The sequence below is a fragment of the Rattus norvegicus genome, chromosome X (assembly GCF_021556685.1).
Source record: "Rattus norvegicus strain SHRSP/BbbUtx chromosome X, alternate assembly SHRSP_T2T, whole genome shotgun sequence".
Lineage (NCBI taxonomy): Eukaryota > Metazoa > Chordata > Mammalia > Rodentia > Muridae > Rattus > Rattus norvegicus.
In genome coordinates, this window is record NC_141554.1 from 124036707 (window position 1) to 124180000 (window position 143294).

The following is a 143294-nucleotide window of genomic DNA, read 5'->3' on the forward strand; positions in this document are numbered from 1 at the left end:
AATGGAAGGAGAAACGCGAGTGCCTGGGATCACTAGGGGCTCAAATACTTTATATGAGCCTCACACTGCTTTTTTCTGAACTGTTAGGGAAAGATTGCTTTTCTTGTTTATAAAACTATTCTTTTTCACTTTTTGAGACAGGGCCTCTCTATGTAGTCTTGCCTGTCCTAGAACTCTCTATGTAGACCAAGCTGGCCTCAGACTCAGAGACTCTGTTGTCTTTGCCTCCCAAGAGCTGGAATTAAAGATATTCCACGAACCAATTGTAGTGCCCAGTTCCTGAATGACACCTTAACATATGTGCTACAGCCAAAAGACTCACAGCGCTAGCACCTTCAAATATATGTTTAAGATTTTACAGTGGACTGGAAATCAATATTTGTCAAAGAGATTGCCCACAGTTCTCTACAAAGAACAGTAGCAAATAATTATATTGATCGTTTGCTATGTGCCGGACCCTGATCTGAACACTTCCCATGTTTGAACACATTCGATCCAATAACACCTGAAGGAAGGGCCATAGTCATCGTAATTCTCTAAAGGGGGAAGCAGAAGCACTGAGAATTCAAGGAACTTGCTTGCAACCACACTAACAGCAAGTGCTCGAGCTGGGATTCCACAGCAGACATTCTGGCTACACAGCCTTTGCCCTTAACTGTCAGGGCATCTTATTTTCTGTGTCATTACTTTTGCAGCAATGGTCCTTTGAGTTGTTGCTGTGCATCAAGTGGAACTGTTCTCATGAGTTACTAGACAAAAGCAGATAGACACTATTTTTATTAGATCATTAATATAACTTTGGTAGAGCTGTCTGCTTATAGTTTTTCAGTACTACTAGTCCCCCACACACAAGCATGAAAGGGTTACTTTCTGAGATCAATCAGGAAAGACAGTGCTCAAGAGAGTCTTGTCTATTAGTTTCGTTTCCGTTAACCTTTCTGTCAATAGCAGCTTTGCACAGTGGGACAGAGGCAGGGGAGAAAGCTAGATTTCATGAAGCCCAGGATGCCTTCCAAATTGACTGTGTAGCAGAGAGACTACTCTTGCTCTTCCTGCCTCCAGCACCTGAGTGCTGTCATGACAACCGCTCCATGATCATGTCCAGCAACAGCTGTTTTATTTTAGTATAATTTACTCATTCATTGTGAATTCAGACCTGGAGATATAGCTTAGTGGTAGAGCAGTTGCCCTGGATTTTAGCCTCAGAACCCTATTAAATATAGCTCTAGAAAATTCAAGGGGGTTCAGTATGCTCTTGTGCTCACTGGGAGTCACTTTCCATCATATTCGCATCTTTTTTTTTTTTTGGTTTTTTTTTTTTTTGGTTCTTTTTTTCGGAGCTGGGGACCGAACCCAGGGCCTTGCGCTTCCTAGGTAAGCGCTCTACCACTGAGCTAAATCCCCAGCCCCTCATCTTCGCATCTTTAAATCACTTCTAAATCACTCTCTGTTTATTTGCTTTTCTAAATATCTGTGTAATGAAATGGCATAGCAAGTAGTCTTTTGTGAATAACTTCTCTCCCTTAACATGATGTTTTCATGGCAAGGCAATAAAAACAAATGATTACTTAACCCTTTTTATGTGACTAGGGGATGGAAATTGAGTCCTTGGGCATGGTATGTAAGTGTTCAACTCCCGAGCTACAACCAAAGTTATCAGTAATCTAACTAATGTACAGAATTCAGATATTTTGGACTGTAGAGATAGTTCAACAGTTAATAAAAACACGGGTTGCCCTTCCAGAGGACCTAGGTTCAATTTCCAACATCCTATATGGTAGCTCATAACCATTTAAAACTCCACTTTTAGGAGATATGATACACTCTTCTGCCCTCCACAGTGTACAACATGCAGGTGGTATTCAGTTATACTTGTAGGCCAACACCCATATGCATAGAGGAATTTTTAGAAAGTAATTCTAACATGTTTATCCTTTTAAATCTTTTTAATTTCTTAAATTTTTTTTTGCCTGTTTGATGCAAGAGTTTCACTATGTAACTCTGGCTGCCTGGGACTCACTATATAGACCAGGCTAGCTTCAAAATTACACAGCTCGGTTGGGCTGGAGAGATGGCTCAGTGGTTAGGAGCACCGACTGCTCTTTCAGAGATCCTGAGTTCAATTCCCAGCAACCACATGGTGGCTCACAACCATCTGCAATGAGATTTGATGCCTTCTTCTGGTGTCATGAAGACAGCTACAGTGTACTCACATACATAAAATAAATTAATTAATAGATAATTCTTTTTTTAAAAAAAAGTACACAGCTCTACCTGCCTCTGCCTCCTCCATAGTACTGTGGTTATAAACCTGCACCACTAAAACCATCTTCTTTTTTTTACATGGATTAGGGACAGAACTCAAGCATTTCATTGACAGAACTATTGCTCCAGTCCCTAACATTTTGTTGAGAAGTAGTATCTTTAATTATAGTTTTATTTGCATTGCCCCAAGGTTTATTCCTTATAGTTTGTCCTTTTTTCTTATTTTAGATAATCTATAAACACCTTACAAAAATTAAAGACTCAAAAAAATGAATGAAACATCTGTTTATGAAAGAAATAATTCACACATGGATACAAATTACTAAATTTAGTTTGTTTAAAGTCAAGTTCACCTGTGCCTGAAGAAACCAATTCCTTCAAAAATTTAAACATCACCATGGCAGACAGTGCTGAACACTTGTCACAGGTTAGGTTAACCAGAAGTCAACTCCCTGTAAAGATGTTTAGGAATGATCAGAGGATGAAGTCCTAAGAGAGGTAAGAAAAGAAGGCAGTATTCAGGTGCTCAACAACGCGCTCACATTCATGAGAATATGTAGGTATACACCATTGCGTATTGCATATGCCGAGTCAAAATGAGGAAATTCAGTATCCTCCTCTATCATTTGTCTTCCTATTCCCTTGAGAAAAGATCTCTCACTGAACCAGAAGCTAGATTGGTCAGCCAGTGAGCTTCCCTGATCCTCCTGTTTTCTTTCACCTGCCAACACTGGATTGACAGGCACAAGCAGACATAGCTAGATTTATGTGTGGGTGCTAGGAATTCAAACCCGGATCCTTATGCTTACACAGCAAGCATTTTTATCCATTGAACCATCCCCTCAACCTCAACATTTTTTTAGGCATTTAAAGAGCCCTTCAATCAGAACACTTAAGAACCACTGGTAGAGCATACTAGAAGAGGTAAAATTCTGAGTCACTTCAAATCAAATATTTATTTAGATATTAAGACTAAAAGACCCACTCTCTCATGTCTCATCTCATGTTTTTGTTTCTGTCTCTCTCTTTTCTGTAGAGGAATTTAAATCAAGTAACATGGCTGTTCTCACAGGAGATCACATCCAAAGACCTAGGTCTATGTGGTCCGGCTAGAATGCAAACATGTCCTTGGTATTCACCACTAATCCTTAACAATGAAAGTAAGTTTAGTCTGTAGAAGGAAGGAAAGAGCCATGTTTGAAAGTGGTGTCTGATTGAGGGGCAGACAAAGTGATGAATCAGAGAAAGATCTGACAGAATGAGTCAGAGATAAGATAAGCCCACATGAGAACAGCAAAGGAAGGAAAGGCTACTTAAGAGCAGCACAGGGAGAGAGAGGTGTGGCAGTTTTAGCTGGACAGTTTTACAGAAAAAGGTTACAGAGAGAACAATCTAGACACAGGTGAAGGCAGAATGAGCCAGAAAATGAGGAGTCAGAAGATGAGAACAATATTGCCAAAGTTAGTATGAGGCCAAGTAGAGCAATTCTGTGAGAAGCAGAGATAAGTTGAATTGAATTAGTCAGATTGGAAGGATTGTACAGAGGTTAGATGCTTCCAGTTTTAGACCTAGAGATAAGTCAATCAGAGAAAGAAATGTTCTGAGTTTAGCCCAAAGTGAGTATTCGCACAGCTTGGGTGTAGCTAGCATTTCATCCCTTCATCAGAGGAAATAAAAGTGACATTTACAATTTTCTCCATTTACTTCCCCCAAATTCTTTCCCTTCCCATATTATTTTCTGTACCACTTCCAGGATATGTATATCTTATATTCCATCCTTGGATATTTTCTATAAATTGTTCCCATATTTGCTATAAATATACAGGCAATATTTTGAAGATAATTAGTAGAATTTAGATTCAGTTTGTTTTCTAGAACTTGTAAACCTAGAGACATTGTGTTGTCAACTGTGCTGACAATCAGCCACATAGTCCATTTGTGTACATCATTAGGTAAAATTTCAATTTTGAATTAAGAAAGTTCTAAATACCAATATTATCTATTCAAAATTTATTCTAAAGAATAAAATAATTGCCATCAGAATGTTAGATTGCCAAATCTGAGTAAGACATGGTGTAAATATGGAAGTTCAGTGCCTCTATTTATTTCAGTAGGATTGTGGAAAACACCAGAGAACAGAAAAGCACCCAAAACTCCACCACAGCACCAGTGTTCCTGCAGTGGTACAGTAGGTCTTAGAAGAATGTCCTGCCACAGGAACACAGGAAAAGCCAAGATCTGAAGCAATTGGAGTAAGCAGTCTCTACATCAATTAAAACGTCAAGAGAGATGAGACCATTTTTCAGTTTGGGAGCTTTTGGCTTTTTGGCAAAGAATGTACACCGCTTTCCTTAATTGACATGAACACACACATATGCATGTACACCTGCATACACACATTCATATTTCTGTCACTTGCTATGTTTAGTTGTAGCTTTGTTACAAAAGTGATGATGAAACTTTCCTCTGACCACAGTGTGTTTGAGTACAAATGCTTCCTCTTTCCAGGCCCAGGTCTGAACATAAATAAATTGGTATTGGGGTAACACCCATTCTCCCACAACAGGACTCCCTGGGAGTGGAGAGTAGGATGCAGTTGTTCTTCGTTAAGTAGGGAACATACTAGGTAGGGAATTGAACTGCATCCTTGTGGGGAAGCTTTACTGTCCTTATATCTCTCCACAGAAACTGATGTCTCCTGCTAATCTAGCTTTACCATGGCCAACCCAGAGCATCCTGCATGGTTGGATGTGTACTGGCCAGTATCTTTACTACCCTGTGGCATGAAAATCAGTGAATTAGAGCCTGCCTATTCCAATGCTTTTCCACAGGGACTCTTTTCCTTAGCTTGTGTACATAGCTGGTCTGGGGATAGAAGGGTAAGAAGAAACAGGAAACTTTGTGGCAGCAAAGGAGAAATGAAAGAAAAAGGACCGAGAACAAATAAGATAATGCCAGCAGAAAGGAGAACAACAGATGCGGAACCATAAGCAATGAGGGAACTATAAAGTGAAATTTGAAAAAGTGCTAGAAATTCTAATAATAGTTCCCATTTTAGTATGTTTTATGTGCTAGGTACTAGATAAACACTTATTTGAGTTTTTATCTTTCAAACCTTACTGAATACAATAAACTTTCTAGAAAGTACCATTGGTATGCCTAGTTTAATATGATGAAAGATACAGATACCTTGTGGTAAAAATTAATAAAACCCCCTCACAACATTGAAAAAAGTCAAGAGAAGAAAGGATGAAAATGAAAAAGAGTATAAAATGAGCCAACTAGCATAAAACCAGATGACAGAAATAAAAAATATTAGAATAATTGTAAGTAAACTAAATTCTATAGTTAAATGGCAATGGTTTTATACTGGAAAGAGAAAGAAAATTTGGACTTCATAATGTTTCTTAGAGCAAAGATAGAATTTAATAGTACAGAAAAGAAAGTAAAGATGTAGAAATGTACCAAGCACATACTACCAAACAAAAGCTTATGAAGGTATAGTCAGATTAGTCAGAACAAACTTTAAGGCAAAACACAATACTTAACTAAACGATGAATGTCCGGTTCACTAAAAACCAGTAACAATTCTAACAATTTGCATGTATCTGATGATATAGCCTTTAAATACACATTTAAAAGAGGCAAGTAATAACTATAATATCATAGTAGGATATTTTACTACTTGCCTCCTCGTAATTACTAAGTCCAGTAGGAAATAAAAAAAAGCAAGTAACCAGAAGCAGTGCAGACCTCTATTATAATACCAGCCCCAAGGGAGGCTGGAGCAGGAGAACTATGAGTTTAAGTAAGTCTGGGTTACATAATGAATTTGAGCCACACACATCAAAACTCTGTCATAAGAAAACAAAAACAGAGGCAGGAAGGGACACTATGAGTTTGAAGATAGCTTAGTCTACATAATGAGTTTCAGGACATCCAGGGTTATGTACATAGAGAGTCCCTATCTCAAAAAATTAAAAAAAAAACAAGTAAATTAACCAACCAAACAACCAACAAACAAACAAGAAAACCAAAATCAGCAAGTACATTTTTTTGGCCTGTAGAATCCAAGAACTTGATTTTAATGGACACATGCAGAACACTGGGCCCAGTGAGTAGAGAACAGACATTTTCCTCAAACACTCATAGACCATTTGTAGTAATAAACTAGACATTGTGCCATGAAGCAAATTTCATCAACTTTGTAAGGACAGCTACCATCACAGACCCTGAAGACACAAAAGAGTGGAATAACTGAGACCTGCTTCTGAGTGAAAACTGGTAAGTTCTCTTTTAGCTAAGTGGGTGCAGCCTCAGCACTGCATAAAAGGTTGCTGTTGAGGAAGTCAGTTTATTCTATTATCCAGGATCCAAATAGGCAATGCACTGAAGGGATGTGGGAGAGATGGGGGTAAGGTGGAGGCTTCACTGGGATAGAGTTTTTTCTCTCTCCAAGCCCGATATTTTCCAAGTGGATGGTGATGCTTCAACTCCATGTTTGCCTAGGGATCTATCCAAAGGGCAGATAGATGTGCAACACAGTCCCTGGGGATACAGTTAAGATGATATACAAATCAGAGCCCTGACTCTTGGGGAAGAGTTACTGGTATGCCAAGAGACTCCTACTCAGTGAACCTTTGTGGACTGAGGTCTGAAACTGGACTTTTATTTGGTTAAATGTAAATATGATTATCCTTCCTTTTCAGAGCAAACAATGGAAAGCTTTCAAGGTGCAAGAGCTGCCCTCAAATGTGCAAATGTTATACTTGAATATTTAAACACACAGAACCTGAGGTCATGATAATAATGCAATGCTAAAGAGACCACGGAGGATACACTAACTACACTAACTAGGCTATTAAAAGCTGCTCTTGAACCAGGTATGATAGTTCAGAACTGGAACTTCCCATCGCTTGGGAAGCTGAGGCAGGAGGATTGCCTAGAGTTCACTGCTCTAAATGCAAAGTTTCACTGACCAAAAAAAAAGGGGGGGGGGACTTTATTGATAATGGTAAGATTAGTGCCAGGAAAGGGGTGGGACCTAGAGAGGGTTTAGATGCAGAGTGGAGAGGGGACACTGAGAAGGTTACTGAGGGTCTTGACTGAGATGCTGGCCTTCTGCCAGTGATACTGGTACCAGAAGCTAAATGACGTCTTTTATATACTAACACTTGGCCGTCCTCCTTCTTTCAGTGACTGAGGGGTTAGAAAGCACAACAGAGCCAACTATGGGGAAGAAATGGATGTCAGAGAGCTGGGAATGTTCTGGGCTTTTTATTTGTTTTGTTTTGTTTTGTTTTGTTTTGTTTTGTTTTGTTTGTTTTGTTTTGTTTGTGGAATGAGGAATTCCTGGCCCTGGAGTATACTCTTATACAAAATAGCCCTGCTTGGTTCAATGGAGGTCACTGTGTTGACTTTGACATAAGTCTTGCATTCCCCGGGCTGTCACTGGAGGAAAGGACACAACTTGCCTGGAGGCAATCCCTGTGCCTGGTTGCCAATATTGCAAATAACCCCAAATAACTTCAGACCTTTGCACAAGAATTAACAGTCTTAGTAACTCACCTTAGAAAGCTATGTCTTCCAAATACCACTTTACTACATCACTACAGGCTTTCGGGAAGCCTTGCTTATCAGATCAAGTCACACAAGCTGACTTCTTCCTCTCCTCTCCTCTCCTCCTCTCCTCTCCTCCCCATCCCCATTTCTCCTCCATTCTTGAAGGTCTAGTTCAATTCCTGTTTGATCTACGACACCTTCAAAAGCAAACCTGACTACATTTGTCTGCCTCAACTTTTTTCTGAACTTGACCCATAGACAAATGACTTTCTCCACTTGCTTATTATTATTATATAACAATTATATTATTATAAAATAATTATAATTATATAATAAGTATATTATAACAACTATATATTATTATTATCATTATTATGAATTTTATCTAATTGTTTTGTGCAACTTTCCAAAGTTTAGGCTAGGAGCACAGAAACTGTGCCTTTCATTTGTTAGTATCCGTCCCAGCACCTAATGTGTGTGATTTATTCACAAACTAAAATATCATCTCAGTTTGGAGGCTTAGGAGTCTCTAGGCTTCAGGACACAGCAGCATCTGCTGTGCCTCCTATGCCTCCACTTTCACTAAAAGGGTCCCATTAGATGCCTCATTCTCAGACAGCAATTCCTTTAGTGGACTCTACCACACTGGTGGAAGAAAAACACTTGCTAAAGAGAGAGGCCTTTCAATTCAATTAGCCATGAGCAATGAGGGCATGGCATGTGCTACTAACCACATTACAGTCATTTGTGTATTTTCTGTGGTGCCAGGGGCTGTCTTCCATAAGTCACTTCAGATAAACTAAGAATCTAAGTAAGAAAGGGACACTTGCTCTGTATTCATGGCTCCAGGACAAGCCCCCTGACGGCTGTTCCTTCTAGCAGTACCAGCCTCAAGCTTCTGCTAGGCTATCCAGAGTCACTTGGAAGCAAAGTAGTTATTAAAAATGTGACATCTGACAGAGGGGGAAAAGATTCTGAGCCAAGAAAACATATTTGTGTAGAAAAAATGTTGGAGGCAACAAAGAAGAGTACGAGTGGCGGAAGCTCTCTTAGCCAGGGAGCACCGAGTGCACCTCTGCAGACAAACTGAAGCAAGACGCAACCTCTCTGGGCATCCTGAGTCTTGGGATACTTGGCTACAGGTCTAAGAAAATGGCAGAACTTTACGTTTCTTTAAATAAGCAGCAGAGTTGCTGGGGGCTGCAATTCAATTGGTAGAGTGCTTGACAGAGAGCAATCCTGGGTTCGCCAGGCATGATAGCTCATTCCTTCATGCCTAGCTTGGAAAAGCTCTTAACTTTAATCTTAGTTCCTGGGAACCCGAGTTAGGCAGATCTCTGTGACTTCAAGGCCAACTTGGTTTATATAGTGAATTCCGAGATAGCCAGGGCTACATAGAGAGATAAAAGAGGGAAAGGAGGAAGAAGAGGAGGAAGAGGAAAAGGAGAAGGAATAGGAGAAAGAGGAAAAGAGGAAGAAGAGAATTCCCACTCAGAATAAATGGGATAAGATGACCTGTAATCCCAGCACTCAGAAACTTTTAGAGGGGGATTAGGAGTTCAGGAATTCAAGATCATCCATGTCTACATACTTCTCTCTCTCTCTCTCTCTCTCTCTCTCTCTCTCTCTCTCTCTCTCTCTCTCTCTCTCTCTGCTTGTTTTTGTTTTGTAAGACAGGGTTTCTCTGTATTGCCCTGACTGTCCTGGAATGCACTCTGTAAAACAAGCTGACCTTGAACTCAGTGATCTGCTTGCTTCTGCCTCCGGACTGGGGGATTAAATTTCTGTGCCGATATGCCCAGTTAACATAGCTATTTTGGGGACAACCTGGGATACATAAGCTAGTTAATATTTTTAAGGGGGAGTAGGAAGTGTAGTTCTGGAGCCTTAAGCAAAATACCATTTGAAATTTTTCCTTTTTTCCATGGATCTGTGTGTTTTAGGAGGCATGTTTAGAGGCCAGCGGTCAACTTTGGTTGTTGTTCCACTGATGTTATCTTTTGTATTATTTTATTTAATTTTATGGGTATGAATGTTTTGTCTGCATATCTGTGTGTGTACCATGTACATGTCTGGTGTCTCTGGAGTTCACAAGAGGATATTAAACCTAGAACTGGAGTTATGGATGGTTGCGAGCCACCATATGGGTACTGCGAACCAAACCCACATCCTGTGCAAGAGCAGCCAGTTCTCTTGACCATTGGGCTCTCTCTCTAGAACCCACTCCGTTTTCTGAAATAAAGGTCTCTCACTTGGCCTAGAACTCAGTGATTAGGCTAGGCTGCTTTGCCAGTAAACCTGGCATCACCTTAAAAAAAAGGTGCAGCATCACCTTAAAAAAAAAAAAAACAAGATATTTTGAAACAGATTTATTTATTTTTCTTTTATATGGATTGATGTTTTGTCTGCACGTATATCTGTATGAGGGTGTTAGATCCCCTAGAACTAGAGTTATATACAGCTGTGAGCTGTTATGTGGGTATTGGGATTGAACCTGGGTCTCCTGGAAGAGCAGCCAGTGCTCATAAACCACTGAGCCATTTTTCCTAGGTGCCACCTCTTGAAGCTTCCCCCTTTTTCTCTTTTACAACGAGATTTTGAGATGCAGCTTTGACTGGCCTGGTACTCATGTGTCTATCAATTACACACCAGGAGTATCCTCTCTCCATCTACCTGTCTGCAGAATGGAAACATACCCAGATATTAACACCCTGCATATCTGTGTGTGTACCATGTACATGTCTGGTGTCTCTGGAGTTCACAAGAGGATATTAAACCTAGAACTGGAGTTATGGATGGTTGCGAGCCACCATATGGGTACTGCGAACCAAACCCACATCCTGTGCAAGAGCAGCCAGTTCTCTTGACCATTGGGCTCTCTCTCTAGAACCCACTCCGTTTTCTGAAATAAAGGTCTCTCACTTGGCCTAGAACTCAGTGATTAGGCTAGGCTGCTTTGCCAGTAAACCTGGCATCACCTTAAAAAAAAGGTGCAGCATCACCTTAAAAAAAAAAAAACAAGATATTTTGAAACAGATTTATTTATTTTTCTTTTATATGGATTGATGTTTTGTCTGCACGTATATCTGTATGAGGGTGTTAGATCCCCTAGAACTAGAGTTATATACAGCTGTGAGCTGTTATGTGGGTATTGGGATTGAACCTGGGTCTCCTGGAAGAGCAGCCAGTGCTCATAAACCACTGAGCCATTTTTCCTAGGTGCCACCTCTTGAAGCTTCCCCCTTTTTCTCTTTTACAACGAGATTTTGAGATGCAGCTTTGACTGGCCTGGTACTCATGTGTCTATCAATTACACACCAGGAGTATCCTCTCTCCATCTACCTGTCTGCAGAATGGAAACATACCCAGATATTAACACCCTGTCGGAACACTTGGCTAGCATGGGTGAGGCAATGGGTTCTAGTCCCAGAATAGGAAAAAAAAAAAGGCCAATTCAGGGACATTCAGCCTAAGGGGGGCAGTGCTGGCAATGAAGCTGGATATAAGTCTGGAGAATCGATCTGTCCCCATGAGACAAACCTGTAGGCAAAAAAAAAAAAAAAAAAAAAAAAAAAGAGAGAGAGAGAGAGAGAGAGAGAGAGAGAGCGAGCTTGTTGTGATACTTTGCAAGAAAGAGTGTCATTTAGTTTTTTCAAGGCCAGTTGCTAAGTACAGGAACGAGGACTATGATGTGTCTGGGCAGGATCAGATCTGAGACACGTTTTCCAATGTAGTGAGTTTATGGCTAGACAGTTTGATCGAGGAGTTGGATGTGATGTAAGAACGGAGGCTCTCAAGACCAGGTGATTTTAGCATTCATTTCTTTCTTTTTTTTTTTTTTGTTCTTTTTTTCGGAGCTGGGGACCTAACCCAGGGCCTTGCGCTTCCTAGGCAAGCGCTCTACCACTGAGCTAAATCCCCAGCCCCAGCATTCATTTCTGATGCAGGCAAACACAGGGTAATGGGGTGGTGAAAGCCAGGTATAAAGGATGAGGAAGATTATCTTAGTCTTGGATTTATCAATTTTGGCAATGTTGGCGATTTTGGAACTAATGTGTCATTCTGAACAGGCCAAATCTTGGTCGTGGGGGTTGTCCTATACATTGGAAGATGATCAGCTGCATCCTTGGCCATTATCTATTAAGAATGTTAAGAATGTTCTCTCCCCCAACTACTCCTGACAGGCACAGTAACCAGAAATACTCCAACATTGAAAAATGTCATCTGGGAGGCTGAATCTCCCTTGTTAGAAGCCATTGCTCTAGAGTCATTAAAGGGAAATTCCCTGTAACTTCCCCTATTTCTTGCACTCCACGCTGTCAGAGTACGTTTGGATCTTCCTTAATAGAAGGCAGAGGACACAATGTGGAATATTTTTCTAAGCTATCAGCATATTTAGTTAAGTCCATAATGTACCCTGTTGTCTGGGTCCTTTTTTTTAATTTATGAGGCTCTTTCTCACTGGCTAGAGGGAGATCTGATGAACTATCTTGTCTCTGCTGCTTTCTAGCTCCTGAAAGGAAGGAAACCGTGGTGAGAAAGTAAAGTGAAGACATCCAACTGAAGCTAGGCATGGAGGCTCTTGCCTGTTATCCCCGAACTCTGTAAGGCACTGCTGATGGTTTGAGGCCAACCCACATAGTAACTACTGACTTCCAGGGCAGTCTGGGCTACAGTGCAAGACTCAGTCTAGAAAATTTATCCTCTCCTTTATAGTAAAACAAGACCAAATAAGCTAACTGAGCTGGAGGTGGGGCACACAGGTATCCCCAATATTAAGGAAGCTGAAGTGGGAGAATCGGATCTTAGAGGCTGGTCTGAGCTCTGTAGTAAGACAATGTCCAAAAGGAGGAGGTGGGGTAGGAGGAAGAATAAAAAGAAACAAGCAGGCCTCACCCTGCCCCCCCCCACACCAGCATAGATAAGGTTCATAGGTCAGCTCCAGCCACCCCTGAGGCCAAAGTGCAAAAGAGAGATACAGTCTCTGGCCTAAGTCCTAGGGGCTGGAAGGGTCAAAACGAAACTTGGTGTTACCTCATCCTGAGTTTGATTAGTCAAGGACAAACTGAGAGTTTCTTGTTTACTGCAGTTCCTGGAGAGCTTTCCATTTGTTTTTATTCTTCTTGCACAGCAGGGGGTGGCCTAATTCAATCTAACATGCCCTTGGGCTAAAAGCACACAGAATCTATAAATAAGAGTTTGATTTTAAAGAACTAGCATCCCTCACTCTCTGGCTTCCTGACTCCAGTTGAAAAACAAACAAACAAACAAACAAGTTCTTGGATGTTTAGAGTCAGAAAGAAAGGGAAGTGGCTTTATAGATTCATCTCAGACAGTAAACCAGGATCAGCTGGGTGAGAGGAAACCCATTCCCTCCCCTCCCCTGTGACACCCTTTGTCTTTCTTCTCACAACATTCAAATTATCAGAGCCATTTCTGGAGGTTAATGATAAGTCTTCCGTGTAACCTCTTATAATCATTTCTTACCGTTACTATGAAAGTTATAAAGCACTCATTCAATCTAGGTCACTTGGTGCCCATGAAGGCACTCAGCCAGATCCCCAGGGCTCTTTTTTCCAACTGGAAACTCCTTAAAAGGCAGATGGCATAATCATTTTGGAAATGTTATCATAAACTTATTGTATAATGTTTATAGCACATGTCAACAAGTGTGTATGTTTGAGGTAGTGAGGAAAAGGGAGCCTTGGGCCAAAGCGTGCCAACCTCCTTACAGAGGGATTTGAAAAGGGCAATACTAGCTACCAGTTCCATCGGCTGTGGCAGTGCTGTATTCATAACTATTATCTCCTTCGCAAATGCACACATAGGCATGGCTTCATACTGAACCTTTTGCAGCAAGAACCAGTGTCTCAAGACTCTACAAACAAAGCCTCTTCCTAGAAATCTTTCTTGCCCCTTCCCTCTCACAAGGCACTCTACTTTTCATCCCACAGTTCCATGTACATGTTCTGGTGATGGCCCTGGAAACTGTTTGCAGCTCTTTGTAGTCAAGTTCTTTTTTTCTTAAATTGGATATTTTGTGTATTTACATTTCAAATGCTTTCCCCTTTCATGGTTTCCCCTCCAGAAATCCCATCACCCCTGCCCCTACTTCTATGAGGGTGCTGCCCCCCTACCCATCCACACCACCTCACCCTTGGTCTCACATTCCCTCATACTGGGCCTTCACAGGACCAAGGGCCTCCCCTCCCACTGATGCCACATAAGACCATCCTCTGCTACATATGCAGCTAGACCCATGGGTCCCTCCATGTGTACTCTTTGGTTGGTGGTTTAATCCCTGGGAGCTCTGGTTGGTTGATATTGTTGTTGTACTTATGGAGTTACAAACGCCTTCAGCTCCTTCAGTCCTATCTCTAACTCCTCCTTTGGGGTCCTTGTGCTCAGTCCAATGGTTGGCTGTGAGCATCCACCTCTGTATTTGTCAGGCTCTGGCAAAGCCTCTCAGTCAAGTTCTACTTAAGAAAAAAAAATCTTTGCTTGGTGCTGAGAACAGAACTCAGAACTCGGGAGTGCTGTGCTTACTGAGCACGCATTTAACCACAGAGCTAGACACCTCCAGCCAAAGTTTGCCTTTAATGATTGTCTTCCATAGTTCGTGGCCTTCACAAATATTTACTGAACTCAAGAGCCTTCATTCCAGAGTGGAGTCTTTGTTTAGCTAGACCAAACATTCTGATGGCCTCTGGGTGAGGTTGAGACTAGATATATCATCAGCCATTTTATGACTAACTTTTTTATAGCTACTATCAGGTATCTCTATTGACTTAATGTGACCAAAATGCATCTCAGGGGGTGTCACTATCCACCCAGACAAGGCTCTTTATCAGGAGAAGAGTGGCAAAAAATACTGTTTTTTTTTTTAACCCTATCCATGTTCTAATGCCTAACACTTGTGAGTATATTGCCTTACAGAGTAAAAAATGACTTTGAAAATGTGATTAAATAAGGCTTAAACAATAGATTTGTGTCTGCATGTGTGTGTGTGCGTGTGTGTGTGTGTGTGTGTGTGTGTGTGCATACGCGCATGCGCACGCACACACATGTAGAGGGCAGAGACCAATTATCAGGTGTTTTTCCCAATTGCTCTCCTCTTTCTTTCTTTTTCTTTCTTTCTTTCTTTCTTTCTTTCTTTCTCTCTCTCTCTCTCTCTCTCTCTCTTTTTTTTTTTTTTTTTGAGACAGAGTGCCACACTGAACCTGGAGCTCACGAAATTTAGCTAGACTGGTAGACTAGCAAATCCAAAAATCCAAGGGCTATTCCTGTCTCTCCTTCCCCAGGGCTGGAATTACAGGTTCACTCTCCTGTGCCTGGCTTTTTATGTTGCTGCTGGGGATGTAAACTCAGGCCCTTGTGTTTGTGCGGCAAGGCACATTATCCATGGAAAGAACTCCCTAGCCCCCAAATGAAGCATTTTAAAATTTGCTGATTATTTATTGTGATCTTTTTAAGAAGAAAATGGAAATAAGTTAGCCAGAGTCAGAGAAAGAGATGTATTTTGACCCTGGAAACAAACAGAGGGTTTAGTGGTACAGCAACAAACCAAGGAATGTGGGTAGTATCTCGCAGCTGGACAAGTCAAAGGAACAGCTAGTGTTCTAGAATCTCCAAGAGAAAAGTAGCTCTCCCTGCACTTGGGTTTCACCTAGTGAGACTTCTGATATCCAGAAATGTATTTGTAACAGAGCTTTTAAGTCACCCAAACTGTGGTGATTTTCACAGCAGCCGCGCAAAACTCAAACAGCCTCTCATTCCCTCTCTCCTAACCTCAGAAAAGCTCATTAGCAAGCACCCAGTATCATGGGTCCAATGTGTTGCCTTTTAACACATTCTGTATCTTCTCATTACATATTCTTCACATATTCATCATTGTGCTTGTGTAGGTGTGCGTGCATGTGCACACACATGCCATGGTGCCCACGTGGAGGTCAGAGGACAATTTGCAGGATTCGGTTTTCTTCTTTCTCCATCTTTACTCACTATACTTTACGATCTCTCAATCTCCCTCTGCCCCCCTTCCCCTCTCCCTTCCTCTCCCCCTCCCTCTCCTGGAATTGGTCACAATCCTACTTCAGTCCCAGAATTGTTAAGCACTTGTTTAATCTAGGCCACTGTGCCCAGGCATGAAACATCACACGTGTCTATAGTATGTACCTTGACACCTAAATCTATCGTATATTGATTATGTGTTTTAACAATTCAGCTACACAAGATAGTGACACTATCCCTTGTTTTGTGAATGTCACTTTAAAAATCCACTTCGAAGGGGCTGGGGATTTAGCTCAGTGGTAGAGCGCTTACCTAGCTAGGAAGCGCAAGGTCCTGGGTTCGGTCCCCAGCTCCGAAAAAAAGAACCAAAAAAAAAAAATCCACTTCGATTATTACCAGCTTTCAAATATACCGGTATCCCTTCCATAAAGTAGAGTGCCACTAAAATCCCCTATTTATGCTTCCAAGTCCACCCAGAGAAATAAAGAAGGTTGGTATTACTAATCTAGGAGTCAGAACTTTGGAAACAAGGGCTCAGAGACCTAAGGCTAGAAGCCAGGTTTCCAGATTCCCAGGCCAGACCAAGGTTCTTTTCTGACATGACTGCCCTAGTGTGTAGCAGGGTACAGCCTTTGGCACCTGGGACAACCAAGCATCCTGATCGAAGTGGGAGTGTGGAGAGGCCAGTCGTTGGAGCCCTGCCACAAAGCTCCAGGGGAAGTAGTCTTGGGTCTTCCAAAGGACTCCCAGGTAGCTGTGACAGGTGGTGGCGCGGAGGGAGGCCAGGTGTCGCTCGGTGGAAGCCCCGGAGTAGCCGGCCCCGCCCCATCCCTTCCGCCGCCTGCGCCCAGGCGCCCCCGTGCGCTCGGGTTACCTGCGGCCGTGGGCGGGGCGGCCCTTCCCGTCTGCGCCGGCTCTGGCCTCCAGAGCGCCGCGGCCGGGAAGTGGGAGCTAGAACAGAGGAGGCGGAGACTGCCGCGGCTCCAGCCGGGCCGGGCTCGGAGGCGAGGGGCTGCATGGCGCGGCCAGCGTGGCTGGGCGAGCTGTTGGTGCTGCTGCTTTTTGCCGCCTCCCTGGACCAAGTTGCCCTGGCCACAGGTGAGTGTGACCCCCGGCTGGTGACAGCCACCAGGGGGTGGGGGGGTGTGGGACGGACGAGGCTTGGCAGGGACGTGGGCCCGCGGGACGCCAGGAGTTCGATCTCTGTGGCCAGGGTGCGCGCTGAGGTGGTCGTCCGTTCGATGCCCTGTGCTAAGTCGCTAGTCTTAGCTTTTCGTGTTGAGTCTCCCGGATCCCGTTGGATTTGAGGGACCTGGGTGCCGGGGATTTCCCAGGCGCTGTGGCGGGGGGTGAGCCGGACGCGGAGACTGGCCATTTCACTTCCCTTGAGCACTAGGGAAGAGCCAAGGAGGCTGGCGTTTAGAGGAAGGGGACTGAAGGGAACAGATTTTTGCCAAAATGACCCTTACAAGTGGCTTTGCCTCTGAAGGGACGAGAAACCTTGTGATGGCACTGGGAACTTCCAGAGGGCTTCCTCGCAGATGCTCAGTTTGGAAGTGTGACTTTTAGCGGTGGAAGTTAAAGGGAGCCTCTAAAGATGGATCTTAGTCCTAGTAGCAAAAGGACACAGGGTCAAGGCTTCCTCTGGCATTAAGAAATCCGTTGAGAATTCCTGAACACATCCGGACAAAACTCTTCCAACTTTAGTAAACAGTATTTCGTGGAAGATAATCTTAGATTTACGAAAAAGTTGCACATTGTTTGGGAAGTTGCACCATTGCCCTCATGCTTGTGAACACCTCTTAACTAAATGAACTTGGCAGAGTTTCTGTGAAAATCGAAGGTGAATGATTTCCTCATGGACTAGGCCTGGCAAGTGTAGCAATCAGGGCCTTTTAAAATAGGTTTTATTATTACACACACACACACACACACACACACACACACACCAGACACACACACACACACACACACACACACACACACACACACCAGACTTGCTAACGAATGTTTACCAAGTGTGCTGTGTTTTGAAATAAAGCTGAAATGTTAATTAGGAAATCCCCATGCTCTGTCAACAAAATATATGTGGCTATCTGTAACAAGCAGTGTTTCTAGGGGCTCTAATGGTGAGAAAAAAGTGGATCAAGTCCTGGAGTCATGAAGCTAGTTACACTCTTGGCATAGGGTTTGTGTTCCTGCGTGTTAAGTAAGATATGGTATGTCACATACCACTGAAGTGCTATGAAGAGAAACAAGACAGAGTAGGGAGTTACAGTTGTAAATGGCACAGAATGGCTGAAAAATTAGTGTTGAGTGACATCTGAAAGAGGCTTAAGTTAGTCAATAATTGCCCCTGTTTCCTGGGTTCCTGGAGAGGGTACCTAGGGCTTCACGCAAGCTAAGTGCTCTAGTGCTGAGTCACACTGATAATTATTCAAGTGTTTGCCTTGTTTGTTTTACTCTGAGCCAGGCCATGACGGTTGACTTAGAACTTTAGAGTATATAGAATAATCTTTGCCTATGAAGTATGTCCAGGTCAGTTGAGGATACCAGGTTTCCAGTTTATAGGAAAACTGCAGTCCTCAGACTTACCTAAGGTCACTTATCTCATTAATGTCCTGATTTTTACTGTGTCATTCCAACACACTCCCTCCTGCAGGCTCCTTCCCACACACACCTGAAACAACAACGGGCTCTCCAAATAAGACTGTCAAACCCCAACTTGGTTTGTTTGTCACTAACTTAGACTGCAGAAACTCTTCACCCTACTAGACATTCTGCATTTGTGCTATGTTGTAAAAAGCGCCTGCTATCTCTACTTACTCAGAGGCTTAAGTTTTTATGGCTCTGACATTGACTGGATGTGAGACTCAGGGTTAGTCATTATCCCCTCCCTATGTGACAAGATTGTGTTCTATAGGTTTGAATCGAATGTTTTAATTCTAATTTCTGTGTTTGGGTGTTGACGGCTCCTTATGAACATTTTAAGTGTTTCTCTAGTTTTGATCCTGCTGAGGATTTAAAAATGATTAGGTTACTAGTTTGTTTGGCTCAATACCTAAACTGTGGCATTGCTTAATAACAGCTAGAAGGCCCATGTCTACTGTCTCTCGAGCAGTTTTCTAAGTGCTATACTTTTTTATTTCAAGTTGTATTTTCACAGGTCTGTCCCATGAATGAAGCCAATATAAACTATTGGCAGAAGGTGTCTGTTTTTCTGTGTTAAAATACAGTATTTCCAAATACACAGTCCTATAAAGTACTATGGAGAGAAACAAGGTACAATAGGGGGTTATAGTTTAGTTAGTAGTTTAGTTTAGTCTGTGGCTTAATAGCCCACGATGGGGCATGGTTTAACAACAGCTAGCCTTGAACTGTTGGCATGCAGAAGAGCTAGGTAGGTGCCTCCCAATGTACTAATATAGGGACTAGGTGGGATCTATGAAAGTATATGAAGACTAGTCATAAATTAGAGACTGGCTTCATAATGGCTGGACCATGTATTCCAAACAATTGGCATTCAGAAGACAGGAAACTGAAGGCTGGAAAGAACAAAACAAACTTTAGATGTACCATTAGGAATTATAGAATTTGAATGGAGAAAAATGATTCTCTCTCTCTCTCTCTCTCTCTCTCTCTCTCTCTCTCTCTCTCTCTCTGTGTGTGTCTGTGTGTGTGTGTGTGTGTGTGTGTGTTTGTGTGTGTGTGTGTGTGTGTGTGTTGGGGTTTAAGCAGGAGAAAAGATGAGGAAATGTTTAGTCAAAGAGCCTAGGTTTGCCAGAATGAGTAGTAAAGTCAGTCTGTGCAAAAGAGCTTTCTTTGCGCTTACACATCCTGATCAGGGCACAGTCTGAAGAAAAGCAAGCAAGAAGTCTTGCCTGGGCACAGGGATTCATTGCTGTGTGAGGCTTAGTGAAGTACAATATATATGGCTGGCAGATTCGTAAAGATGCACCGTATGTATATACCTCCTATGTAGGATCATGACTTACTGGTATCTTCCCATATTGTTGAGTTTAGGGGAGCACATTAGTGTGATTGTGGATGATTGTGAAAGATGTGGAGGGGGGCAGGAGTTGATGACTGCATGCGAAGGAAAAAAAGGCAGATGACTCACATATGACTCTTACGATTTCTTTCACTTTTCCCGAAATCTACATGCCTCTGCCAACTCCTGAGATTGAACAAGAGAAAGCAAAAGTAATCAGCTAAACCAAGCACCTTACAGTAAAATGATTACTGATGATGTTAATCCGGGATTCACATTGACTGTGGGGATGGGTGATACACAGACACAGAGGGTTGAACTAGATCTACTTGACTCTTGTCTTCTTCCACACTCCTCTGTCCGAAGTCAGTGATCATCTCTCAGTAAATGGTTGAAAGTTGATGCCAAAGCAAGACAGAAGCAGTATGCGTATGTCTCAGAACCTAGAAAACATACGCAACTGACCGTTTTGTCTCTGAAGAAAGCAGCTAGCTAGTTCTATAAAACTTGCTCTGTGTAGGAACTGTTTTAACCCTTAACCTTTTTGTGTGTGTGTTTTTGAGACAAGCTCTTATTACATAGCCCCCATTGGTTTGGTATTTGTTACTTAGCCCAGCTTGGCTCTAAACTCTTGGCAATCTTCCTCCCCCAGCCTCTGGAGTGCTGGGATAGCAGGTGTGAAACATTACCTACCTTAACTTGTTTAGTATTTATAATCAACATTTGCGACAGGTCACGGTGCTTATCCTTACGTTATGGATGAGAAAGTTGGGGAACAGGGAGGTTAAGTAACTTGCCACAGAGTAGCTGCAGAGCTGGGATATGAACTAGGCTCCACAGTTAATGTTCTTATGATGACAGTGTAATAAATGAGATGTCACCCAAAGCCCCTAGAGACTATTGAAGTATAGTCACCACTTATTTATGTATATATCTGACATTGTTTTTTTTATTCATGTATTACAAAATCACATTTATTAGTATGTGCTTACAATTTGGAGATTGCATTTTCTGTTTTAGAGAGCATATGCCCTTTGCTATGTTTGGGGTTGAACCCAGGGCCTCACAAACCCTAGGCATTCTTAAAACAGGCTGTGTTAGATTGTACCTAACTGCATGCAGGTTCTCTGAATATGCTTCAGCCTTGGTGTCCAGGGCATTAGGTTATTGATGCATTTTCCCCCTTTCCGTTTATAAGGATCATGCTCTCTCAGCAGTGTCTTCTTTCAAAGCTGGGGATTGTATGCAGGCCCTCACGTATTCAAGGCAAGCCTTCAGTCACGATATTCTCAGCCTATTTAATTTTTTTCTTTTTCCAAATTTCGACAGTGTCTTGCTAAGTTGCCTAGGCTGGCCTGGAATTTGCCTCATGACCCAGCCTCACCTCTAACAGTCAGTCTTCCTGCCTCAGTCTTCTGAGTAGACAAGACACAGGCATGTGCTACCATGCCCAAACTTGAATGTTTTATTATGAGAAGGCATTTCTTTGGGTGGAGGCACCTGCTGAGTATTGAACTCAGTGCCTCTTCCCTGCTCCACCCCTTGATCCAGTTGCTTAGCCCCCTCCCCCTAGCTGAGGACTGAACCCAGGGCCTTGGGCTTGCTAGGCAAGCGCTCTACCACTGAGCTAAATCCCCAACCCTGGCAGTTGCTTATTTTTGTCAGTTTTTTTTTCCTGCATCAGTTGGGATAATGCCATGTTGATGTCTCCTTTCATTGTGGTTGTGTGGTATATTATATTGATCAATTCTCATATGTTGAATCATCCTTCCAGGAATAAATCCCACTTGGACATAGTGTACAATCCTTTTGGTGGGTTACTGAAATCATCCTGCCCGCATTTTAGCGAAGATTGATAGCTGAGATTATAATGGTTTATAGTTTTCTTTCCTTCAACTAATCTGTTTGTAGTTAGGATCCGATAATGCAGGCCTCAAAGAACAAATAAGGAAGTATTTTTCATTCTCAGGGCCTTTGAAAAATGTTTGGAAATGTATAACATTCACTTTGTAGCTACTTGGTGCAGTTTGCCCACAAAGCCATCATGCTTAGATTTTGGAGGGAGAGGGGTGTCAGGAGATAACTTTCATCACTGATTTCAGGTTGTATATTTCTTTGTGATTTACTTTCAGTAGATTTTTCGTTTCTAGGGACTCGTGCATTTCATGTAAAACATCAAATTTGTTAGTATTGAGTCATTCATACTTCTTTCTTATAATTGTTTTTCATGTTTTAGAACCAGTGGTAACATACCCATGTAATATATCCATTTTCATTTTGGGGTTTTAGTCAGTGCAGGCTTTTCTTTACTTACGTAAAGATTTACAAATTACTTTGCCCTTAAAAGAACCCTCTGTTTTTATTACACAGCTTTACTTTCCCACTTTTTGCTTCATGTATCTCTATTCTCATCCTCTTTGTAAGTTCCCTTATTTTCCTAACTTTGGATTTGCTCTGTTCTTTTTCTAGCCCCTTAAGTTATAAAGTTAGGTTATGCTTGGCTGTTTGTAATCCCATTTTTCTTTTCTTTTCTTTTCTTTTTTTTTTCCGGAGCTGGGGACCGAACCCAGGGCCTTGTGCTTGCTAGGCAAGCGCTCTACCACTGAGCTAAATCCCCAACCCGTGTAATCCCATTTTTCATACCGTCTAGGGAGTTTTCAGTTACTATTTTTTTTGTCTGAGTTGGATTTTAAGACAGGGTCTCATGTAGCTCAGGCTGGCTTGAAACGTCTTAGGTAACATAGCTGAAGATAACCTTGAACTCCTGATCTAACTGCTTCTACTTCCCAGGTGCTGGGATGACAGGTATGCACCAGGCCTCACAGCCTCCTTCCCTCTCTTTTTCCCTCCCCTTTTTCTTCCCCTTCCCCATCCCCTTCTTTTTTCAGCCTTAGGGAGTCAGCCCTCAGGCACTGTGCATTTCTCCCTGTGGGTTTCTCACTTGTCTGTAGCTTGTGAAGTAGGCTAGGCTGACTGGACAGTAAGCCCCAGGGATCTGCCTGTTTCCATTTCCTCAGTGCCAGGATTATAATCACGCCTGCCTTGGCATCTGAACCATTTCCCTTGCCCTTCAGTATTTCTTAAAATTCTCTTTCTTTCCTTTTCTGTCCTTCTTTAACTCCTCCCCCAATACAAATATAGGAGCAGTGATGGTGTCCCACAGGTTTCTGGGGGTCCATTTATTCTTCTTCAATGTAAAAAAAAATCAAACACCTATGGTAAACAATAAGTCCTGTTAGTGCCTTCAGGAACATGGGCAAACTATCAACAGCCATAGTCTAAAGAAAAATGACGTTTCCTCCACTAGCACCCACCAATTGCCAAGGGGTGAAGCCCCATGAACCACTCCACTACCTATGTTAGAAATATTTACTGGCTTGATATTGTATAGGTAACCTCTGTGTGCAGTTCTAGAAGCATACCTGATTGGACTGTAAGGGAATGAAGAAAAAAGACAGACAGATAGACACATGGGAAGAAAGCTAAGAATCTGTGGTCTGGGCTTTCCAGTGGAGAAGCCACAGCATGTCAGCAAGCTCACTGTGTTTATTACATAGAATTGAATAGGAAGGTGGAGCTGTTGTACACAGCTGAAGAAGGAGGCAGTTATTACATACAGATTAAACAAGGAGAAAGGAGGTGGGGTGATTATATACAGATAAACGAGGAGGCAAGGTTTAAAGTATGCAAGTGGATCAAGGAGACAGGTTTAGCCAATCTCTCAGTAGCTGTCTCTGTAGGGGTACAGTCTTCAGGCTGCAAATATCTAGCAGGTGAAAGGTCTGATGGACATTTTCTGCACAAACTATTAACATCTACACATAGATCAGAAGGGAAGGCTTGTCCAGTTCTCTCTGGGTCTGAGGCTAGGGTCCGTGACATGGCTGTGCCTTTGCCAATAACATACATTCAACTCAGGATATCACACACTTCTGTCCTATACTGGTAGCCGTTGTAGTAGTGAGTCCCCATGTCTACAGTGAGTGTATGAGTTCAGTGCCTGTGCTATGTCTGGAAAGATTTCACAGCTCTCCTTCCCATCCTCCATCTCTCACATTCCTTCCATCCTCCCTGCCGCTTATTCATATTTAGGAGGCAGTTCTACCACTGTTCTAGCAAAACAACAGGAATAGGTTCTTCTGAGGGCATATGACTTCCCAGCCATAGGCTTTTGACTAGATTTACTGTGCTAAGTATAAATTCCTTTCCATGAAGCAGTCCTCAAATCCTGTCAGTGAAGAGTTGCTTACCTTATATGTATGTGTGAGTGTGTGTGTGTGTGTGTGTGTGTGTGTGTGTGTGTGTGTGTGTGGTGGTGTGGTGTGTATTCATATATATGTATATATGATATACATTCATATATACATAATGCATACATATATATATGAATTAGCTTACAAAATAGTGGGGTTTGTAGTGTTTTTCTCATACATCCTGAGTTTTTGTTATTTCTTTTCTCATCTCTCCCATCCCTGCTCAAGCCTTTAACTCCCATTATTCCACTGTCCAACTTATTTTCATAACACATATGTTCTACAATCCCCTCCTGCCTTAAGAGTTCTTCTCCTCTTCTGTATCATAGGTCCTTTCTGGATTTCCATCCTCTGTAGACCCTCCAAATGAAACACACACATTTACAAGTTCAAAGCTAAGGTCCATATTTCTTTTTTGTAACACTTTTTTAAGAAAGAACCTATGTCAGCACTGCTATGTAAACAATGACAAAGATCATGGGAAACACATCAGGGTTCATGTAGACAGTAATACACATTGTCTTTTATTATTAAGCAAACATTTTTGCATGCATTGCCTTCTTTTATCTTTCTGTGCCTTTATCATTTGTTTAGCTTTAAGCAATTCTGCTGGGATAGCTTTATCTCCTGGGCTATCTCATGCACCTTCTTAAGATCAGCCAATGCTTGATCATATTCTTTTAATCCTTGCCATCCTTGCGCTCTTTGGTATAGTCCTTTAGTATTTGAAGGGTCCATTTCAAGAGCCTCCAAGCAACTGTCAATCGCCCCTGCCAATTTGACATCTTCAATTCACAAGCACCAGTATTCAGCTGCACACAACTTAAGGCTATGGGTTGCAGTCTGGATAGATCTGCTTTCTCAGTAACAGCCTTTGAACTATCCACATACCTTAAAACATTTGCGTATTTTTTAATATCCATCTCCCAGTTCTTAGACTTGAAAAAAAGTATTTCCAATGTTTTTTAAGTCTTCAGATATTAATAAAATTTTATCTAAATCTTTAAGTCTATGTCTGCATCCTCAGGGAAATCTGGATGACTATCCCCAGAGCCATCTTTGGGGAACATTCCTCAGCCATCTCCTTTCAATTCTCCACATTCTGCAATAACAGATTTTGACAGGTTTTTCACCATTCACTTCTACATTTTCAAGCATCCTTGCCACACCTTGTCCTTTTATTACTTGACCAAATACCACATGTTTCCCATCCACATGAGGAGTTTTCACTGTGGTGATAAAGAAATGAGAACCATTTGTATTGGGGCATGCATTTGCCATGCTCAGCAAACCCTCCGGGTCATGCTTATGATGAAAGTTCTCATCTTCAAATTTTTCACCATAAATACTTTCTCCACCTGTCCCATTCTGATTGGAGAAGTCTCCACCCTGAATCATAAATTTCTTAATAACTCAGCGGAAAGGGCATCCTTTAAAATGCAGAGGTTTCCCAGCTGTCGATCCAGTGCCCTTTCCTCCTGTACACAATGCATGAAAATTTTCTGCAGTTTTGGGAACAATATCTGCAAACAATTCTTCTTTATTTCTTCCATATTCTTCCATATCTTTTTAGCCTTATTTTTCTGTTATTCACTCAATAGTTTTCATTGTGTTATATTCAAGTTGCTGATTATTTTATTTGTTTAATCCAATCTATTTTGAAATACCTAATATTGTTTATTATTGTTGTTATTAATTATTAATTAACAATTGTTATTGTTTTTTTTTGTTTTTTGTTTTTCTTTTTTTCGGAGCTGGGAACCGAACCCAGGGCCTTGCACTTGCTAGGCAAGCGCTCTACCGCTTGTTATTGTTTTTATTACTATTTTGGGGGGTTGTAGGAGGGATCTCTCTCACATAGCTCTGACTGCCCACTCTGTAACCCAGGCTGACCTCAGATCCCTGACGGTTCTCCTGCCTCTGCCTTCTGCATGCCTGCATTGCAGGAGAGAGCCACTGTGCCTGGCTCACTTATTTTATTTTTCAGCTCTAGAATTTGGTTTTAGTTTCTTTTTAGATTGTTACTGTTTCTGTTTTATTTACCTCTCTTTAGTTCTTTAAGTATCTTTAGGACATTAAAAAAAATCTTTGTCTGGCACACTTACCCTTGTCAGGGACAGTTTATCCTGATTGTTTTTCCTTTGACTGGGTCATAGTTGCTGAGATGCTGCTCAGTGATAGAACGCTTGCCTAATGTCAACAAAGCCATGGGTTCTGTCCTCAGCACTGCCAGGGGAGAGAGAGAAAAGAATACCTATACTTTATTATTCCCTTTTATGAATTGTGATTGGCTCTTATTGAAAATAGAGTATTTGAATGAAGGAAAATAGTAACTTTGGAAAGCAAGTTAATCGCTGGCTCCCACCTTTTTATTAATTCCTTGAGAATTTTGTGTAATTAGTTTTGATCGTATTCACCCCTACCCCAACTCCTTCAGTATCCATACACCTACCTAGTCATCTTCCCTAGCCATCTAATTTTATGTCTTTTTTTTAAATCCATCAAGTCCAATTTCTGCTGCCCTCATGGATGCATGTGTTCCACTAGAGTGTGAGCAGCACACCAGGGGCAGCACTCTTAAAGACTACTACTCTCTGCCAGAAACTATCAGTTGCCAATGGCTCCCCAGCTAGGGGCGGCATTTCACGTCCACTGCTAATCTCCAGGCTTGAGCTTGCATGGGGCATGTGCATGTTGTCCTAACCACTGTGACTTTTGTATGTGCAGCTGTTCTCTTATGTCCTGAGGACACTCTTTCCTTGTATTCACTTGGGAATTTTTCCTTGATCATCTGTGTCTGTTTATTTTCATTATTGACACTGTCTCTAATTTGAGGCTCTCTTAGGTCTTTTGGAAGCTTTGTCCTTGATCTTCCTCATGTTTGCAGTTCATTTCAAATGTCTTGCCTCTTTAATGGCTAGCTTCCAAAAAGAAAAATGGGGGGAATGAGGAGGAGAAAAGGAGTGCCAGTAATGTGAATTTCTTGAAAGTCACTTGTGCCAGAAGATGATGGACTTGAAATGATAGTCAATGGGACAACTTGACCATGGCCTCTGTCTTTGCCTCACTTATCAGAAGAGTAATCAGTGATCAGAACACAGATCACTGATATATTTGGAGGGCAGGGTTCCCTTTGCCTAGTCTGATAAGCTTCATGTCTGCCATTCCAGAAGCATATGCACATTTGCTAGCCCAGGGTCAACTTTCCATGACTGCTGTTGTGTGAAAAGTTAAAACTGATCAAATCTTGATTCAAAATAATTGCACTATTCCTGGTCCATTCCTTTATCTAGAAATTACAAAATTTGAGCCACCTTTAGGATCTCTAAATGCAAAGAGTTCTTCTTTCTTCCTTCCTTTTCTCATTCTCTCTCTTCTTCCTTTCCAAGAAAGATTCATTCTATAATCTAGACTTGCCTTGAATTTGTGAAATTTCCCGCATCTCAGCTTTTCAAGTACTGAGATTACATGCATGCGACACCATGCCTAGTTAAGACATGTCTTCGTATTGCCTGGAATCTGCCACCCCGTATGTGATCAGCATCATTGGTAGTGGTGGGAGTGGTGCTGCTGCTGCTGCTGGTGTGTGTGTGTGTGTGTGTTTGCGCGCGCGCGCGTGTGCGCGTGCCTGTGCACACGCACACATATATGTGCACTTTAGACAGGATCTAACTCTTAGCCCAGACTGGCCTGGAATTCACAATGTAGTCCAGAATGGCCTCAAAATGGGTGCAGTTCCCTTTGTGCTGAGAATATAGCTCAGCAGATTCAGTACAATTGCTATCAAGGTAGGAAGGCTGATGTTTCCTATACGGCAACAAGTACACCCTGCAGCCATGTACAGTTTTTAAAATGTAGGGAGTAGAAAAATCTCAACATTTATAAAGCATCCACTCAGGGTAAAGAAAAGAAGATGCTATTCAAAAAAACAAACACAAAAAACAGCAAAATGGGGTAGAGTTTAATTGTTTTAAATTACCTCAAAACTTAGAATCTAATAGAAATAACAATAATAATAGTTCAATTGCTTTTATTATTAGGTCTTTTAATATTTGTGGGGAAGGTAACTGGATAGAATATTAGCAACTGCTAAAACAGTTTTGGTTAGGGATTTTTGTTTCTTTTTTGGTTTTTTATTTATTTATTTATTTATTTTTTTAGTTTTGTTTTGTTTCAGATTTTGTTTTGTTTTGTTTTTACTGTGAAGAGACATTATAGCCAAGGCAACTCTTGTAAAGGCAAACATTTAACTGGGGCTGGCTTAAGGTTTCAGAGGTTTTAGGCCATAGTCATCATGGTAAGAACCATGGCCACTTCCAGATAGACATGGTGCTGGAGGAGCTGAGATTTCTACATCTTGATCTCAAGGCAGCCAGGAGGAGACTGTCTTAGCACTGGGCAGAGCCTGAGCATAGGAGGAGACCTCAAAGCCCACCCACACAATGAGACACTTCCTCCAATAAGGCTACACCTACTCAAACACCTCCTAATAGTGCCACTCCCCATGGACCAAGCAGTCAAACGCATGAATATATGGAGGCCAAATCCATTCAGACCACCACACCAGATAATCTGTGATTTTTGCTAAAATTGGTTTCTGGAAACTGCAGAATAAAATAATTTCTGGAAACTGTGAGGAAGTCCTCAAGTATACTGTATTCTCTATAATCCTAATTGATAGAGCTCACCACACAGCTTAGACTGACCTCAAACTCGACAGTGATCCTTCTACCTCAATATTCAGAATGATGGAATTATATCTATGGGCCACCATAATAAGTTACTAGCTCAGTTTAAGACATTGGGGTAGGAATTTCCTGCTTCTAAAGACCTTGACTTGCCCAGGATTGTACTCTCCCCAAATTGGCCTTTGGAAAAAGCTTATCAGTCATTGCATCAGGCAAATAAGGGAATATCAAGATCCAAAGGCTTTAAAGGCTACTACCAAAACAGTAGTGAGGTATTAAATTGACTGTTAGGAAAACCTTAACTACATGGTGTCCATGGGGCTGTTGTTTGGGGCTGGTGGAGTGTTTGTAATGGTATGATAAAACACTATAACTATAGTTCTTAATTCATCAAGTTAATAACATCAGCTATTATTATTCTCAGTGCTAGATTAGAACTCAGGGCTTGGCAAAGTATAGGCAAATATTCTACCACTGAGTTATACTCTTAGCTCCTAGAGGGTTGTTTTTGCTTAAGTTTGTTATCTTTGTTATTGTTGGCCTTGGTTTTGTTTTTGACATGGAGGGTCTCCATTTGTATTGTAGGCAGGCCTACCATGTCTGCGTAGATTTTTTTTTCTTTTCTTTTTTTCGGAGCTGGGAACCGAACCCAGGGCCTTGCGCTTGCTAGGCAAGTGCTCTACCACTGAGCTAAATCCCCAACCCCGTCTGCGTAGATTTTTAAATGACTTTAATACACTTTGTTTTGCGATGTTTGCAGAAACATTGGAAAGAAAGGCCGAGAGCTCCTACACTCCCATCTAGTTTCTGCCATGGGACTTTGATAACCCTGGTTTTAGAAGTTCTTAGGAAAGTTTGAGATACTGTTTTGGTTTCTCTACTTTCCCTCTCCAATTCCAGCTGCTTAGTGTCAGATCCCAGGGGGAATCAGGGGTGCGAAATCTCCTTCTCAGTACTTCTCTGGAAAAGCTATATTAGAAAGAAAACAAAAAACAAACAGAGACAAGGACTAGGACACGTTAGTCCGAGCACAACTGAGGAGAGCACATTTGAAGACAAGGTTTGCAAAGCCACAAAACGACTGGGTAAACAGTTGATATTGAGTGTGAGGAACCCCAATATCCTGGAGGAAGAATCTTAGGAATGCTAATTTTTAAGAGTCTGTAGTCCTAGCACTGGGGAGCAAAGGTGGGTGGGTCCCTGTAAGTTCAAAACCAGCCTGGTCCCCATAGTCATAGTAAGTTCTAGGCTACATAGAGAGATTCTGTCACCAAAACAATTAGTAAATAAATTAGAATCCATAGGTTCCTCATTCATGGGCTCTGTGTTTGCTGGTCAATTGCCTGTAGATTTCAAACAAAAGAAAGATCTAAAAATCATTCAATACATCTGTACTGAACATATTGTGATTTAGTATTTCTAGTCATTATTCCTCCAAACAATATAGTATAAACACTGATTTATGTGCTATTAAAGTATCTGGAAGGGTGTACATGAACTATATGTAAATGCTACACAGGAACATTTGCAAATTTCGCTTTCCAAATAAGATTCTGGAATAGCCCTCACGTGAATACTAAGGAAAGAATATGTCATTTTTTTATATTATATTTAACTAAACATATGACCTTAGAAATGGAGATGTGGCTTAGTGACAGACACACTTCCTATGCTCAAGGTTCTAAGTTCTATTCATAGAACCACAAAGGAAGGGAAAGAAAAGAAATATATCATGGTGGTGCATACTTGGACGTAGAAGGTCAGGAGTATAAGGCCAGCTTAGACTGTGAATTTGGAGCCAGTCTGAGCTCCATGAGAAACTATCTGAAAACATAAGCCACATTATTGTAATCCCAGCTCTGTCACTGATGATGCAGTATGACGTTATGTGACTGACTTCCTTGTGCCTCCATTACTTTGGCGGATATAATTTTAAAAATGTACTATATGTGTTTGCTTGCACGTGTGTGCCACTTCATGTATGTAGGAGTCAGAAAACACCTTTCAAGGGTCTGTTCCCTCCTTCTACCTTGTAGACCCTGGGGATTGAACCGAGGTTCCCAGACTTGTGGGCAGGTGACTTTACCCAGTGAGTTACCTTGACAACCTGTTTTTCCTCTTTTCTTCCTTTCCCTCCCTTTCCATTGCCCCTCTTTGTTTGTTCTTTTTCTTTTCTTTTCTTTTCTTTTTTATTATTATTTTGTTCGTTTCCATTTCAAATGATATCCCCCTTCCCGGTTTCCTCTCCACCATCCCACAACCCCCCCCCCCTTTGAGATATCTCAAGTTGGCCTTGAATTTACTATGCAGCTCCAGCTGGCCTTAAACTCTGGATGATCCTATTGCCTATGGCTCCCAAGTGCTGAGATTACAGGTGTGAACCACCACACACACATAGTCATGGCAGTTTTTAAAATGAAGCCAACAGTAATCCCTATTACAAAAGATGTCTATGGAGATTTTCATCATTAACATGTGGAAAGTGTAACACTGTGTCTCAGCAAATGTTGGATATCGCTAATTCAGCATGTTGGTTTTAGCCTCTAGGAGGTGGGAGAATGGATTAAATAAACCATTAAAAATTCTGGCTGGCACTGATATATGTTTGTCTTATGTTTGATTTGAACAGAAGTTCAGCCACCTGTAACGAATTTGAGTGTCTCTGTCGAAAATCTCTGCACAATAGTGTGGACATGGAGTCCTCCTGAGGGAGCCAGTCCAAATTGCAGTCTCAGATATTTTAGTCATTTTGATGACCAACAGGATAAGGTAAGTTTGCTATAATACATGTCATGACTCAGGTAAAGTGACCAAACGCTGTGGATGAAAGCCAAGAATGAGTCAAATTTTAATCTTCGGAGTGGGGATTTTATTTTAGGTTGTTTTCAAATTTCAACTGGGGAGAACTATAGAAACAGCTTTCAACAAAAATCAAACATTTGAAAATAGTTGCTGGGCTGGAGTGGGCTCAGTGGTTAAGAACACTGACTGCTCTTCCAGAGGTCCTGAGTTCAATTCCCAGCAACCACATGGTGGCTCACAACCATCTGTAGTGGGATCCAATGTCCTCTTCTGGTGTGTCTGAAGAGAGGGACAGTGTACTCACATATATTAAATAAATACATCTTTAAAAAAATAAAAAATAAAATAGTTGCTAATTATTTGATGATTGAATATAATTAATTGTTCTGATAGAAAATACTAGATAGCTGTATGTATTGGGCACCCGTAAATAACCAGTTCTCTTCTTGGTGAGTTTGTTCTTATATTCTTGTCTGTAGCTCTGTGTTCTGGGATTAATGTGACACTCAATTTTTAGAGCATTTTTTACATTAGCATCTCATGAAACATGTATACAGGTAGTAGATATGCAAGGACTTTGGGGTCTAAAAGTAAATGCCATGGGAGAGTGGAAAGATGAGGTGTTAGTGGTGGTTAGGTTTGCATTTCCTGCTACCAGAGAAAAATAACAGGGCAAATGGAATATTACTCAGCTATCAAAAACAACGACTTTATGAAATTCGTAGGCAAATGGTTGGAACTGGAAAATATCATCCTGAGTGAGCTAACCCAATCACAGAAAGACATACATGGTATGCACTCATTGATAAGTGGCTATTAGCCCAAATGCTTGAATTACCCTAGATGCCTAGAACAAATGAAACTCAAGACGGATGATCAAAATGTGAATGCTTCACTCCTTCTTTAAAAGGGGAACAAGAATACCCTTGGCAGGGAAGAGAGAGGCAAAGATCAGAACAGAGACTGAAGGAACACCCATTCAGAGCCTGCCCCACATGTGGCCCATAATATACAGCCACCCAATTAAACAAGATGGATGAAGCAAAGAAGTGCAGACCGACAGGAGCCGGATGTAGATCGCTCCTGAGAGACACAGCCAGAATACAGCAAATACAGAGGCGAATGCCAGCAGCAAACCACTGAACTGAGAATAGATCCCTCGTTGAAGGAATCAGAGAAAGAACTGGAAGAGCTTGAAGGGGCTCGAGACCCCATATGTACAACAATGCCAAGCAACCAGAGCTTCCAGGGACTAAGCCACTACCTAAAGACTATACATGGACTGACCCTGGACTCTGACCTCATAGGTAGCAATGAATATCCTAGTAAGAGCACCAGTGGAAGGGGAAGCCCTGGGTCCTGCTAAGACTGAACCCCCAGTGAACTAGACTGGTGGGGGGAGGGCGGCAATGAGGGGAGGGTTGGGAGGGGAACACCCCTAAGGAAGGGGAGGGGGGAGGGGGATGTTTGCCCGGATACCGGGAAAGGGAATAACACTCGAAATGTATATAAGAAATACTCAAGTTAATAAAAAAAAAATTAACAGTTGGAAAAAAAAAATAACAGGGCAAAAAGATAAACCTTGTCTGTTAGAAGTGGTCACCTGATTTAAATAAATGGTTGCTGGCAGTGTTGGATGACTGGCTTTCTTTTTGATACATTTATTCAATTATTTTGGTGAATGTACATCTTCTTTCATTTTATGTAATAAGAGAGGTGTTTTGGGGAGGGTCCAGCATTTTAAGAAGGTAGTATTGTCTAGACTTCCTGGACTTCACTTCCCTGAGTCTGCAAATGAGTGGCAAGAGCAGTGCTTCCTCTTCCTGTCCTTTGGATGTAACCTCAGTATCATCTTTAGGGTTGTAACTAACCCTTAGGCCTATTGAACGGGGGTGGCTTAGGCAGAAGCCCAGTTGCTAAATAAGATCAAGTCTTCAGTTTGCGATTTTCATAGAGAGGGTTATCAAGATATGAGAGATCTGCCAAGAAGTTTTGGAAAGCAAAAGATTGATATCACTAGTTACCCTCCATGATTGTTTTAATCCTGTCCATTAGCTCCCCAATCTGGCGAGCTGAGGCAGCTCTGACAATGCATTTTAGATTTCTTTCATCACCAAGAGATAGGGAAGTCCCACTGGGTAAATGAATCAAAGGCCCTTCAGTCTGAGCATGCACGGAGACATAAGCCAAGGCTGGCTCCCATTCCTTCTAGGAGAGAACAAGAGTCAGGAAAAGGTATGATGGAGCCAACTGGGCGTTCCTCTCAGGGAGCCTGAGAAATTCAGGATTACAGCCTTAGGCTTGGATAAATTTTACAAGAAGGCTAGATTCCCAGAGAGGTAAAGAATACTGTCATTATAGCAGCTACAAGTGGAATGATACAGCAAAGCTGAAAGTTAAACATAACCTCATCAGGATCTGTTGGGAGGAATTTTGTTTCTTGTCAAATGATCAAGCTTCCTATTTTATTCATACCAATTTAATATTACATACTTCAAAGTTGTAGATTGTGTTTTTGAGACAGGCTCTCTTGGATCTCAGGTGGGTGTCTATCTCATTATGTAGCCGAGGCTAGCCTTGAACTCCTGATTCCTCAGCTTCTACATCACACATAATGGGATTGCTGCCATGCACCATCATGGAAAGAGACTTTTTAAATTATTATCTTTAAATATTTGTTGTATTATGCATATACCTAGAAGATAAGATTCAAATTTATGTCAGAAGTAATTATTAACTTAAAAATGAGAGTATAAAAAACTAACTGGAGCAGCAATTGTAGTAAAAGTAGTGAGAAACACCCCCTCCATGACTCTAATTTATGATCTGTAAAAAACATCTTTTTAAAATAAAAAAAAGGTTATTTTAAATAAGAAACATCAAAAGCTGTGATACTGGGGATTGAAGAGAGTCATCACACTTTTGAGATAAGTACTGTACCCCTGAGTTATACATACTCCTCGCCCTGATTTATGAGGTTTGCCAGTACATTTTCCTATGCTGTCCTCAGAGAGTGAACATATGTCCTAGATGAGAACTACAAAGGATCTGTGAGCAAACAAGGCCTATTTAGCAACCTGTAATGGGTAAAGTAGGGACGTTGGTGAGACTTAACATTGGAAGCCTTCCTGCCACCATATCACTCTCTTGATAGGGTTGGTCTTGAGTTTCATGGGCTTGGTCAGAGACCTCTTTTCCTCTGCACACATTCATTTCTAAAGGAACAATCGTAAAATGAGGAGGCATCCCAGGAAGACTTCTATCAGCACTGTTCTGTTACATCCTGGTAGGCAGAGGCTTATATGGGAAGCTAAGTGATAACTAGGTTTCATGGCAAAGACTCAAGAATTCCTTGTGAAAATGCCCTTGGCTATGAATAGCAAGCTGGAGGCCCCCGTGAGGATAAGCATCATTTTGCTGCATCTATGTCTGTGTTAAGTCACCAACTCTTTTCTCCAAGCCAGGAATTTACTTGAAGAGATCTATTTTTCTGTCATCCCACTCCACTTTTCCAGAGCACTACCTTAATTATGCCAAAGAAGTGTTCTATTTCTGTATGCATATCGTGGCTCCAGCATATTCATGATGGGTTTGTTGGTAACTTCCTGAGAGCATCCTCGTTTCTTGGTTTCAGAGGCGACTCGGGTTTCCCTCATTCCCAGCCAGCTGCAGGCATGTAAAATATCATCTGCTGCTTGAGGTGGTAGGTTAAGCGACGTGACTGTTTTCCCTCTCTTTATGGCCACCAGGAAATTATGAAAGGAAATACTATGGGAAACTTGAGTCAGAAACTATTACAAAACAGGAAGTGCTGTCTTTGAAACTCTGATTAAAAGCCGCTTCATTCTTAATTACTCCTGTCACCTCTGGAAATGTTAATTTCCTAGAGAGGCCCACAATAACTTTGTTCTGAGTCATAACAAGCAGATTTGCGATTTAGTCTTAGATTTCTGGTGTCTGATCTGAGATTTCTGGGGCCTCTGTGGTTCCACAAAGCTTCTTTATCTGTGTTCCAGATGAAGTGTGGAAGTATATATTTAGCAACCCTTGAAACTTACTCAGACACCACAAAAAAAAGTGCTTAATAAAGAAAGTGTCCCTTTGGATCCTCTTCTCCAGAGATCTCCGTGATGACTGGAGTTTTGATGTGGCATATTTTAACCTTGATCTTGATTGAATTTTAATAGTTGCTTCCTTCAAGTTTGCTTATAGAAAGTTAATGTTAGCCTTAATGTTGTAAGAGTTTTACTTTCAGATGTAGGAATTCGTCTTTATCTACACTAGAGTTTTTCAGTGCTAGGCAGTACTATTAGTGCCTGATGCAGGCTAATAATTTATTAGTAGGCTAATAATTTTTTTCTGGGAGAAGGGTGGGCAAACCTGTTCATTATAGGATGCCGGTTATCATTCCTGGCCTCCATCCATTAAATGTCAGCAGTGGTTTGCTTCTCTGCTTCAAAGGTACAACAACCAAAACCAGGACTGAGACACTACTGAATGTCTACAGGCATGGCAGAAAAGTGGAACAACTCCTTCAACATCACTCACGTATACCATTTAAGAACTGATCGTTTTCTTAAACATTTGGGTCTGCTAAGACTGTTATTTAAGTACCTTTTTGTATGTGTGTGTGTTTTCTGTAGAAGTTACTTTTTTTCTTTTTCTTTCTCTCTCTCTCTCTCTCTCTCTTTTTTTAATTTCTACTTTCAGAAAATTGCTCCTGAAACTCGTCGTAAAAAGGAATTACCCCTAAATGAGAAAATCTGTCTGCAAGTGGGGTCCCAGTGTAGCACCAATGAAAGTGAGAAGCCTAGCCCTTTGGTGAAAAAGTGCATCTCACCCCCCGAAGGTAACAGATACAAATGTTCTCCCATGGTAGTTCAAGAGTATACCAAGTTGCTCAGTGTCCTCACTGGTGATGAGTTCATTTCATTCTCAAAGTTTTGTTGAGTCAAAGAAGTATCAGGACCTTTTTTGCTAGATGCTGATAAGTTTGAGGATGTTGCCACTTCAAGTTGCTCACAGAGAGTTTGAATAATAATGATATCCACATAGTTAGAATGCTTTCTTTTATAATTGGAAAAATGAACACACACACACAGCCCCCCTCCCTTCCTCCCTCATATGTTCCTTACCTACTTATCTGAACTGAGTAAGTCATTGTTACCCTGATCTGTTTCATGATAGAAAGAAGATGAATTGATTTGCTTTAGGTCTTCTAGCCCTGTGCTTTTAGGGAACCTATAGTACTATCTGATCCTTTACATATGGAAATGAGTTTGATATGGAGAATAATCATGCCGGCCTAAGCTGAGTACATGACTAGTCAAAGGAAAATCTCTTGGGTGGTGAGGATCATGGTCCCCTAGTACCACTTTGATAGTCCTTCTGCCTTTCATGCACAGGGAGGAGCCTACATTAATTAATTGAAAGCAAGGCCACCAGACACCAGCTGCTAAAGTCTAAATCCGAGCTCTGCTGAGCTACTAATTGTGTGACCTTGATTTGTTTATTGCCCCAACTATATTCCTCATCTCTAAGAGGGGAGTATCTACCTCTTATAACCATTAAGAGGATTACGATAAATACTTGGCACCTTTTGTTTTTTCATATTATCTTAGCTCTTAGGTAGGCAGGACCAGGCTTCACCTCCAACTTCCGAACCTTAGCAGTTCGTGGCTTGTTCTTCAAGCCTCTCTGCTTTGCCTTGACCGAAAGAACATAAGAAATACTTTTATGTCTTTAAATACTTAAATGCCTTTAAAGGTATAAAATTTAGGGCTGTGAGGCAACTGAGATGATGATTTAAACCAGCTTGCCCTGTTATATTTGTACTTTTTTAGGACTTTAATACTTGGAAAAGCAATTATATTGTGACACAAAATAGTTTGTGATGGGCCAGTGGAGTATTCTTTCAAGGAGCAGGAGAGTGAAAGGCTGACATCTTAAACATAGGCATTGAATTAGTGTGGAGACATGAGAAGTGAAATCTTTATCAAGAGAGATGTCACAGCAGGGGGATGTTGGGCCAGGTATGGTGGCATGTGCCTGTAGTTACATCTATTTGTGACACAGAGATGAGAAGAATTCTTTGAACCCAGGAGATTGAGCCAGTCTTTTAAAATCAGCCAGGCAAACGCAGAGTTACCAAAAGATAAAGACAGCTATCTTGGTGATACACATCTCTATTCTCAGTATTCAGAAGAATGAGCCAGTCTATGCTACACGAAAAGTTCCAGACCATCCTACTTAGAAAACCATGTCAGAAAAGAGGGGTCTGGGAAGAGGAACCCCCTACAACCACAGCAGACAACCAACAGCTATTAAATCTTAGGTCGTGCTTAGGTTTCCATAGAACGTCCCTGGATGGGAAGAGAAGAAAGTCAATTGTGTTTTGACAAAAGGCTTGCTTCTTCCAGTGGACTGTAGCTAGGTTCCAAGTATCCATGTTAGGATGCTCACAGCCATCTGTAACTCCAGCTCCAGGTATCGGATTCTTCTGACTTCTGCAGTGACATGTACTCATAGGCACATAACCCATATGCACACACAAGTACCAAGTATTCAGCCCTGAAATCATACGCACACAAGCAACAAAAACAGTCTAAGCTGGTTGCGTTCATATACTTACACATGTATATGTATATTTAACAATAATAACCAAAGAAAAAGAGGCCGTCAGTTTGAGAGGAAGTGAGGGAGACATACGGGGTATTGGAGGAAGGAAAGGGAAAGGGAGTGATATAATTATATTTGAATAAAATAAATATTAAAATGATAAAACACAGGGTTGTTAGTTATTTTGGAGGCATTGCCTAGGGTTGAAATATGATTTGACTTTTAACCATTCTCTCTAGTTAGAAGACTAAGGTTCCTTTAGAGATACAAAAGCTGCTTTCTCCTTATAAAAAGGGAGGAGAGCAAGCTGTGAATGATTATGTTTGTATTCTCCCCATCCTAGGGAACTCCTGGTGAGATGAGTGTGAGATTAGGGTTTAGGTTGTTGACGCTTTTCCATGACAAGGACTTTTACCTGGGTCTTCTAGGGGATCCTGAGTCTGCTGTGACCGAACTGCAGTGCATTTGGCACAACCTGAGCTATATGAAGTGTTCCTGGCTCCCTGGAAAGAATACAAGCCCGGACACCAACTATACTCTTTACTATTGGTGAGTATGTATTGCACACACAGCACGTTAACTGGAACACTGAATTTGGTTGTGTTGGGAGCCTTCGGTTTAACCTTGTTTTAAAAAGGGGGGGGGGGGGTTGGGGATTTGGCTCAGTGGTAGAGCGCTTACCTAGGAAGCGCAAGGTCCTGGGTTCGGTCCCCAGCCCCGGAAAAAAAAAAAAAAAGAACAGTCATTTGTTGTATTCAAGACAGGGTTTTTCTTGGTAACAGCCCTGGCTGTCCTTGGCTCATTGTTTAAGCCAGACTGACCTTGAACTCACAGAGATCCACCTGTCTCTGTCTCCTTAGTGCTGGGATTAAAGGCATGAGCCACCAAGCTTGGCTCTGAACAGCTTATTTTTATATGTGGTGGTGGGGATAAAAATCCAGGCCTTTGCTGGAGCATGGTAGTGCATACCTTTAAATCCAGTACTTGGGAGGCTAAGGCAGGCAGACGTCTGAATTTGATACCAGCTAGTCTACATAGCAAGCTCCAGAACAGCCGGAGCAGTGTAGAGAGACCCTATCTCATAAACAAACAACCACAAGCACCTTGCAAATGCTAGGAAAGTGTTCTCCCACTGAGCCACATACTCAACTCCAGCCTACCCTTTTCTATGAAGGCAGTAGATAGGCTATTCATAATTAACCCCATTGCTTGCTATGGCAACCTAAAATTTAATCTAAAAAATAAAAATAAAAGAGCCATTGAAATGGCCCAGCCTGTAGAGAGAGGCACTTGCTTCCAAACCTCGGGTTCTGGATTTGCTCTCCGGGGCCTACATAGTAAGTTCTGCAGGTTGTTCTATGGTCCTCACATGCACTGTGACATGTATATCTCTCACTAAATAAATAAATACCCATAAATAAATGTAATGAGAAATTTGTAAACAACAAAAATAAAGAAATTTCCACCCTTCAAACAAAACAAAACAAAAAAGGGAAAAGAACCAAAACAAACAAAATGCCAAAACACCACAAGAATAGACAGTTGAATAGAAGGTGCATCTACTTAAAAAGACTTCCTATTTTTAAAAGCCCATTCACACAATATTGCAACATGTATAGGGGAAGACCCCAGTATTCTTGTCACTCCTTTCTCTCAGTGGTAAACTCTAAAGGAATATCAAGACCAGAAAATCGGTATTGGTACAGTCTCCAATCTTAGTCACATAACAGTCATTTCAAATGTATCTGTGTGTAGCATTCTGTGGAGCTTTATCACATGGCTCCAGTGCTAAGTTCCCTCCAGTTGCCCTTTTCATAGTCATAGCCATCTCCTACAGCCCATCTTGTTTCTCATTTCCCTCTTCAAGGTCTCTAACCTCTGGCAACCATTCTAATCTGTCCTCCATCCACATAGTTTTGTTATTTCAAGAATGTCTCTGAAATGGAATATACAGCATATAGCACATAAAACTGACTTTTAAAAAAAGCATCACAATTCCCCCTGAGAGCCATTTCTGTACTTCTATACATATAAAGAATTAAGAATTCATTCCTTTCTCTGCTTTTGAAACAGGTTCTCACGCTATAGCTTATGCTGGCCTAGACCTTACTGTGTATCCTGGGCTGGCCTCAAACTGTGGCAGTACTCCTGTATCATCATGCCTGGTTGAAATTGGGATCTTTTTTAAAAAAAATCAGGTCTATTTACTCTTTACAAAGACCCTGGAGACTTCATGGGTATACTTAATCATTTTTAAAAATACTAAATTTCTATATACTTGTAGAATACTGTATTGTAATTTGGTTCATATATACTTTGTGCAGTGATCAAATTATGGTAATTACCATGTCTCTCTCCTAAAGTATTGTTATTTCTGTGTACTGACAGCCTTCGAACTCACTTCCAGTCTTTGAAATGTGCAATTAGTTGTCATGGGCTCTGATAGCCCCGCTGTACCCAGCCTCTTCTATCCCTTTTATCAGATGTGATGATTGTATTAGTCTGGGTCTCTATTTCCATATAAAAATGACAAAAAGCAGCTAAGGGATGAAAGGGTTTATTTCAACCTACAGTTTAGAATCCATGTTAGAGGAAAGTCAAGGCTGGAACTTAAGCAGCGACCTGAAGGCAGGGACTGAAGTAGAGGCCATGGAAGAGTGCTGCTTACTTGCTTGCTCCCCCTGACATATTCAGTTTGCTTTCTTACATAGCCCAGGACCACATGCCCAGGGGTGGTATCATCCACAATGGGCTGGGCTCTTTCCATACCAGTCATTAATGGAGAAAGTGCCTTACAGATTCCCACAAACCAATCTGATGGAAGCAATTCCTCATTGAGATTCTCTCTTTCCAGATGTGTCTAGGTTTACGGAAAATTGGCCAACAAACCAATCTAACTAGGGCAAGGATATTGAGGCACTGTGACAGCTGAATGGAGAAGGGAGAATACTCTTGGGAGTCTGCCCTCTAAACAACCGTTCTGAGAGAAAGACATGTCTGGGACCCTCTCTAGAACTTCTGAAGATAAATGCCCTAGAATGTCAAGTTGTGGCTGTGGCTCAGTGGTAGAGCACTTGCCGAACATTCATAAGACTTTACAAAAAGAAAAATAAGGCATCCTGCAGTAACCATTTTATGGGATGACATCATGGAAAATATTTGTACTGTAATAAATCATTCATAGGCAGATTGTAGACAGAGGGCAAAATACCCATTTTTCGTTTAAATTTATTTTTAGATGATACATAGAAATTATGCATATTTATAGGCTGCCTTGTGATAGTTCAACATATCCATATACAGTGCATTTATATAAACCAGGCTTGGCAGGTCAGTCTCCTCAAATTACATGATTTGTCGAATGAAAGCCCTCCTAAGTGTTCTGGGAGTTGCAGTCACTCTGTTCTCCCTTGGGTGAGAGGCTCAGCCTGATAAGTTTGAGACACAGAACAGGTAAAGCCAGGTGGTACCGTACTAAGGTTGTGTGGTCTACTCTGGAGGTTTGGGTTTATCCAAACCCCCATCCCCATGTAAAAGTTCTCATTGGAAGTTTTGGAATTTTACTTGCTCATTCTTGCTACCTATTGAATTACCTTTTCTTAAGGCTATTGTGGCTCTCTTGTACTTTTATGGCAAATTCATACTCTTTAACATAACAGACAACACTTACTATCATCTGGCTAGCCTGTCTCATCCTTCTGGACCTTTGCCCCTCTTGTATCCTATATTGAATTGATTTCTATTCTTTACACTGACTTCAATACACATAACATTGTGGTAGTTCCACAGGGATATTTATACAGAATAGTGGGAACATTTTTCCTTCTCTCATAGCTTACACCTTGTCCTTTCATCCAGTGCCTCTCATTTGTCCTCAGCTCAGTTCAGATGCAATTTCCTCTTCAGAGAATCTTCTTCGAGTTTCTCAAGTCCGGAGACATATCCCCAATAGTGCTTGTGCATGACACCGTACTCTGTGCAGTGTGTTGTCATTTCCTGTTTACTTACTAGTAGTTCCCTTCTCCAGGCGGCAGTCTCCTTTGAGAGCAGGGGCTTTGTTTTGTGTTTTCCCCAGTTCTTGACACATGAGGTAGGTATTCAATTAAATCAGTTGTGAAATTCTTAGTAGGATCCAAAACTAGAGAACAGTCAGGGAGAGGGTGAGGACCAAGCAGTATAAACAACCCAGCATCACTATAGTTCAGGAGCGACAAAGAAGGATTGAGTACATCTGGCTCCCAAGACTTGCTAGCACAGAACAAACAGAATAATTCTTTAGGAGTCTCCTGGCTCTGTGCTACAGTGAAGTCTGTGGGAAGCTGTTATTACAGGTTTAAAGATACCACAGGAATTGGTAGGGTCCCTGTGTTTATTATGCTACTAACCCCAGAATTATTATGATTAGAAAGACAGGGAATTCCTTTAGAAATGTGCCTATAGGAGGGGATTAAAAAGAGCGTTAGAAAAGACTACCTCAGTCCATGACAGACTATGAAGGAAAGCGATCCAGCTCTTATAGTTGGGGTGCAGTAGTCCTTAAAGATCTAGTAAAAGAAGAGAAAAATAGGGAAGGGCCTCATTCCCTGCAGATATACTAGCATAAACCAAATTTCAATTCAAACCATTCAAACAATGTCCCCTTGGGATTAACTTAGAAAAGCATTCTTCTCTGGGGTGATGCAGGCTCTTGTCAGGGTTGACAGCAGACAGTGTTTTAGTTGGCATTCCGACTCATGTAGATACCTTTTGGTAGGGCAAAATCTCCAATTGGACATGGCTCAAGAAGTGATCTGGAAATTGGTGGTTCATTGGCACCCAAGGGTCATGTATCAAAGATCCTACTTCTTTATTAAAATATTTCCAGAGCTGGCCGTTTGGCAGAAGTTCTTTCTATAATATAAACAGGAGATGTTGACTGTATGACCGTTTCTCAGTTACTTTTCTACTGCTGGGCTAAGACTCCATGACCAAGACTTTAGAAAATATTTTTAGAAAATAAAGTGTTTAATTGTGAGGTTAACAGCTCCAGAGGGTTGGAGTCCATGACTATCATGATGGGGGGCATGGCAGCAGGCAGACAGGCTTTGTGCTAGAAGAGTTGCTGAGAACTCACATATTGATCCATGACTATGAGACAGAAAAAATGGTTACTGGGAATGGTTGGAGTTTTTGAAGCCTCAAAGTCCACTCCCAGGGACACACCTCCTCCAACAAGGCCCTTCTCAAAGTATCTGAAAAACTGGGGACCAAGCATTCAAATATATTAGCTTGTGGGGACCATTCTCATTCAAACCACCACAGACAGTTTGCAGTTTAATTTAAATGAAATTAAAATCTCAGGGACTCAGTCTCACTAGCCAGTTCCAGAGGTCACAGGTGACTTTACCTGGATGGTACCTTTCTTTGGTAAGTGTTGTCCCATGGCTTCTCTTTTTACTATCCCACAAATTCTTCATTCTAGTGCCACACTGTGTGTGTTCAAATCTGTACTAGAAATGAGCCTTCATTATCTCTAAGCCTTGGATTTATCATCTGCAAAGTGGGGATAGTGATAATACTTACTTCTGAAGATTGTTGAGGGCTGTTATATGAAGTGTTTGGGAAGGTGACTCGTGGTCAGTATGGCAGTATGTGACATCTGTAGATGCTGGTATTTGTTAGTTTTTTGTATTCCCTTGCAGGTAATGTCAGCACCCAGTGCTGCTCTCATCTTCCACCACATGGAATGGGCATCCAGCTCATTCTTCCTTTTCCCTTTTTCAATGAGAACCCCAAAGTCAGGGGAATCCAGATGTGGCATTGACTAGCAAACACCAAGGATGGCTTATCACATTGTGCAAAATGCCAAAATGTTTACCCTAATCCCCAGCCAGAAAATAGGGAGTTGTTTTTTGAATTTGAAATCATTGCTTGCAAACCCAGACAGTGACTTGTGTCCCAGCAGGGTATTTGCTTTGGAAGGGGCCTGACCTGAAAAGCTCCAGTGAATTTAAGGGCTTCCCTAACCCCCACATCAGTCATCTTCAGGGTCCATGAGTATCTATGAACTGTCAAAGAGACAAGCGAAAGATGAACCTAAAAGACTGTGCATGGCAGACGTTCCTTTCATTGTCTTTTCAAAGGCACATTAATCACAAGCTTTTTGTTTTGTTATGTAAGAAAAATGTCATTAGTAGCTTTAGTTTCTGTTTTGGGTAGAAACATTCCAGGACTGTCTAATCCCCCAAATACTCATGACAGCAACTTAATTTTTAAAAATTTGCTTTTATGATCCATAGAGACTTACGATTAAGAGGAAAGGTTTTGTGCTGTTAAATGATCATTGACGGCACAGGCTTCTCATCCCAGCAATTTGGAGGTGGAGGGTGGAGGATGCCAGGAGTTCAATTTATCTTTGACTACATAGTGAGATTGAGGACAGTCTAGTCTTGAAGACCTTGTGTCTAAAAAAACAACAACACAAAGAAACGAACTGTCTCTTGAAAGACATTTTCTGTAGCAGAGCACTTCTTTGTAGTGTTTTCAGGAATAAATATATTACATTTTCATTTTTAAAAAACCTGATTTTCAGCAGGATGTGCATTTCTGTCAGAGTTCTGATTCCTGAGCTCAGGAAAAACTACAGATAATTTTGAGGTTACAGGTCAAGGGTTTGGGATTCTCTGTTCTTTGTTTAAAATGTCTTCCTTTTCTGCAGAATCTGCACAATTCCAATTGTGGGAGATGATGTAAGACTTGACACTGTCTTTTACTAGTTTCTAAAAAACAGAAGTCTCTGATAACTGATATGAGAGAAGAAAAAGGGAGATGGACAGGGAGATAGGGTCTTGGAGGGAGGGAGAGAGAGGGAGGGGGGAGAGAGAGAGAGAGAGAGAGAGAGAGAGAGAGAGAGAGAGAGAGAGAGAGAGAGAGAGAGGAATGTAATATAATAAATACTATTCATTGGCTAGGTGCTCATGTCCACTGGGGAAGGTGTGTATAAAAGTGAAATTAGATTTAGGGTGCCAGCAGTACCAATTATGAAAGCCAGATGGTAGAGGGAATACTTAGAAAGCCATTGTGTATCCCAACAGGGTATTTTGGTATTGGAAGGAGCATGACCTGAACAGCTCCCGTCTAGCAGTTCAATGAATTTTGATGAATGTTGATCTGGCAGTAATGGGAGGACATTAAAAATGAAGGCCATGGAGGTCAAATATGAAGTCTGCAACAGTGAGGTCATGAATTTGAGAGGTGGCCAGTGGGAATATCACAGAAGATAAGGCTCTAAGCAAATATAGCAAACAGAATTTGATCATAAAATAGAAAGGGGGAGGGGAGGTCATTTCAAAGTATCTAAGGACCGTAGAGAAAATGAGCTCTGAGTGGTAGATCTGTGTGTGTGGGGTGGGGGGGGCGCTACAGACAATGACTCTGAGGCAAGAGGGGAGAATGAAACACTCAAATGGGATAGTTAGAAATCCAGGATGTACAGCATGGTGGCAGATACCTTTAATCCCAGCACTCAGGAGGCAGAGGCAGGTCAATCTCTGTCATTTCCAGGCCACTCTGGTATACAGAGTGATTTCCAAGGCAGCCAGACCTACACAGTGAGACACTTATCTGCAGAGGAAATCTCTGGGAAGAATTCTGAGGTAAATGGTCAGGTTTAGGTGTTCCCCAGAATTCAAACCAAAGTCGGAGGATGGGGTGACAAACTGAGAATGAGTGGACAAGGGAATTGGAAATAGAGAAGGGGAGGCTTCATTAGCACACTCCTTACCTTGTAAGCATGAAGGTTTGCACTCAGATACTTAGCATCCAGATTTTTTTTAAAAAGCTGGGTGCAGTGGTATATGCCTTTAATCTTAATACTAGGGTGGAGGAGATGGAAGGATTCATGGGGCTGATCAGGCAATGTAACCAAAACTCCTAGTTCAGTGAGAGACCCTATCTCAGGAAGTGGAGAGCATTTGAGAAAAATACCTAATATTCCCTTCTTGCCTGCATCCATATCTGCTCCCACACACATGGATATATACATACACACACAAAACACAAGTAGAGAAGGATGTCAGTGACTCTTCCACCCCTGAGAGCAGGGAGGAAGGAAGAAAACAAACTGAGAAGGCAAAGAAAGAATAGGCATAGCAGAGCGCAGGGGAACCACAGGAATTGAGTATATATGCGTTTTCAGAAGGTGGAAAACTTCTCATCCTGGCTTCAGAACTTCCTCCCTCATGCAGAAGAGGCAGGTCAGGATTCCAGTGTTCATGGCTATGGTGAATACTAATACCCATCAACAAAGGATGGTCTTTTCCTCTAGAATATGAAATGAGGCACACTAGAAAATGGGCTTTTAAAAACAGCTAGCATGCCTTGCTTTAAGGTATTTCATTTCGTGGACATTTCTTTCAGCCGTTAAAAATGACTACCCTTGCCTCTTGACCTTTTTCAAAGTAATAGAGTGTTGTCTCATTTTATCTTGTAGGTACAGCAGCCTGGGGAAAAGTCTTCAATGTGAAAACATCCACAGAGAAGGTCAACACATTGGTTGTTCCTTTAAATTGACTAAAGTGGAATCTAATTATGAACATCATAACATTCAGATAATGGTCAAGGATAATGCTGGGAAAATTAGGCCATCCTACAAAATAGTGTCCTTCACTTCCAATGGTAAGTTTCCAAAGCCCACTTGGACAGTATGAATACAAGGTTGTCCCGACTTTTGAATCATTAAAACAAATAGTTGAAGATAATTATTTTTAGTCCTAAGATCTTCCCAAACCAAGAGACTGCATTTGCATAAGCTGTTTTGATAGAGGCTTTAAGAAGCAAGCTTGTAAGTGGTGCTTCTGGAACATGAGTACTGCATGCAGTCTTCTTGTTGACTTACAGGACAATCAGTTATACAGCCAAGATTGCAACCTGGGCTGTCTCCCTAGAAGATCTCTTTTCACTTTGATACTCTGGAGGAGATGCTCATCTGATCATATAGTCCCTGAATAACCTTTTGGCTAGAAAAACTTTGATGGGATCTAATCTCCCCAGGATTTTTGCTAGCATTCTTCTAGTAATAATACTGATGACTGAATTTAGGACTCTGTGAATGCTAAACTATGCTCTATTATGGAACTATATTCTCACCACCATATCCACAATATTGAACTCGATGTGGTACATATATTGTCAGCCATGACATCTAGGACAGCCATATTTGACTGGATTGTCTAAGTGTTGGTTTGTTAGGGGCCAGTATTAGTTTGCTTCTCTGTTCCTTTAATCAAACACAACGTGTCAAAAACAACTTGGGGAAGAAAGGATTTATTTTTCTTTACATTTCCATGCCACAGCCCATCACTAAAGGAAACTCAAGGCAGGAACCTAAAGGGAGGAACTGAAGCAGGGACTGTAAATGAAGGCTGATTACTGGCTTTCTCCCTATGGCCTGCTCAGCCTACTCAGAGGTGGCACTGCTCACAGTGAGCTGGGTCCTCCCACATCAATCATTAATCAACAAAGTGCTCTACGGACATGCTCGCAGGTCTGTCTGATAGACACACTTCCTCCATTGAGTTCCCTCTTCCCAGGTGACTCCAGTTTGTGTGAAGTTGACAAACATTTAACCAGCAAAAGGCTTCAACTTGAAGAACAAAGATCATGTTGAGGATCTAGTACGTCCTCTTGTCAGTGCATATAGACTCTTTTTTGAGTGTTTCCTTATTTATAAAATGAAGTGTATCTAAAGTCCCCCTTGACCTCATCTCATCAGAGCCAAAGTACATGAGGTATCTAAAACAATTTTGTAAAAATAATGTCAGTACATCAGTTTGCTTGTTGCAGTAACCTACCAGGCAGCTCAGATTCTGACTAAATGCCAAGTGACGTGGATGATTTATAGAAAAAAAAAGAGGTATCGGTTGACAAAGACATTTCTAAATCTGTAAGCAGAACACTGCTTATCATTCCCCCCAGATAGTCTTGGAAGTCAACTGTATCGGGGGACCAAAAGCAGCCTTGCTTGTAGGCCAAGAGAATGATATCAGGATAGTTTATCACATGGAATTGGCTGAAGCAAAGCCCTTCATTTTCCTGTTGCTTGGCTGGCAAACTATCATAGCGTAGGGTTTTAGGGTTTATTATTACTATTCTTTCTGGGATTAATGGTGATATATAAACAATACTTCTTCGTGACAAGAAGATGACCTCTACCTGTTTTCTGTTAATTGCCCATTATCTTCTGTTCCTTGTTCTTAAGTATTGTTTACCTCTGCTAAAGAAAACTGACCCGGCTACTACTTTCAAACATATTTTATCCTTAATTGGGGTTGGTGTTAAGTATTTTCATACTGTTGTACAGCAGACCTCTGCAAATCTTTCTCTTTTTTCTTTCTTTTTTTTGTTGTTTGTTTTTGTGAGAGAAGGTTCTCTGTATTTCTGGCTGGACTGCAACTCATTCTGTAGACCGTGCTGGCCTCCAAGTCAGAGATCTGTCTGCCTCTGCCCGCTGAGTGCTGGGATTAAAGGTGTGTGTCACCACCACCTGGCATCTATGAGTTTTTCATCATGCAAAAGTGAAGTTCTACCTAGTTCCATAGTAAACATTAACTTGGCTTCCCTAAAGTACTTGGCAGTACCTTTTTGGATTTTGTTTCTTTGACTATAGCTTCTGTAGCATTTCACATGAGTAGAAGCACAACATGGTTTTAGACTGGCTTGTTTCACTTAATATAATGTTCTTAAAGCGCAGCTATGGTATGGCTTGTAATAGAGGCCAGGGTACTTTTAAAATTGGGGTCTTGGATTAGCATTGGTGAGGGAGAGCTACAGAAACCTTTTATGCCTCGGATTTTGTTGCCCATGTGGAGGAAGCACATCTGGATCTAAGAAAGCCTCTTCTTTTTTCTCTGGGTGGCAGCTAGATGCCCCGATTCTACCTGAATCACTTTCTGACTATACTCAGATCAGAGTTCATGTCATTTACTAGATAACCCCAAAGACTCTCCTGAAATCCATTTTACTGGGCAGATTGAAATACACTTCCTCTGCTAATTATGGCTAATCAGAAATTCTCAAACTCTATATCAGATCATGTGAAGCCATTAAAAGCCATCAGCCCTATTTTGATTTAACTTTGTGAACCTTCATTATCGAGTTTACATATATAATCACATCTTATATACATGTAATTAAATAAACATGTAGAAACTAATTTGCTTTCTTCTATCTTTCAGTGAAACCCGGTCCTCCACATATTAAACATCTTTTCCTCAAAAATGGTGCCTTATTCGTGCAGTGGAAGAACCCACAGAATTTCAGTAGCAGATGTTTGTCTTATGAAGTAGAAGTCAATAGCACTCAAACTGACAGCTATAATTCTAACTCTTTAGAGGTAAGTTTTGTTAGACCATAGTTTTTCTTGGATTAGTTTCTTTCATTTGAATTTCTTGCAGTAAAATCATGAGGAGGAGGAGTAGCTCTTAACATTTGTGAGAGATAATGATACTTTTTTTAAAAAAAATATGGTATGTTGCAAGTTTTGATGGTTTATAGGCCAATAGGCTAGAGGGTTTGTTGTTTTCCATGTCGTAGACACTTTCACTCACTACGGCTACAGCTATTAGGCAGTGACAGCTGACAAACATGTTTCTCTTTCTTTTTTTTTTCTTCACAAAGATTGACAATTAGAAAACAGGTAAGTGTAAACTGAATTCTCAGTGCGTATTATGACAAACATCAAATGAGTAAGCAGAATGACTAGAAGGGAAGTCATATGAAATAATTACATTTGAGATGAGAAAAGAATGCCTTGTTGAGCACCAATGGGAGGAGAAACCCTTGTTCCTGCCAAGGTTACCCCCCCTCCCCAGTGTAGGGGAATGTCAGTGTGGGGTGGGGAGGTGGGAAGGTGTGGGTGGTTGCATGGGGAAACACCTTCATACAAGAAGGGTTCGTGGATGGGAAACCGGGAGAGGGGATAACATTTGAAATGTAAATAAAAAATATCCAATTAAAAAAATCTACTCTAAAACAAAAAGAGCAGGAACTATATGGGGAACTCACATCAGAAGGGACAGCAGCTTAAAACAACAAAAGAAAACATAGAGTTAAAAATGAGCTTGCAATGTGGACTGTGAAGACAGAGTGAGCAAGTATGGTCAAAATATTGCAGGAAAGATGTCTAAGCAATAGGCCGAGATAAAACCATGCAGGTGCGGAGAGACCTAGGAAAGGCTGTTAGGTTTCTGTGGAGTCTGTGGCAAGCAATGCAGTCAAATTGGAATAGTCAGAGGTTGTTGGATCACACACATGTCCACTGTCCAAAAACCAATGAGAAACATACAAATTGGAAGTCTCCGTGGGGCTTTCACCAGAATATGGTGTCACCGTAGGGCATCAGTCCCATTGTTCATCTTTTAAGCTTCATAGATTCTTGTCAGATTTTGTTTGCTTACTGCATTTTAATTGGGAGAAGTAATGTCATCTGGTGTGGTAGCTCAGCGGATAAAGAGGTTTGCTGCTAAGCCTGATGACCAGGGTTTGATCTCTGGGACCCACATGCGTAGAAGGAGAGAACTAACGCCTGTAAGTTTTCCTCTACAAATGTTCCAGTAGCAGTCATACGACTATATGTACAGGAGCACACATGTACACACACACACACACACACACACACACACACACACACACACACACTCAATGCAATAACTAAAATCTGTTTCAGGTACAGATTTAAAATTAGACCATTCTAGGTGTCTATTTCCATAAGATGGCGCCTTGAAACCACAGAGATTGTACCACTCACTTTTATTTACTACCTGCCTGGTTCCTTTAGAAGTTACATATCAAAGCACCTTACATTGTTCTTTTAAAGGAACCCAGTACCTTGCACATGGTTAAACTTTCTGGGTCTAGTTGTTTTAGCACATCATGGAACACTTAAAATGCTTTGTAAAATAAGTTAGTATTAACATTCTTGAACTCCACAGGGAGTGCCCTGCTCCACAGTAGAACAGAGCCCTTCGGGGTGTTTGCAGATGAACCTGTTCGTGTATAGCCATTGTTAGTATTAGAAAACATGGTGTCCCCATGCAAAGTGAAATGATGTCTGAGTGGGAGAGGGGGATGTTTAGATTGAAAACAAAGTAAGTATTTTGATCACTCCAACCTGTACACTCCCCTGGTGCTTCTGTGTGGACGGCAGAGACATGTACTGCTTCTCATTTAGCCCCTCAATTATGCGGCCATTTCAAACCTGATCACACGTATGCCTCCTCTCTCCACTGAAAGTACCCAGCAGGCATTGGTTAGTGTTGGCTTTGTCTGTTCTTGGTACTAGCAACAACTACTTAGTAGGTATATTAGTAAGTATTTTCTCTTAATTCTCACATTTAGAAATCACTAATCTCTCAATTAGAAACCCAAGCCTGAGAATCTATTATGTCATGTGATTTGATCCCTGTAATTGTACTTACCTAAGGCCATGTTTCTGGGAAAAGGAAGAGTCAGGATTTAAGCAAAGGGGGCTGGAGGGGTGGCTTAGTGATTAAGAGCACTGGCTGGTTTTCTGGAAGGCTTGGGTTTGGTTCTCAGAACCCACATGGGTATAATTCTAGTTGCAGTGATTAGATGCCATCTTCTGACCTTTGTGGGCCCCATGTTGCATACATGCAGGCAAAATGCTAGTGCATAATATAAAAACTAAATAGATTCAAGCAAAAGTCTCTTGGTTTTGTTTTGTTTTGTTTTGTTTTGTTTGAGACAGGGTTTCTCTGTGTAGCTCTGGTTGTTCTGGAACTCACTCTGTAGTGACTAGCCTTGAACTCAGGAATCTGCCTGCCTTTGTCTTTGCCTCCTGAGTGCTGGAATTAAAGTTGAATACAACCACCACACAGATTAAGCAATTTACTTATTTTTATTTTATATTTTATTTTGCCTGCATGTATGCCTGTGCGAGGGTATCAGATCCCTTGCAACTGGAATTACCAACAGTTGTGAGCTACCCTGAGGTTGCTGGGAATTGAACTCAGCTCCTTAGGAAAAGCAGACAGTGCTCTTAATGGCTGAGCTATCTCTTTTGCCCCGTCAAAAGAACTTTTAAATATAGATCAAAGACGACCACATACCACTACTTATTTTAGAACTCAGTGCCATTCACTAAATGTTCCACGCCAGCATTTTTAAAGAGCTAACAGGCCAGCAGGGTGAGGAAAGACTATTGTTTCCATAGTTCCTTCATACAAGAAAAGGCCATGCAGGTGACGTCCGTGTCCTATTTCTGGAACCACTGGCCTGCTGAGAAATCACAAGTGTCAAGTGCCAGTTGAGAGATCAAGCTGCAGCCTGATGTCTCTTCTTTCCTGAACCATTTTCCAAATATACAAATGCCAAAGTCAGCAAATCATTGTGATTTGATCTTGTTCCACTGTAAATCCTTATGTATGGATCAGCAGCTGCTAATACAGTTGAGAGAAGGAAAACAAAGACACAGAGCACAAGTAGGCAGTTGTCAGGGAAGGGGTGGGGTATAAGAAAACAATTCCTACCTTATTTGCAATTCTGTTCTAAGCTCCTTCTGACTATACCCCAGTGTGATAGGACAAGTTCATGATCCAGTTTACCCATCACCCAAACTGCAATTCCAACAAACAACTCCTCAAGTAGTCTTTCAGAAAGAAAAAGAAGGGTCTAGTCAGCAAAGCTCAGAATTAGCACACAAAGAACTGGTGACATTTAGCAAGGAAGCAGCTGGTGAACATCTGTTTAAAGAAAGAATTAGGGCTGGAGAGATGGCTCAGCGGTTAAGAGCACCGACTGCTCTTCCAGAGGTCCTGAGTTCAATTCCCAGCAACCACATGGTGGCTCACAACCATCTGTAAAGAGATCCGATGCCCTCTTCTGGTGTGTCTGAAGACAGTGACAGTGTACTTCAATAAAATATAATAAATAAATAAATACATATTAAAAAAAAGAAAGAATTAAACTCAAACACATAAACAGAGCAATTCCAAGTAGAATATAGTCTAATTTATGTATGTTACATCCCTGGTGTATGTGCTTTCTTTAGTTCAGAAGTTTTATATATATGTAAACATTATATAATAGATACTGTATGTTATATATGTATAATATGATATTATAATATGTTATCTATATAATACATGTACTACAATATTTGTATAACATAAATATATTATTATATACTACATATTTTATTATATATTGTATATTATAATATAGTATATATAATTATATTGTGTGTGACATTTATATAACTTAATTCAACAAGACTGTAGTGTCTTTTAACTACTAGGGCTTGAACCTAACGCCTCAAGCATGCTAGGCAAATGTTCTATCGCTGAGCTATAGACCTAGCCCTTACTTAATGACGATTTATTAAATAATTTTAGTCCAAGTTGAAGATACAGAGACTAACCTTTGAGGTCACACTGACTTAGAAGCTGTGTGAAAGTTACTTAATGTTTCTTTAGCCTTAGTTTCTCAAAAATGTGTGTTCCAATAATACTAATTTCATGGATTATTATGAGCTACTACATCAGAAGTCCTTAGAGAAATATCTTTGTAGTAAATTCTAGACAGTTGAAAAATGGTAGTTACTACTATTAAGAGGTGAATTAAAGTGGTCTCCAGTAGTTAAAGACACAAACTTGGGATTAAGATTTTTGCTTAAGGGCTGGAGAGCAAGCTCAGTGGTTAACAGCACTAGCTATTCTTCTAAAAGACGATTCCAAAGATTCAGTTCCCAACACCACAGCTCACAACTGTCTGTAACTCCAGTTGCATGGGGTACAACATCCTCTCGCAGACACACATGCAGGCAAAACATCAGTGCACACAAACTAAAACTAAAACAACAAAAAAAAACCTATTTCTTTGACAGAAGTTTGACTATTAAGACTAAGCACATTTTTTTGCTTGATTAATTTTTTTGTTTTTACTATTTTTGAAAAAACTCAAATTTCTATGTTAGTTCCTAGAATTGGAGTTACAGGTGGTTGTGACTGGCCTGACATGGCTGCTTGGAATCAAACTGTGGTCCTCTGGGAGAGCATCATGTGCTCTTAGCTGCTAAGCCATCTCTTCAGTCCATATGGTCTTTTAATAGGATGCAAGGAAAACTTGTTAGAAATGACTAGAGACATAAACCCTTTTTAAGAAAATTTCGAACTTTTTTTTCCAAGGTTGAAGAGGACAAATGCCAGAATTCTGAATTTGATAGAAACATGGAGGTCAGTCAATTCAGCTTTGACTATTTGGGCTTGAACACTGATAACTAGAGGTGGGACAGGTCAGGCACAGTGAAATTTGAAATGCTTGGTGTGGTGAAAGTCCAACCATTTTGTTCTGTAGGCTATTGCAAATGCTTTGGGGGAGTCAAAGTCAATGGAATTGTAATCCAAGTCTTAATCCCACACAGAATTTGGCCAATAATTATGTTATAAATCAACGGTAGAGTTAAAGGGAATAAGCTGGTAATATTTTTTTGTACATTTTATATCTAAGGGTGCAAGTTGTTTCATATCTCCCGGTGTTCTTGCCAACACTGTCTACACAGTCAGAGTAAGAGTCAAAACAAACAAGTTATGCTTTGATGACAACGACCTGTGGAGTAATTGGAGCGAAGCGCTGAGTATAGGTAAGAGAGTACAGTGTCATTTCGGCGTAAAACAGTGATGGCTGGAAATTAAGTTGAAACATAAAATAGATTGGGAAAGTGGCTACCATTCTTTTTCGGTGCCAGAGAGTATTTAAAATAAACATTTCTTTTCCATTTAATTGTTGTCAACTCGGGTAGGGTTAATAGACCACGTACAGTGCCACGGGGTGTTCTCCTCACCTCTGCTCCATCCCCATCTTTATCAGCAAGGCAAAGAAAAACACAGAAAGCAGGCATCATCAAATTTTCAAGTTGACTCGTGCCAAAGGCCTGTCCTGTATGCTGATTAATGGCCTCGGGAGACTAGCAGTGAGCTTAGTGGTATTTAATAGAGATAAGCCTGAATGTAGGTTTGAAAAGGAAGGTAGTGGCTACCCTGAGCAAGCCATGCTCAAAATAAAGGATGGGAGATACTTGTTTGAGTTGTGGAGTGGGGGCCAGAGAAAGTATATGTGCCGTATTGGATAGCAGTGCTGGTACAGCTCACAAGTTAAGATGGTGTTTCAGGGTTGGGTATAAAAGTTAAAAAAAAATAAAGCTGGGTGGTGGCACACATCTTTATTCCCAGCACTTAGGAGGCATAGGCAGACAGATCTCTCTGTTAGAGGCCAGCCTAGTCTACAGAGCGAGTTTCAGGACTGCCGGAGCTACACAGAAAAACCCTGTCTCAGAAAACCAAAAACAAACAACAGCAACAACAAAAATGGTAGAAAGGCATCTAACTTTAACTCTGGTTTGTACATACACGAACATTTTCACTTGCACGTGTAAACACACAAAATATGTGGCAGCCCCTTTCTCGATTTGTAAGTGGAGCATCATATCATAGGAGATGCAATGGCTGACTGGCGTCTGTCCTGAAAGGCAAAGGGCTAATGAGTATATGGAAGAACCTCAAAATTGATAAGGAACCATATATGAAGTTACGTTGAGAAGGCTTAACTGTTGAGTTCTTATATTTAAAGCATTGCTGGGTAGAAGAGGAAATTTGCTTTTCTTCTGGTGGCCACTGGGGGCAATATAGAATCAACATAAGACTGAACAGCTGTTAAAAATAGTCAGAAATGGTTTTTTTGAGTAATATAATTCCATATTCATCAAGAGACTGAATAAGCTGTGTTTCAGGCAAGTTTGCATTATTTATCTGTTTTTGCACAGCAAAGCACACCAGCACAGTATCTAGGAATGGTGGCTAATACCTGTAATTCTAATACTTAAAAGATTGAGCCAGGACAGTTGGCATAAGTTTTAAGGCCAGCCCTGGCTGCATGGTGGACCAGCCTTAAGACTCTCAAGGCTACAGAGAAATTACAGAGAAACAAGCAAGTTAACCAAAGTTTAACAGCTTAAAATAGCAGACACCTACCATCTCCTAGTTTCTCCAGGTAAGGAGAATAGCAGGGTTTATGTAGATGCTTCCCAAGATTGCATCAGGGGTGTAAGTGGTACTGTAATCTCATCTAAGGCAAAGGCTTGATTGAGGATAGAGAGTCCACTTCTGGGTGTACCAAAGGGGGGGAAAGAAAAGATTACATAGAGAAACACTAGAGGGGAAGGTTAGATGAAGATTCTAGAGTAAGGTAGTTACAAGCAAGAAATCCCAAAGATTGTAGGAGCTAACAGAAGCTGGGAAAAGGTGTGAGATTTCTAGAACCTTCAGAGGGAGCATGGCCTTCCTTGACAGGATCTTGATTTTCAACTTCTCACTCCTAGGACTATGAGAGAAAACTTTTTTCCCTAAGTATCTATGATGTTCTGCAGTAGGAAACTAATACAAATATATTTTTAGTTCCATGTCCCATTTGGCCACTTCACAGGGCTAATTTCTGACATTGAAATTTGCTTCCTCAGTTGGGCAATCCTAGCCAGAAAGGGTATGTAAGGGAACAGCCTTGTGAAAACCATAGCCCATCATCGCCTGTCTTGGAAACAAGAAACCATCACTGGTGCTATTTCTCTTACTTAGAAGTGAGTCAATTAGTGTATCCCATGTCAAGGAGGGGGATTATATAAGACTATGATCATTAGGGAACAGGAATCATTTGGGGTCATTTTAGGAGCTCCCTAAAACAAGGGCATTAGGCCCTGATGATGATTTCGAGACACCCATGCCCTTGTGGGAAATATGAACGTAGAAATAGATTAATTGCCTTCCACATATTAGCTGTAGAAAGCTGAAATTTGTAATTAGATAGGTCTATATTTTAAGCCTGCCTGAGCCTTATCTCCTGAATAGAGCTGAGATAATATTGAATAATAGCATAGCTCGGAGATAAGCATGTCAGAGTAGGGGAGGCACTCTTAAGAATCATAATGATGGTACGTGTTAGGATTTACCTAAGTAAACAATAGTGGCCACTGAGACAATACGATAATTCATCTTTAAGCGTAAGGAAAGGACAGCCATTGTAAGTAGATATAAAATTTTTTATTTAATACAGTCTAAAACAAATTAAGATGCCCTGGTTGCAAACAATCCTTAAGGTGTTCACTCATCTAGAAAGCTCAGTCACCAGAGCAGGATCATTTTTCAGACTATTACAGGATAACTAGAGAGTTTGGAGAGAAAATGGTTGGAGGCATAGGGAAGAAATATCTGTGACCTCACTCATAAGTAGAACTGTTTATTGCACACACAAAAGTGTTTTTAGTTCTCACGTCTCCATGATTGCTTCCTGTTCTGTAGGTAAGGAGCCGAATTCCACCTTCTACACCACCATGTTACTCATCATTCCAGTCTTTGTCGCAGTGGTAATCATAATTCTCCTTTTTTACCTGAAAAGGTAAGCCACCCACCCAGGCAGACGTCATCATTCCCGCTAGCCCCGGTGCTATGCCTGTTATTCCTCATTCTCACTGTGTTTGCCTCACGTTTTGTTTTTGCACAATTATCTTATGTGACTTTTGCTGAAATTGACGGGCAAAGCATTGGTGTGCTCCTTTTGTGGTAAAGGAATCATCAACTGAGTTTCCCACAGCACTGCACAGGCATGGCTCCTTGTGTAAATGTTTGTTTAACATTGCTAAAAATAGACCCTGGGTTGGGTTCATTGACTCTTTTCAGTACCTCACTTATCAGCAGTAACTCTTGGAATGAGCTTTTAGAAATAGGGTCTTTAGGCGCTTAGCAAGGCACTTACAGGTAAAGGCACTTACAGAATCATCTTGGTGATGTAAGTTTCATCCCTAGAACCCATGTAAATGTAGGAAATGACCATTTCCACAACATTTGTTGTCTGACCTCTCTTCTGTACACAATGGCATGTTCACCCACATGTGTGCTCTGTCCCTCAAACTTCAAGCACAACTTTAAAAAAAAAACTTGGGTCTGGGAGTGAAGCTCAGTGGTAGGATACATAGCATGTTTGAGTCTCTGGTTCAATTTCTAGCACCAACAAAGAAGAAGAAAATATGAAATGAAATCTATTGCTATTGAAATGACTTTAATGTTAATGCAAAGCAGGCTGCTACTTCATGCCACAAGAAAGAGAATGCTACCAGATTGTCACTAACATATACTACTTATCCTTAAGAGTGCTTTTATTGAAGAGCAGGGGGGTGCACACCTGTAATCCAAACACTTTGGAGGTGGGGGCAAGGAGAAGCAAGAGTTTCACTCTGCTCAGCTACACAATGAACTGAAGGCCTCCTTTAGCTCTGTGAGACTGTGTGCCAAAAGGAGAAAAGCTGTTTTATTTCTCCTTACCAGAAGGAGTTTATTGCTCTTGCAGTAAACACTAACAATTGGAAAGAAACAATTGATCCGGACCCAGAACCAATGTTTTAGCATTATTTCAACATTTTATGTTGTATATCTATTTGTATGCTAGCTACTGTCCAAAGTACCAGCCTTATGACAGTGAATGGAACTAAGTCCCCATCTATATGTTTAGAGGGAAGAGAGCACATACATAGCAGGAAGTCAGGTTAGCAGGAAGTAGAGGTAGGCAATGATAGAAGACGCATTTCACACACAGTGGCCAGGGAAGTCCTTTTCAAGAACATGATCATTTGAGGAGAGACTCACAAAGTAAAGGTACAAGCCATTCGGATATTTGTCCAGACCAAGGGAAAAGTAAGTACAGAGGCTCAGGTGCTGATATGGGCTTCTCATGTGTGGCTGGACAAGCCAGTTACATAAGGGAGGGTGGCCAGAGTTGAAGCCGGAGAAGCTGGCAGATAGGACTAGGTAGGACATGACAAGGAACTGAAATTTTTATCCTAGGCATAGTAAGAGACGTTGGAATAGTCACACAAAGCAGAGGATTTGTGTGGTCTGGTGTACTGTTCTGTATAGGATCATGTCACGATTAAAGACTTGGTTTGCACAAGACTAGAAACAAGTGTGTTAGTTAAAGGGCATCAGTGTTTGTCAGGAAGGATAAAAGCAGTCTGTTTGTTTTGGTTGTTTTCTTTTGTTTTGAGACTGGGTCTCAGTATGTTGCCTTGGGTAGCCTGGGATTCTTTCTGTAGATCGGGCTGGCCTTAAACTCACAGAGATCCATTTGCCTCTGCCTACGGAGTGTTGGAATTCAAGGCATTCAACATTAGAGCCATTGAAAGTAATGTGTACTAGGTTAGCCATGGAAAAAGGAAGAAATGGTTAGGTAAATGTGGGCTATATTTTGAAAGCCCAAACTAACAAGACTTGCTGATGTCAGTATGAGGGAAATGGACGATCCCAGTTTTTGGTCTTGAACAGCTGAGAGTCAGTGACATTTCCTGAGAGATGGAAGGAATTGCAAGCAGAGCTCCCTCTGAGAGAAAGAGGAGGATTTCAGTTGTTCACCCATTGTTAGAGATACCTAGTAAGGGTCCAAGTTGATAGGTTCAGTAGACAACTATATACTTGGACCTTGAGTTTAAGGAAGATCTCTAAGGGAGAGATAACGGCAGAGTCCTATCTTTAGGCATTAAAATGACTAACGCAAACACTTAGATGGAGATACTGGAGGACAAAGGACTGAATGGTGGGGTGCACCTGGAGACACACCCTGAGAGGTGAGGCAAGCCCACAGAAAAGATTGAGAGCTGGAGAGGAGGGGGCTGAAGACATGGCTAGGCAGCAGCTCACTTGTCTGGCATGTGCATCACTAAGGTACAAGAAAACATGGGAGGGAAGTAATAAAGGAAAAAATATTAACACATTCTGGGGAGTTTGGGGAGGGGAACACCCATAAAGAAGGGGAGGGGGAGGGATTAGGGGGATGTTGGCCCGGAAACTGGAAAGGGGAATAACAATCGAAATGTAAATAAGAAATACTCAACTTAATAAAGATTAAAAAAAAAACCCCACATTCTGGCTCTGTGGAATAGTGCATGCCTGTAAGCCTAGTACTTGGCAGGTAGAGGCAAAATAGTTCAAGGTCAGCCTTAGCTGCGTATCAAGTTTATGGAAAATTTGAGCCACTTGAGATACTGTTTAAACACAAAACAAATAAATCAACCCCCCAAAAAAACTCAACAGATTTTGTTTTTGGCAGTGCTGAGCATTGAATCTATGTGATTGTGCATGCTATAGGCAAGCACTATAACCACAAAGCCATGTCCCTGACCTATTTCCTACTTTTTAACATAGGATCTAAGCTACATAGACTTTGAACTTGCAACCCTCCTGCCTCAAGCTCCTAAGCAGCCAAGATTATAGTCTGTGCCTCTAGACTCAGCTATATATACATATTTTTTATTCTCTAAATTATAAAAAGCAAACTTCTTGTCTGTCTAAGATTCTCACCATTATTTTATTTTATTTTATTTTATTTTATTTTATTTTAGAGACAGGGTCTCACTATGTATCCATGGCTGGTGTGGAGTTCACTACATAGACCCAACCAGCCTTGACTTTACAGCAATTCATGTATCTCTGCCTCCTGAGTGCTGTGATGTTTATCACTGTGCCTGGCTTCCATTATTTTTAAGTGCTATAAGTAATTTGTTTAAGTTGGTGCCTCATTTCCTTCCAGACTTGGTACTCTTATGACACTGATTTCCCATAGCCATTTAAAGATTTTTTTTTTACAGTTCCTTCATTGCAAAGGTATTTTACTAAAAGTGACTTGTGTATTATGACATTTTCTTTTCTGAGACAGGGTTTCTTTGTGTAACAGTTCTGGCTGTCCTGGAACTTGCTCTGTACACCAGGCTAGCCACAAACTCACAGGGATCTGCCTGCCTCTCTGAGTTCTTGGATCAGTGTCCTGTACTATCCCCCCCCCACACACACAGTGTATACTGTGACTTTTGCATGCCTATTTTTAATATAACTGTATTTATGTGAGAGATTGCAATGCACCAGAAGGTTAGATCTAAAAAGTATCTCTGTTTTCTTTAAAGGCTTAAGATCATTATATTTCCTCCAATTCCTGATCCTGGCAAGATTTTTAAAGAAATGTTTGGAGACCAGAATGATGATACCCTGGTAAGTACTGCTCCCGTTGGGGATTGAAATACGGTATGAGATTTTGAAAGCTGATGGAAAAATACACATAACATGAAATTGACTATTCCAGTCATTTTAAGTAGATAGTTCAGAAGCCTTCAATACATTTTCCATGTTTTACAATCATTATCAGTATCTACTTCTAGAACTTGTTCATCATCCTTAATGGAAATCGTACCTCACCAAACTCAAACTTCCTGTTCTCTCAGCCCTTCGCACTGGCAGCCACTGTTCTGTAGTCTGCCCTGTGTGTTTGTCTATTCTCATTTATATCTTGTATTTGGAATCGCGCAATATTTGCCTTTTTGAGTTGGGCTTGCTTTATTTAGCATCCTGTCTTCAGGGTTTATCATATTGCAGCATGAATCGGAATCCTTCAACTTGGATATTGTGTGGATATTATATGTTGGGGGAGTGGTTACATACGTTGAAGCCAGAGGAGGATGTTGAGGGGATTCCCTCCACCTTATTCCTTTGCAAAAAGGATCCTCATTGAAGCTGCAGTGAGGCAGGTAGACAGCAAGTGATCCTATGTCCCTACCCTGCACAGCACTGGGGTTATATGCACCAGCAGCCATGCACAGTTTTTTAAATGGATGCTGACTTTTCAAACCCCGATCCTCATGTTTACACAGAAAAATGGTCTTATCTATTGAGTCCCCTCCTCAAGCCAAATTGGTCATTTTAGGCTACACTTGATTTAAAAGATGAAAGAGTAGATTTAAAAATGTTGAATATCTGGCCAAGCACACTAACTACAAAATTCTCAGAACACCCTATTTTTCTCAGGTCAGTGGACTCTATCCTCTTTCCGAGGAATGAGATATTTTATCTAAACACATAGGAGGAAGAGCCTCCTTTTGGAAACTAACCTAAGAGATAGGCCTTCAACTTTTAGATATTTTTCAAAATTAGAAGAGGTAAATACAGATAGGATTAACAGCTAAGATGTACTTTGTTCATGCAATTGCATTAGAAAGCTGGACTCTAAGCACATACAGAGAGAACAGACTCACCCCAGCTGTTAGTTTCCTCCAGACTCACATTCCAGATTCTATGCCTCACTACACACTTAAGGCATGGGTGCATAGGAACTTGAGGTTTCTGTGATAAATGCATTCACTCTAATGAGATAATGAAGAACATGTATGAAATAAATATTAATAGCGCTGTAGATAGCTTAAATTAGTAATAACAGGCATAGGGCACTTCATTTAGAGAAGTACTGTGGTGTACTAGATAATAGCCTGTGTTCTGGAGTCACAATGTCTGGATTCAGATATCCACTGTTTTATTTACTGCCTTTTTGACCTTAGCTCACTTGCTTAGCCTTTCTGTAACTTGGTTTTCCCATTTATAAAATAGTAGTAGGAGTAGCACCTGTCTCATGCTGTTGTCTTGTGGATTAAAATACAGAGCATAATAACGTTAAACACTAGTTAGCATGCCTCACACTTTAGACATTTTTAATGCCTGTTACCAATGAGCAGTGCTTTTGGCAATAATATGCATTTATTGTTGACTCTCATAATAATTAGTGACTCATAGTTGGCAATGATGCTATTCAGCTAGGGACAGGGAGTGGGGAGACTGACAAGCTGGCAGAAAAGGGTTTTGGTAGAGTACTCTAATTTTTAAAACCAGACCACTTTTGTAAAGAGTGGTGATGCCCAGGCCAGGGTACTACTAGGCAGGTAGGTGAAGCACTCTATAAGAAAGATTGTATAATGTAGGTAAACTTACTGTGGCAACTAGTTATCCTTCAACTCTAGTTGAGTCATAGTCACCTGGAATTCTTGCAAGAAGTACAGGTCCCTGGGCACTGTCTCCAAAAATGCTGTCAAGTCAGGGAATGAATCTTATAAATCTGCATATTTATCAAGAGGCCATAGGTGATTTGTGTCGTGGTAACACTACCTTTTTTTTTTTTTTTTATTAACTTGAGTATTTCTTATATACATTTCGAGTGTTATTCCCTTTCCCGGTTTCCGGGCAAACATCCCCCTCCCCCCTCCCCTTCCTTATGGGTGTTCCCCTCCCAACCCTCCCCCCATTGCCGCCCTCCCCCCATAGACTAGTTCACTGGGAGTTCAGTCTTAGCAGGACCCAGAGCTTCCCCTTCCACTGGTGCTCTTACTAGGATATTCATTGCTACCTATGGGGTCAGAGTCCAGGGTCAGTGCATGTATAGTCTTTAGGTAGTGGCTTAGTCCCTGGAAGCTCTGGTTGCTTGGCATTGTTGTACTTTTGGGGTCTCGAGTCCCTTCAAGCTCTTCCAGTTCTTTCTCTGATTCCTTCAATAGGGGACCTATTCTCAGTTCAGTGGTTTGCTGCTGGCATTCGCCTCTATATTTGCTGTATTCTGGCTGTGTCTCTCAGGAGCGATCTACATCCGGCTCCTGTCGGTCTGCACTTCTTTGCTTCATCCATCTTGTCTAATTGGGTGGCTGTATATGTATGGGCCACATGTTGTACCACAGCGTTCTTTATTACAACAGCTACTCTAAGAGATGCTGGAAGCACTTATCGAACACCTAGTGTATATCAGGAAGAGCAGTTAGTGCTTTGCTTATGTACCTTACCAAGTCCTCATAACAACCCTATAGTATAGGTGCTTGTGGTGGATGATGCTGTTGACTTGACGGAATCTAGAATTACCTGGGAGACAGGCCATTGGATATGCTTGCAGGGGATTATCTCGGTTATATTAATTGATGTGAGAAGGCCCATTTCAGTTGTAGTTGAGACCATTTCCTGGGCAGTGGATCCTGGACTGTATGAGGTACAGAAAGCAAGCTGAGCATTAGTAGGCATTCATCTGTTTTCTTTTCTTTGCGGATGTGAGGTGATCAGCTGCTTCAAGACCCTGTTGTCTTAATTTCTCTGCTGTGATGGACTGTACCATGAGCTGTGTGCTAAAATAAACCCTTTCTGCTTTAAGTTGCATTTGTCACAAGTATTTTGTAACAGCGTCAAGAAAACAAAAGAGTGCTATTAGTATCATTTTCAGACGAGGAAATAGAGACTCAATAAGGTCTAGAAACTTGACTGTAGTCACACAGTTAGTTGAGGGTTGAGATTCTAGAATGCTCTTGCCTCTGTCCCTGTGCTTCATTACTTTCTGTATGAATAGTATGCAGGGAGAAGGTATCAGGTATGAGGAATAACATTCTCCTGCTATGAGAATGGATTAGACAAAGGAGGTACATGCATGGCCTCAAACTGGAAGTACACCTGGTTTGCAACGGTAGATGTTTTTCTTTGGCTAGAGTGACTTACTTAAAATCTTTCCATTTGGAATAGTAGCAGGGCATGCATTCTCCTATTCACCCCCACTCTGTCATTTCCAGAGCCACTATGCTGAAACACATGGTCCTCAATGCCATGCCCCGGTATGATATTTGAATTTGCTTTTCTTCTCAGCAGGATGGAGACTAGCAAAAATACCACACTCCAAATGTCCAATGTCTATGGGCAAACATGAAATTCGCATCAGATGCCAACCAAAGCATTGATAAGTTATGTGGTGATCTGAATAAAAATGGTCCCCATAGGCTTCTATGTTTGCATACTCAGTCCTCAGATGGTGGGGCTGTTTGGGAAGGATTATGAGGTGTGGCCTTGTTGAAAAAAATTTGTAATTGAGGTTTCCTAAGCCTGCTCTAGGACACGCTACCTCTATGCCTCATGCTTATGGATGAGATATGAGTTCTCAGCTACTGCTGCAGTATCGTGCCTGTGTGATGCTGTGCTCTCCCACATGATGGTCAATGACTCTAGCCCTCTAGAATTGTAAGCCTCTTCTAAACTTGTCTTCTATAAGGTGCCTTGGTCATGGTGTCTCTTTGTAGCATTAGAAAAGTAAATAGGACAAGGTATAAACACCCAGCCTAATACGATTATAAAAAATAATAATATCTAGTTCTTAACAAGTAAATAAGAAAAGGATACTTGTCATGAAGTATTGGTGGCCCTACATACATATTGAGTGTTCCTTGTCTGAAATGCTTGAGAACAGATCTTTATTTTTTTAGAATTTGGAATAATACATAGACTGGTCAGACTGGATCTGAAAATCAGAAACCCAGACTTCAAGACTTCTTTATTTTAAAGACAGAGTCTCACTATGTAGCCCTGACAAGCCTGGAACTCACTAGGTAGATCAGGCTGACTTTGAAGTCACAGAGATCTAGATGCCCTAACTCCTAAGTGGCATTTAACACCACACCCAGCCAAAATCCAGAACTTTTGAAGTTTCAGATTTTGGCACATTTCAGAATTTGGGTTGTTTTGAATCAGGGGTTTTTAACCTGTATGTTCTTTCTATTTTCTGGGTAAAATACAAGAAGCAACTTTGCTTATGCAAATCATACTCTTGGAAATATATAATTGGGAATAACCAAACCATGGTGCAAGAATGATTCATGCACCCTTTTGTTCTAATATGAAAATCTAGTAACCAAAGAGCTACCATCAATTAAGAATTGATTTTATTTTCCAGAACAAAACTGTGCTATGAGGAAAATAGTGAGAAAATTGGTAGATAAATCAAGTGAAATTAACATATAAATAATGACTTATTAAAAATAACAGATGAGAACCAAAATTAATGAAATAACAGAATTTCCCACAAGTAGATGGAGTATTTGAATCTCATAAATGGCTAAGTATCAGAAAAGTTTGATAAGACACATAAAGTGAACAAAGGGGGTATGTATCATGTCTAAGGATAGTGAAAACCTAACAGCTTTCAGCTGAACAGACATTTTACTTATAAAATAAGACAGCTGCAGTCAGACTTTATCCATAGGTAATAACAGCTCAAATTGATTTTTTTTTGAAAAAATTACTTTTAAAGAATAGTATCTCGCCAAAAAAACCCCTTTTTAGAGTACAAACAAATTACAAATATGTAGTAAATCACAATCCCAAGTTTTAGAAAAATGATATTAACTACATATAGAACAATGAGTAGAAAGAACTAGGTTAGAGGGATTATGGGTAGCTGATCCTCTCTGTCTATCTCCCTGAAATTTCCAAATTGCCTATAATCAGCAGGTATTATCTTTACAATGAAAGAAACCACGTACAAATCATTAGCAAGGAGGAAGACTATTGTAGTCATCCAGGTCTGGGATAATAGAGACTTCGACGTACATGGCAACAGAGGAGGCTGCTAATAAGATCCATTATTAAAGGAATGCACCTTGACTTGGTGACTCTGCGTGGGTGATGAAAGGTGGGGAGAAAAGAAAATAACCCTAAGTTTCCAGTTCTGAGTGATAGAGTGAATGATGGCAACGCAGATGGCAAAATCAGATCAATTATATTTCTCAGAGATGGGAAAATTGAGGGAGATTTTTCAATTTGCTGTCTAGAGGATAATATCTTGTTTTTGCCCCTATGAGTCAGGTAATTCTGTAATTTTTTGAGCTGGGTATACTGAAAAGATGGACTATTGAAAGGATGAGATATTTTTGCCTATAGTGGCTGCAGACCATTAAACAAAATTGGTTCATTCGAACTAAAAGTATAATAAAATAATGGCACACGTGGGAAAGGTAAGGGAACAATTTTCTGTCTGCTTTTAAGCAAATGAGTAATCTGCTTTTCTAAAACAAAACACAACAAAAAACAAGACCAAAAAAAAAAAAAAACCCAAAACGTATTCTCTGTGTATTTGGAGATGCTGTCTTGTCAGACAACTTTGGGGAGTCAGTACTCTTAATTCAGCATTATGTGGGTTCTGAGGGTTGAAGTCGGGTTCCTGGGCTTGAGCAACAAGAGCCATCACCCCCTGAGCCCATCTTAGAGACTCCATAATCTGCTTCCTTGACATAGAAATAGTCCTCACAAGCGATGTACATGCTATAAAAGGCAGCTTTTTCCTTCTAGAATCATTTAGTCACAGAATATACATGACCTAAGATACTGTCTAATGAGACACATGCTTAATTACAAACTGTCAAAATCCTAGAACAAAAAGCCTGGAGTAGAACCAAGTAGCCCAAAGATGTCATCTTTTAATCCGAGGAAAGAAGCCATGATTTTGAAATACCCATGTATTTAGATGTGAGCACAATGGTCAGTGCAGTTTTCCCTAAGGTTTCTAGTGTTTTCATGCTGTTGTGTTCATCACTGTAGTAAAGTTTGGCCAACAGTGATCCTTCTGTTGCTTTGCCGTTTGCCTTTTCCATGTGACTGATTGGGCTGCTGGCCACATTCAGGGTGGGGGAGGAGATTGCAGAAGGAGTTGCTTCTCTTCTATAGCCGTGTTTCTTGCATCCATTAAAAAAAGGAAAGCACACTTTTCTTCCCACATTTCTTGGCAGGCAACTGTGCTGTGCTACTTTTACATGCTCAATCCAAAACTAGCTTTTAAACTTCCAAATATTTAAATTTTTTACTTCACTATATATCTTTGAAACTAAACACCAACCAATCAATCAACCAACCAAATGAACAAACAAAAAACAGAGAATGCTTTCCTCTGTAGCTGTGAGAGCATCACCATGCTTTAAAGATTAGGAGTTGCTAATATCAGCCAAGGTTCAGGCCCTGTTCAGATTTTTTTGCAGGTATCACAGTTGTCTAGAGGTAGATGCCATCCAATTATCCCAGTATTAGTGGGGCGAAGATGGACCACCGTTTTTAAGATGATAACAGCATATTCTCCCCTGTTACCTTCATCCTCCCCTGACCCACCGACATGGAGATACTCTGTTGGGTACTGTGCTGGCACCTGTCAAACCTTCAGCTAATGCTTTTGACACCACTGGATCCCATTGCTTTCCTCGGTTTTAGGTGCCCTTAAAGTGCAGTTTCCTGTGAAGCATTGCCTTTTGTTTGTCAGCTAGGCTTGTGGCTCTTCTGAAATTAAATTCCTGCTCAAAGGGCAGAATACATGCTTTTTCCCCCTTTTATTGGTCTCTAAAATGAGGTGTTGGGTTAATAGCCACAACAAATAGTTTCTAATTAGTTTCCTTCATTCCACATTCAACAGTTCTCTTAGATGTGGGGATCTCCACTTTTTCCTGTTCAGCCTTTTGTTTTTTTACTGTTGCTTAGAAGAGGACTGGGGTATGAAATAGGTTCTTCTGTGTCCAAAAGACCACTGTTTTTTACATGATGCTTACCTGAACAAAGCTTACTGTACTTCAGTAGACACTGAGAAATATTGTAATCAAAGTTGAAAATAATGTTAAATAGATACTGGATATTCTGTAACACTCTTGGATGTATTGCTTTACCATCTAAAAACCAGTGATGCTGTCCTCTCTGACCCCATTCTATTGTTGATGACCTGTTTCTTTTATCTTAAATGACAGATTATGGATTGAATTGTGGATTGGTAATTTTAATGGATTTTAAAATCAGGCTAACATAAAATTCATAAAATTGAATCCTAAGTGAGAGCCTGTGTTCCTCCTTTCTCCCTTATGTGTGCATATTTCATGCAGTGCCTAGAGAAAGGCTATGGTGCTAATAAGTGGGGAGGGAGGGAGGGAGGGAGGGAGGGAGGGAGAGAGAGAGAGAGAGACAGAGAGAGAGAGAGACAGAGAGAGAGACAGAGAGAGAGAGACAGAGAGAGAGACAGAGAGAGAGACAGAGAATGAGAATGAGCAATAATGTATAACAGTTAGACCATGTATTCTGTATTACACATCTCCCTGCCCCCACCTTTCCTTATCCCTTCTCATCTCAATCATCTCCACTCCCTCTTTTCCCTACCATTCCCTTTCCTGGATTGTCAAGTTTTAGGTTTGTGTTGTGAGCCATTTGACTTAACCAGGGCTATCGCTGTGACCACTCCATTGAGAATGTTCAATGGAGCATGATAGTGAAGCTTCTACAGTAGTAGGTCTCCATAGGACCTCCTCTAAATGTCTTTGGGGTTAATTTTTCCTCCATGGATTCCTTCCTATAGCCTCTTCTCCCATCCCCTATCCACTTTAACCCTTCCTCTTCCATTATTTATACCAATGCATTTTGTCTTTTTTTCCCCTTTCCCATCCTTTCCCGTGGGACTTTAGTAATTTCCTGACCTTTGTGGGTATTCCAAATGAACCAAACATTCAAAGCTAACATCACAGATGAGAGAAAACATGTGATGTTTATCTTTCTGGCTCTGGGTAACCAAGGCTCAGGGATCATTGCAGAGGAGGGGGCAGAGAGATTGTAAGGGCCAGACACAATGGGTGATCAAAAGGAACCTGTTTTCCAGATACAGCAGGGCTGTTGCACACACGAACTCCCAGTGGTTGTGACAGCATACATAAATTAAAAAAAACCAAAACTTCAAAACAGAACAAACAAAAACCTAATGCAACAACACCCACTAAACACACACATGTTCATACATTTTCTTCTGCTATAAAATGTTTTTTAAAACATCTGACAATATTTCTGTATTAAAGTATTTGGTTTTCCCCTTGTCTTTTCCAAATATTTTTTTCTCACAAAATCCAATAATCTTACCAGAACCATTCTTTATGCTGGTCATTCTGGGTTGATTTTTTTTTTCAGGTATAGGTTGAAGACCTCTAATCTCAAAATGTAAAATCTAGAATGCTGGAATATCTGATATATTTTCAGGGACAATATGATGCCACAACTAACTCCCAGAACTTGGTTTTGTGCATAAAATTTTAATAAGCTATATAACATTATCTTCATTTATGACTAATATATGTGAAACATCAAAGAAGTCTATGTTAATCTTGGGTCCCAACAACAATATTTTGATTTTTGTGTGTATATTCAATTTTGAAACAAATTCCCAAACCACAAATACTTTACTCTCAAGCATTTTGTATGTGCGATCTCTAGCCTATTCTATTCTTTTATTTTCTTTACCTTTCTTTCTTTTATATCTGTCATGCCCTCCCACATAATTGTAGAAACCCTCCACTTCACTTTCTACTTCTCTGAAAATATTATCTAATGATTTGTTGTGTTTGCTCACCCAAGTTTCCTCTAGCTTAGTCTTCATTTCTGAAATAAAATTATTCCACCTTACCTCTAATTCTTTCCTGAGTTTTCTCTCTCATTTCTGAATCCCTCTTCTTCTAGATTTTTATATATTCCTTCATGGGATTTATAACTTCTCATTCTATGTAAATTTTTCTTCATATAATTTTGACATGTTAAGGTTTAGTTTTCATGGGCATATTTCTGGCAACTTGTAATTCTCTGAGGTTATTATTCTGTTGTTCATTTTTATTTGAAATTAGTTTCCTGAGCTAAAAGTGACTTTTTATGTCCTTAGTTTTAGTAATTTCATGACTATATACCCCCTCTTTCTATTGCTTTTGAGAAATTTTTGAAATTGTGATATGAATTCTTGCCTCTTCCCACTTGCCTTGCCTTACTTCTCTTTGGTGGAGCATTGGGACAGGTTCTCACTGTGTCACCCTGGTTTCCCATGAGCTTACAGTGATCCTTCTACTTCCGCTTCACAGGTGCTGGGCTTCCAGGCATGTGCCCTTTTCTTCTTTATAACTTCTCCCCCATCCCTCCTTCCCTCCTCCTCATCTCTACATTTATTTAGATTTTCTGTCTTTTCATCCATTTCCTTCCCCTGCACTGTCAGTCAGAGTCTATTCCCACTAGTCTCTTCGCAGAGTGCAGCTTCATCCTGCAAAGGAGCTGAGGACATTCAGTTTGGACAGCTCATGTCTGGACCGTGTGTGTGTGTGTGTGTGTGTGTGTGTGTGTGTGTGTGTGTGTGTGTGTGTGTGTGTGTGTGTGTCTTAGCAGACCCTTTCCATTTTTGGAGTATGCAGCTTCATCCTGCAAAGGAGCTGAGGACATTCAGTTTGGACAGCTCATGTCTGGACCGTGTGTGTGTGTGTGTGTGTGTGTGTGTGTGTGTGTGTGTGTGTGTGTGTGTGTGTGTGTCTTAGCAGACCCTTTCCATTTTTGGAGTATGTTCAGAAATTAGCTCACTGCTATTTGAGTTCCCACCAACTTCTCAGATTTCTTGGATGCCATTCTGTCTGTATATTCTTCCACAGCTGTTTATCATTTTTGTCACGTAACTATCATTTGTTTGTTCCCATCAACCCTTATTTGGACGCATGGGGAATCAGTTTTTATCTAGTTTAGCTGTAAAATCCATTAGCAAATTTTATCTATCTATCTGTCTGTCTATCTATCCATCTATCCATCCATCCATCCATTTATTTTTGCTTTTCTACCTTTTATTTTTTTAAGTTACCATATTTGGAGAAAGACAAATACCATACCATGTTGCCACTACTACCTTCCTGCCATCATATCTCTGCAAACTACAAACTATAAAAGTCAAATCCTGCCAGCTGCCACTTGTTTTTGTATAGCCTTGGATGTAGACACAGAGTTTTGGATCTCATATTCTCTGTGTGTCTTTCTGTGTCTCTGCCTTTGCCTCTGCCTGCCTGCCCCCACCCCTCTGCTGAGGATGGAAGTTTGCTAGATAATGAATTATTCCCCAAGAAGCTTGTAGTTTGTAAATTTGTAGATTTGATAGATTTGATGTGACAAATTATTATCCAGAGAGGTCGTCAGGCTTGAATGACTTATGGTACATTCATACAATGAAATATTTTTTTAGAGGTAAAGAAAATGAGATACTTCTGTTTTGCCAATTCATGAGAATTTAAAACGTATGTTGTTAAATGAAACATCCAGAATTACTTATGTAAAACAGGAGAATTCAAATACTTATATATTAAAAAAGTATATATATATATATATACATACACATATATATTAATACTAGTATATACAAATGTCTAGATTTACCAGTAGAGTAGTAGGGTTCAGATACTAGTTTGGACACAGTTTTCCCAATGTGCTGATAAGTAATGTTTTAAAATAATTGATGGGTGTTTTATAGGTGAAGAAATCTTTTTTTTTTCTAACTTTTTTTTTTTTTTTTCGGAGCTGGGGACTGAACCCAGGGCCTTGCGGTTGCTAGGCAAGCACTCTACCACTGAGCTAAATCCCCAACCCAGGAAATCTTATATAACAGATTTTATATGTTTTATCAGTTCATTGGCTTAGGCTGTTTATTTTGTAAAGTTCTTGTTCCTTGTCCTTTTATCCTCTGCAATATTTATATTTTCCTTGGTGGTTTGTAAGGCTCTTTATATATCAGTGGATGAGACCCAGGATCTGATTCGTGCTAGGCAAGCAGTCTACCAACTAAAGAATATCTTTAGCCTCATATATTAAATATTAAACCTTTGGGGTTGGGGATTTAGCTCAGTGGTAGAGTGCTTACCTAGCAAGCGCAAGACCCTGGGTTTGGTCCCCAGCTCCGAAAAAAAGAACCAAAAAAAAAATATATATATATATATTAAACCTTTGTGTTATCAGCCATTGCATTTATGTTGCTTAATTATGTACAAATGTTTTTTTTCCTTTTTCTGCTTTAAAACCACCTTTTTTAAAAAAATCATCTTTTATGTACAAAAAGCCTATCCCCTGAGAGATATGGTTGTTCCCTAGGTATTTAGTTGACTTTGTGTCTTACATTTAGGGCTTTAATCCAGCAAGGCTTTATTGGTGTAGTCTACAAGGAAGGGTTGAACTTTGGTTTTCAAATGTTTAGCCAGCTGGCATAGTGCCATTTATTGAGTAAGCTGTTGTTTTAAGGTTATAGAATTATTCAGAATGTTTTTGTTAGAAGTCTGCACACTTCACGTTGTTTAAAAGACAGAACTTTTCGAAGTACAGCTGAGAAGTAACAAGCTGTATTCCTTTAAAATTCGAAGAATAAATTTTGTAATTCTGTAGTCACTACTCCAGTAGAGATATAGAATGTTTTTGTCAATCCCTTTGGGGGTTGAGGAGCCCTTTCACAGCCTCTCCTAAGACCATTGGAAGACACAGATACTATGATTCATAACAGTAGCAAAATTCCAATTATGAAGTGGCAATGACGGGGTTGGGGATTTAGCTCAGTGGTAGAGCGCTTGCCTAGCAAGCGGAAGGCCCTGGGTTCGGTCCCCAGCTCCGAAAAAAAAAAAAGAGAAAAGAAAAAAAAATGAAGTGGCAATGACAATCATTGTATGCTTGGGGTCACGACAACCTGAGTTAAAGGGTGGAACTATTAGGAAGGTTGAGAACTAATACTCAAGACCCTTGCAACTGCTGATCTATTCTTTGCAACCACTGATCTATTTTCTATTTTTCTTCTTCCATAGTGTCATAAAAATGGAATTGATTTGCATAGATTCCTGAGTCTGTCTTTTTTCACCTAGTGATAATGCATTAGTAAAATATTCCTATTGTTGCATATGTCACCAGTATACTTCTCTTTGTTGCTAAGAAGTACTACATAGTTTATTTGAACATTTGCTTTTGTAAGGACAGCAGGATTATATGTAGTTGTTATTACTAGAGATGCTATACATGTCCTTGCAGAAGTCTCCCTATGGTCATGTTTTCATTTCTTCTGGGTAAGTGCACAGAAGCAGGACTTTTGGGTCACGTGCTCCACGTGCTCGGTATATGTCCAGTTATATACAAAACTGCATGACTATTTCACACGGCGACTACTATTATACATTCCCCTCCACAATGTGGGAGAGAGCCAGTTACTATATACACCCATCAGCACGTGAACTTGTCCATAACTTTAGCAACTCTGGCAGATATGTTTTGGTTAAATATTTAATTATTTAGGATATTTTAAGCAGCCCCTCTAAGCTTCTGACTCCATTCACTAATACTAGATGTTCCTAATTTCCTCAGTGCCGTAGCCAGGCACAGTTCAACATGCTATTCATGTTTCTGTTTCTCTGAGTTCCATTTCTTCCCCTAAGCTTAATGGAGTATAGAATACCAAAGGAGAAAGGAAGGAACTCAGACATAATCTTGTGCAGGGAGTGGCGCAGTTTTTTTTCCTCCTGCAAAAGTTTGTTTTTCTTTATAACATCATTTACAATACGTCTCTGAAACAATTTAAATCTTATACCAGGAAGAAAGCCGTTGGCAATACAGACACTTTTTATATAAAAAAAATTATGGTTCAATAAAACTTGACTTCCTCAAAAAGACATTTAGCTAGATTTGCTCGCCTCTGGGTGTTGTTGTTGTTGTTGTTGTTGTTGTTGTTGTTGTTGTTGTTGTTGTTTGTCTAGCAGATTTAGTTTACAGAGGAGAGAACTGAATTTGGATTTCACTCTTTCCCCAGATTGACAGATAAAGAAGGCTATGTAGGACCAGAATGTTGGCTTTTTACCATGAAAGACTCCCATTCAGGGGGTGCTTGTCTGATGTATAATGAGCTCATTATACATAATGTCTAGCAAATAAGGTCTAACAAATTATGATAATAAAGCTGTTCATATAAAGCCTTTCACGGGTTTCAAGACTAAGGCTGGAAATAGCCAGTGCCTTGTTCACTAGATGTTAACTGGCTTTTGTGAGCCTGGGATATTTCTGGAGCAGTGGTCAGGTTTGAGTGGGAGGGAAAGAAAAGCCTGGCTGAAGGCTGAAACAGTTTGAAAAGCAGGTCACCCTTTTGTTCATCTCCAAAAGGCCATCTCCAGGATTGGAAAGATCTCAATGTGTCTATTTCTTGTGATAGCTATTATCCATCATGTAACAGTCCTATGCTTTTCCCATCTTTAAAGTTAGTTCTTCATTAATTGTCCAACTAGATTTATAATATTAGATCAAAAGGCCCAAAGCAGGAAAACATTACACTTATGGTTCCTGTGCACACAGACTTCAAAATAAGCCCTGACTCAGAGTACTCAAGAGAAGAATACTGTTGAGAAAAGTCACTGTGTTTGTTTTTTTGTCCTTCCTTCCAGCACTGGAAAAAGTATGACATCTATGAGAAACAATCGAAAGAAGAAACCGACTCTGTAGTGCTGATAGAAAACCTGAAGAAAGCGGCTCCATGATGGGGACTCGAGATTTCTTTTTTGCCTTTAATGTGACCCTGTGAAGATTTATTGCATTCTCCATTTGTTATCTGGGGACTCGTTAAATAGAAACTGAAACTACTCTTGAAAAACAGGCAGCTCCTAAGAGCCTCAGGTCTTGATGTGACTCTTGCACCAAAAATCCAAACTAAAGGAGCTCTTCAAGAAAAGCAGAGTTCTTCTCATTCTTGCTCAATCCTAAAAGCAGATGTCCTTTGCAAAATCTCCAAACTAGAGGACAAAGAAAAGGGAGCAATGACCATGAATTCATCTTATCAGGAATTGTGACGGCTTCCTAAGGAATCTCTGCTTGCTCTGTATTCTTTGTGTGGAATAAGATCAAGAAATGTTTCTTGAGAGGAATTTCATTTGGGGTGTGTACACTAATGTTGTACTTACCACAGAACATCTAGCAAACAAAACTGATAGAATCTGCTGCCTATTGTTCAGGAACCCACTGAGTAATATTTGTAGCTTTTAAACTACAATATCATTATCTACTTCAATAGCATTTTCCTCTGATTGGAAATTCCCAGAAATCATCTTGGACCATGGTAATGACACGTAGAGAAAAGGCATAGGCAACTTTTCCACCAAGGCTGATTTATGTCATTGCTTGTCTTTTAGGACAGTGGAGGCAGAATGAGGTAGTCTCTAATGATGGATGCTTACCTTTCATTTCTGCTACTCAAGTCAAGTATAGACTATGTATCTAGCTTGTGCCAAACCTTTAAGTATGAGGAGGGATGGGACCTCCCACCCATGGGTTTACATATATTTGGGGCTCCTTATTTTTCATCACCTTCTTTATCCCCCAGATAGGCATTTCCGGACTTTTGAACTTCCCATCTTCTGTTTATGCCCCCATTGTGCCTACTCCCCCATCCTCTTTCTTGTAACCTTTTCACTCAGTGGAATTGAGGAGACAATTTTGCTTAGACTACCTAGTGGAGCAGGAAATACTCTGCATCTCAGGTAAAAAAAAATGAGTAGACTGAACAACAGTATGTAATTCATGCATATTTTACAACTTCCCTGTGAGCCTGCAATTTGAGATTTTCAAGCAATTGGTGTTTCTGTGTGTTTTCTAAATAGAGATGACGTCTTTTTTTTCCACTTAGAATTTAGCCCTATTTGCTTGAGAGGGGGAAAAAATAAGATTCATATCTGTTTCTCTTTGTTTGCAAAATAAGCCGTACAATGGCTGTTTTCTATGCTGTAAGTGGTCCTGTCAATTCTGTATTTTACTGAGAGGGAGGCAAGTGGAGCTCCAACTATGTGCTTGCTTTTTGCATATATTAGGTTTCCAATTCTATTCCCACAATATATGTTCATGTACATCCCCCCATTCTGACCATTTCCTGAAAATTTAAAACAGTGAGAGTTACACCCCCTTCTCTTTCTCCTACAGATCACTAGCCAGGACTGAAGCATTTGATATCAAAATTTTCCAGGCATGTATCAGTTCCTGTTAATAAAACGATACCAGTTGCATCTCTTGTTCTTAAGCAGGGCAGATAAGAGACCCCTGCTCTCCACAGGTTGGGAACACGGGGAACCTTGCTTGCCTGGTAGTGGAGGAGCATTGTGCCTGGAATTTCAGGAAATAGGGGAACATGGCACAATTGATGCCATTTCCTCCTGGCACTTTTTGGTATCAGATTGTGGCTGGGATACAGGCATTCTGGGTGTTGCAGTCTCCTATTAGTCAGTAGAAACAAGACTTCGCTTTCTTGCATAAGTGTGAAATACTCCTTCCCCGGGGTATCATAGTTCTGAGAAGGAAAGCATCGTAAATGCCTTGTACAGAGCCATTGTTTACTACTGGCCTGTGTTGATGGAGCTGAAGAGCATGTTTTGAAATGCTCTGGAAACCGTCAATGCTGACAGTCTTACAGCATGGAAACAAAGACATCCTATTTTGCTTCAAATTCTCATTCAGAAGTACAGTAGCAGGGGGGAAGGGGACAGACAGCAAATAGGAGTACCTTTGTTTTAACAGACAAAAGTAATCTCCAGGCCTTAAGAACTCTTCATGATATCAGTACATTGCTTATTGGTAACTTGTAAGTTCATATATTGACGAAGGTATATAGATTTTTCCCCACTTACATACGTAAATCCAACATAAAGCGGACATTCCTACATTCCTTTCCTTTCATTCAGATGATGTTTCTGAATCTGGGCACTGAAGGGATGGCATACAATAATGTTAATGTTTTCAGTAATGTCTTCAACTAGGAGGCTTTCTGTTGAACTACTTATACAGAAGTAAAATAAATATTGTCTTTTTGTATGTCACAAATGCTTTTTTGGTCTTATTTTTGGGAAAGTGTTGTGGCAGTGTGGATGGTAGAGAAAATTACAGTTAAAACAATAAGCGTTATAATAATAATAATTCCAATGCAACTATTTTATCCTAACAATCATTTATTACAGTTTCCCTGTTACTTGGTTGTGTCAGTTTCCTGAAGAGGATGTACATATAATTACTCTCACAATAGGGCGACCTTTTCCCAGGCATCATCTAAAGAGAAGATTAATTGTAATTGCAAAACTTAATGGAGGTCCAGTAAGAAAGATGGCTCGCCAGGTAACGATGCTTGCTGCTAAGCCTGATAACCTAAGTTTGATCCCCAAGACCAAGTAGAAGGAGGAGAGAACCAACTCCCTCGGGTTCTCTTAACTCCGTACAGACCACATGTACAGCTACATGCATGCACTCATACGCGAATAAAGAGTTATCTGAAAACTAATGGAAACAGATCTGGTCTTTTGCAATGTGAAACAGGAAACAGAGCACTCACTGTCATCATCTAGACAATGTGCCCATATTGTACATAGCTACCATTGCCTTTGTCATAGCAGAACTCTACTCACAAGCTATTAATATTAGCAGCTTATAGCTGAGTCTAAGAATTAAACTAGTTGTCATTAGCTGTCCTCTTAAGATCTAACTAAATACTTAGACCTTCAGAATTTCTTTTTTTAATTTTTGTGTGTGTTGTATGTATGTGTGTCCATGCTCATATATACTTGCATTGCACATGTACATGGAGGCCAGCGGTCAGTGTTGGAAGTCTTCTTGTACTGGTCTCCCCTTAATTGTTGAGACAAGGTCTTTCACTGAATCTGGAACTTCCCAATTGGTCAAGACTGTCCAGTGAGCTCCAGAGATCCTCCTGTGTCTGCCTCCACAGTGCTGGAATTAGAGGTAGGTGACTCCTCCTAGCTTTTTAACATGGGGGCTGGTGATTTGAAGTTGATATTGTAAATATACATGAGATCTATAGAAAACTTAAATTCTCATGGCCACAAACATGTTCAGTCTGAGAGAGAAACCAGGATGATTCATCCATGTTTGCTTTGCAGAGTACTTTGCCATTCCACCATTACCACGAGCTGCTCTTTGAAAGATGAAACAACATGCTTACAATTGTACTACTGTGCTTTGGGTTTTATTTGCTTTCTTTGGGCTTTTCTTCCTTTGCTTTTTCGGTTGTTTTTAATAATGAGTCTTGCTATGTAACCCCAGGTGGCTTGAATTTGCAACATAGCCCAGCCTTGCCTATTGCTCACAGTTCTCCTGCCTCAGCTTGCGAAGTGCTAGGATTACAGACATGTACCACCATGTCAGACTCATTAATAAAGTCTTAGCATCTTTAGAAGAAAATAAGGAAACAAACACTTTGACTTTTATTTGGCCTGGAGAAACAGACAACTCAGCATGTAAAATAGGGGTACTTGTAGACCTCCAGGCCTGAGCTCTTTTCCCAGAGCCCATACAAATTTGGAAAGAGAAAACTGCCTCCATAAACTTGTCCTCTGTCACGCACGTGCCATAGTATGCATATCCACATCACATGCATGTATGCACACACCCCAACAATAATAAAATTAAGAGAGCTTTCAGAAATATTTTTTAGACTAGCATATATGTACGTGTTTGGATATTGTATTTGTGTGTGTGTGTGTGTGTGTGTGTGTGTGTGTGTGTGTGTGTGTGTGTTGCAACTAAATCTTGGAGTGCTTTGATTTCATTAAAAGTGAAGTTTTATTAATTTAGTATGCTACATTTCTTTTTTTAACATGAATTCCTTTTCTTTTTTATTAATCATTTTATTTATTTATATTTCAAATATTGTCCCTCCTCCACAAGCCCCCTACCCCATTACCCTCACCTTTGCCTCTATGAGGTTGCTCCCCCACCTACCCACACATCCACTCCTGTCTCACTGCCCTAGCATCACCCTTCTCTGTGGTATCAAGCGTCCACAGGATGAAGCGACTCTCCTCCCACAGATATCAGATAAGGCCATCCTCTGCTACATAGGCAACTGGAGGCATGAACCGGTCTATGTCTATTCTTTGGATGGTGGCTTTGTCCCTGGGAGCTCTGAGGGATCCAGTTAATTGATACTGTTGTTCTTCCAAAGGGGTTGCAATTCCCTTCTGCTTCTTCAATCCTTCCCCTAACACTTCCATAGGGGCCCCCAACCTCAGTCCAATGGTTGGCTGTAAGTATCTGCATCTGCCTCAGTCAGTCTCAAGCCTCTCAGAGGACAGCCATGCCAGGCTCCTGTCTGCAAGCACATTTTTGGTATCAGCAACAGTCTGTGCATGGGATAGATCACAAGTTGGGGCAGTCTCTAGACGGCCTTTCCTTTAGTCTCTGCTCCGTTTTTTGTTCCTGCATTTCCTTTAGACAGGAACAATTCTCGGTCAAGAATTTTGAAGATGGATGTGTGGCCCATCTACTGAGGGAGGTCTCTTCAGGTTGCACCTCCCAGTGTTGGGCATTTCAGCTAATGTCATCCCCATTGGGTCCTGGGAGCCACTCACATCCCTGGTATCTAGGACTTTCTAGTGGTTTCCCCTAGTCCTTCAACCCACACTGTTGCATATTTTGATTCATTTTCCTGGCTGTCTGGGCTTGTCTTTTGTCTCCCTCAGTACTTAATTCTGCCTCCCCTTTTCCCCCTTCCCCTCCCCTCTCCCATCCAGGTCCCTCCCTCCCTCTACTTCCCATGAATATTTTTTAACATCAATTTTTAAGATGATTTTTTTTCCTGAAGATTCTTCAGCCTTTAACCATCTGTCTTAATTATTTCATCTTTAGCAACAGGAAACTATTTTACTGTTAGTTTTCAACATTTGTTAGGTACATTATTAAATGAAAAAAGAAAATCAATAGTTTCTGCTTTGTTTCAAGTTACTAATACGTGTGCTGTAGCCCTCATTGCCCATTCCAGTCTCATGAGATAGGCTGTATTACATTCATTTTTTTAACAAATGCAGAAACCTGAGATACTGATTTATGTAAAATCATAAAGCTATGGAATAATGGAGGCAGAAGTAGAAAACAAGTCAGCCTAATGTGTGTGTGTGTGTGTGTGTGTTTTATTAGATATTTTTATTTACATTTTAAATGTTATCCCCTTTCTCAGCTTTTCCCTCCAGAAACCCACTACACCATCCCCCCTGCCCCTGCTTAACCCTAACCCTAAACCCTAACCCTAACCCACTCACCCACTTTCTCCCATCTCCCCACCCTGGCATTCCCCTACACTGGAGCATCTAGCTTTGACAGGACCACGGGCCTCTCCTCCCACTGATGCTCAACAAGGCCATCCTCTGCTACATATGCAAATGGAGCCATAGGTCCATCCCTGTGTGCTCTTGGGATAGTGGTTTAGTCCCTGGGAGCTCTGGGAGCTCTGGTTGGTTGGTATAGTTTTTCTTATGGGGTTGCAAACCCCTTTGGCTATTTCAGTCCTTTCTCTAGTTCCTCCATTGGGGACCCCTTTCTCAATTCAATGGCTGTGATCATCCCCTCTGTATTTTTCAGGCTCTGGTAAAACCTCTCGGAAGACAGCTATAGCAGGCTCTTTTCAGCATTCACGTCTTGGCATCAGCAATATTGTCTGTGTTTGTTGTCTGTATGTGGGATTGATCACCAGGTGGGGCAGTCTCTGGATGGCCTTTCCTTCAGTATCTGATCCACACTTTGTCTCCATATTTCCTCCTGTGAGTATTTTTGTTCCCCCTTCTAAGAAGGTCTGAAGCATCCACACTTTGGTCTTCTTTCTTTTTGAGCTTCATGTAGGTTTGTGGATTGTGCCTTGGGTATTCCGAGCTTTTGGGCTAATATCCACTTATCAGTGAGTGCATACCATGTGTGTTCTTTAGTGATTGGGTTACCTCACTCAGTAAGATATTTTTGATTTGCCTGTGAATTTCATGAAGTCATTGTTTTTGATAGCTGAGTAGTATTCCATTGTGTAGATGTACCACATTTTCTGTATCCATTCCTCTGTTGAAGGGCATCTGGGTTCTTTCCAGCTTCTGGCTATTATAAATAAGGCTGCTATGAACATAGTGGAGCATGTGTCCTTGTTATATGTTGGGGCATCTTTTGGGTATATGTCCAGGAGTGGTATAGCTGGGTCCACAGGTAGTACTGTCAAATTTTCTGAGGAACCAACAGACTGATTTCCAGAGTGATTGTACCAGTTTGCAATCCCACCAACAATGGAGGAGAGTTCCTCTTTCTCCACATCCTCACCAGCATCTGTTGTCACCTGAGTTTTTTATCTTAGCCATTCTGACTGGTGTGAGGTGGAATCTCAGGGTTGTTTTGATTCGCATTTTCCAGATGACTAAGGATGTTGAGCATTTCCTTAGGTGCTTCTCAGCCATTTGATATTGCTCAGTTGAGAATTCTTTGTTTAGGTCGTGGAAGGGATTGTGATTGACAAAAAATGTACTCCATTTTTAATAGGGTTATTTGATTCTCTGGAGTCTAACTTCTTGAGTTCTTTATATATATTGGATATTAGCCCTCTATCAGTGGTAGGATTGGTAAAGATCTTCTCCCAATCTGTTGGTTGCTGTTTTGTCCTAATGACAGTGTCTTTGCCTTACAGAGGTTTTGCAGCTTTATAAGATCCCACTTGTTGATTATGATCTAGAACATACACCATTGGTGTTCTGTTCAGGAAATTTCCTCCAGTGCCCATTTATTTCAGGCTCTTCCCCACTTTCTCTTCTATTAGTTTCAGTGTATCTGGTTTTATGTGGAAGTCTTTGATCCACTTGGATTTGAGCTTTGTACATGGAGATAAGAATACGTCAATTTTCATTCTTCTACATGCTGACCTCCAGTTGAACCAGCACCATTTGTTGAAAATGCTATCTTTTTACTATTGGGTGGTTTCAACTCCTTTGTCAAAGATCAAGTGACCATAGGTGTGTGGGTTCATTTCTGGGTCTTCAATTCTATTCCACTAGTCTATCTGCCTGTCTCTGTACCAATATCATATAGTTTTTATCACTATTGCTCTTGTATGATGCAGCCAGTGATGCATTCATTTGTCCCTAAAAAGCAGCTACCTAAAGAAGAGACACCTTATTTCACATTATTTCCAAATTGCTTATTAATTGTAAAACTTTGAGAGTTCAGATCATTCCATTGTAAAATGATCATTTGCAAAGTCTTAAGATGCATTGTGCAATCATTTATTATTGTGACAGTTAGGCTGTGCTAATTTGGAAATGAATAATGTTTGGCTCTATGTTCCACAGTTGATTAGTCAAGGGGGGGTATATTATATAAGAGGAAAAAGTTTAGTTAGTGTTTTAGAGGTCTGAAGAATCCTGGGTAGGTGTCTCTCCTGTCTACAGTTGCTTCCTTCCTCTGTCAAATGAGAATTTAGGACTTTGTCAATCACAATGCCATCCATGACCAGTAATAGTAGCCAGATATTATGGTACTTATTTGGAAAGGAGAATCTTTTCTCCATGAATACAGGCTGTATGGCTTTTGGCATGTCCCTTCTCTCTCTGAGAAGTTCGTGTTTTCATCTGTAAAATGAAGTTTGGACTACATTTACAATATTAATTCTGATGTACAAGAGAAGGATCACATAAGTAAAGAAAACGTGTTTTATCATCACCTGCCCTTGCTTGCTATATGAAGTAACTGCCAAACATAAGCAGAGGAACAGGCCCTTTAATGGAATGTGAAAAACAATGGAATTGCTACCTTGTAGGAGCTCTGTTGTTCATTCAAGTCAAGGTTTTTCAGTGGGACCCAGCCAAGGTTGTGACTAACAAATATTTCTTACTGTGTTCAGAAGATTTTAGGGTATATTTTTGAAGCAGAAGATGGACTATATATAATACCAACTGTTTGTATATTGCCTTGATTTAACATATTATCTAAAATAGAGTCCAGTTGAAGTCACTAATAAAAAATTTGGTTGTTGAATGTATGTTTTTGATTTCTTTGGACAGTGCCAGGAATTGAACCCATGGCTTCATAGATGTTACTATAGGGATTTATTATGAATTTCTGTTATATAAGATAAGGAATTTTCTTAGGTAATGGTGATTGAAAATAATGGCTAAATACTAGTGTTCTCTCTCTCTCTCTCTCTCTCTCTCTCTCTCTCTCTCTCTCTCCCCACCCCCTCACTTTTTCTTTCTGTCATGCTTTATGTCTCAAACATACACATTTTCACAAGTATAAAATTTTTAGTGAAAATATCCACTAGTTGCACCATGGAAGCAGCTCTCACAGTTGATGGATGTAAAGTGCAATCCATAAGACTGCTATTTCGTTCTTCCTAAATCATCTCTTAAAAAGTTTATTTTTTATGTACCACAAGTTTTCCGATAAACACATAAAATTCTACATAAGTATGGCCAACATATTAAGTAATTCATGAGTTCCACTTATTTTTCTTGGAGAACACCCTTGGAGTTTGCTCCCTTCTGATTCATTCTGGAATAGTTTTTTTCTGGACTTGCCACTGAGCCATCATCCTGGGAATTCCTCTCCTGCTTAGCTTCTGTTCCTTAGACTGCAGTTTTTCTAGCCTTGCTGGACCACACCCTTTGCTAGCTTTGAAAGATGTCATCGGGGGTAGCTTTATTTCATTATCTTTTTAACTGTGTGCCTTTCTAGAGGTGATTTTAATAAAACCCTTCAGTATCTCAATATATCCTCACATGATATTAATTTTCTGCTAGATAAATAATTCTTCATTGGAAACAATCTCTCAGGATGTGGAAAGCTTTCTTCAAATTGCACATATTCTTCTAATGAATTCTTGCTTCTAAAATAGAACCAGTCTGCTATGATTTCCACATTCCTACATGGAATTTTTTTTGTCTTCAAGACTATATTTTGGTTTGTAGTGTCTTGTAAACTAATGATATACCTCAGGGCAGACATTTCATCAGTAATTTGGGGTTTTGTGAACACGTTTAGGAAGAACAAGCCCTTCATTTGTTGCACATCATGTTATTTCTTACCTACTAAGACCTATTTTATTGTCCATGTTTCTAGGACTCCTATTAATTAGATATTGGATATATTGGACTAACTTCCTAACTTCTATATGTTTTTTCTCTCAAACTTTCTATTTATTTTTGGCTTTTGATTTTAGTTTCTGGGAGGTTTCCTTAATGTGGTTTGAGCCTCAATTCTCATTGGTAGAATTTGACAGAAGCCCCTACATCTTAGGGTTGTTGTAAGGGGTCAAAATGACAACTAGAGGGTACCTAGTATGATGAACTGCCATCAGCAGTGGTTAGGAACCAGTGTCTTGTCTCTCATGAACATGACATTTGGGTGGGAATCTGGGTAGAAAACATATCTAGCTTTCACAGCACCATATTATAGTATGTTTTCCCTTTATGATGCTGAACCTGTAATACAGAGTTTTCAATTGCACTGCTTATAGATATCTTGCGTAGCATAAAGCAAATTACCATTATTAACTATTTCTAAAAACTCATGAAACCAAACATATTTTTAAGAAAATTTCTTTTCTTTCTTTCCATCTGAGATAAAATTGCTGAAACAAACCCTGAGTAGCTGTTCTCTGCTAATAAAATGGATAGTCTTGAATGCAAATGTGCTATTTTCTCAGAATGAGAAGATAGCATAAACTTTTTTTTTGTTCTTTTTTTTTTTTCCAGAGCTGGGGACCGAACCCAGGGCCTTGAGCTTCCTAGGCAAGCGCTCTACCACTGAGCTAAATCCCCAACCCCTAAACTTTTAATATGTAAATATTGCCATTACCTTGTCATACAGACCAGACAAAATCAAACCACTACCTGGGGTACCAAGGAAGCTAACAGGCAGCTCACAAACTTCAAGATTCAGAGGAGACCTAGATTTGGTACAGGCTTTGTCCTGCCTGTATTTAGGGGCCCATGAAGATCAGAAGTAGATCCAGAAAAAGAGAAGGTCCAAAATTTAGACATGCTACTTCATTCACTCATTGATTCAAATAACTATGTGGGTAGTAACCAATCAGATTGGATTGCACCTCTGTTTCCTTGGTGTTCATGTATCAGTCCTGGATGTGCAGCTTTTTATTGGGGTGTGGATATGCCCAGTAATTAAGTGCCTGCCTAGTAGGTATGCATTCCTGGGTTCAATCCCCAGCACATTCAGAAGGAGATATTTATTGTCTGTGTCAGGTATCTGCTAGGCATTGCATGATACTGGGCATTATTTCCTTCCTCTGAGATTCAATTTCTTCCCCCATAATAAGAAGAGTGAGAAATAGGAGCCCCTGCCAGTTCAATAGTCACAGTGAACCAAATGATGAGTTTTGATTCGTTTTAGGAAAATAATGGAAGCAGATAAGAGAAAATTGCAGATGATCCAAGACTCATATATTTCAAAATGTGGAGGAAGAACAAAACAAAAATGATTTCACATGTTATTGTTTGACATAAGAACTGATGTAAGGATGAATTCTACATGCCTTACTCCTCCTCCCCCCTCATGTTTCCAGAGCCACTAGAAATGAGACAATGATAGTTCTAAACAAAAGTTGAGTTTGGGCCTGGACTGATTGCTCAGTTGGTAAAGCACTTGCTGTGAAAGCATAAAGACCTGAGTTTTAGTTCAGAACTTATGAGCATATAAGTTTGGTTCCAGGAACCCACATAAAAAGCTGAGCATGCTGGTGCCATATACTTGTAATGTCAGTGCTAGGAAGCAGGGACAAGTGGATCCCTGGGACTCACTGGTCATCCAGTCCAGCATGCTTGGAGAGCTCTAGGCCAGGGAGAAAATCTGTCCTAAAAATATGGCAGACAACTGCCAAAGAATTGACACCCAAGGGCATCCTCTGGACCCCATTTTCATGTGTACCCTTCGTGTACCATATAAGCATATATACAGATAAGGCGGACCATTCAAACCACACCCCAGTGATTCTCCAACCAGTGTCCGTATACACATACCTTCCCCCTTTGGTATGTACTACTTTCTTTTAGCATCCTCTCTCAAGCCTCTGCCACCCTAAAGTCTCCTGTTGATTGGCTAACAATGGATTAATAACTCTTACAGGAGTTTGTATTCTATTCTTTCCCTAATTGCCTCATTTCCTGTCCTTTCAATGTCTGCTTCCTCATAATGTATAAGCTCAATTCATTCTGTATCAAAAAAGATAAAAAAAAATTGTGGGTTATTATTCTTGGATAAGATTCCTCTTGTTAGCAGCCCCACTCAAACCTTGATACCACTTTCATGGTGGATGTTTAAGCATCTTTTCTTTGGGAAAAATGGAAACATATAAAAGTAGAGATTTTATTACAATGTATGACCCTGTATTCCTCACTCATTGTCAATAATTATCAGTACAGTTTATCTTGTATTATGTTTAATTCCATCTATTGTTTATTTCAGACAGAATGAAATACCTTAAGATAATTCCTAGCAATTATATATTGTAATCCGAAAATACTACAACATATATCTCTACAAAGAAACATTTTTATTAGAGAAAAACTTACAAATTTGGAACAGTTTATTATACCTGTAATCTCAGATTCTTCGTAGGCTGAAGAAAGAGGTTGCTTGAGCCCTGAAGTTTGGTACCAGCCTGGGAAAAATAGACTTTGGCTGAAAGAGGAGGGTTGCTTGGGCTCTGGAGTGTGGGAACAGCTGGAGTAGCATAAACTTCCTATAAATAATAAAGTAAATAACCAAACAAAAAATGTATGTATGTCTCCAGTACTGTTATACAACTTCTTAAAAATAACAGAAATTCTTAACATTGTCAAATGTTATGTTAGTGTTCACATTTCTCCAATTGTCTCATGAATGTTTTCCCCACAATTTTCTTAAATCGAGAGCCAACAAACTCATGCTGGCTTAAAAAGTACTAATACTTTGTGAATTGCAAAGGCAAAAAAAATTGAGGAAACATAATTATTTGGCTTTAAAAAGCACACTATGTCAGCATCTAGTAATGAATGTGACCCTCTCGCTACAAAGTCACTCCCTTTTGCCCTTCCAAATTGTTTAATGTCAGGAATTCTCCACAAACATGTGTGGAAGTGGGAATGAACTGAAAACCTATGTTTGCGTTCGAAGATTTGAAAACTTCACAGGTGAAGCGTGAGTTCTGAAAAGAAAGACAACAAACCTGCACTGAAGGCTCTGGAGCCTGCATTTGGTGTATGTGAGAGCCCGGTTTCTACCCCAGCATCAAAATGAAAACCAAGACAAAATGACTCATCCACACGGATGTCCACCCTTATGCATAAATGCCAACTTCAGTATGTCTGGGGAGCATTTTGGCAAATGGAGGCAGAGGGAACACATCTGTTTTTTATCATCACCCCCATAGGGTAAGAACCAACATAAGGACGTTGCCAAGGTGATCATGAAGGATACCACATCGGCATGAATCAATTAAGACCTGAGAGTTGGAGCCCTTTAATGAATATTTTGAAGTGTGCGAAAAACTTAAAACAAAGTGGGAGAAGAGATTTATGAAATGGACTGTTAGGTTGGCAAGAATTGCATCTCTAATGTGCGGCATTTACACTTGATAATGAAGTTTGCAGAAAGTTGCTGCCTTGAATGCAGCGGGGAAATACTGATCCAAACCCCATGACTATCACCAACAAAGCAATCAAATATACCAATGAAAAAATACCTAGTCAAATTGGACATGGGACTCTGGGAGTCGCATCCTTGCCACCAGGGTCTACTCTATTCCACTTTGCTTTTAATCCATTCATCCAAGAAGCCTTTAAATGAACATAGATCATGCATAAAATATTCTGGTAAAGTCATAGTTATAGGGCATACATTTCACATTGTAGTTGTTTTAAGTCCAAGGCAAAATGACAGATTTATTCCAAGTAGTGGACTAGTTCTTCCTGGTATATTTTTTTGGAAGAATTTTTGAAAGTGTGGTTGGGCTCAGTAGGAATCCAACTAATGTGTATGAAAGATGTGTTTCTCTGTGGTTACTGGAAATAGGGTAAACTGAAGTATTGTGCCAGCTCATTAATACACACACACACACACACACACACACACACACACACACACACACACACACACGGAACTGTGAAAGGCACCCTGGTTCCCAGTTGAGCTAAGGCTTGAAACCCTGGTGACCCTGAAGGGACAGTAGGCATTTCTCCTGATTCCCAGGAATCCAGGCCCCTGTCACTAGCCCATAGCCCTCCATAGATTTGTGACCATCAGTCACATAAGGGCAACACCCCAAGCCCCTCCACAGGTAGAGGACTTGATCACAGGGTACATAGGCTCAAGACAGATCTCTATTATAATGAGGTACCTAAAGGCCTGGAGACTTAGCCAATGAACTTTCCTTCCCAGCCACTCCTCCCTGCAAAAGGTATTTAATCTCAGGCCCACCCTGAGAGGTGGGGTACGGTTTTACTCATCTACCTTCTGTCATGCCAAAAAATGTCTTGAAAACATTGGCTGCCCTTTTTCATCAGGATCCTCTGTGGTGAACAATGGAGAAGGCCTTTGCCTGTAGAGCCACTGTCTAATATCCCATAGAAAGCCTATCTGTGCTCCCAGTCATGGCCACCACCAAGCTAAACCAAGCCTGCCTCTGTCAAGCCAAGGACTACCCCAGAGGGAACAGCTGGAGCTCCTTCTTTTCCCCTACTGCTCCGGGCTGAATCCAGCCTGGGGGTGGGGGTGGGGATCTATTCTGTTCTCAGCTCTTCCTGGGCATCCAGCAGGACCTGGATGTCCAAGAGCCTGAGAACCAGACAGCCCTGGACTCCTTGCAAGCCCAGGAATCCCTGAGTTGGAGCTGGCCTACACCTCAGACTGCGCTTCCCACTCCCACCCCACACCTCCAAAATGGTGTCCTGGGGCTGCCCTACAACCAGACCACCCACCCAACCAGCGATAGTGTGGGATAAGTGTGGTCAACTTACCCCATGCTGATTCCCTGAGCAGCTGAGCCCTATGTCAGAGCAGACACAGGACCCCAAAACTCTATAAACACACACACACACACACACACACACACACACACACACACACACAATGGGATGAGCCCTCCTATATCAATCAGTAATTAAGCAGGCTTGTCCACAAGACAATCCAGTAGGGCCATTTTCTCAAGTAAGTTTCCCTCTTCCAAAATGACTCTCATTTTAGGTCAAGTTGACTGTCATGAAAGTGAACTGAAGTTCATTAAAACTAGCCATCATGATGACTTTTTCATGACTGTATGTAATGTAGATGTACAAATGACAGAACAGGACCTGGAGACACACATCTGGAATCCCAGCTGTCTAGAGGATGAGGCAAGAGGACTGCAAATTAGAAGCCAATCTGGGTTACATCTTGAGACCCTATCTAAAAATAAAATGTACATACAAAAACCACAGGGAGTTAGTTTGGGAGTGGATGAGAAATAAGAACTCTATTTTGGATGTGTGGGTTGTGGATTCCTAGAATCATTAGGCCATGGATCCCAGAGATCTTCGAGCACCTAGGGATGGCTATGAGAGGAGCAACTTTGAAAGTCAGGGGCACATAGCCCATGTTTTTCTCTGGCATGTGGAATTAGGTTTAGGTGTGAGTGTGCAGAGGTGAGAGTAGAGCAAGGGAGGTGAGGAAGAGGACTAAAGGGAAGGAGAGATGGAGAAGAAGAGAAAGTGATTGAATGTATGTGATGTGAAATCAGGAGGAGAGAATATTTGAAGGTAGTGGAGGGCTGGAGAGATGGCTCAGTGGTTAAGAGCACTGACTGCTCTTCCAGAGGTCCTGAGTTCAATTCCCAGCAACCACATGGTGGCTCACAACCATCTGTAATGAGATCTGATGCCCTCTTCTGGTGTGTCGGAAGACAGCTATAGCATACTTATATAATAACAAATATTTTTTTTTAAAAAAAAGAAGGTAGGGGAAGTAATAGCAAGGAATTACTAATAATACTAAGAACAAGTATAATTATTTTATATGATTTAATATATATATTTATGAATCATTATTACTGTGCATGCAAACAAAAGTATATATTTATATGGCTGTGAAAATGGCTCAATGAGTAAAGGGATTTGCTGCCAAGCTGGACAACTTGAGTTCAATTTCCAGGATCCACTTGGTAGACAGAGAGAACCACAAGTTGTCCTCTGACACCACAGGTATGCCATGGATAAATAAATACCAGTATCCAGGATAAATACGTAAATACAACATTAAAAAAGAGGGAGGGTCACCAAAGCTATTCACCCGAGAACAACCAAATCGGTTACTACCAGAATTCACTTTGCCCATCTTCTAGCACAGGGCCAGGAAGTCTAAGCTTGCTGTACAGTCTTGGGTGGGAAGTAGGAAAGTGAGGTGCTTAGCCTGTGCTGCCCAAGAGTAACACACTACTGCCACCTGGGGGCTGCACAGAGAAACTATAATGGCAGCTTTATAAAAGCTTATTTGGAAAGGACATAATTTGAGAGGATATGACCCCTCCTTTCGACAGCCTTTTATGAGACTTTTGCCTCTTACTTTTAGTGCTTAAAATACTAGAATGGTTTTGTATCTCAATTTTGTTTCCTGTTGCTAACATCCTTTATTTACTGCGATTTATTTATGTAGTCAACAAATATTCATTTAGTAGCTATATTGTGCTGGGTACTGTCGATACATTAATGAGAAAAAACACATGCACCCCTCCAGCAAACTGTACTTTAGTGTAACTGTAAAGGGTGGGTAGAGAATTGAACCAAGGGCCGTGTGTCTCCCAGGCAAATGCTCTACCACTGAGCACATCTCCAACCTTTAATCGTTGTTGTGTAGAAACCACTATGACGGAAAGGCTGATGATGCACTGAGAGCGGGCAAGTAAGAAAATAGATGAAATTTCACGATATATATACCAGGATGGCCCCAAACTCATGACCACTCTGTCTCAGCTTCCCAAGTGCTGGGGTTGTAAGCATTACAACCATGTTTGGCTTGAACTGAACCAGTATGATTATTGTCCTCTACACTCGATTGAACAGCTTGAACACTGTGTCTTAAATATTCTAGTACATAAAGTCTGGATAAAGATCAAGATATCAAAATCTGCCCTTCAGATTCCTCACTAGCTGAGGTGATAATATTAGACACACAGACTGAGGGTATATCTCAGTGCTAGAACACTTCTACACTAAGCATAAGACCCCCCCCCCCGGTTCTATCCCCAGCACCAGCAAAATAACAGTTTACATCTTTAGAGGGTATTTTTTGAGTTACCACTGGAGAAGCATTTAAATAAAAGTCTAGTTCCCAGTAAGCACATAATATATGCCACTCTTCTCACCTGTTTATAGAAGGAGCTAGAGAATTGCTGCCAGGCTGATAGAATACTGAGGTTGTTTCAATACCGTACAGTGTCATGGCAAAAGGTGTGACTTCAGGTGTTCAAGGACCCACCCTAGCGTTAGAAATGGTTAGCAAAACAAGGACTAAAAGAATTGAGCTTATGGGCTGGAGAGATGGCTCAACAGTTAAGAGCACTGACTGCTCCTCCAGAGGTCCTGAATTCAAATCCCAGCAACCACATGGTGGCTCACAACCATCTGTAATGAGATTTGATATCCTCTTTTGGTGTATCTGAGACAGCTACAGTGTACGTATATATAATAAATGAATAAGTCTTTTAAAAAAAGAATTGAACTTATTAGATCTCTTACACATCCTCTAGTCGGCAGAAGTACACACACAGAAAGAAACCTTTTCCATAGCTCATACATATAAGAAACCCCCTCATCTCTCTACAGTCTTGCTGCATAGTCCAGACTGACCTTAAACTCTTGATCCTTTTACCCAAGCCTCCTTGGTGCTGGGTTTCAGGTGTGCTCCACCACACGCAAGCAATTATCCAGTCCCTGTCTCAGTAGAAAGAAAAGAATATTTTTTTAAACAAAAGCTAATACATTCAGTATTAACTTTAATTTTGACGATCAATCCATCATGTTCCTCATATGTTTGCCCATTAATCTTCTTCCTTCTGCCCTGGAGAACCAAACTGAACACTCCCCTGCCTGGAACAACTGAAATTGGAGGAAGGGCTGGAGATTGTAACTGCTAAATTTCCTGTAGTTGATCATGATACTGGTGTTATCTACAATCATATCCCATGACTTAGGAAATATGCAAATAGGCAGAAGACTAAGTGGCATGATATATGAAACTTGCCTACACACCGCTCTGAATAAAACCTTAATAAGTGAGTGAGGAGATGGAGTGATAAACTTGTCAGATTGCTCAAGATTGGTAAGGTCTGGACAGACACACGGAAATTCGTTGTTCACTTCTTGAAGCTCTAAGGTAACTTTGAAATTACTTTTGAAATCGAAAGTTATAACAACCTTTCTCTTCTGTAGGTTGAGAATGTCACCTTCCTTCTGCTCTGCTTCTCTCTCACTCACTCATCTCTCATTCTTTCATTTTTTTAAGTGAGATTGACTGAGCATCTGCCAGGTCCAGAACTCAGTATTGTGGATCCAGCCCAGAAGAAACCCGATTCTGTCTACTGTCATGACACTTGGAAGTGCTTTTAGACAATCCAATCATTCTATTGTGAGGTGACCATGGTGGCAGAATGGGTGTGAGGGGAGGTGGTATGAGACTGCTCAGCTGACATTTCTAGACCTGGCAAACGACCCCACAATCTCCAGTTGTATGGATGCAAAGGGCAGCAAGCCAAAGAGATGAGCGCTGCTTTATGAAAAAATGGTTAGCTGAGAGGAAGGGCATGTAAGACTGCCCAGGCATTTGACGAGCTGCTCTGTCTGCTCCCTTAAATGTCACTGGAGCATTGCAAAGAGATTGCCTGGATTTGAATGACAGCTGCTGTATCCTAGAGAAATAATTGTAAAAGACGAATGAATAGACTTGGTGCCTCAGGGGAGGCTGGGATCAATCATCGGGAGACATCTAGCCACTGCCTCAGAGCTAGGGCCGTAGCTTCTGTTGTTTTGCAGCCCTTATCCTTCATCCTTTATATGCACAGACATAGTCATGGCAACCAGACTCTGCTGCACAATTTCAGTCCTGAGAACAGAAATTCCAACAAGAATCATTTCGGTTTCTACATCAGGATTTGCTTTATAGTTGGAGATTTTAAAAGCTGAGGATCAGAGTCACCAACATGCATCCCCCGACCCCCAAATAACCATTCAATATGAAGATGAGCTTGTGAATCCTAGTACCTAAAATGCAATAAGCCTTCAGCATACAGCATCTATTGTTTTTGTCGCCATTTACAGGTGGGCTGGATAAGGTAAATACGTAGCAAGAGGCCACTGAATAATTTTTCTTTAGGGCATTATCATGGGACAGGTACAGGGCTCAAAATGGAAGGCTAAAAGTACCGGGATTTTTTTGTTTATTTGTTTTGTTTTGTTTTTGCCTATCCCAGAGGTTTGCCAATTTTAATTACCTAGTATTTTAAATAGTCCATACTAAAATGTCGTACATGCATTTTATTTATTCATCTATAGCCTTGTAGTTCTGATTACTGTCGGCCTTTTCATACTGTTTTCATCTCTATAATCTCACTTGGCTCTTATGATAATCCAAGGAGGTATATGCTATTGTTAATGTCTCTGTTTTACAGATGAGGGAACTGATGTATCCAAATCTATGAGCGGAGGGGTGTTTGCATGTGTGAGTGTGTACATGTGTGTGTGACATGTCACAAGCATATGGTTGCAAAATTTAATGTGTGTGTGTGAATATGTGTGCATGTGTATATGGAGGCCAAAGTTGACATTCTGTATCTTTTTCCATTAACTCTCCACTATATTTCGTTTTAAGCAGGCTCTTGCTAAAGCCAGATTTTGCTGCTTTGACTGGTTTAGTTAGGCATCTTGCCTCAGAGATCTCTACCTCTGTCTCCTTAGTGCTGGGATTATATGTAGCTGCCACCTCTGCCTGGCTTTTTGATGGGTTCTGGGTACCTAAACACCTCCCAGCAATATGAATGGGAATTTTTGAAGTTTCTGGTGATTTCATAGGAAATAAATCCCAAGGGGCTACGTATGCTTCTGCCATCCCAGTTTATTCAGGTGGGCCAAGGAAACGGCCTAGTCTATATCTTCTAAAGGGCGCACCATGTGGATTTAGTTAGACTTTACTTGGTCCCCCTCTACTGTGTACTCCTGTTGTTCAAAGACCAGGGGCAGGAAGAACTGGTAAAATAAGAGTTCTAAAATCAGGCTCTTAATGAGGGCTTTAATATAACTCTCAGCCATATATGGCTGCCTGTGCTCCCTCTGAAACATACACTTCCTCTTACCTGGAAATTCTTTTGTAAATTTTAAAAAGGTTTTTTCCCCCTAATTGATGTGTTACTGTGTGGGTTTGTGCACATGAGTGCAATGCCCTTATTGGCCAGAAGAGGGCATCAGAGTTACTGGAGCTGGAGTTACAGGTAGGCTGTAAGTTACCTAATGGGGGTACTTGGATCCAAATTTATGTCCTTGGGAATAGCAGTGCATGCTTAACCACTGAGCCACCTCTCCCGCTGCAGTCCTGGACATCCTGCCATCATTCCTAGAGCTTGACCAGACTTAAACATCCTGCTAGAAGAGGATGGCCTTATCGGGCATCAATGAGAGGAGAGGCCCTTGGCCCTGTGAAGGCTCAACGCCTCAAGGTTCAATGCAGGAGAATGCCAGGTTGGGGAGATGGGAGGGAGTGGGTGGGTGGAGGAACACTCTCATAGAAGCAGGGGGAGGTGGGAAGGGAGAGGGGGACTCCAGATGGGAAATTGGGAAAGGAGATAACATTTGAAATGTAAGTAAAGAATATATCAAAAACAAAACAAAACAAAACAAAAAACAAACAAACAAACAAACAAAAAAAAACCAGCTAGAAGAGTGCAACTTGAGCAAGTTCTATTTACCAGGGCATACAGCACAAGAGCTTTAGGCTTATTCTTCAATGACACACTTTCACTATGCAAATCTCCCCATATACAAAAGTGTTTGGGTTTAGGGATGTTTTTCAGATTGAGTCATGTAATGCTGTAGTTTGGGTTTGAATGCCTTCCAAAGACCATGAATTAAAAGCTGGTCCTTGGCCTAGGGCATCATTGAGAGAGGGTGGAACATTTAGTAGGTATGGCCTACTGGAAAGAAGGTAGGCCATTGGAGGTGTGTTCATGGAGCCGTGCTCCTTCCCCTCTCTCTTTGCTTCCTTGTGAGAGGAGAGTCATCTTTATTATGGTATAAGTCAGCACTTCGTTCCTGTTGTCTTTTGATTTGGAATTGGAGTTTCATTTGGGAGCTAATATTAATATGCTGCTATGAATGATATTATACAAATTGTGTGTGTATGTGAGTGAATGTGTGCATATGTGAATGTGGTATGTGTGTGTGTATGTGTGGTGGGTATTTACCCAAGAGTCTGACTGCTACATCATACGGTATTTCTATGCTTAACTCTGAGGAAATTTCAGACTGTCTTCTGAAGTAAGTCTGTCATTTTCTATTCCATTAGCATTAATTTCTCCATATGTTTGCAAATACTTGTTTTTTATTAGAGCCATCCCAGTAGGCATAAAGTAGTACCTCGTGATGTTTGGATTTCCATTTCCCTGATGGCTAGTGATGCAGTACATCCTCTCAAGTAGTTACTGGTCATTTGTATGTCATCTCTGGAGAAATACCTACTCAACGTTTTGCCAAGTTTTAAATTGGATTACTCATCTTTCTGTTATTGAGCTGTGATATATTTTATAAATTCTAGATAAAATCCCTTATGAAATACATGATTTGCATGTGTTCTCTTTATTTGTGGATTGACTTTTACTTTTCCTGATTGTGACCTGAGTTATGCAAAAGTTTTTGTTATTTATACTTTGGTGTCATATCTATAATTGTTTTGTCTAACTCAATGCCACAAATATTTACTTCTGTGGTTTCTTCTAGAAGTGTTATAACTTTTGCTCATACATAGATATATGATATATGACCCATTTTCAGTTGAATTTTGTACATGGTGTGAAGTCATGTTCCAAATAATAATAATAATAACAACAATTTATTATGGCGATTTTTTATTGTTAATATCAATATATTGTTATAATTGTATGATGATGATGATGATGGTGGTGGTGGTGGTGGTGGTGGTGGTGATGGTGATTTTGCACGTAGGTATTCAGTTGTATCACATAGATCACCAGGCTTGGTGGCAGTACCCTTACCCACCAGCCCAGTTCACTGGCCCAAATGGAGGACATTTTTGTTATTTTGGTTTCTTTGTATTTTATTACTTTCTATTTCTCTTAAATAGGCTTTGATTTTCTTTTTCTTTCTTTCTTTTTCTTCTTTGTACATACTGAGATGGATGCCTACATTATAGGTTTTGGCAGGGCATCATTGTTAAAGACTTCCTCTACCTAAGCCCCACTTTAAGTGCTTTCCTCAAGTTTTGATTATTGTTAGGTTAAACATATTTACAATTCTACTATTATTCCTTAACTCATCAGTTATTTCTGAATGTATGTCTTAGTTTCCAACTATACCAAGATGTTCTAGTGAACTTTCTGTTATAAGTGTAATTCAAAATTTATTTGCATTATGATCAGAACTCGATTATTCAAAATTGTTGGTCTTTGGTCAAGTTCTGTAAATGTTCTGGAAGTGTATGCTGCAGTAGTTGGTTAGCATGTTCTGTACACTGCTTATCTTATGTTAAGAGTCGTGCAGTTCAAAGTATCTGTATCTCTTCTTTTATTCATCCACTCACATCGCTCTCTCTTTCCTATCCCAACAAAGAACGAGAAATGGAGCTGTGGGTATAATTCTGCAGTTGACTGCATGCTTAGCTTTGCATGTGCACTAAAATAAACAAATGAATGACTCAAGGATTGTCAGGATCTGTTGTTAATTTTCCAAAAACATTCCCCTCTGCTTGTTTAGAAATCTATATCCTTTTGCTATTATAGTAATAGTGAACATTGCATTAAATGCTACCCTATCAGATAATAATGCCAAAGTGACTTCTCATATAATACAAGATTCTTAGAAAACTTGAATTCTTTTTATGCCCTTCCCGATGACTTTCCGTACTGCACAACAGTTTGCTTTTTAAAAGCAGACTAGAGCTGGGGATTTAGCTCAGTGGTAGAGCGCTTACCTAGGAAGCGCAAGGCCCTGGGTTCGGTCCCCAGCTCCGGAAAAAAAAAAGAACCCCCCCAAAAAATGACGTAAAAGCAGACTAGAGGGGCTAGAGCCAAAGCACAGTGGTTAAAGCGTGCTTCCTGGTATTCCAGGTGACTTGAGTTCAATTTCCAGCAACCACAACTGACTGTAACTCCAGTTCTGGGGTCTCCAATACCTGTGACTTTTGAGGACATCTGCACTCTTCTTCAGGTACCCCCCCCACATAGATGCACACAAACATAAAATGTTTTTTAACATCTCATAATTAATCAGAATAGAGTTCTTATCTATATTCTTAGAGGTCACATTTCCTTTTATCAGTGCTGGCTTATGTTGCCCCAGTACTACATCACTTTCCTCGTGTTTCATTCCTTTGTACATCTTGTTACCCTGAGATCATCCCTCCCAAGAAAATCTTCAGAATTTTCACCAATGTGATATACTGATGAAAACCTCAGTTTTTATTTTTCGAAAAGTAAATTGATTTTCTGAATATTATCACTTGTGATATTGCCCTGAAGACATCAGATTACCATGGGCAGGGCTCCCATAAGCATCCCTATGGTAGCTTTGGCTTCAGGTGAAATCAAAGGCCGAGTAAGAAGTGCCCATCAGCATTCAGCTTAAGGCATGAAGTTTAATTTTTAAGGTAGGAAACTAAATATGGCCCTTTTAGAGTCCTCAGCATCCTTATTATTGCAAACCCTTTCTACTAGTCCCCGGATTTCAATCTGAGCCAGAAATAAGACATATTTTCTATAAAATTTAAGCCACTTTAGCTTCTCCCAGCCTCACATGAAGAAATCCTGGTTTTCTTCTGGTAATCTAACCTGGGAATTTTTGTATCATCAGCATCAAACAAATCAATGTTCTGATATCTAGTCTTTACCTATTTTGATGCCACCAGGACCCACTGTAGACTGCCAGATCTAATAATGAAGCTAATTCAAAGGCAGAAGAAGGTTCTGCTTTTAGAGACCAGATTCAGGTGTCATAGTACTGAGATACAGAAAAAAAAGTCTGGGGAAAAACCCACAAGCTGTTGCCAGCCTTACCCTAACTGTGTGAAGTGAGCAATGTGTCTTAGTTAGGGTTTTATTGCTGTGAAGAGACACATGGCCATGGCAACTGTTATAAAACATTTAATTGGGACTGCTTTACAGTTTCAGAGGTTTATTTCATTACCATCATGATGGGAGCATGGTGGCATGCAGGCGGGCACAGTGCTGGAGAAGGAGCTGAGAGATACATTTTGATCTGCAGGCAGAGAGAGAGAGAGAGAGAGAGAGAGAGAGAGAGAGAGAGAGAGAGAGAGAGAGAGAGAGAGAGAGAGAGAAACCTAGCATGGGCTTTTGAAACCTCAAAACCCAAACCAGGTGACATACCTCCTTCAAAAGGGCCACATATCCCAATCTTTCTCAAATAGTACCACTCCCTAATGGCTAAGCATTCTAATATATGAGCCTTTGGGTGCCATCCTTATTCAAACAACCACAATGACCAAGGCAACTTGTAAAAGAAAAAAATTAATTGGGGGCTTGCTTACGGTTTCAGGTGAGTACATGACCAGCGGAGGTGGGAGGGCAGCAATAGGCAGGCAGGCATGGTGCTGAATTTGTAGCTGAGGGCTTATATATGATCCACAAGCGGCAAGCTTGTGGCTCTTGAAACCTCAAAGCTGGTCCCCAGTTACAAATGCCTCCAATAAGGTCACACTTCCTAATCCTTCTCAAACAGTTAAACAACTTGGGACCAAACATTCAAATATATAAGCCTGTGGAAGCCATTCTCATTCAAAACCCCATTCAACCCATCTTCTCTATGCCTCCAACATGGAGCTGATCCTTCCCTAGGGCCAGTGAAACCAAATTCAGGGAGGAAATATCATCTTAAAGTGCAGTGAAAAGCAATATCGCATCAGAACTGTCGTTGGGTAGTCTAATCAATGTATGTCTTTTCATTTTCAAAACAGGCTCACACACAGCTGCAGCTGTCATCAGTCTTGACTATGACAATGAAGATGATCTGATGTTCTTGCCTGCAACTCTCAAGTTCTAGGACTGCAGGCATGTCCCATCATGCCTAGCCTAGAGTAGGTTTTATTTCCGATACATGAAGGATGAAGATAATGCAGGAAGATAGTACAAAAATCTTTTTATAAGCACTAGTGGCCCAGACCAATTTAAAAATTTATGCCTTAGAAAAATATAGTCTATAGTAATATTTGTATAGCCCTCCGTAGTCTCTGCCATCTCTGGCGCCTGGCCATTCTTTAGAGCTCTTCAGCCGCCTCTCGGCTTCTGAGTGAGACAAAGGCTCATAGCTCTGGGATTCTGGGGGCTTATAGCATCAAAAATCCCTCTCTGGTTGCTATGGCTGCAGCAGCAGCAGCTGGATGTCTGGATTCGGAAGCCTGTGTTTTATCAGGTCTTGGTCTTAGCAGCTCAGCCTGCTGTATCTGTGATAAAGACGATGAGCAGGCAATAAAAGACCATCTGGGGGGAAGCATTTATTTGGCTTGATGCTGTAACATCAGGGAATGTACACCAGAGATACCTCCTGCATTAAGCTGACAAAACTGAGGAAGAAGCCTGATGCTAGCTAGAAAAGGTGCATCGCACAGTCATGGTGGAAGTAGTAGCTGAGAGCTTATATCTGATCCACAAGCAGCAAGCCCAGAAAGCAAGACTGAGCATGGAGGCGGCCAACTACATTCTTGCATATTCCAAGCTCCCTGTTCTACCAGTCATGAACTTTACATATAAAAAGATTTTCTTTACGGACCTATTATAGACATCATATTATACCAACCATGGGGAATTTTTTCCTCCTGAGTGCAGGGGGAAGTATTTTTGCTAGGAGGAGGAGTGGAGTCTTTCAGATCCCTGCAAGTTGCCTGGAGAAATTGTGATTAAAGAGCAGCAAGTCCCCCTGAAGCAGGAATAGTGACTCCCCTCAAATTACCTGTGGTTGCAGGGTCCCTTGCAGCTGCAGGGGGGTTCCTGGGAGGGACATGGCTGTTCAAAGTAGACGGTCTGCCTTGAGTGTAGTCTGGCAGTAGGCAAAGGGCCCAGGTGGCTGACAACTCCCACTTCAAGACAGACAGACATAAGGGAAGGATCTAACGGTCCACTCCTAGCAGTTTGCTTATCCACAGAAACAATAAGCAAACTTTAAAGGATTTTTATAATAAAGGCCAAAGAAATTAATCATTCTTGTAGTATACAACAATGTTTAAGCTGGGCATAGTGGCTTCATGCCTGTAATATCAACAGTTGGGAGGCTGTAACAGCAACAGCAGGAGGATTGCTGCCAGCTCCAGGTCAGCCTGGACTACACTGGGATTCCAGACTAGCTTGGGATATAGTGTGAGACGCTGTCTCAAAACATCAATAACAACAAACAAAACTAAAATAAAAACAATAACTAACCCCTAACCATGTGGCCTTAGGGAGAATTGGGCCCTTCTGATTATGTACAGTGTGGTGTCAACCACACCATCGGTTAAAAATATGAAAAACAAACTGTGCCCTAAGTCCCTGTTTTAACCAGAATCCCCTGCATTCCTAAGGAGGAGGAGGAGGAAGACGACGGACACGAGGAGGAGGAGGAGGAGGAGGAGGAAAAGGAGGAGGAGGACGGACACGAGGAGGAGGACGAGGAGGAGGAGGAGGAGGAGGACGAGGACGAGGACGAGGACAAGGAGGACAAAGAGGATGAGGAGGAGGAGGAAGAGAGAGAGAGAGAGAGAGAGAGAGAGAGAGAGAGAGAGAGAGAGAGAGAAGCAAGAGGAGCAAGAGAGGAGGGAGAGGAGGGAGGAAGAGAAAGAGGGAGGGAGAGAGAGGAGCAAGAGAGAGGAGGAAGAGACTAGGGAGGGGAGGGAGAGAGAGGAGTAAGAGAGAGGAGGGAGGGAGGAAGGGAGAGGGAGAGAGAGCACGCGAGCGGAAAAGAGGAGGGAGGGAGGGAGAGAGGAGGAAGAGAGGAGGGAGGGAGGGAGGGAGGGAGGGAGGGAGGGAAGGAGGGAGGGAGGGAGGGGGAGAGAGAGAGAGAGAGAGAGAGGGAGAGAGAGAGATGCTTCTCTTGTACATCACAGGCTGCTCGTCAACTCCCTTTCTAGTTAAAGCTAGCCCTGAATTCCTCATTCTCCCATCCACCCCTCCCAAGTCCACTGATTACAGGCATGAACCACCAAAGGCAGCATCAAAATAGCTTATTAAACAGCCTTAAACAGACTAGATTTGAATTTCTGACCCATTAGCCTCAACCTTCTAAGAAGTGGATTATACATGTACACCACCCTATACAACACCCCCCCAGACATTTCTGGGATGGCCAGCTAAGGAGCTTAATATCTCCTACTATCTCCCCGCTTTTACTGTTTTACCGGATTTGGGTTCCACCTTGCCATACATACACATCTGGCCTCGAGACACAGTACTGGGCTAAGGGAGAACGCAAAAGGCAGGAGTGGAGGGAAAGAGTCACAATTGCAGGGGTAAGATGCAGCTTAGCTCTCTAAACTCGCCCAGTAGCCCTAGCAACCAGAGCCTGTTGCGTTCACCCCCCCTCCTGCTTCCGCCCCCCTTCTTCCCTCCCTGCTTTCCCCCACCCGAACCTTTGGGCTTTGGGCCGCTAGAAACCGCCCCCGCACTCCACTGATTGGCTCCGCTGGCCCGCTCGTCACACTCTTTTGTGTCAGTAGGCTGCTGATAAAAGCTTTGCTGCTGCCCTGGGAACTGCGCTATTCGAATCCGGTTACCTGTGGGTAAGTGGCTGGGTGAAACAGCTCTTTCTGGCAGCTTCGGGTCGCCTAGCGGCTCCGGAGGTGCTAGTACTTTTCCTTTGCAGGGCGACCGGACTCACAGGTAGAATCCATAGCCGAAAACGCCGCAATATCCTCTGGCTACCAGAGGATAGCAGGTTTTTAAAGCGGGGGATGGGGGCTGGGGGATGGGAGAGACATGATTTCTTGGTGTGGAGAGGGGAAAAAATGGGGTGGGGGCGGGTATTAGACCTCTCCTGCCTCAGAGAATCAGCAATTGCGAAGCTGGGAGAGGGAAGGTGCAGTTGCATGACCTCACTGGGATTCACCTGGAAGATGCCACTTGGTAGGATTTGCCTGGCCAGGGAAGGGGTTGGGGAAGAAGGCACTTGGAGGATGAGGGAGGAATTTTGTTTGCCTTGAAACCCCTATGTATCTCTGATTTCTCTGAGTACTGTGGGGGTGGGTGTGTCCAACTCCTATTCTCTTTTACAGTAGCAGCCTATCGAAGCGGAATCCGAGCTTGAATTCGGTGCAGTTGATTGTAGAGCTGGGTAGGCTAATGGTATCTCGGGACGCAATGTGTGGGGTCTTTTTGGGGGGAGGGGGGTCGTTTTGGATTGTATTCAGAAGGTGGGAGAGGGAATTTTCTACCTAGTAACAGCAGAAATGGGCGGGAGGAGGGAGGGAGGAACTGGAGGATGATGACGACTGAGTATTTTTCTGACCTTTCCTTTTCCTCCTCAAATGTGGCGCAGTCTTGATGTCCTGAACATCAGGTTTTGCGACCCCCAGTCGATCGAGGTCCATCAGCTGTACCCTGGAGGCAAGCTTTCTCACGGGAGGACACAGGCTACAGAGGCTGGAAAATACTCGTTTCCTAGCTGGTGTAAGAATTCTGAGAAATCACGGGAGGGGGTGTAGGGTAGTGGGGTGGGGAGTGGGTGGTCCAGAGAGCTTTGAGAGGGGCTTGCAGTTAAGACCAGAGAACATGAAGTTAATGATGTCTCATTTTAACCCCTGCGAATTTGTGACCATTGTGCAGTTGCACAAGGAAAATCCGGAATGGAAGCAACAGTTGCCCTCCCTCTCACAGGACTGGCGGGAGGGTATGGATGACGTGGCTATAAAAAAGCACTCTGTTAGTATTGAGGCATCAGCTAGCTCCAGGAGGCTGCAATTGCTCTCCTATTCAGTATTTTAGGACAGTGGACGGATAGGATATATGGGGTACTGAGGCACAGTAATTACAGCTGGAGCTTGCTCCTTACTAAATTCTCCTCTCCCGTTTTCTTTTTTGCAGACCCTACTGAGATTGGAGACTGCTGTACTGCTGAAGATAAAGCAGTTTTTGTTTTGTTTCTAAAACGACTTGAGCATCGTGTATTAAGATATCCTATCACTGTTGTCAGAAATGGCTAGCATCCTTTCACGCATGGGTAACAGCCGGGGGCAGAACTCACCCCTGCCACCTTGGGCTCATTCCATGCTGAGGTCCCTGGGGAGGAGTCTTGGTCCTTTAATGGCCAGCATGGCAGAGAGAAACATGAAGCTGTTCTCTGGGAGGGCAGAGCCAGCCCAGGGGGAAGAAACCTTTGAAAACTGGCTGAGCCAAGTAACTGCAGTGCTGCCTGATTGGCATATGCCTGAGGAGGAAAAGGTCAGGCGCCTAATGAGAACCCTTAGAGGCCCTGCCCGGGAGGTCATGCGTTTGCTCCAGGCTGCCAATCCCTGCCTTGATGTAGAGGATTTTTTGCGTGCAATGAAACTGGTCTTTGGGGAGTCTGAGAGCAGTGTGACAGCCCACAGTAAATTTGTTAACACTGTTCAGGAACCTGGAGAGAAACCATCCCTGTATGTGATCCGTTTAGAGGTGCAGCTGCAGAATGCTATCCAGGCAGGGGTTTTTGCTGAGAGAGAGGCAAACCAGGCTCGCCTGCACCAGCTCCTGGTAGGGGCTGAGATGAGTACTGACCTTCGATTCAGGCTTAAGAGTCTTCTCCGGGTATATGCAAATGAGCCAGAGCGCCTTCCCAATTTCCTGGAGTTAATCAGGATGATAAGGGAGGAAGAGGAATGGGAGGAGGCTTTTATTCATCCAAAGCGGCCCAGGAGATCCCAGTCAGTGGAGAGGGCACTCAGCCCTACATTTCAGAGCTCCCCACCAGTAATGATCAGCAGTATTGACTGCAATGTGATAGAGATAGATGACTCTCCTGATGATTCCGATGAGGACGTGATCTTGGTGGAGCCTGACGACCCACCACTGCCATCCTCAAGTGCAGGGCCATCCTTCCTAGGCAGGGCTGTATCCGAGGACCAAGTGCTGGTCATTGAGTCCCCTAACATTTTTGAGATCCAGGCTCCTTCCACCAGCAGTGGTGCTGGAAGGAAGAACAACAATAATTTTGGGGAGCTGCGCAGAGCCAGGAAGCGCAAACACACAGTCCATTGTTCCCACTGTGGTGAGGAGGGTCACTCAAAAGAAACCTGTGACAATGAGAGTGACAGGGGTCAGGTTTTTGAGAATCTGATCATCACCCTGCAGGAGCTGACACATACAGAGGAGAGGGCAAGGGAGATCTTTGGAGAAGCCATTGGCCTCTCTGAACTACACTAAGATGCTTTGCTCCAGCCTTAAATTAACCCTTACCCGTATTAAATGTTCAATGGTGGAAAAGTTGGGGGGACAAACTTCTAATTGCATGAACAAACCCACAAAGTAGCTTTCTTTCTTGAATATCAGTACAGTAAAGAGAAGTGGCCTGACCTATGATCTTGTTCTCTTTCCCCACTGCCTAACAAACAGCCTATTTTCTGTGTGAACCTATCTCCTTGGTGGCTTTATTCTCTTTGTGAAAGTGGTATTGTTCATTGTTCAATCCTCAAGTAAGAAAAGTATTAAAAAGTACAAATTACCCAGAACTCTCTACCTTGTGCAACAGTTGTCAACCCTTTGGTGCCTATCCTAAATATTTCTCTATATCTGTGTTCCTAGATTAGATATAAGAATAGACAAATGTGATCAAATAGAAGTGTTGTTCTATATGCTGTATTTTTTCACCAAAATGTATGTTGTGGCCTTCTCTGTCAATAAATATATACATATATGTCAGCATCTATTTAATGTGTCTGTGGTATTATTTTAGGAAGCAAAAGAAGAAAAAATGTAGTGAGAAGGATAAAGGGGTGGAATTACCCTCTGAAGTGTTTTGCTTAAACAGACTTTTGATTTGCAGATAAATTATTCCCACCTACCTAGGAGACATGCAGCAGAATCCCGAGTTCAATGTCTGCTTGAGCAGCCAGATGAACTCAAAGCCAGACTTCGAAAGGTACTTCGATTTTCATTAAAATAAAAGTATTGGGGCTACAGCTCAATGGCAGAGCACTTGTTTAGTGTACACAAAGCTCTGGGATCATCCCCTCCCACAGACACATACATGCACACACAAAAAAGAAAAAGAAATAAAGAGCACTTGCATAGCACATGAATAAAGCTCTGGGCTCAATCCCCAGTACACACATACACAACACACACACAAACACACACACAGTAGCTACACACACAAACACATACACACAGTTCTGAAAACAGCCACACACACATAGTAGCTACACACACACACACACACACACACAGTTCTTCTGAAAACAGCCACACACACATAGTAGCTTCACACACAAACACATACACACACAGTTCTTCTGAAAACAGCCACACACACATAGTAGCTACACACACACACACAGTTCTTCTGAAAACAGCCACACACACATAGTAGCTACACACACACACACACACACACACATACAGAGTTCTTCTTAAAACAGCCATGCACACATAGTAGCTATACACACAAACACACACACACACAGTTCTTCTGAAAACAGCCATACATACAAACACACACACACAGTTCTTCTGAAAACAGCCATACACACATGGCAGCTACACACACACACACACACACACACACACACATAGTACTTCTGAAAACAGCCATGCACACATAGCAGCTACACACACACACACACACAGTACTTCTGAAAACAGCCATGCACACATAGTAGCCACACACACACACACACACACACAGTTCTTCTGAAAACAGCCATACACACATAGCAGCTACACACACACACATAGAGTTCTTCTGAAAACAGCCACACACACATAGTAGCTACACACACACACACACACACACACATAGAGTTCTTCTTAAAACAGCCATGCACACATAGTAGCTATACACACAAACACACACACACAGTTCTTCTGAAAACAGCCATACATACAAACACATACACACACACACACACAGTACTTCTGAAAACAGCCATGCACACATAGTAGCTACACACACACACACACACACACACACAGTACTTCTGAAAACAGCCATGCACACATAGTAGCTACACACACACACACACACACACACAGTTCTTCTGAAAACAGCCATACATACAAACACATACACACACAGTACTTCTGAAAACAGCCATGCACACATAGTAGCTACACACACACACACACACACACACAGTTCTTCTGAAAACAGCCATGCACACAGTAGCTACACACAAACACACACACAGACACACACAGTTCTTCTGAAAACAGCCATACATACAGACACATACACACACAGTACTTCTGAAAACAGCCATGCACACATAGTAGCTACACACACACACACACACACACACACACACACAGTTCTTCTGAAAACAGCCATACACACATAGCAGCTACACACACACACACAGTTCTTCTGAAAACAGCCACACACATAGTAGCTACACACACACACACACACACACACACACACACATAGAGTTCTTCTTAAAACAGCCATGCACACATAGTAGCTACACACACACACACACACACACAGTTCTTCTGAAAACAGCCATACACACATAGCAGCTACACACACACACACAGTTCTTCTGAAAACAGCCACACACATAGTAGCTACACACACACACACACACACACACACACACACATAGAGTTCTTCTTAAAACAGCCATGCACACATAGTAGCTATACACACAAACACACACACACAGTTCTTCTGAAAACAGCCATACATACAAACACATACACACACACACACACAGTACTTCTGAAAACAGCCATGCACACATAGTAGCTACACACACACACACACACACACACACATACACACACAGTTCTTCTGAAAACAGCCATACATACAAACACATACACACACAGTACTTCTGAAAACAGCCATGCACACATAGTAGCTACACACACACACACACACACACACACACACAGTTCTTCTGAAAACAGCCATGCACACATAGTAGCTACACACACACAGAACTTCTGAAAATAGCCACACACACATAGTAGCTACACACATACATACACACACACAGTTTTTCTGAAAACAGCCATGCACACATAGTAGCTACACATACACACACACAGTTCTTCTTAAAACAGCCATGCACACATAGTAGCTACACACAAACACACACACAGACACACACAGTTCTTCTGAAAACAGCCATACATACAGACACATACACACACAGTACTTCTGAAAACAGCCATGCACACATAGTAGCTACACACACACACACACACACACACACACACACAGTTCTTCTGAAAACAGCCATACACACATAGCAGCTACACACACACACAGTACTTCTGAAAACAGCCATGCACACATAGTAGCTACACACACACGCACACACAGTTCTTCTGAAAACAGCCATACCCACATAGCAGCTACACACACACACACAGTTCTTCTGAAAACAGCCATGCACACATAGTAGCTACACACACATACACACACACAGTTCTTCTTAAAACAGCCATGCGCACATAGTAGCTACACACAAACACACACACACAGACACACACAGTTCTTCTGAAAACAGCCATACATACAGACACATACACACACAGTACTTCTGAAAACAGCCATGCACACATAGTAGCTACACACACACACACACACACACACACAGAGTAGTTCTGAAAATAGCCACACACACATAGTAGTTACACACACACACAGTTCTTCTGAAAACAGTCACACGCACATAGTAGCTACACACACACACACACAGTACTTCTGAAAACAGCCATGCACACATAGTAGCTACACACACACACACACACACACACAGTACTTCTGAAAACAGCCATGCACACATAGTAGCTACACACACACACAGTACTTCTGAAAACAGCTACACACACATAGTAGCTACACACACACACACAGTACTTCTGAAAACAGCTACACACACATAGTAGTCACACACACACACACACACACACACACACACGAAAAAGATATAGGCTAAATAAATCTTTCAAGGCAAAGGATCCCTTTGCCACAGCTGAATGGTTCTCTGCCCCCATAGAGCCAAATTATGGCTTATACTTATTGACAAATCTTCATTGTTTTCTTTACTATTCCAGAGCAGTGTGCTGGGGGAGGAGGGCAGTCCAGTGCTGAGGTAGGAGCCTAACATAGGAATTCCAGCGATTCAATTTGGGCTCATGTTTGTAAGGGCATCTCATCCTTTGGGTAGCATTTTAAAATTTCTGCTGTTGTTGCTGGGCACCGTCGTCTCTTCTGTGAGCTGATACTACCCTCTGCTGTCTCCTAGATTAAGGAAAAAGGAGCAGTTGCTCTTAGCATCAGCTCTGCTCCTGGTGGTGGTTTGATACTTATCCTGTAAAATAGAGGACAATAGGAAATCAAGGATCCCAAACCCCAACTCAAAGTAGGAGTACTTCCGATCCAATTCATTCACACAGAGGCAATGGATGACAACCTACCTGTCAGGGCAAGGCAGTGTGGAGAGAGTGAAATGGACTCATGCTTCTGAGTCCCTGTGAGAGTCTGTCATTTCAAAAATAGGGGCTCCACAGAACTGAGGGGATAAGAGTGTGCATCCGTAGGGTGCCAGGTGAGAAGCATGAAGCTCTAGAAGTCAGGGGACAGAAGGAGGGAAGGAGGAGGGTCCAGGGAGACTCACATGGAGATAAACAGGAACAGAGATCCTGGTAGGAATCGCAAGCATAGAGTTTCATGCAGAAACTTGGCCGGCTGGCCTTTGCTTAATCAAGAGTGGCCCAGATTTGTCTCTGAGGCAGGTATAAGGATTGTCATCTCTCAGGCACTTTTGGTGCACTTGGAAGAGACAAGAGGTCCAGGCCAAGACCTGGAGGAGGCAGTAGACTCCAAGGGCTACAAGTTTTGTCCACAACCCACCTTAAAGTATTTCATTTTTCTAGAAACATCTCTGTAGCCCCTCCTAGTTCCTTGCTTGCTCAGTTCCAGGACCCCACAAGCTGTTCTCACAATCCCCTGGAGCCACACTCCCCAGCACTCATTTTTTACAAAAGCCTTATCGTCTGAACACTCATGGCCAGAGGGAAACTGCTTCTGAGCCTTCAGCTTAGAGTTCAGTCCTGAACAAAGAAAGACGCCCGGCTGCCAGCAGTTATCCCTCCAAAGCATCAGTGAATCCCTGACAGCCACACACACTCTTCAGTGACAGAGGTGACTTTTGCACTCCTAAAAGGAAGCTTCTCAGGCTTCTCAGGCTCCTTCAGTCACTGGGGCTTCCAACAACCTCCAGTTCACACAAACTTTAGCTTCATTTCCACCTGCCTCTCTGTATGCTTGCTGTATTAATTACTTTCCTCAATGATGTGACAAGCTCCTTCACCAAAGGAAGTTATGGAAGGGTTGGTTTTGGCTCACCATTTGACAGTGCCATTCATCTGGGAGGACAAGGCATGGCATGAAGCTGTTGCACCTTCAGGCTGGAGAGGTGGGGAGAAGCAGGCACACGGACAAGTCAGAAACAGTAAGAGACAGACATGCGCACTCGTGTACACATACACACGCACACACACACACGCACACACACACACGGGACCGGGGACGGACGCTGATGCTCCTCTTGATTTTTTTTCCTTTTTAATTCAGTTTGGGGACTTTAGGCCATGGGATGGATGGTGCCACATGCAGAATGGGTCTTCCGTCTGCAGTTGAAAACACAGTCACAGACATCCCCAGAGATGAGCTTCCATGGTGATTCTAAATCCACTCAAGTTAGCAGCGACGATTAAAGCATCTTAGCATCCCAGCATTCTAATACTGCTTTTTTGTTTGTTTAAGTCCCATGTTTGGTTCAACCTCATTCAAATTTACTCTTCAAGTACTCATTGAAATGATTTGCTGAGGACAGACTATGATGCCAACATTGTTTTCTGGCCCCACAGGAAGGAAAAGAAAGAAATCGTATGTGTTCATGGCCCTCCTTCTCACTGGAGCTACAGCCTTTTTTACTGACACCCCCAGCCTCTGTTTCACACACTCAAAATTGTTTACTTTTTGATTTCACTAACCTGATCTCTCTCTGTCTCTCTGTCTCTGTCTCTCTGTCTGTCTGTCTGTCTCTGTGTGTGTGTGTGTGTGTGTGTATGTGTGTGTCTCTCTCTCTATCTCCCCCTCCTGTCTCCCTCTCCAGCCCTCCCTCTCTCCCTCCCTCCCTTTCCGCCTCTCTCTTATGAAACAGAAACCTTTTCTTTGTGCAGGAAAAGTACATTTTCCTCAGATTGGATACCTGGGCACTCAAACCAGCGAGACTACAAAATGGAGGAGGAACATGGTTACATTTCGGCTGTAATACCCTTCCTTTTGAGCTATGGGCTTATTTTCTTCCTTCTGCCTCTATCCTCACTAGTCATGTGGGCTGAAAATGGCTTTTTGTCTTGTCAGAAGCATCTGGCCTTTGAGTGGCCTTTTATATTGTTTCCCTCCTTCCTGGTATCTTTTCTCTCTGTTTCCATGGCACCCTTCCTTCATGGTTCCCTCCTCTTCTGGCCGTTTTGGTACTCTATTCTCTGCTTCTATTGTATCTTCTTCCTCTTCCTGGCCTTTGTACAATCATAATAAAACTAGAACAAATAATTACCCCTGAAATTTTTGAGGGTTGTTTTCCATGGCAAATTAGTATGAAGCCCTTTAAATGCATCAGTTCTTTTAACCCTCATACCAATCTTACAAAATAAGCAAGACCATGATCTCATTTTTCTAAAGAGGAAACAAACTGAACGTCTGAGAAACTCACATGGAATTATGGGACCTGTAAGTGAGGCAGCAAAAAGTCAGCTTCTAGTGCAGTGGTTCTCAACCTGTTGGTGGAGACCCTTCTGGGGGTGTCAAACAGTCCTTTCACAGGGGTTACTTAAGACTGTCCGAAAACACAGATATTTGCATTACAATTCATCACTGTAACAAAATTAGTGTTATGAGACAGTAACAAAAACAATTTTTTTTGCTTGGGGGTCACCACAGCATGAGGTACTGTCACATCATAAGGATGGTTGAGAACCACTGCTTTATGGTGACTGATTTCCAAGCCTGCATCCCTCCCCTGACTCCTAGGTTTGTAGCATCCTGGCATGCGGCATGTCTTTTCACATACAAGGAAATGAAGGTTGGTGAGTCTGTAAGGCCTGCTGTTAGTAGATGTGCTTTGAATGTGAAATTAGCACAGGACTCACCTATTCTAGGCTCTGGAGATATGGCGGCTGCTGGGTTGGAATGTGTTCCTTAATCTGCTACAGATGGAAAGACCGAAGAAATAAAATGTCCCTGCGATGCATTCAGTGCTTGCGTCCTGCTCACTTGAGGATGTAACAGCCAGACTCCTTGAATTATACTGAACCTGGCTACTGGCAGACATAATAGTCTGTTCAGGAATGCCTAGGGGTTGCTGCTGATGGTAGGATGACATGACAGTATTTATGAAATGCTACAGTGGGTTGCCTGGGCCATACCAACACTACCCCTACTCCATGCATGGCAGGGGGTGTGGTTTGTACATTGTGTATGCTTGGGGAACTTTTCCATTTCTTTACAAGTTAAAGGCTTCCCCTGGTCTTTTAGACTGCTTAAAGCCAGCTAAGTCATTATCCTCAGAAACATTGACAGAGAGGGGAGGGAGAGACTGACCTTAGGGTGACACAGAACTTCCCCAGTGCTTGGCAGGAAAGATGCATGACTGATGTCTGAGGGGTCCTTTTCCAGTTAAGTATGTCTTGCCAAACCATGGATCCCAGGGACAAGATAAGGACGTGCAGAATCCCAGCTATCATGAAGCTAAAGTATTTTGCAGGCATTTGCGGCTGGATAAAATGAAAAAAGTGTCCTTCTTTAGGCCATGCACATGCCTTCACACCCTCCTGAGAACAATGGTGTCCTCATTATAGGTTAAGGTATAGTAGGTGTTTATAGTATGCAATTGTTCTCATTTCCTGTTTTCTTGATCAGTTTTGGTGGAACAAATGAACTATACCTTGCATGTCATCAAAAGGGGTAGAACAGAGAGCGCAGGGCTGAGTCTTGTGGCCTCATCTTGAAAGGATATATGGATCACTGCTGTCCCCCTGACAACTTGGTATGGTTCACTCCACAACTGTGTCATTAAATAACTACTCTGTTCTTGAGTTCTACTTTATAGTCAACGACATCAAGAGTTGGTAGATTATAGTCACTCATCGAACATCACACAACCGGTATGGACAACAGCTGGAACTGAACTTCAGATTTACCTCTACTGAGTCAGAAGTCATTACAGGGCAGGAGGAATGGCTCTGTGGTTAAGAGTACTGGCTTCTCATCCAGAGCATCGAGGTTCAATTCCCAGCACCCACATGACAGTTCACAGTCATTTGTAACTCCAAATTCAGGGGTCACCAGGTACATATAATAAGGTCCACAGACATACTTGCAGCCCCCCATACACATTCTTGAAAAAATTAACAGTACAATTTTTTATTCTAGGATAATAAGCTCAAATATATGATCATTCTATTGGCTATATTATAATTGTGCTAATTTTTATCTATCAAGTCGATCAGTAGCATGGTCCCAGTTTCATGTCTGTTGCTAAATAAGACAGAAATAAATGATCTGTTTAGGAAGGTTCTTTCTCAGAATCTGAAACCATATTCATCTCATATTCATTCCTACATGTGATTTCTGGGAAAAGATAATAAGCATGAAAACAGAATGGAGAGAATATAGGAAAATAATCTCTCCCACTCCACTGGTAAGATGAGCACTGGCACACTCTTGTGGACAGACCAATTAAGGAGTGCAGCAATGACTGAAATATGAAAACCTCTGAATCCAGCAGCATAACTTCCTAAACTGGATGCAGATAAATAAACTAGACAGTTTAAACAACTTTATGAACAAAGATATGCAGCCACAAATTTTTTGTGTATACATATTTATGTCTTGGGCACATATGTGTGTATAAGTATGTGTATGTGTGTCTACCCAATATAACCTTGGACATTCTCTGTCTCACCTCTTCAACAAATATGATGCACTGGAGCCAGCCTTTATATGTGGGTTCTGAGGACACAAATGCATGTTCATGTTTGCATAACAAGTGCTTTACCAACTAAGCTATGTTCCCAGCTAACAGTCTTGCTTTTTACTGGTAGCAGTGAAAGGAGGGGAGGGGGTGACTTAAAATACCATGGGCGTTTGTTTCAATGGACAAACATCTGAGTTCAAGAAAATATAATAAAGGCTTAGCATCAGTGATTCGTGAAACTAAATAAATGATACATAGGGCTGGGGATAGATAGCTCAGTTGGTTGAGTGCTTGGCTAACACGCATGCAGTCCCTGGATCCCCTGGTCCCAGCAACATATAAACTATGGACACAATGGTACACATCTGTAATTGCAGCACGCAGGAGGCAGTTTAATCAGACACTTAGGCCATTCTCAGCTATATAGCAAGTTTGAGACCAACCTGGTATACATAAGATACTGTGTTTTTAAAAAAGGAGATGGAAAGATGACTCAGTAGTTAAAAGCAGTTGCTGTTTTTTTCAGAGGACCTGGATTTGGTTCCTGGCACACGCATCAGGCATGTAATATCAGAGACCTTTCTTGCCTCTTTGGGCACACGCATGGTACACATTATAGATAAGCAGCCACACATATATGCATAGATATTTTTAAAGTGATAAATGGTTCCTTTTTTGCTAGAGTATTTTAAAAACCTCTATCAAATACATTTAGGGTTGTTATATGAACAGTAGTTTGAAAGGTCACAAAATTAGGAAATATTAGTGGGTTCAATATTAAATGTTCAGAAAAAAAGCATGCAGAAATAGGTAAATGTTGGATTCTTTAACACATTTCTTTTAAATTTTATTCAAACTTCCTGAATGTAGAGAAATGTATAATTTGCTTTGTTGAGGTTGTACTTTCCATACAGTTTTTTACATATGAAAAATCTGGTTTTGTTTTCCTAATAAGCATAGTAATTTCTAGAACAAAAGGAAAGAAATCATCTGGTCAAAGGGAGTAGAAGGAAATAGCAACAAAACTACCAGGAATAAACTTATTTGTAGGCACACACTAGTCATAAATTATGTTTTTGTTTTCTTAGAAAAAGCAAGGGAACAGATGGAAACACGTCTGAAAATACAAGAATAAGAGACAAATCTGAATGACTGAGGAGAAGAAAATGGAAAGAAATAGAAAAATCAACCAAAGAACAACAAAAAACAAACCAAAACAACAACAATAATAACAACAAAAACCAAAACAACAACAAAAACCAAACCAATCAAACAACAAAAACCAAACCAAACCAAACAACAACCAAACCAAACCAAACCAAACAACAACCAAACCAAACCAAACCAAACCAAACCAAACCAAACCAAACCAAACCAAACCAAAACAACAATCAGTTTAGTTGGAAGTTGTGGATGTGGTAGCCAGAACAGAGAAGACATCACTACAGACTCCCCAGTGCATCAGTCACCTCACAGTGACAGTTGGGGGATCTCTTGCCCCACGAGGCTTATGTGTGCCGTAGCTAAGGGTATGACAAGGAAGGTACAGTCCTGGAGCAGGTGAGCCACAGGGACAGTGGAACACTTGCTTTCTGTAAGTGGGCCATGACATAGTCACTATTGTCCTTACCAACTGGGAGCTGCAAGAAAGAGTTCTGAGTGCCAATCAAGATGCATAGCCTGCCTCTGAGGCGGAGAACCTCAGGTAGGAGAGTCAAGAGGTCTGGTAAACTGAGGCTCGGAGCTCACATGTTTTCAGGAAGGTCACTAACAAAAAGGTTCAACAAAAACCTGCTTTATTCTTCCCACAAAGAAGCTGGGATCCAGGTTCAAAATAGTTCCGCTGTACTCAGCCGGATTCCATCAGGTTTAGCTGCCCACCTAGTTCTTCTAAGCTCTGCTACATTCAGGAAGGCTTCGCTGGGCTGGGCTTACCAGGAATCTGCTGGACAGGGTTAAACTTGGTAGGATTTGGCTGGGCCCTGTTAGGTTTCAGCTTGTTTTGAAGGCAAGCTAGCTGCTAGATTCGGCTTGACTAGGCCTGGCCAGGGTAGGCAAAAGTCGACTAGACCAGTTTTGCCTTTGACTCAGCTTGTCTGGGACTTGACTGTGTTCGTCTACTTTCGGCAAAACTCGGCTAGCCTACTCTGGATTCAGCTAGGTTTGGCTTGGCTGGGCTGGGATTGAACTAGACTCAGCCGTACTTGGCTAAACTTGGATGGGACTAAGTTAAGTTCAGTTAGGCTTGGCAGAGCTCCATTTGGTTGGTCTGGGTGAGTCAGGACTGAGACTTGGCTAGTCTCAAATGGGACTTGGTTTGGGTTTGGCTTTGCTCGGCTGGACTGAATTGACTCGGTTGAATTCGACAGGACTCGGCTAGGTTCGGGTATCCCGGGCAAAGCACTATGGGGCTTGTCTAGGTGGGCCTCAACTTTTCGCCTGAGCTCGGAAATGAATCAGGTCTGCTCAGGTAGGCAACTCTGAACTCTCTGGCTATGGTGGCAGCACGGGGCTGGCTTAACACGATTAGGATCCTGAAATGAGATTCAAGAGCTGTGCGTTGATAGTGGCTCCGTACTTTGTACTTTCCGACTGGCTCAGGCAGTTTTTTGCCCCCGCTCCCCCGCTCCCGCCGTAGGTCTTTGTAGCTCTGTGATGGCTGGAGGGTATCGCTGCAGCAGAAAAAGCAACAAAAGTCCAGGAGTGATTGGGTGAGTTCCTGGGCATTAGGAAGGACACCTGATCTCAAGGTTGTGGCCGCTTTTACCCTCCTTGTACGACAAAGGAAATTCTTACTCTCTCTGCCTTCCCCTAGGTCAGAGAGCGTTTGCATCCTTTGGTGCCTCTCCATCATCCTCCAAGTGGCTGACTTTCCTCTATGGAGGGCTTGCAGGGATAGTAGGTGTTAGAATCTGGGCTTTTGGGTTTTGTCTGATTTGGCAGTGCTTAAGTCTCAACTTTTTCAGGGCCAGGCCAAAATAGAACAAGATAGCTCATTCTGAACAGAACTTGAGAATGCCCAAAACGAATTGACTGAAGGGGATTTGGCTTTGAACAACCATAGACATGAATTGGCAGCAGACCAAGAGACCACACACTGGTGCATACATACCAAATGGAAACACCTAAGACATCCTACCATTTCACAGAGAAAGATGCTAACTTTGACGTTTTCTGAGTACAACTTCCAAGTTTCACCCAACAAAAATGCCTCAGAAACAGTTCATGACAGTTCTTCATGAGGCTAGCCTTCATGGGGAAGAACATTAGAAACTGATTAATGAACCGAATTGAGAGACTTTCCTCCAGCCTTATGCTTTAAAACATATTATAACGTTGTAATACACACACACACACACACACACACACACACACACACACACTGAAACTTATTTGCAGTTAATTCTCCCCAATGCTTAGGATTGTTGAACCCTTCCAGACTCTTTCTTATGTGACTCGACTGTTTTCTATGCAAACAATATGGTGCATTCCAATTTCTTAACAGTTGCAACCTTTGCAGGTCCAGAGCTGCTGCCTTTGGGGCACTCTAGCACTGTTGTGCACCAGGCTGGAATGAAAAGAACAAAGCTTGCCCAGGCAGTACGGGTCCACAACAGCTTCCTTAGCTTGAGTGTTAAGGAGAAAAGAGCCTTCTCCAATACGGTTTTCAGTGTTATAGCTCTCTTTACTTGGGATAATAATGGCTATACGAATCTTGTGGAGTGGGTAGGGGGTTTTTTTCAAGGTGAGTGCACTTTATTGGTTGGTACTGAGGTGCTTCGAATGCTTCATTTGCATGAGGAGGAATTCCAGGTGCTTGCTGGACTTGTCCTTCTAGAGAGAGAGGAAGTTAAACCTGTAAATTTGCACCAGGCTAATGGCTACCTCAATGGGGGTGGAGGTGAGGGGTGCAAGGATATGTGTACAGGACCATGCAGGCCCAGAACAGGGAGGGAGAGACCTTTACTCCTGCCAGTCTGAAGATGAGATTTTCAGAGTTTGGACAGGTCTCAACCTCACTGTTACTCCAGACCAATTCTTCCCAGTCACACTTGTCCTCCGACACCAATGCTTTTTGGGCTTATCTTTTGCTTTATATTTCAATGGGATATTTACTTGTCTAGACTGAATTTTTCCGGTCATTTAGTTTGCCTAGTTGCACCCCATTTTAATGAATGCCTTTTCAATGTTATACAAATTAGGAGTTGAAATTGCCCCTGGTTGCAGGGAGTACATGGTTCCACTAGGGGGAGAGAAACAAGGAGAGTAGTGTGGTACGTGCCCTGTGGGTGGCCAGCTGGAAGAAAGTATTAAGCCTGCGTGTGCCTGTGTGGGAAGTCAGAAGGCTCAGCAGGTAAAGACTCTTTTGCCACCAAGTCTGATGATCTTAGTTTGATCCCTGGGATATACATGGTAGGGACAGAGAGCTGACTTCTGAGTGTCCTGTGACTAGCACACATGTGCTATGATAGTACATGCCCATGTGCATATACACGGACACACACACACACACACACACACACACACACACAGAGAGAGAGAGAGAGAGAGAGAGAGAGAGAGAGAGAGACTCATGTGCATGTGCAAATAACATTTAATAAAATAAAAGATATAGGACAAAGAGTAAATTGAATTTTATTCATACATAAGAAAAATGTAATGATATTTTCTGGAAGTGGACAGAAGTAGAGATCATCTTGTTAAGTAAAAAAAAGAACCAGATTTAGAAAGTGAAAAACTGCATTTTTTTTCACATGTGGGTTCTAATTGTGTGTGTGTGTGTGTGTGTGCGTGTGTGTGTGTGTGTGTGTGTGTGTGTGATGAGAGTAGAAAGGGAAGACTATGAAATGAGAGGAAGCAATCGTAAAGGAGGAAGGAAGAGGAAAAAGAGTAGTAGAATATGTGTTATAGGAAAATAGAAGGAAGGACATTAGCACCAAGGACCCCTGGAATAGCAAGGGGTAGAGAAAAAGACAAATAAAACAATGTATACTGACAGACATGTGTAAATATCATAATAAAGCCTGTTACTTGCTAATGGGTTTAATGAAGCACATTCATGCTTTTTGGTTTTGTTTCTTAAGAGAACAATTCTATACCTATTACCTATGCTCAGAAGCAGCCATTTCTTCTCTTAACTCTTTGAATATTTACCTTTTTATATTTAAAGGGAATGTTCTTATTTGGGGCATGAAATTAATGAGTCCTGATGTTGGCTGATTTTCCCTTTTAGATTTTTCTGTATTTAGGTGTTGTGCCTGCATGTGTGCCTGTGCACTGTGTGCATGCACTGACTGCAGAGGCCAGAACAGGGCATTGGGTCCTTGGAACTGGAGTTATAGAGGGTTGTCAGCTGCCATGTGGGCATTGGGAACTAAGCCCTGGTCCTCTGTAAGAGCAGCCTCTTAACCACTGAACCATTTCTCCAGCCCCTAATCTCTATGTTTACTTTCTTCTCTCAACTCTTGCACTGAGTTTTAGATTGGTTGAACCCATTGAATATAATCACTATTACTTATGAAATCCACTGTCACCATGCAGTCTACCTTCTGCCAGTTGAAATGAGACCCATTTAGCAGCTATGTACCAAGTAGCCAAAGACAGTAGGTATTTTAAAGGATTTGCCTAGGAACTGTTTCCCCCAGGTACAGTAGTGTAGTTCTCCCTCAGGGTGTCCAGGTGCTGCTACATACCACATACCAGGCTGGAAGGAGAAATCAGCGCTTTGAATGGATGGAGACTGTAAGATCCCAGGCAAGCTGGGAGTGAAGGTGGGGGTAGAACTAGTGGTGGTGGTGGTGGTGGTGGTGGTGGTGGTGGTGGTAGTGGTGTAGGCCTTCTCAAGGATTTTAGTGGTATAGCTCTCTTAGATGGTGTTCAATGAAATTCCTCTCTTAGATGAACTTCAGTGAAATAGCTTGTGCATACGCATATACTTTATTGGGGAGAATCAAGGCTGTATATGAACCTTGGAGGGTAGGGAGGAATTTTTAGAATGAAAGTAAATCATTGGCTACGGTTTAAAGTACTGGGAATGCCTCATTTGCATGGAGAGGCATTCCAGGAATCCCAGGTCCTTGCTGGGCGGTTCTTATTGGGGAAGAGGAAGACAACGTATAGGTTTGCCAAGTACTACATGACCTTCCCCAGAGAGAGGGTTAGGGACCAAGCTTCCTAGACACACGTCAGAGAAGGGGAAGCCCTGCTGGTAAAGGGAGTCCTCCATTTTGTGCAGAGCTCAGAAGAGCTATCTGGTCATGGTAGACTGTGACTCTAATTACCAGGGTTTCCCAATATTGTAGTGCTATGTGGCTTCAGGAATTCAGCATATTACAAGGCAAAGGTCCCGTAAGAGTAATGTTATTTTCACCCAAAGTTGTAAAGCAGTAGCAGAGCCTCAGAGGCTATAACGGGGATTGACAGACTGGGAAGTGTAAGCTAAGGATCGTTTTTCCCCCTTTTTCCCAAAGGGTTCCTTTACAATAGTTTTGTCTTGTTTTTAGTATAGAATAGAGCATATTCAGGGTATGGGGAGGGGAGTTAAGAGGGTAGAAGATACAGAGAGAGAGACAGAGACCGAGACAGAAAGAGAGAGACAGACACAGAGAGAGACAGAGACAGAGACAGAGACAGAGAGCGAGAAGAGAGAAGAGAAGAGAAGAGAAGAGAAGAGAAGAGAAGAGAAGAGAAGAGGCCAGCCATGAGCATGTGGAGAGAAGGGGGATAGGAATGGAGAGAGAAGAGACAAAGAGGGAAGAAGGTAAGAGCAAGAGAGAGCAAGAGGGAGAAAGAGCTGTGTTTTATTAAAAGAGAATAGCAGCTTTTAATTGCAATACAACACAATGTTAATCTGTTGCATTTGTAGTAGACCTCCTTAATTATGAAGCCTTATAGAAATTATCAAATATATTTTGATTGCATGTAATAATTTGCATAAGGTATATAAGACCATATATCTTCCTCATACTGGCATATATTATATAATATATTTATATTTGGATTTTGACTAAAAATCCATGGAAATGTTCAGACAGTGAATACATGTGTTACGTCAGAGCTTTTGCCTTTTTGCCTCTAACTGCAAAACCACTGTCTGTCCTTCACAGAAAGATTTACTGACTTTTGTTTAATAGAATGAGAGGAGCAGTTTCTGAAAGCCTTGCCATGTTTTACGTTTTATTTTTTACTTTTTATTACTTGGAGATAAGAGATAATGGATCAATGCAAGAAATTTTAAGATTAACCCACAATCCCTTGAGATGTCAAGTCCATTTATTATTATTATTATTATTATTATTATTATTATTATTATTATTATTAATTATTGTTGTTGTTGTTATTTTTGCTGTGGGAAGGATTTATTATCACCTAAGTCGCCGAGACAGATCTGAGAGAAGGGGTGGCACTAGCCAAGCTACTGTAATCAGCTCCCCGAGAGGCAATGATTGAGGGCTCATTAGCTGCTGGACAGGAACCTAGGACAGACTTCAGCAAAGACTGGATTAGGATGGGGTAGTCTTAAGGCAAGGGCGGGACACTGCAGGGGAAGGGCAGTGAGGCAGGAGGGATGCTGGGGTTGGGCATATGGTAGGCAGAGACAGACAACAAAGCAGGATGGGGAGTGAGAAGGGTGGGGGATATCAGTCATGGCTTTTCCAGCTGGACATCTCCAATCTGGAGCCTGTCCACATCGTGGAGGCATCCAGGTCTTTTCTGTTCTCATTCTGCCATTGCTTCCTGAACAGCAGCACTGTGGCTTGCACACAGGATAGCAAGATGATCCCCTCAGCTGTGATGATGAGACTCTTGGTGCCTTCCTCCATGTCCAGGAAGTGCCTGAGGACTGGCTCACGCCCTCGGAGTTAAGTGTCATAGGAGTAGTTTGTCATGTTCTTTTCTTTCACTTGGCACCTGCGCATTTCCCCATGGCTCTTGTCTAGTTTTGGAGAGGATAAACTTGTCTATGGGACTCAGGCCAGGACCCAACTCAACTTTGTTCATAGTAGCTTTATTTGTAATAGCCAGATACTGGAAAGAACCTAGATGTCTCTCAGCTGAAGAAAATATGGTACATGTGGTTTATTATTTTTCTAGACAGGGTCTCTCCATGTAACCCTGGTTCCCTAAAACTTACTATGTAGTCCAGACTGGCCTTGAACTCACAGAGTTCCCCCTACTTGTGCCTTCTGAGTGCTGGGTTTAAAGGTGCACACCACCACAATTTACCAATTTATTTTAAAATTATGTGCATTTAAGTTCAGGTGCTCTTGGATGTCAGAGGATCCTCTGGTGGCTGTGGCGGCAGCGCCATTTGCTTGTAGTGTTTACTGGTAAACAGCTTTTTAGCCAAGGCTTTTAACTGGATATGATTTTGAAAGAAACAGCAGTAACAGAGGCCTGAACCCATAGTGTTCATCTAAAGCAATTCAAGGAAAGAGCATCCCTTGCTCGGGAGTGACCTGATCTGATAATGGGAATTATGTATCTCTAGTGCCTTGATGACTCATCAGGCTTCCAACACCTGATGTAATTAATCATGTGACTCCTGCAACCACTCTTCTCTTATTTTTTTCCTGTGTTGCATGTACTTGTTAGTATGGCACTGGACATGTGGGCATGTGGCTGCATATACATGTTGCGGGGGCTATGCATTAATAGTGTGGTTGAGGGCATGTGGGTATACGTGCTTATGTGTGCATTATGTTGTGTGTGAGTGTTGGTGTATGTACTTGTTAGTGTGGGTGTAAATATGGAAGTATAAATGTACATGAGTGTGTGGGGCATGTGTGCTTGGTGTGTGCTTTGTGTGTGTAAGGTCTCTCATGGAATCTGAGGCACAGTGAGTTTCCTAGGCTGGCTAGCCAGTGACTTCTGGAGATGCACCGGTCTTTGCCTTTCCAGTGCTGGAATTGGAGGTATGTGGCTCCATGCCTGTCCCTTTATCTTGGTTCTAAGGATCCAAGTCAGGGTCTCATGCTTGCCTACCATGTACTGACTGAGCTATCTTCCAAGCCTCTACTTTTTTCATTTTTATTTAAAACTATTTTTCAAGATTGAGTTTCTCTGTGTAGCCCTGGCAATCCTGGAACTCACTCTGTAGATCAGGCTGTCCTTGAACTCACAGAGCTCTACCTGCCTTTGCCTCCTGAGTTCTGGGATTATAGGTATGTGCCACCACTGCCTGGCTTACTTTTCTCATTTTTCAAAAAAAGATTTAAAAATTGTTTATTGGTGTTTTGTGAATTTCATATCAATCACCCCAATCCCACTCATCTCCCTTCCCCTCATACCTGCCCTCCACCCTTGTCACCTCCACGAAACAGAGAAGAAAGGCTCTTGGAAGCTGTAATGTGTCACAGTGTGTCCCACAGCATTCCCTTTTGTCCACGCTTCTTTGCTTGCCTTCTTATTCTAGGCTATGGATCGATAACGACAGTGTGGACCACCCATCTGGCTCAGCGTCAGTCTTTGTACATGGAGTTTGTTTGGGACACAGCTCCACTTACTTGTTTGCACATTGTCTATCACTGACTTTGTAGAGCTTAATTATGCAGACTGTATAAAACATAGAAAGCACAACATATTTACTATGTGACTTTAAAGAAAAAGCTTGCAGACTCTTGTTCTAGACAGCAGAAAACTGTTTCAGTGGGCACTGATAAAGGGGGTGAGTGCCCACCTTTGTTTCTCGGAGCAAATTGATGCTTCGTTTCTAAGCTCCATTCTTTCCTGATCTGTGTTCTCATTGCAGTTTGCATTTATTGGCCTGCAAGGCTCAGGGAGGGCCAGACTATGCCAAATGATAGGAAACTCATCAAGACGCATGCTACTTTATGAGCTTTATTGGTAAGTAACAAATTGGAGTTCCTTTCACCTACTCAAAATCTACTTACGCTGTTTAAACAGTTATTTATATGTTGTGTGTGGATACATGCATGCATTTGGATGAGTGCACATGTGCCATGGTGGATGTGCTGGTGGTGGTATCTGTGTATGTGTTGGGGTATGTGCGTGGAGTGTATATGTGTGTGGTGTGTGTGGTATACGTGTGTTGTGTGGTATGTGTGCAGAGTGTGTGTGTATGTGTGTGGTGTCTGTGTGGTATGTGTGTATGGTATGTGTGTGGTTTATATGTGTGTAGTGTGTATGTGTGGTATGTGTGTTTTATGTGAGTGTGTACTATGCTTGTTGTATGTGTGTGTTCACAAGGAAGCTTGTGAGAGTTGGTTTTCTCCTTCTACCCCATGAACTGTGAGAATCAGTCTCAGGTCTTCAGGCCTGGCAGCAGGAGTGTTTTACTCGCTGAGCCCTACTTGGTGCCTCTAATCTCGTGCAGACACCACTCCCTTTCAGAAGCCTCTTCAGACTCATTACCCTGATTTTTGCTACCTGTATCATACTTCCACTCACCTTTCCCAGTCTTTCCCAGGACTGGCAAATCTTTGATTGGTTCTCTTTCCACTACAGAGGACGAGGGACATATTCACTGGTACCATGATAGTTTACGAGGGGTGTAGTCTCAGCCATGCCACATCCAACTTCAGTTTTCTCCAGTAAAAAGCGGGGAAGATAGCAACAGTAGCTACATAATAGTTGTGAGGATTAAAGACTCCATTAGCTAGTAAGTAAATACTTGTTAAACAAGGGAATGAATTACATATGGAAAATTGTTTCGAGTATACTGAGACTGAAATCTGTCCTGGCGATACCTAAAGTAATTAGGATTATTTTATTGGCCATAGTTGGACCATCAATACAATTTTCTTATATTCTCTACCTAGAGTATCATAATATAATTATTCTCCTCCTCTTCCTACATGCCCTTCCTCCTCCCTCCCCCTATAACTTCCTTCCCCAGAGTCTGTCTTCTACCACTCCGATGTGCCCAGGCCTGTTGTGTGTCTGGGAATATGCTACATGTTTGGGATAGAGGGAGGTAGACACAATCTCTCAGTTGTTTTGGAGTTTTTATTATAAGGAGATGGAGACTCAATAGAAAATAAACCTGTGCATAAAATGCTATGTTACAGACTCTGATAAATGATAAAGGACTAAATTTGAGTAGGTGAGGAAGGCTGTTATGTGACTAATAATCAGACATAGCTTCTTTGGAGAAGTGGCATTTGGGATGTTGTGAGAATAAGACAACCATGCCAAGAGCTGAGGAAAGGCTATTTTAGACAGAATGACAAAGTGAAGAAGGTTTGTAGTAAGAAAGGATTTGGCATGCTCCATGGATAAAGGAAGGCAGGGGAAGCTCAAAGACTAAAGTGGCTGGATTTGTTCTAGGTGTAGTGGGGAGCCATTCCTGAGTTGTTTTTTTTTTTTTTTATTAACTTGAGTATTTCTTATATACATTTCAAGTGTTATTCCCTTTCCCGGTTTCCGGGCAAATCCCCCTCCCCCCCTCCCCTTCCTTATGGGTGTTCCCCTCCCAACCCTCCCCCCATTGCCGCCCTCCCCCCATAGTCTAGTTCACTGAGGGTTCAGTCTTAGCAGGACCCAGGGCTTCCCCTTCCACTGGTGCTCTTACTAGGATATTCATTGCTACCTATGGGGTCAGAGTCCAGGGTCAGTCCATATATAGTCTTTAGGTAGTGGCTTAGTCCCTGGAAGCTCTGGTTGCTTGACATTGTTGTACTTTTGGGGTCTCGAGCCCCTTCAAGCTCTTCCAGTTCTTTCTCTGATTCCTTCAACGGGGGACCTATTCTCAGCTCAGTGGTTTTAAGAGGGACAGTGATAAGAGTGTCGCTATGAACTTTTTTTGGTATTGCTTAGTTTTTTGGAGCCAAGGTCTCACTATGTAACCATGCCTGGCCTAGAACTATCTATATAAACCAGACTGCCCTCAAACTTGTTGTGAACCTCCTGTCTCTGCCTCCTAAGTATTCAGTTATGTGCCTACACCACTGTGTATGGCTACACTGTTCATAAAAAAGATAAAAGCGTGCAGCTATAATTGTAGCACTCTGAAGGCTGAGACAGGAGTACTGTGACTTCAAGGCCAGTCCGGAAACCTCTGCCTCTGAGTGGTAGATAGACCAAGGGCCACAAGATATCTGTATTCTAACCTCCCCAAACACATAAATATGTTGACTTTTGGGACGTAAAGGACTTTTTAGATCTTGTTAAGGATGGTGAGGTGGGAAGATTCTGGGTTGTTCTGGTGGCCATAAGAGGAAGGCAGAAGGGCTAGGGCAGAGGAAGTAATGGGATGATGGAAAATTAGAAGTGCTATACTGCAGCCTAGAAGATGGATGGAGGGGTCATAAGTCAGGGAGTATACCTGGCCCCTTGAGAATGGAAAAAGCAAAGACTGACATTCTCCCCTGCAGCTCTTGGAAGGGATGCAGCCCTGCTGACATTTTGATGTTAGTACTGTGAAATCCATTTAGATGTCTGACCCTCTGGATTGTAATATAATAGTCTTTGCTCCTTTGAGTCACTAACCCTGTGGCAATTTGTTACAGAAGCTCAATGTGGAAAGTGAAATCAAAACCTGATGTGATTAGCAACCCGCAGGGCAAGCGAGAAGAACATGAAGGTAAGGGGCAGGGGAGAAGTGAAATAGAAGGTGTAGGAAAGCAATATTGTAAAAAAATATTCATTGTTCTTAGTTTTAAATGTGCGCGCATGTGTGCGCGTGCACGCACGCGTGTATTAACATGATCATGTAGGCTAGGTCTGCTGGATTCCCTGGACCTAGAGCCTGATGTGGAACCAAACTTAGAGAATAATATGTGCTCTTAAGTGCTGAGCTAGCTCTATAGCACCCACTAGTGACAATTAAGGAAAAGATTTTAGCTGGGCAATGGTGGTGTATACCTTTAAATCTATGAGATCTTGGGGTTTGAGGTCAGCCTCCTCTACAGATCGAGTTCTAGGAAAGCCAGGGCTACACAGAGAAACCCTGTCTCAGAAAAATAAATAAATAAATAAATAAATAAATAAATAAATAAATGAAGGAAGGAAGGAAATTTTAATTAGTTTTAATTATGTTTATACATGTGTGTCTACAGATGCTCATGGAGGCCAGAGCTATTGGATCCCTTGGAGCTGGAGTTTCAGGTAGATTCTAGAACCAAACTCAGGTCCTCTACAAGAGCAGTCAGTACATGCTCTTAACCACTGAGCTGTCTCTGAAGCACCCCAGCGACAGTTTTTCTGAGTAACTTTTGTATAATGTTCTGACTTTTTAGAGTCATATGGCTACCATTTGGATCTGATATATTCCCTACAAACTTATGTTTTTGAATGCTCAGTCCTCAGCTTGTGGTACTGTTTTGAAGGCTATCCTAGTTAGGGTCACCACTGCTATGATGAAAACACCACGAGCCAAGGCAAGTTGGGGAGGAAAGCATCATTGGCCTTATACTTCGTTATCATTATTCATCATCAAAGGAAGTCAGGACAGGAACTCAAGCAGGGCAGGAACCTAGAGGCAGGAGCTGATGCAGAGACCATGGAAGGATGCTGCTTACTGACTTGTTTAGCCTGGTTTCTTATAGAACCCAGGCCCACCAGCCCTGAAATGATACCAACCCACAATAGGCTGAGCCTCCAACCATTAACCACTGGTTAAGAAAATTCCTCAGAGGTTTACCTACAAGCCTATCTTATAGAGGCATTTTAAAAATTGAGGTTCCCTCTTGTCAGATGATCTTAGCTTGTGTCAAGAAGACATAAAACTATCCAGTACAAACACTGTTCAGCCTTTAGGACAAGGGCCCAGCTGGTGGTAGGAGGCCTTCGAAGGAATCACCCATCCCCTGTTCTGTTCCCAGCCATTGCTCGTTTCATGCCTTCCCTAGTGAAGGAACCTCTGCCACTCAATCTGATTGCCACAGGTTGAGTTCCCACTGCTATGGACTGTGATCTCTGCAATCATGAGTCAAAATAAATTCCTCTTCCCCTAAGTAGCTTCTTTTGGGTATTATATATTATCAGAAGGTTTCCCAACCCAGATTAATATGGGCAAAGAGATCTCAAATTGAATACAGAGAGAGGCACAAAGGAACTTTCCTATATTTATCCATGTATTAGTGAATTTAGGAAATAATATAGGTACTATGGACTGAATTGTCTTCCTTTAAAAATTCATATCTTGAAGCCATAAGCCCCAGTGTAACTATGTAGTTGGAGGTAGTCCCTTTAAAGAGTTAAGATTATATGAGTCTATTAGTGTGGATCCTTAAAAGAATGGGGAGAAATACTAGGAGTGTATGTGTACAGAAAAAGCCATCTTCATGCCCAGGAGACAGAGATCAATTCTGTTGGTAATTTGCTCATTGTTTTTCAGCCTCCAGACTTGTGCCAGCCATCACTGGTGCCTGCTTGTATGTCTCTGCACCACAAGCATGCCTGGAGCCATAGCGGCCAGAAGGGGGCGCCAGATCCCCTGAAACTGAAGTTACAAATGGTTGTGAGTGGCCATGTCTTTCTGGGAACTGAACCTAGGCCCTCTGAAAGAGCAACCAGTGTTCTTAAGTGCTAAGCCATTTTTTCCAACTCTGTAGCATTGTTTTATTTTATTTTGGCACTCCTGATGGGCATCACAGCAAAGATCAGCATGGTGCAGTAACCCTAAGGGTGCAGTAGTGATACACATACTTCGAACAGCTCTCTCATTAGTTTTGTGAGACGGTAACATTCAGAAGATACATGGATGATGCCGAGGTTCTTCGTGCTGTTTTTTGCAATGGTTTTCATAAGTCTAGAACTGTTTCAAAATGAAAACTTGAAAATAAAACATGACCTATTTGCTTCTTACATAGACAACCGTGGGTCGTTTGTTTGGTTTGTGCAGTACGGTTGAGAGTTGGTCTACAGAGTGAATGGGAATCAAAAGGCTAAGGCACTCCACCAGAAGATTAAGGATGGTGAATTGTTCAAGGAAGATAATGATAGTGAAGATGGAGAGGAGTGGGTGGCTTCAAGAGGTGCTTGAACCTCTCAGTTGGAGGGATCTTTCATAGGAGAGAATGGAAGAGAAAGCTTTATTTGAAAAGATTATTCTCTGTACACTCCCTTTTGATAAAATGTGGGACCAAATAGGGCCCATATGCCTTACATGCCTCACTGGTATTTTCTCTGTGGGTTCATAATCCTCTGTCTATTAATGTAACTTGGAGTGTTTGGGTGTTTTTAATTTTCTCTATCTTTGCCCCCATAGTTATTACACAGAGAGGAGAAGACAAGGTAAGAGTCTTTCATTTCCTCCCGTGTTTACCTCTGCCAAGGACCTTTTTCTAGATAATCCCTCTGTGTTCTTTTCACCAACATTGTCTTTCCACTCAAATTGTGACCTTTATAAAAAACTTGCTGGCCTTTTGGGACTCCACATGATATGTCCTTTCCAATATCTAAGTCTTTCTGTAGAATCCCTTTTTGTTAAATTTTCCTTGTCTCAAGGCTCAGCTGGAGAATCATTCTGCTTCAGATTTACTCAGTCTAAAGCCATTCCTCGGCAACTGAGAGTTTTTATTTCCATGGTCACACGTTCAGTCGTGCCCATCGCGTTCCACTTGTTAATAGAATTGGCTAGGGTTTACTTTCTTTGACTATGAGTTAAAGTTTTAGATCAGGTATATTTTTCCCAAGTCGATAGATCTTACTGGGTACTTTTATTCACTCTTGACTTTACCTTGAGTACTTCTCCTGTGAAATGTAGTGTAGTTATTCATTCTTTGCTTTCTGTTGCTTCTGTGAAGAGACCCTTCCTCCCCATTTCCCCATGAAATATTATAGTCACCTGCTGTGTCTTCTCCACTGTAACACCAAGTAACAACCTGTTCCTTCCTGGCCCGGTGTTTTGTTGGACTTGGCTCCACTAGAGGGCGCTCAAGGACTTGAGTCGGTCCACCACTAGCTAGCTATTGGACTGCTGTTTCAGTGTATTCCTGCCTCTGTGTCAAGATTTCTCCTTTCCAGATCTACTTCATTTCATCTACAAATATATTTTAGTGTGGACTCTCCGTCGTGTACGATAGCAGATGCAGAAGCTTTCCCAGGCCATGGAGCAGTTAAGCGAAGTAAAAGAACAAAGCACATATTCTACTAGACTCAGATAAACAGGACAAAGGCAACACTTTGTGAGGGCTTCTAGGCCATTGCAACAATTTGAACTTTTTATGCAGCATGAGATGTTCCCTGAAGGGCGTACTGCTATCTCAGCCCTTTTCTCTCTTTGTTTTTCAGCCATAAGCTGGGCGGTTCCCTCTATTGTACATTCTCTGCTTGGATGCATCGTCCCACCATGAGTTGAGGACAAAGAGTCCAGGGGATCATGAACCAAAACCTCTCAAGTAAATATTTTCTTTTTTCTTTTGAACATTCTTATTTATTTATCATTTTTATGTGTATGGATATTTATTTGGCAGGTACATTTAATGCACTAGGTACATGCATTGCCTGTGGAAGCCAGAAGAGGGCATCAGATCTCTTTGTGAGCTGCCATGTAGGTATTAGGAATGGAACCTGGGTCCTCTGCAACCCCCTTGAGTCTTTGCTTTCTTGAAAAAAACATTATCTCAAGTATTTTGCCACTGCGAAATGGATTAACACAAGTGCTGCGTTTGAATGATGTCTACTTCTTGTTCCTTACCCTCCCCACGCCTTGATTTCCCACCTGTCTCCTCTCAAGTTTAGTACTAATAACACTTGCTGGAGATTTGTAATGCAATTTTGTAATAATAATTAAGACATGTGAAACGCTTTAGAACCATACAAATAACCACACAGCAAATAAACTCCTGTAATATCTCTCTTCTCTTTCATGAATGAAACCATATTTTTATCTTTTCATCACTAACACTTAAAGACTTGGTACAGAGTACTTACTAGATATTTAATCAACCACATATGACACAAACAAGGTATTCCATCCGAACCAGTTTTGTCAGCATCTCTCTCTCTCTCTCTCTCTCTCTCTCTCTCTCTCTCTCTCACACACACACACACACACACACAATAGAGAGAGAGGTTTTCACTGAGGTCATTTACTCATTTGTGTGTACCACCTAGTGTGGTGGTTAAGAGTGACCATTCTAGGGCAGGAATATGGCTCAGTGGGTAAGAACACTTAATGTGTAAGCATAAAGACCTGATTTCCAGTTCCCAGCATCCACGTGAAAGTTGTGCATGCCAGTATCCCCAGCATTGGGGAACAGAGACAGCCAGATCCTTGCAGCTTGTTGGCCAGAGAGACAGACTGAAATGCCACGCTTCTGGTTCCCTGAGAGACCCTGTCTCAAAAGAATACGTCAGGAAGCCATAGCAGAAGACTATCTGACACCCTCTTCCAGCTTCTGCATGCAGGTTCGTGGGCACATGCACTCCCTACCTCCCATATACACATCCCTCTCACACACAGGAATGGAGGTTCAAGAACCTGATAGCCTAGTTGGTACCTTTGTCATGCTTCTTACTAGGATGCGCTTGGGGATGTTACCTAATTTCTCAATGCCTTAACTTTGTCACTGGGAAAACGAGAAAGAGATAAAGGAAGTTAAACACAGGATTGCTGAGTACTCAAGTGGTAAATGCTAATCTTGTCTCTAGTTAAATGGTTTCATGAGCACCTTGGGTATTCCAAGGGCCATTTTTGGCTGTGAACATGTGAGGAAGAGTGAAACTTGCTCTCTGCTCTCAGAAATGCCATAAACTCATCATGAAGATGAGGGTGAGTATGTCTAGACAGAGTCTAACAGAGGAAAGGACTGAATTTGTGGAAGGGACTGGCAGGAGGAAGAGGCAGGGAAAGGATATCTTGACCTTGGCACCTGCTCGAGGGCAGTTCTAGGACACTGATATGGGACAAATATCAAAATCCCCCTTGTGCTTCATAAGAAGTGAGTTTTGCACCAAATTTGTCCCATCAGATCTCTTTAACAAAACCAGTTAACTAGAGCCTCCAGTCTGTATTTTGAAAACCAGAGAAATCCTAGACTAACATTAAGTCTCTCACAAGTGTAGTAAAAGTGGTTTTGAATATTTTTCCTTCAGAAATTCCACTTGTCTTTTGTGGTTAAGCCAGAGGACCCCCAAAGGCAGTGGGCTGCCTCTCACACATCTCTGCCCTGTCCTTTCCGTCCCTCAACATACTTATTTTTTGAAAAGCCTCACATTACATTCTTCCTATTCAGTAGATGGAAAGTAGAGAGTGATGTAACGTTTTTCTTTTCTTCGTTTCTTTTTTTTTTTTCCCAATATTCAGGCCTCAGGCCTGGGGATGGGGATTGTAGTTCAGCAATAATCTGCTTGGCTAGCATGTACAAGGTCCTGGATTCAAACTCCAATAACACACACACACACACACACACACACACACACACACACACACACACACACACACCCCAAAACCATTTTCTAGCTCACACACTTAGTAGGGGTTTCCCAGAGGTGGGAGGACTCACTCTGTTTAAATTATTGAGATCAAGGACAGGGTGTGGGCAAAGGGAAATCCTTTATTCGTCTGTCTCTCAGAAAACCAATGAAGCCATTGAAGCTTGTCTGGTTCCCCCAAGTGGTTAAAAAGAACAATAGAATCAAGAGTTCCTGGTGTTCTCTGGAGCTGATTTTGGCAGATGATAAGCAGCTTGTAAAAGGGCTTATTATTTGAGTAAAGCTTTGGCTGCCTGACTTTTAAGGTTGATTATTTATTTCTCGTGTTGTATAACAGGAGCATTGGGCAATGCTCAGGAGAGGCCTTCTGGGTCATCGATGTAAGGGCTTCTGACCGTCTCCTCCCAGCAGAACTGGCTTGTGGCCACAGGGTAAAGGAACCAGGCTGTGTGTCTTGTCTCGCCTCTGTCCACCAGACAGCCTTTCTCACTGGTTTCCTTAGATGTCAAAAACATAAACATTCCCCTCTAGTCCCAAGAAAAACATTTCTCTGTGCGTTTAAGTTCTCAGACCTTCCCTGGTAGCGTGACCTGCTTTGGAAAGATTTTTTTTTTTAATACAGAGCTTGGTCATTTGCAATAAGCAGCTGTTATGGGGCCTCTGCATCTCAGTAAGTAGATGCTTTCAAACTGGGCAGTGTGAAAGATCAGCCACAAGTTTTCTGTCTGCAAAGGGTGCAAGGCGGAAGTTGTCACTGGCCTTTTTGTTCGGAGCTGTAAAGCATTGCGCTTCTTTGCTGAGACTGGATTCCCTAGCTTACTGAAAGATCCAGAGCTAACTTTAGACATTTCAGTGGAAGGAAGTTCTTTTTTTTCTCTCCCTATGCTAAACTTTAAAAATGGGTTGGGCCTGATCCCACAAGCAATTGAAATAGTTTCAATAGTGGGAAACCTAGTTGCCTGCCTCTCTCCCTCTCCCTCTCCCTCTCCCTCTCCCTCTCCCTCTCCCTCTCCCTCTCCCTCTCCCTCTCCCTCTCCCTCTCCCTCTCCCTCTCCCTCTCTCCCTCTCCCTCTCCCTCTCCCTCTCTCCCTCTCCCTCTCCCTCTCCCTCTCTCCCTCTCTCCCTCTCTCCCTCCCCCTCTCTCTGTTCTCTGTCTCTCTTCTTTTCCTTTTGTCTGTTTTTTTTTTAAATAGGAACCAGAATTTGGGAGGCAGTTCTGTATATAGATGCTGAAAATCATCATCTGTATCAGGGCTGTCAGCTACATGGGAAAGAGCAGTAGGAGGTGAAGGGGCCCAGGGGGAGGTTTTGTGAACTACTCAATGAATTTTGTATGATGTCTGATATTAGGAAGCTGTGTATCTTTGAGAGAGGTTTTCCTGACTTTGGACTTACTATTTCAGGAAGACCCTCTCTCCCTCAGAAACAGTGTTTTATTGAAGAATGTCTTGAAGATGTTAAAGACAATCATCCAGGTAGAATTTACTCCTTTAAAAGCGACTGTACCTTAACACTGAACTATTTCACATTCTACATTGATGACTATTTGGGTTCCTATATTAGCCAAGAGATGCTAGACTTAGATAGAGATGAACAACACAGGCTTATGTGTTCTGTACATCAGTTTGGGTGTAAACCAGTTGGTCCCCTTCTATCACACAAAGAAAAAGACAGCAGAAAGTCCCATGCTTTTGTTGCCTACAGGTGACACATACAACTTCTGCATAAATTTCATCGACAGGCATTAGTTCTTAAATGCAAGGGGTGTGAGCTATAAAGAGGTATACCTTTAGATTTTGCTGGCTATTGATGCTTTGCTGCACTCTCTGGGTACCAGCTCATTTATTTCACATCCCATTTACAGGGAATGAATGAATGATGCTGACTTTCCTCAAGACAGAGACTGGACAGTGAGCACCAAGCCACCTCTCTGTCTCAGTGCGTGCCTCACTTAAGGAGAGGAGAGAGAAGAGGTATGACCAACCCATTTGTCATAGTCCATTTTCCTTCCCCCCTTAATTATTCACCACCACACACACACATTCTCCCTCCTGCTTCTCCCCTAAGAATCACACCAACAACAGAAGAATTGCCCCAGGTCAAACACTTTTGTCATTCTAGTGCTGAGTCCCAGATCTGGCTGAAGCGGTTCGAGCCTTTGATAAGAAGGTGCTGTTTTAAATAAGAGGTCACTATCAAGGCTGGCACAGGCCAGGCCTCAAATCTGTAGGGGCTCCAAAGCCTTAGGCTTCTTTCACCACAAATTAGTTCATCTCTCTGACGAAGTTAGGTGAGCAGAATTCCTTATTGTCCTTAAGTATCACAGAGAGAGGGAAAGTTAATTAGTTCTCCTTGATGAAGAGTATCCAGTGGAGAGTTTCCCCAATTTCTCACTAGAAGGCTTTCTCAGAAGGAATGTAAAAGGAAAAATGGCTTGCTTTTCTTGCTTTTCTTGACCTGACCATAGTATTTAGCTGAACCTTAAGCTCTGAAGCACATTAGTAGAATGTACACACACACACACACACACACACACACACACACACACACACACACATACACACTCACACACTCACACCGACAATCCTGTGGTATTTGTTGCAACAGTTTTTTGTTCTCTTTGTTTTGACTCTCCCTATGTTAAACTTTAAAAATGGGTTGGGCCTGATCCCACAAGCAATTGAAATAGTTTTTTTCAAGTAAATAAAAAATTTAAAGTAAATAAATATCTTCCCCAACATCCTGAGTGCCTGCCATAGACATGGGATGACTGATGCCAGTATAGATCAAACCCCAAAGCACTAATCTGCCAGAATTTCAGCTCATCTTAAGTTTCTGACTGACATATATACTTTTCTCAATGGCAGTCTCTTAAACCAGATACACATATGTTATTTGGTCTGTGGAAAATAGGTTGGCTGGTTAGCTAGGTAGCTGGAGCATGGGGAGTGGGGATGACGGAGGGACAGAACTGTAGGGAGATGGAGATAAGAGCTGGGTCTGAACGAGGCCCCACTGATTAGTTTACATTTCCCTTCTTTTGAGCCTCTATATTATGTCCTATACAGTGCTTGTTATTGCAAGTCAAATGAGACAAATGCAATTAATACGTTCTTGGATATAAATTGTATCCTCTTAGGGAATCAATGCTAATCTTAATGTATGTATGTGTGGCACACACATGTGAAAGCATGCATGAGAAGTTAGGGTGTGATTTTTTTTTTCAGAAGCCATTTACCTTGTTTTTCAAGGTGAACTGGATGATGATGACAGATGACCTGTGTCTGCCTCCCTAATGATAGGATTATAAATGCACACCACCATATCTCTCCTCTCTTTTTATGTAGGCTCTGGGATTTGAACTTGGGTCCTCATACTTGTATGGCAAGCCCTTTTCTAACTGAGCTTTCTTCTTAGCCCCTAGATAATAAAAGTTTTTAGGATTAGATACCTTATTGACTTTGATTGTAGTGTATAGTTTAGTGTATTATTTTCATGTATATATCGTAATCTACACATGTATATACCATTTTTAATCCATGTGTAATTCTTTCTCATTTCTTTCACATTGAGGCATGTTTAGGGTTTCTTTATTTATCTGGTTGCCACTATGTTTCCCCTTCATCCCCAGGAGTCACATTTCACTTCCTATTTCCCATGTTTATGTCTGCTCTCTCTATTTTACAGCCCTGCTTGAGACTGTCACTTACACTAAATGCCCTTCTTCATCACCAAATCTTAAGCTTTATCATCTTTCTGGTTATCTTTGATTTTTAATAAACTTTCAAGTCTGTGAAGATATTTTTCTTTGAGCCTTTGGAAATTTCTCAGATTTATGGGATATTCCCATGGAATTGAAAGTATAGTTGACCTTGAACATGAGATTACTCTATCGTACTTCATTCATCTCTCCAAATATCTGGAAACAACAAAGTAGAGGGCATTTTTTGCCCTTTGTGAATTACTCATTTATGAATGACAAGGAATCGTTATGCCATCCAGGCTGGCCTCATATTTGTGAACTTCCTCCCTGCCCCCCCATCTTTACAATGCTACAACTTGTAGAATGTGCTTCCATGCCTAGCTAATTCTTTCTAATTTAAGAAACACAATGCATATAATATGCTACAACACCAAGTTAAGAGTTATTTACCCCGAGTGAACGTAATTGTTGGGGGGAGGGCGGTAATGGGGGGAGGATGGGGAGGGGAACACTCATATAGAGGGGGAAGGGGAGGGGTTAGGGGGATGTTTGCCCGGAAACCGGGAAAGGGAATAACATTCGAAATGTAAATAAGAAATACTCAAGTTAATAAAAAAAATAAAAATAAAAAAAACTATCACATTCAAAAAAAGGGAAAAAAAGAGTTATTTGTATATATAATTTTTTCTTTCAAAAAACTTGGGCCTGGAGAGCTGACTAGATGCATAAGAATATGTACTGGTCCTTTTAGAGATCCTATGCTCAGTTTCCAGCACCCACAATAAGCCACTCACAACATCATAGAAATATAGCTTCGGTAGAGCTGATGCCCAGTTCTGGCCTCTGCAGGCATGCACACACATAAGTGAAAATAAAAGGAATCCTCTGAAAATAGAAAAAGAATAAGATTTAAAACAAGTGAACCAATCAAGATTCAGAAATTATGAATACCTTTTCCATCACCATTCTTTGATGTCCAGACCAAACTTATGAGATGATGGCCTGAACTGGGCATTAGGACTTCCTTCCTGGCTAAAATGATATGGTACTGGCTGATAGCAACTGCTATGTATTCTGTGTAGGTAAATGATACAGAGAGACAGAGGTCTCTCAAGGGCAAGAATTGTAGTATCTAGGCAACTTCCTTTTATATACTGTGATAGCTAGGATTGAGGTCTGGCCCAGTTTTCCCAGTGGAATCCTGTAGAGGATGTGGACACAGTGGCCATTTTGCTGATGAGGTGTTGCAGACAATAGGAATACAGAACTTTCCAAGTGTTGCTTCTGAAAGTAGTGATTGATGTCTGAGGCTAGGAGGAAGAGTGGCTTTCAGTATAGATCGTCAGATGGGTCAGGAGTTAGCAAAGTAGTCCTAACTTGTAAAAGTATGGAGCACACAATGGGTCCCACATTGACCTGGCAAAGTGCATATGTTGTCTTCCCCTTAAGGTCTCCTCCAACCCTGAGGATTTTAGGAATGACCTCTTAGCAGCTGAAATATAGTTACGGAGAATTCACCTAATTTACCTACTTCTGACCAATGGTTTGGTGTGTGTGTGTGTGTGTGTGTGTGTGTGTGTGTGTGTGTGTGTGTGTGTGTGTGAGAGTGTGTGTGTGTGTGTGTGTGTGTGTGTGTGTGTGAGAGAGAGAGAGAGAGAGAGAGAGAGAGAGAGAGAGAGAGAGAGAGAGAGAGAGAGAGATTCCTTCAGGGTCTGCCTAAACTGAAGCTGCCTTTCTAATACCTTCAGTATGTATAGAGCAGTTCCTCTGTGGGAGACTGCCCCAGTGTTGTCAGCACTCAAGCATTTTCTCAAAGAGGAATCTGGCCTGGCCTCAGGTTTATCCTTAATTGTTCTTTCCAGTTTTCTGTCACTCAGAGGACTGAGCCAGGGAGTTGGATGGAAATGGGGCTGAAGGCACAGCCTGAAGTCAGGCAGATATTCAGTAGCAAAGAAAGCACTTAGCCCACAGCCAGGCTTCTGGCACATTCTTGCTCTGAAAATTTGATTCCGAGTTGGAAAGAAAAAAGGCTTGCAATCTTCCCCCCTGACATACACAAATCTCACCAAAGCTGCAAACTTTCTTCTTTGGACCCTTTCTTAATGACTTATTTACAATAGCTCCACAGAAATTTGTAATCTAGTTTCCTAGCAGTACAGATTAGAAGCAACAGGAAGAGATACGGCAGGCGTGCAAAGGAGGGAAGAGACTCAGAACAACAAACAGGGGATGTTTCCATTGAAATCCTGATAACAGGGAAGAATTAGAAAAATAGAATATAACATAAAAGGGATGTTATTGTGGTTCCCTAGAGCGCTCTGGACAATAGTTCAAAGGGGAGAAGAAATGTGGGATCCAATGGACTTGGAAGTCCCTGCTTGTAATCTTAGCACTTGAGAGGTAGAAGCAGGAGGATTGTCAGTTTGAGGACAGCCTGGGTACACTGAAAAAAAAAAAAGAAAAAAAAACAAAGACAGAAAAGAAACACGGGAGGCAAGCACATTTTTGGTAACATTTTATTATGCTTTGCGTTTGCGGCCATTGTGACCCAGTCATGAGCGCTCAGTTAGCATTCATGGAGACTTGGGGTTGACTATTAACACGCCCCAAAGACTAGTGTTCCAAAACCTCTCACTGAGCCCAAACCGAAGCATTTCTGAGTCTGCCGTAGCTCATCTGTGCTTGAATTTTTAATGTTTACTGTAATGAGAATATGGTGCTTTTTATAAGAACATGAAGCCTGGGGTTGGTAAGAGTGATTCAGATGTTGCATCAGACAAGATCTGCATACAAGATTCATTCACTCCCTGATTTGCCACCCATAGGGGAACTGCATTTTGAATTCTGTCATGGCCCCCCTCAGTTACCCATTTGCTTTTCCTTGCTTTTTAAATTTTTTTCTGCCATTGGCCCAGGTGCTGCCTTTGTGGAAACCTGAGCTATGGAACTGGGCAGTTCAGGCATGGAGGCCCCTAACAGGAAGTGACTGCAGTCTTCACTCATGTCCCTGCCGGATTGTCAGATTCTCATAGTGTTTACTGTGCTGATGAACCAGTTTAGCGCATTTGTCAGCTCTTCTGAGTCAGAGGCCTAGACAAGGCACACAGACTGCTGCCCAGATCTTGCATTCTGTTCTGTTCACATGGTCGTGGACTTTGTTACCAGCTTCTGTGAACTGGCTGGCCCTGGGTGCGAGACAAATGCTGCTTCGGCCAGAACTTTCTGCTGCTGCCACATGCATTTGCAATTACCTTATTTCACTTGCTTGCCGATTAAGAGTCTGGCCACGTTACCACTGCCAGCAAGGTCTGCTTTCTTCACTGTGCTCACTGGCCTCCTACCTCTACCTCGTGACAAAGAGTATGACTGACTTGGCTCAAAGCAAAGAAGCGTTGAGGCTGCAGAGCCCATAAAGCAGCCAGAAACATGTCTCACTCAGCCCATGCCTTTATAATTCCTTTGCTCAGCCTTCTGCTAAGCTTCCCTTTTCTAGCCCTTACCATTTGCCACTGAGAAGAGGTTTCTGATTAGGAAAGTCTCTATATCTAATATTGTTTAAGGGTGCTTCTTAGAGATTTGGAACTACTATGTATAGTATTTGAATACTGCAGAGAACTCGACTGCTAATCAAACCCGAGTTCTGACCCGGGATCAGCTGAGCAGTGGCTGTGTGATCTTGGACAAATTTCTTATTCATCTGCCAGTGGGATGGGGGGTGATGATTGCACTCTGTGATTGAAGTATTGAACCTTCCATTTCTGCTCATCTGTTTTCTAGAATTCCCCCCCAATCTCTCCCTGTGTCTCTTTTTACCCAAAACCTCCTTCCAGAAATACTTACCTATTTTGTTTGTAAGCTGCTTCAGGAATATGGTAATAATTGGTTCATGAGATGTGTGAGTTTTTATTTTGGAGTTGACATATGGAATTCAAGTTTAGTAAAGTTACTGTAGTCCCATCTGGAATTTTAAACACCAAGTCACAGGGAGAACGTCCAAGTTAAGCACCAACAGTGCTGTGAGATTGGTGACCAGACATTTCCGTTTACTCTCCTTCGAGTGTCCTGGGTGGGAGCAGGCCATATGCTGACCCTCAGTGAGCACTGTCTGGGGAAAGCAGGGGGAGAGAAAGGGATGTAGCAGTGACCTCAGACTAACGTGCTTTATAGTGGCAGACTTCAGTTAAATGCCCACTGCTTGCCCTAAGGAGTCAGCCATTGTTGTCCTGGTCCTACACGCCGCCCATGTTGACTTGTTTGTTCTAGTTGGCAAGCCTTCTTTCTCTAATTCAGAAGCCTCCCACTCTTGCTAGCTCCACCTCTTCTGTCAAGCTTAATGCAAGCAGGCAAACCACCACCACCACCACCACCACCTCTTTCTCCCTTCCTTTCTCCCTCTTCCTCCCCCCTCCTCTTTTCCTCTTTTCCCTCTTTCCCTCTTTCTCCTCTTGCTTCTCTTTCTCCTCTTGCTTCTCTTCCTCCTCCTCTTCCTCTTCCTCCTCCTCCTCTTCCTCCTTCATTTTGGAGAATCACTCAGTTACTCTTTTATGTATACAAAATGTATACTTATTCAGTGTCTGACTTCTGGCTGGATGACCTCTGCTACTTCATTATGCTCTTTTCTTCAGCTACAAGAAATGTTCTCGGGAGAGAGCAACTGTTCTCTGGGTCCTCTAATCACAAGTCGAATGATTCACTAGGACTAACAATACTTAAAACAGAATTTGCTCACACTAAGGTCTATAACAGAGCACAGGACTCAGAACAAAGGCAGCAGGAAAATATATGCACTAGATGTGGACAAGTCTTATCCAGAGCTACACAGTAGCAATAAAAACGAGTTACTAGGACACTTGCCAGAAAAGATTGCCCTATATGTTAGTTTCTGAGCCCTTTCCAGAATGAACCTCAGGTTCCAATCTGAAAATCAGGTGCTTATGAATGTTGCTAAACAACCCCAGGAAGTCCTGATAGCCTAGTATACCATGCTTTGTTGCTCTTTATCAACCATCAAGACAGCACCAATTAATGGCATGAAGGTTACTCAGTGGGCTGGATTCCCAGGGGTTAAACCTGGAGCACTGATCATTCTGTAGCTCTAGTTTGTGAAGGACTGATCAACCAGGCTTTGTGTAGTAACCCTTTCAACAAACCTCAAAACACGTCAACATTTCACAGGGTCCTTAGCATGGGATAACACAAGATTTTGGCCTGTGCTCCAATGCTCGAGGCCTTTATCTTACAGAGTGCTTTCCATGTCCAGTCTTGAAAAGCGTTTCGATGTCTTGGCATGATCTGATCTAAACTTGTAGCACAACTCTCCACCTTTCCCTTGCTCTTCTCTGTCTCAATCATGGCCAGCAGCATTCATTCTGTTGCTCAAGCTGAGATCTGCCGGTTGCCCTTTCTTTCTTTGTCTTCTCCTTACCTCTTACCGATAACAGGAATGCCCATTGATTCTGATCCAGACGCATACATCAAATGTGGCCATCTCACATTCTGTCCACTGCCACCACCTTTCATGTGCTCTACTTGGCACCTCAATGTTCTGCTTGTCTTCCCCATTCCTCATCTGGAAGGATCCTTCACGATGCATGCGAGAATATGCCACTCCTGGATGTTCCTTGCTTTCAGTGGCTTCTGAGCATGCTTGGAATAAAATGAAAACATTTCACTGTCCTATTTATTTATGCTGTACCTCCAGACCTAGGTACTTGGTTCCTTTCCACCTTCCAGAGATATTCTTCCAGAAACTCCTAAAGAACTTAGATTCTTCTCCCAACCTCTTAAGTTTATGTCCTCTCCTGACTCCTTATAGAGGCCATTTGAGCACAGAGGCCATTTGAGCACTCTATTTAAGCACCTCTCTGCCCTTGTTTTTTCCTAAAGCTATGGTAATTTACTTACACATTTTGTCACTGTACTGACTAACTCATGAGAGACCGTTGTCTGTCTTGTTCACACTGATATCTGGAGTTCCTACCACTATGCCATGTTTAGAGTAGCCATTCTGTAAGTATTTGCTAATGAACTTCAACAGAGAATTAATAATTCATTTGATTACTTAAAATTAGTGGACTGATCTCTAATCTCTGCTAAAGAAGTTGAAAAAAAACCAAAAAACACTTTTTTTTTACTTCCTGGTATACAGCATAGAGCATGTCAACATGCTCACAGCAGGAACCACCAGGAAGCAGAAGGGCTACCTACAGCAGGAAGAATTTACATACGCAACTTTCACTCTGGTAGTGTTTGCCAGGGGTAATGTGAGGGAGGCTGTCAAGAGGGAGAGCCTAGCCACTTGGAAATTCCAATTGGAAGGCAAGAAGTGTAGACAGCTGATGTGTTCTCCAGAGGAATGACAGAGCCCAGACATTTACCCATGAAGTGTTGATGTCTCTGATGCCCGCTTTGGAGGCTGTAGGTCTAGAGGAATTTTCTTTTTCTTTTCTTCCAGATGTCAAGTTCAGTCCAGTCGGAGTCATCTTAGAACAGGAAGCTTCAGTTGAGGCACTTTCTCCATCAGATTTCTCTATGAGCAAGTGTGTAGAAGCATTTTCTTAATTAGTAATTGATATGGGAGCAGGCAGATCCATAATAGGTGGGGCCGGCCCTGAGAAGGTGGTCTTGGGGTGTAGAAAAAAGCAGACTAAGCAAACCAGCAAGCAATATTTTCCATGGTCTCTACTCCAGGTTTTTGGCTTGAGCTCCTGCCCTGACTTCCATGGATGGTGGACTATGTACTATAAGCTGAAATAAACCATTACCTTCCCCAAGTTATCTTTTTATCATAATGTTTATCCCAGGAATAGAAAGCAAACTATGACAGGGCTCTATGTGTTGTGGGATATCTATTACTGTTCCTGGATAATTTTATTTCTACTTAAATTCTACTTAGGTTCTACTTAGATTCTATGGTTTGAAACAAAAAACTCTGAGTTACCCAATAGGCAGCAAGTAAAACACGTGAAATTCATAATTCAGATGAGTACATTCGTTTGACTCCGGAGATGACATTTAAATTTGAAGGGCAAGTGCTATCATACTGAGATTGGAGGCATTGTTTCACCATTATCTTTGGAGAATTAGTTTGTTGCTATGTTCTTGAAGCAGAATCTTCTCTGTACCTTAGCTAGCCTTGAACTTGCTGTGTAGCCCAGCCTGGCCTTGAACTTTTAAGTCCTCTTACTTCAGCCTCCCAAGTGCTGGGATTCCAGGCAAGTTCCACCATGCCTGGCTGGAGGCATTCTTTAAAAATGAAAGTGACACATATAACAAGTCAAAGTAACATACTAAATTATCAGTAGAGTAATTAATTTCCTCAAATATACAGGAAGCATTGTGTGAATGTTTGGTTTGTCAATCTAATGAAGGTCCATATTTAAAAACAAGCCT

The 143294-nt window shown here is 41.6% G+C and overlaps 2 protein-coding genes and 1 pseudogene across 8 annotated transcripts; 2 read left to right on the forward strand and 1 right to left on the reverse strand.

Annotated features, from left to right (window-relative positions):
* Nucleotides 1-16767: 16767 nt before the first annotated feature.
* Il13ra1 (interleukin 13 receptor subunit alpha 1) lies at nucleotides 16768-77508 on the forward strand. Its single transcript, NM_145789.3, is given in 11 exon segments — nucleotides 16768-16935; nucleotides 31399-31538; nucleotides 36282-36420; nucleotides 38618-38738; nucleotides 46660-46844; nucleotides 49403-49560; nucleotides 54371-54418; nucleotides 54693-54825; nucleotides 57533-57629; nucleotides 61180-61264; nucleotides 75094-77508. Coding segments are annotated over 11 exon segments (1281 nt in total). The 5' UTR covers nucleotides 16768-16853; the 3' UTR covers nucleotides 75187-77508.
* Nucleotides 24539-25644, reverse strand: LOC147998343 (peptidyl-prolyl cis-trans isomerase D pseudogene; annotated as a pseudogene).
* A 24873-nt stretch (nucleotides 77509-102381) lies between the features above and the next one.
* Nucleotides 102382-105567, forward strand: Zcchc12 (zinc finger CCHC-type containing 12). Of its 7 annotated transcripts, none has more exons than NM_001014065.2 (5): nucleotides 102382-102448; nucleotides 102532-102548; nucleotides 102944-102999; nucleotides 103204-103334; nucleotides 103749-105567. In NM_001014065.2, the coding sequence occupies exon 5, from the start codon at nucleotides 103860-103862 to the stop codon at nucleotides 105063-105065; it is 1206 nt and encodes a 401-aa protein (NP_001014087.1). In that variant the 5' UTR covers nucleotides 102382-102448; nucleotides 102532-102548; nucleotides 102944-102999; nucleotides 103204-103334; nucleotides 103749-103859; the 3' UTR covers nucleotides 105066-105567. The 7 variants fall into 7 exon arrangements, with proteins under 7 accessions (NP_001014087.1, XP_087455911.1, XP_087455915.1 ...); XM_087599785.1 differs by having other exon boundaries at nucleotides 102422-102448; nucleotides 102532-102603; nucleotides 102941-102999; XM_087599789.1 differs by having other exon boundaries at nucleotides 102422-102448; nucleotides 102532-102603.
* The last annotated feature ends 37727 nt before the right edge of the window (nucleotides 105568-143294 follow it).

What these genes read in the sequence shown, in the direction of transcription:
- Zcchc12 (NM_001014065.2), top strand. Translation starts at nt 103,860, where the DNA reads ATGGCTAGCATCCTTTCACGCATGGGTAACAGCCGGGGGCAGAACTCA.